Below are 144,179 nucleotides of genomic sequence, written 5' to 3' on the forward strand. Positions count from 1 at the left end.
GACAAAAGCAAATGCTGAGTGACAGTCAGGACTCCTTGTTCTGCTTAAGAAACATTAAGTCCTTCCCAGAGAAGCTGAGAGAGATGTCCCTGACACTCACAGATGCCTGAGTACTCTCACCTCTTCCACTGACATGTAGATCCCATGTCTAGGCATTAGGAGGCAGCAGAACCTGAAAAGGAAAACAGATTTATTGGTGAATTTGGATGAAAGAGAAAGGTGTGGCAGGGAACAAAGAAGGTTCTGCACGTGGCCGTATCATTGCTATTAGGAGGAGATCAGGACTACATAGCACGACAGAGCTGCTTTCACAGTACTACAGGGCTTATGGAACATGATTCAGTTTTATCAGGAGGAGCGAGAATGATCTGCAGGCCTCGGTATCAGCAGTTAGGGAAGCCTAGCGCTCCAAGAACAGGGTCGAGACAGGGTAATGTTGCAGGATACTTGCAGTAATAAGCATAGAATTACCAAATTAGGATAACAGGGTAAGGAGTAGAGGAACAGAATAAGCATTGGTAGAGCTGAGAAAAACTGAGAAATGCATTGCAAGAAAGTGCTTAAAAGGAAACGTCACTACATCCTCAAAAATAATACATGATGCTCACTTTGTGTCTGACAGCCTAGATGAACTCTTCTGTTGCTAGGTACAAACACCTTCAACAGTAAGAAGAAACTGCAAAACACAACCCACAGCTCAGGTTCCACGGGGAAACAAAGGATCCTGAGATAATCAGGCAACCTCTACTCTGAGCAGACCTAATAGTCATCAACCTGTATGTGCTACCACATCTTCTTTGAATCATGTTTTCTTTTCAAATGCCTGAAAGTAGCTGGGAAGGGAAGAATGAGTATGTTTGCCTCGTACTCCTGCTTTAAGAAACGGACAGTTTTTAGAAGAAAATAACACTACGACTAAAGAAGTACAAGATAAAATCTGTACTCCCTCTCACATGGTTACTGATTCACAAAAGCACTTGATCAACTGTCCTAGCAAACCTGTCCTGCACATCTGTTCTTACAATAGTAGTTAAGAGTAAGCAGTGAAAACAAGGTCTGAAAAAATTGATGAGTGACTCTTGTGACATTCCTGAACAAACTTGCTGTCCAGAAAGTCTATAGAAAATTTCAGACTGCAAAGATTTTGATAAAATATATAAGCACAAAATAAGATTAGACAATCACAAAGGTCACAACAAAAAGGAAATGTGCAGTGCATCTTTCATGTGGGATACAGTGGCAAGGCTTATGTAAATACTGCTGGTATCTGTAATACACAGAGACCCCAGCATCCAAATGAAGTCCTGTCATCATCTCTGGTGCACAGGGTAACACAGTGAAAGAATAATATTAATCTTAATACTTTACTCTCACAAATTTGCTACATGATATTTGATGAACGTCAATAACCAGGATTTATGTTCACATTCAAGCAAATCAGGTAAAGGTATACAGATGCTTGTGCTCACCCAAAGATATAACGTAATCTCCTCCAGTGGAGGCTACCTGGGCATATGCCTTAAGAGAGTATTGCTGCACGCTTGCTGCTTCCCCTGAGAGGACAGAGAAAGAAGTGGCTAGAAATTTGACTCAGCTGTGAATTCTGGTGAACCACTATTTTTACTCAGAAAGATGAATTTTCTAACAACAGTTGTTTTCAATTACCTCCTTGCCTTGAATGTGTTTTCATAATAAAGCTTTACAGTGGTCAAAATGCTCATCTTGGCCGTTCAAAACATGACACTATCTCAGTTTGGGACAGAACTGCTGCTCACTTAGTATTTTGCCTCTGGTTTGAGAATCAGGCTTAATTAACATCACAGAGTTTCACTCTACTGATTAGTCTGATCCAAACACAAGAAATATTAATAAATTGGGTCTGTAGCCATGAAGGTTTTGCTGAAGAACTAGCTGTAATGGGATTTTAAGGGGAGGGGGGAAGCATGTTATTTTAGTAGATACAAGACATCACAGTTTAAGAATGCTTAAAAAAATCTGTGAACTCACAATTTTTGTGCTAATATGTAAAAAATGTCCTGTGGCCTTTAAGAAACCCTGTTTATCTAAAATGTTTTGTTCATTTTTTAAAGCTACTTCTGCTATATGTTATATCTAAATGGATTATAATCGAAGGAAATTAAATTACTTTGGTCCTCCTTGGCAGAACTTGGTGTCACTGTCAGTCATACTGCATTCCACGTACAGCCACAATGGCATTTTGCACTGTGCAATGCAGCACTATGCAGAAATACCTGAGTTAGCACTGAATTAGTTGGCTTCAGACCTGGACAGATTAAGGTGGGAACAGTGCCATTCTAACTGGGGTATTGCAATTCAAGCCAGAGCACCTCGCTGGCCCCAGCTGCGCAGACCACTAACTTGCACGTAGTTTGGGAATTTCTAAGTGGCACCGTGTTGTGCAGGCTATACACACATTTTTAGGTGCTTCAGTAATGAACTATGGTATATTTCCTTTCTTCTCTCTTCTCGCCTGCTCCTCTTTTTCTTTTGACTAGCATTAACTTTATGGGTGGATGGTACCTCAGATGCTGCTAAAGGGGGGGTGAAGGAAGCTTAAAATTTCTCTAATCCCTTTCCTCCTCTAGTACATCTTGCATCTTCTCAAATGTTTTTAGCATCTGTACTGAATTCTTTTCCATAACTACAGAATAAAAAACCAATTAAAAATGTTATGCTATTATAGTCCCAAGAAAATTGGCAGGACAAGTTAAGTAGCTTAAACCATTTTTGGAAGCCAATGAGATATCAAATTGATAGAGCTCTAGCAAAGTTATTTAATAAATTATCCATGTGCGAGCCTTTGCACATGGTAAACGTACAAAATTCTTTTCTCCTCCTGCTTTCAGTTGTATACCAGGGCAGCTTCAGAGGCTGCATCATCTAGGCTCATGGGCAAATGACAGAAGAATTTTAGATATGAGTGGGAAAACTAAAAAGAAAATTAAAATAATTATTGCTGAGAAATGAACTGAGCAAACAGCTGTAACTCAGATTTTAAACAGCACTTCATGAAAGCATACCGCACTACCACTTTGGTGAAGGGTAAAATAGAGGAACTCTTAAGCCAGTCCAAAGGGCAACTATTCCAACTTAATTTCCTTTTTTTCCCTTCTAGGCTTGTTTGAAAATTGCTTAATGACACTAAATAGCAACCATCTTTTAAGATTGGCCAAATTTGGCCTTTCAAGTGTTTAAAAAGCAATAAGGAGAAACACATCAGCATTTAATTATCATATTTATTCACAAATTCATAGGCTAAATACCATGAAGTTATCCAATGATTTAGCTGCCTTATGGAACAAAATGGCTCAAGTTTGCCCATTTTGTTCTGTGATTTGGCAAATAACTTGACTTAGGCTAAAAGTTACCTTAGAAAAGTACCTAGCACTGATTTGAAGATAGCTTTATTTTGAAAGCTTTCTGTTCAGCTAAACTATTCTCTTACTAATTTTGCATTCTCCAGATTAGGAAATAAAACCTTGCAATGTGGCAAAATAATGATGCCAGAGAAAAGACAGTCTGCCTTTCAAAGGATTGTTTCATGGACATACAAGTTATTAGAATTTTGCAATAATCATTATAAACTTTTAATGCACTATAAATTATTCATATTCTGGGTACCAGAACCTTGAAATATGCATTGCCAGGTTTTTGAGTTGTAATACAATTATTGTAATTTGCTAAAATTCTAGGTTGCTCAGTTGCTTCACAAAGCCACCGTGTCTTACGTTCACAGAATCACAGAATCAATCAGGTTGGAAGAGACCTCTGGGATCATCGAGTCCAACCATTGCCCTGACACCACCATGTCAACTAGACCATGGCACTAAGTGCCATGTCCAGTCTTTTCTTAAACACATCCAGTGATGGTGACTCCACCACCTCCCTGGGCAGCCCCTTCCAATGTCTAATGACCCTTTCTGAGAAGAAATTCTTCCTAATGTCTAACCTGAACCTCCCCTGGTGAAGCTTGAGGCTATGTCCTCTTGTCCTATTGCTAGTTGCCTAGGAGAAGAGGCTGACTCCCACTTCACTACAACCTCCCTTCAGGTAGTTGCAGACTGCAATAAGGTCACCTCGGAGCCTCCTCTTCTCCAGGCTAAACAACCCCAGCTCCCTCAGCCGTTCCTCGTAGGTCAGACCCTCCAGACCCTTCACCAGCTTGGTCGCCCTCCTCTGGACTCTCTCCAACACCTCAACATCTTTCTTGAAGTGCGGGGCCCAGAACTGGACACAGGATTCAAGGTGCGGCCTCACCAGTGCCGAGTACAGAGGGACGATCACTTCCCTAGACCGGCTGGCTACACTATTCTTAATAGTGGCCAGGATGCCATTGGCCTTCTTGGCCACCTGGGCACACTGCTGGCTCATGTTTAGGCGGCTGTCGATCAGCACCCCCAAGTCTCTTTCCGCCGGGCCACCCTCTAACCACTCTTCCCCCAGCCTGTAGCGCTGCATGGGGTTGTTGTGGCTGAAGTGTAAGACCCGGCACTTGTTCTTGTTGAACCTCATGCCGTTGGTCTCGGCCCATCTATCTAACCTGTCCAGATCCCTCTGTAGGGCCTTCCTACCCTCCAGCAGATCGACATTCCCACCCAGCTTGGTGTCATCTGCAAATTTACTGAGGGTGCACTCAATACCTACGTCTAGATCATCTATAAAGATATTGAACAGCACCGGCCCCAGAACTGAGCCCTGGGGAACACCGCTAGTGACCGGCCAAACTAGCCAGTCATACACTATGTTCATACACTGTGGATGAAACCACAGCATCAACAGAGTGAATGCATTACAAAGACCACAAACCTGGTCCCAGCAGAGAGTCCTGTTTTCATCGTTTAGAAGGCTCAGATGAAAAATTGCAAATTATGCAGTTGCCAGGTGTGGGAAGCAATAATTTTTAACTGAAAGTGAAATCACCATTTCCTGAAAAAAAGAAATATACTTCAACTGTGAAAGGAACAGGGAGAAGAAGACAAGTTAACAGGTAGCTTCTTAGCTGGTGTGAATTGCACTGGTAAGGAAAGCTCCTCTGATGCAGTATCACAGGTCTCTGTCTTCTTCCTGCAGGAAAGAAAGCAAGCGGCAAGTGGCTGCAACTAAGCTGAAAAGAAGCCTGCAAAGTTTCTGTAGATAATTATCAAAATGCAGTTTGGTCTCAACACAACTGCACTTATTCTTCCCCCCCCCTCACCCCCCAAGAGACTTTTGTGATGAGATGTGCAGGAAAGATCAGCAGAATGCCAGGAACAGTCACCGTATATACAATTTTGGCTAATAAACCAGCATAAAGCATGTCAAAAAAGTGCTGCATAATTTACTAAAGACAGAAGTTGTTTTGTTTCCCTCCGCATGCTGTTAATTCCACTGGAAAAGTGATGGTGGTGTGGATGCCTGGAAAGTTTCTTTATCTGTGCAAATATACAACTGTTTCATGTCAATGTAGCTTTAGGAGCTGGCAAGCTAACCAAGTTTTGCAAAGGTGTAAGAAAAGGAAAGATCTTTTCAGTATCCGTGGCTGGTATTCAACATAAGATTCCCACCAGTTTGGAGGGTTTCATCCCTTACTATCCAGTGCATTTCTGAGACAGTAGGAGACTTTACACTCTGGAAAACTTGTAACACCTTTCTAATTTTCCCCACCTCTTTGTCTGGACATTGTTTAAGATCCAAGATAATTCAGACAGACTTGAACTCGTATTTGCAACACAGGAGTAGGTTAAAAACATGCAGAGCTGAAAGGCTTTGGTTACCTAACATTTTAAAATTCTCATTGTGTTCAGTATAGGTTTTGGTCATGCTCTTCTCTTTCTGCATACCATCAGCTTCACATGAAGAAAAGGCTGAATCTCAGATGCAATGGAGATTTAAGGTAACTTCTCCATTTCAGAATGTATTGTTCAGTATGACCAGTTTTAGATCACAGCTCAACTTACCTATAGACGTAGAAAAAATGAGTTATTGGTTTGGAATCCTAAAATCCACATGGAAAAAATCTGTATCAGTCAAACAAATAAACTACTCTGCTATGAAATTGAAAAAGTTGGTGGCAAAACACAGCAGTGCTTGAAATTATTTTCCATTGCTGCTTATAAACGTCAAGGTTTTTTTTAGTAAGAAACTGATCTCAGGTAGCTATAAGGCAGCTAGGAAATCCATCAAGTGTTTTAAAACCCATAGTAATCTGAGATGTATTGGCTTCAAAACCTGGCTATAAACATCCACATGGAAAATGACTTACCAGTATGCCCTATATATGTGATCTCTAGCTGAGTTCTGAGAAAGATGAAGTTGACTGGCAAACCATCAAATAATTTGCATACAAGATGTCCTTTAAACCTATCTATAATGATCTATCCCATTTAAAAGCAAAGCATTCACAAGTGCACAAGTAACAGAAGAAATCTACAAACTGTATTTGTAGAAAAAACCTTAACAACACAGCTCTGAAGAAGAAAGTCTTTCAAGTGGTCCATTGAAGAGGTCCAAAGAACTGCCATGGTGCATTTTCAGAGTGACAGTAATGTGAATCTGACTATGGTATCTTCTAGAGCAGTGAGAAAAGGGGACTTTCCAGTGTGTGTACACCTGTATATAGGGATATATATTTATACATTTCTGTTCTTGCTAGGGAAAACACGGGCTAGGAAAGCCTTTAGCAGGTATGAAATCCACACGGACCTGAGTCTCGATCGCATTCACCAGCCGGTGAGACAGCTCCTAACCCCCATGACCCGACAGCGCCGGGCTCGAAGGCAGCACGCCCCTCCGCGCCCCACCGCCCCCCGGGCGCTACCCCCGCACCCGGCCCGCCCCCACGGCGGGGCTGGGGCTGGGGCAGGGTCCGGCCGTCGTCGGGGCCTGCCGGGGGGCGGCGGGGGGCGGTGCGGGGGCGGTCCCGGCTGCCCGCCTGGGCCGGCCCTCGGCGAGGGGAGCACATATAGGCAGGGCTGCGGCACGGCGGGGAGGCGGTGGTGGGCAGCAGCGCGGAGCTGGGCGGGTGGCAGTTCCCCGCCGGCGGGTATCGGCCTGCCCTGAGCGCCCGGGACGCGTCTCGGCGGGGAGCCGGCAGCGGTGCCGCCGCCATGGGGTCCGGAGGCGGGCTGGGGCTGGCGGCCGTGCTGGCGGCCGCCGTGCTGTGCGGGCCCGGGGGTCTCGCCGGGCGCGTCCTCAGCGGTGAGTGCGCGGGGCCGTATCGTGTCCGGCGTCAGTGCGGGGGCCGATGTGGGAATTCAGCGCTCGCAGGAGCAGGAACCACCGCGGGGAAGAAGTGGGACCGGACCCACTCGTGAAGTGACCCACGTGTTGGCGGCAAGCTGTGAAGTCGGCTTCGGAGGGCGCCGCGGGAGCGGGCTGGGCGCGCCTCCGCCCCCGCCGCCTCGGAGGGGCTCTGGCTGCAGCGCCGGCTTCAGCGAGCGTGTCCTGGCCGGGGCGGGGGGGGGCTGCCCTGGGGCCGGGGGAGGGGGCTGCCCGGGCACCGGGGGGGCTGCCCTGGGACCGGCGCGACCGGCGGAGTTGGAGGCACCTGTAGGTTTGGGTCTCCGGAGGCAGAAAGCCGGGCTGCCAAACTTCTGCGGCAGTCTGAAGTCGGTTCCTGCCGATTCGGTGTTGTCTTGCACAGACAGACTTTTAGATTTGATCGATTGCCTGCGTAATGTAGCTCTGTTTTAATTGCTTAAAAAGGTAGAGCACGTACTTGCTACAGTGGCTTCTTGAACAGCTGTACATTGAGATTTGTTTGCATCTGTACAGGAATGTTTCTTCCTTTTTTGTAATGTAGTTAGGAGGAAAAAGCGAACTTTTAAGAACATACAGCATGAATAGCTTTGTTACGTGGGGATGTATCTACAACTCTCGCAGCTGAGAAGAATACAATACTTCAGAAATATATATCTAATATTTGAGATTAGGTTTAATTTAAAAGCTGTAGGATCACATTGTGTATTTCCGGCACACAGGTGCATGTGCTCAGAAGCTGCTAAATTTAATAAAAAGGCTATTTTTTAATTGCACTTTGGGTCAAATTCTCCAAGCTAAAGCTAACATGCTTTTGGAGGCACGTTGGGTGTGCAAGCACATCCATACATTTGTCTTGAAACAAAGATTTACACACTTGACTGCACTTGTTAACAAGTTATGTGTGTAAATTTCTGTATATGCAGGTACGAACATGTCCCTTTACAAACTGATTCCAGAACAACACAAATTATTTGTAGACAATTGTTTCAGAGGCTGTTAATGGTAGCATGTCAAGAAAACTTTTTTGTAGTTTTTTTGTAGCAGACATTTGGTTGTTGAATTCAGCTAATTTTCTTATTTACTGATGGAGTACAGTCACTAAACCATTTCAGTGATGGCTTATTTGAAGCAAGTTCATGTGCAGAACTGAGATGTGCTGTTGGGCTTTTGGTGAAACTACATCTTTCAGGAAACAATAGTGAAGTAGCAGTACTTCCAACATTTTGAAAAAGCTTGCCTGCCTGAAGTGTACCCTGAAATATTTCATCCACCTTGTTTATAATGTAAATTGTATGGTCATACACAATACAGCAAAGCTCTTAGTTTAACAATTTATATGAATACCATGTTACACTTTGTTATTTTAAGTAATAGTGAAAATTACTCATCAATGAGATGCATTTTGCATTAGTATTCTCAGTGCAGGAGTCCATGTGTGGCTGAGGAAACCCAGTGCCCTAAGCTAGCTGAAGCTTTTGCATTTAAGTGGTATATGTAGGAAATTGACTAGAGGTCCAGCTTTTAAAACTCTGTAATATGTGTATACTGCTTAGTCAAACTGTTCCTAGATGCATGTAAGACTTCGGGGCTTTTAAAGAATGCAGGCTCTACCCCATATTTCACTGAAGCATTTCAAAGCATGTGATGAGTCTCATGTCACTGTATTATATGGCTAATACTTGACTGGTAGAATACAAGAGAGGATTTGAAGCCACTTACAGAAGGAACCATTGATGTACGATCAGGTGTATTAGCTGAAGTTCTATTTGTTAGGTAAAGGGGATCCATACTAGGCAATAACAACCAAAGACATTTAGTATGCTTGTGCCAGAATATTCTGAAATACTGGCAGGAGAACTCTTTTATCTCTCACAAGGACCACACCCCTCTCCTGCTACATGTGCATGTATAGGTCTAGTACTAGTAGTCAGCACTCTTTATAAACAAGAAATAGTACTATGGAATTACTGGTCTGTGTGTGCTGTCCACCTGACTTCCATCTAGCTTCAATGTATACAAGAACCAACATTTATATAGACTTAAACAGGCTTTCATTTAAAATCATAAATCCACAACTTAAACAGACCTGTTTCTGAAAAATTGCGAATTTATGCTTCAGTCATCATAATCTAGAATAAATTGAAATCTTGCTGCTCTCATTCAAAGTAAGTTAAATATATAATCTGTATTACTCACATAGAAAATGTTCCTGAAACTGACTTGAGTGCTGGTTGGAACTTGTTGAAAGATTCACATTTGCTGCCTTAAGTTTTCAGCAGACCTAGTAGTAATTGCAAAATTGCAGCCGTTTTGACCACAGTGTCAAGAGGGCAGAGAAGGAAGTGTCTAACTTTTCAAAATGCTACTTCCTTAGGTAAAGGTTTTCTGTTTCTTTTTCCAAGTATGTTAATTTTCCTAGAATATAATCAAAATTATTATTTGCATCAAACAATTCTCATTTAGGTGTTATTTCTTTGTCATCTTTAATTCGGGAATTGCTAAAGAGAAATAATACAAATGTTTTGTAGTTTTTAATGTAGTTAGATGTTTTGTGAGCGGTGCTCACAGCCTCCATATCCAAGTATCTAGTGTTGCCAGAGAATTGATTCTTAAAGAAAAAAAATCAAAGCAGGCTCAGGAGAAACTGCTGAGTCTGCCTTGCTGTACCATGACATCATGAAGAACATGAAGTGATGATAATGCAGTTTGCAAAGATGCAATTACTTTAAGTATCTATTGGGCAGGAAAGATGCAAGCTAATCTTATTACTAATCATTTAACAGCCTATGTATTAATCATAGATGTTATAGTTTAATGACTGCTGTTTGCTGTCTTTTTGTCTTTCTGTGGCTTTTAAAATTTTGCTCTTTGCTATTGCTATGCATCAATAGCAGATTAAATACTGATACAGTATTTCAGAGCAATATGTATCTATTTTGGTGTAAAAGTATTTGGATATATAAAACACTAAACGAAGAAAAATGTTTGGTGGGTCATGAAACAACAAGAGTTGCCACTAAACTATAGGCTTATTTGCTTCAGATGCCTTTAAGGATGTGGATATATTCATTTGCACAGCTTATGACCAGATTTGAGTTGGTCATAAAATATTGTAAAGTAAGATAATTAAAGAAGTATCTTCATGGGTAATGAATTGAATAGAGATAACAAACCCTTTCTCAAAAGGCACAATTTAATTTAGTTCAATTGGCTTGGCCTGCTTATTAGACCTGAGTTTTGCCTGTCAGACTTTAAGTATTTTCTGTAGATGAAACCTTGTACTGATTTTTTTTTTGAGTGGGAGGGGGCATGGACTGCTAAATTTAAGCTATATTTGTAGCTCAGAATTTGAGGAAGTATAATTTGAAAAAACATTGCCGGTCTCATCTACAGGACCACATGCAACAGTTGTGTATTGAACACAACATTTCAGTGTGAATGCCCAGTGTTCGGTTCCGTACTAGAAAAGCTTTTAATGGACATGCATACCCACATGGTACAAGATCTTTCTGTTCAGTTGTAGGTCTCGGTAATCACTGAAGCTGAGACTTTGAGAACTGCAAGGGAAGGTGGGCACTTAACTTCCCCTAGACTCCTTTATTAATGCCTCTCCTTCTGAGCAATGTTTTCTTGGGCATAAATCAATGATCTAGGTTCTTAAAGTGAAATGAGGTGATGACTCTTGGATATAATACATGTTTCTACTAAACATGCCTTGCTCCTAACCAAGAAATTCCGTTAATACCCCATGGAAAGACACTTTATATTAGGTAAACTGCTGTGACTCGTAGATGAGAATATAGTTTTGATAACCTGAGTTGTGTGATGGTGGATGTGTCCTTCTATAGCAGGGTAGAAATACCAAAGTACTTAAATCAGTTTCAGGAATCGGACTTCTAGATTAGAGGCAATGCCCCTTATCAACCTTGTAAAGCTTACCTTGTCTATGGGGCAGAGCTGTGCAGGTTGGCCAGACTGCAACTCTGTTCAGGGGCTAAGGAAAGAGTGATGAAAAATTCTAGTATTTTGTTTCAGGTGAGCATGCCACTGTTCCAGGAATACAACTTCTCTTTCTCAGTATCTTCTTCAAAGATGGAAGAAGGCACTGCAATTCTCAAACTCATGATTGCCAAGCCCTAGTACCTCACTTGGCTATCGGGCCCAGGAGAAAATACCTACCATGGAGGGAGCTATGATAAATAATGTGTGGGATGGTATGGATAGTCCGCTTGTCTTTCACATGGCTTTTCTTGCTCCCCATGAGACAAGGCTGTCCAAGTGCAGCAGCAAGGTGCAGAAAAGTCTCACACTTTGTTGAAGTCATGTTCTGTACCTTGACTTTACTTCTCTGTAGTTCAGGTCTGATCCTATGTAGATCAAACTTCTTGATTATAAGATGTTTGCAGGAAAACATGCTTTGGTTCACAGAGTGCTTTATACAGCACTATTTTTTGAAACTAATTCTCATGACTGCTTTCTCTTTGCAAGTCTTTCATGGATCAGAAAAGAATGTATAGTACTTGTGAAATGAGTAAGATGAAGCAATGACTTGATAGTAATTTCTACACTACAATCCCATACTTATACTTGTCACTCACTAGTCAAAAATTATGTGAGTCTCTTGCTGAAACAGTCCCCACTCCCACCACTGACAGGCATTAGGACCTTCAGTTCCAAGCAATCTTAAGAAATACTGAGTCCTAACTAGACAGTTGGCATGGCTCTAACTAAAGCTAAATGTAGCTGCAGTATACAGCTAATCACTCTAGGCTGACTGTATAATCAGTGAAGGAAAAAAAATCAGTATTTTTAGAATATTTCATTTTAACATGGATCTTGAAAGTACTGCAGATACATCCTAAAAACGCCTGTTTCTTTCAGTTGTGTACATAGTGAGATCAGTGAGCCAGCTCAGATATGGACAGGTACATTGTGAATGACTAAATTTTGGTGAGATGAATTCCACTCTATGTATCTCAACAGTTTCTTTCCACACAGGGTTGTATACATGTGATGTGAATTAACCAATTATGATTTACTTCCATTTGACTTTATAATAAGGATAATTTACCCTAAGAGAAAAATATTCAAACTTACTTCTCCTCCCCTCAAAGGTCCCTTCTGTTTTTGCTGTCACCAATTCTAAGATCCCATGTGGATTGGCTTTTCACACTTTTTTGGTAGAAGGTGAATGAGCAAGGACTTGCCTGGACTTGCCTGTTGCTTTCTCTTTTAATTGTGGAACTTATGCAAGAAGATGGGCACTCTGTTGCACTCTTGTAGTGAGATGCATATAAGATGTTCCACCCTAGGAAACTTTAAGTCTGTAAACCAAGGAAATTAATATAATTTCACATCCATATACATATATAAATTTTACTTACATCTGTGGCAAATACAGGTATCTTGGTAAAAAAATCCATGAAAATACACTTACTTGGAAAAAGGCATTCAAATTTTGCTGAAAAAGAATAAGAGAATGGATGATGCTTGCTCTGGATAATGATCGAGGAAGAGTATATTTTAATGACTAAAGACTTATGAACTACTTCCTTCTAGAGACAAAAATAAGACATGAGCAATCAGCAGAAACTCTCAGAATGGCTTACACTTTTGCTTGTGAGAAATCCTGTTGAGGAAGTCTACTGGTGTATATAAAATTAGGTATGTGTGAAAATGCTGGTTTGGGACAGGAGAATAAGAACATTCCCTGCTCCCCTAGGCTGGCACACATTATACTCAAGCCATTCAGACTCTACAGTCAAGTCTATTCCACAACATGCTAACAACAACTTACTAGCTGCCGTATTATGTCTGTCTTAAAAGTATCTGGGAAATATGTTCTGATCTTCACAGCTACATAGAAAACTATTGATGAAGGGACTCAATTTGCTAGTCTTGTCAGTGTTTGTGTCAGTATTTATGCTTTTTTATTAAACAGCTGAAATCATGGAACACTCTTGGTGTGTCTTTAGGCTGTGATATATAAAAGACTTATTATGGTTGTGTGTGTGTATAAGACACCTCAGAAAAGTGAAAACAGTCAAGCAAAAACACTACTAACAGCTTCAGCAGTAAAGTGGTTTGATTGGGGTTTTTTTGTTTGCTTGTTTTTTTTTAAATCCTGGGTAAATAATCCACATCCTGGAGCAGACTTGTGGATGTGTACATCTCTAATACATTGTATTTCCTCTTATTTTGGAGAGGCTCGAATAGATGCCATTGACATTTGGGTACTATCATTGGCCTCCCTGCTTGTGTTAGTGGAAGTGAATAGGGTTATTTATACCCATGAAGAGTGTTATACTTTGGGTAATTTTGCATTTTTTTAACAGACATAATTCATTGTTAGGGAAACTGAGGTCCTGAGTACATATTGCAAAAGAAAATGTTGATGTTCCCTGTCCTATGCTCATGGTGACTCTTCTCTTATTACCAATTGAGAAGGTGCATATTGTGCCTCACTGAAATGCAAGCCTGTCATCTCTGTGGGTGCCAGTGCTGATTCTAAGTGCATTGTCCTCATGCTCAGTGGTGCCAAGGAGCCTGCATTGCTCACAGTGACAGTGTCGCTAGTCCTTTCAAAGACAGACAAGGGAAAAATATAGGTCTGACACCAGTCTCAGTTCCTTCTTAACATGGGAAAAGGGAAGGCAACTTGCAGTCTTTAGGGGGTTGTCTTGGCGACTATGTTGGCACTTTGCATGAACCCCTAGGACACTGCAGTTTTGCACTGGCCCCTTATAGAAGTAAGTGGCTGTCTGCCATGATCAACCCTGTGATATATACCCATAAAGTTCACATGATCAGAAAAGAGGGAAACTGTTATTACAGGAAAAGCTAAATGGATCTCAGGCTTTAAATTTATGATGTGCTAGATATCTGAAATGGAGATGATGCCAAAAAGTAGGTATGTTTCACTTAGAAGAAAGGAAAACTGTCAGGGCTTAATGATTTGACTGGGGGCTGGAGGGGGAGGTGGGCGAAAAAGAAGTACTGGGGAAATACTTTATAGATCTTTTTTTTTTGACACCAACTTATCACTCGAATTAGTGACTAAAACTGTTTCATAAAAATGGATATTTATTTTCCAGTTGAAGACACTTACCCTGTATTGATTTACATGATTGTAATTGTATGTTTTCCCTCAAGGGTAATTTTGGATGGTGAAGTGTTGATTAGCTTCTAATGAGATTTAGACATCAAGCTACTTCTTTACAGCTCTGTTATCAGTGGCCTGAGATCCCTGCCACGTGTGCCAGGTCTGAGAAGCTAACTATAAGAAATACATGTGTGTGTCATTTTCTTTGTGAAACAAATGAATAAGCCTATCGCTGCTTGGTGAAGAGGGCAGCCTTTCATGAGGGCAGGTATTCCAGTTCCCTGGACATCAAGAACAAGCTGGTCTCTGAACACCACATCCATTCCAGACAAACTTGTAGGCTGCTCTGGGGAAGACAAATCATCCCAGTGCTTTATTCAACACAATGAAAAACACCTTGTCCGAGGACAAGGAATCCTTGCTTGCATCTTCCCAGGACCTAGGACAGTGCAGGTTCTGAGCACAGAGGCTTTAACAAACCTCCCCCAAAATAATCTGTTTAGATCAACACTTGTCATCAGTGTTCATATGTATATTTTTTTTAACCACCCATTTTACTAACCAGCTATCCTGCTGCAATAGGGAGGGAAGCTATCAGATTTCATTTTAATTGCATTTGTATTCAGCCAGATGGCAAAATCCAGGTGTTAGTGATAAGTAATATTCTTTAATATTCAAATCAGCACTGCCCAATCCTCCTGTGCAAACACAAGGTCTCCTTTCCGATTGCTCGGTTTTTGTAAAAGTGTAGCTATTATGGGTCTATGGAGATCAGTTGTTATTCAGAAATAACCAAGTCAACTCCTTGTCCCCAAAAGTGCTTGGAAACACAACAGCATAACTAATAAAGGCTGACATACAGGTGAAAACTCAATTTCAGCAATAAATGAACTGAGAATCACTTCACATGGCAAAAGAGAAAATAAAGACAGGGACTGTACTGGGACAAACGCTTCTTGTGTATCCTCGTATTCTGCATAGCTGTACTAAATATCTGTATGAACGGTATAATACAGTACTTTCTTTTTGCTTACAACTTCCATTGTCCCCTGTTTTCTCTCTCTGCAAGAGTTACATTAATCCTAGAGATGTCTGGCTGGTGTCTGAGGAGCTCTGTCGTCATCTTTGCTAATTCACAAGATATGACTGTAAATAGATTATCTGGCCTGTGTTTGAGAGAGAATAGAAAGAATTTGCCTTTTACCTACAATTTTATACATGCTATCTATGCATCTGTAATTTTTACAAGCTAATGCCTAAGAATTTAGCAAGAAGGGGACTCCATTAAGACAAGTATCGTAAGAAGTCTGGGTAATAAAAGAGTTTTGCTTAAGAGAGGCTGGGGCCAGCCTCTATTAAGCCACCTTAGACATTGTCTACATGCTAATGGCTCTATGACATGATGTATTCAAACTGTCTGCCTGTACATGTATCTACCTGAAGTATAGCTACTTAATAGGTGAATATAGCTCTCAGTTATTTTATATAAGCCTTTGAAAGGGACTTGGAACCTTTGAAAGTTTTTCACAAAAGAAAAATCACTTTAGAGAAACTGTATTATGACAATTAGGCATAACCCCTAATCCAGAAAAAGTATAAATCAATAATGAATGTCTCTTCTCTCTGCAGACTTGGTTATTATGAGGGTGGGAGGAAAAAGTATCTATTAAGGTATGGAAGAGTTATCTATGAAGACACTAATATGAATACAGGCTGGCATATGATCTGTATAGCAGTTTGTATTTGAATGGCAAATTTGTTAGCACACGGAATTTCTTAAGCTGCTCAGGAGTGTGAGCTGAGCAACACCTGTGGTTTGAATACTGACTCAACTAGAGAACAATGTGTCTTCAGTATTACAAACTTCAGGAGAGAAGATGGCAATTTGCTTTTATCATAAATGAAGACAGAACGTAATTATGAAATCTTATCACAGTAGTATTTTTTTAAAAAAAGTATTATGAATCATCAAAAAAACAAATTAAGTTCAGTAGATGGACACAAATATGAGCAGTAAAACATCAACAGCAGTAACATAATATATCAAAACATGGCCAGCAGCTGAACCCAATCAAAATCTGACTGGATAATACAAAGATCAGTTGACAAGATGCATCAGCTTTGAATCAAAATGTGATTAGGAAAATTTAATACCTTTTAGCCTCTTACGGCCACATTATGAAGTGCATTACTGGGACTTGGCATGGAGCACCCTGTGACACGGGGACAGGTGAAAACAGATTGTGCCCTGTATGCTGGTTACACAGCCCCTGAGGTCAATGTGCTCACACAAACTCAAGATCAGGACTAGGCTTCATAACACAAGCAGAGAAATATTATCTAGCCAGTGGAATATTTTGGTTAATTTGCATAGATTTCTGTCTTGCTTATTATTCCATGATCACTTAAGTCTTTGTATCTTTATTTTATTACTTTATTTTCAGAGGCTTCCATCAGCCTCATGCTGACCTTTGGGACTCTGGTTAGTGTTAAATATTTCACATTCCTTTGCACCAAATGCTCATCTGTGTTTTCTGCTGAATCCATTGTCTTGGGAAGAAAAAAGTCACAATATGAAAACATAATGGACTTTTTCTACAGCAGGCTTTATGCATGCCTTTGTTCTCTCCTCACATATGCTACGCACATGCAGCTGCTGTTCGCCACTGGTCTAGGTAGATGCTAATGGTAGCGGACCCTGGCCTGTAGGTTAGTTTGAGGTTCAAGAGGAAGAGGAATGGGATTTACAAGTGAGGAGCTTATCTTCTACCTGACATCTTCAAAACCTCCAGCTGAGTCATGTTTGTTACTCAGGATAACCTTTGTGCCCGCCATGGCCTGTGGGAGTGTAGTTAGGACTGAGCCTGGTGCTTTTAGGGAGATGAGTCTTTGAGCTGGGTACTTGATCAGTACTTTTGCTTCTAAATGACATTTCGCTATAACTTCTGTCATGACAGACCTAAAGGAACTGATTATTTCTGTTTAATGGAGCATCATTATTAAAATATAATGGAGACATAATTGATTGAAATACCAGCTGAGTATTCACTTGTTTCTCCTTTTTTTTGAAGGAGGTTTTTTTCCTGCAGAATAATCTGCAGAAATGTTTTAACTAAGTATCAAGTATTTCAACTAAAAGCTGTCTTTGTTTTGGTGTTGATACTGAAACATTCTACTGTGGAGCTGCTGTGTGACACCCAAGGGTGAAGACTCATCCATATGGATGGAAATGGTAGCTAGCACTTCTTAGAGCAAGTACTGTACACTTGCTTTCTTCAGCTAACAGGACGGTGGGACAAAGTGAGTGCAAGGGAATTTCAGCTGGTTCAGGTTCTCTGCAGTAGGCAACTAGAACTGCTAAGGCTGAGGGAGCAGGGCCAGAGCTATGTTGCATGGCTGGTATATGCAGGAGGGGTAGAAAGAACAAACCTGAAGACATTTCCATTAGGAAATGGGGGAGACCTGATCTTGCAGTTTTGCAGCTGGGGAAAAAGGAGAACAGTTTTTGTCTGTCTGTTAGTTGTTGCTTCAACACAGCACTCTTCCTTCAACAGGCAAGAAAGCAATTGTTGATGAAAAGGTAAGGTGTGGGTTCATGACACCAAGCCAAGTGTATGTTTTGCCTATTTCTATGCCTGCTTCTGACCAAGGTCTGGGCTGTTCTGCTTGAGTGAGGGAAGGTGGGTCAGGGATTAAGGAGCTGATACACTCCATGAAGGAAAGGGTATAAGCACTCCACCTTCACATCTGCAGACAGATAGGGTTGGTTGAAACCTCAACTTGTCTGAGCATTTGTAAGGGAAAACAGTAAGAATGAGTTCTTAGATCTTATTAAATTAATTAGTTAGACCTTTGGTCTCATGCTGTAGGGAGGACTAAAAAATAACATGCTTTTCTTTTTTATCCTTTCTGGATACCCTGTGAGGAAACAATGTTTTCCTTCATGTTTTCTTTCATCTCAAGCAGCACAGAGCAGATTTTTGTGGAAAGATTGTAAAAGCCTAACTTGCACATGTTTGTTTACATTGCATAGGATCTTAGCCTGATTCATTCCAATAGACTTGCTTACAAATCTAGTTTTTATTCAGTTGTGATAGAAAAATTGGAATTCAGTTTATACAGATGAAATAGCAAATGTTGCTTTGGAATTAACAGTGGAGTCTTGTCTGCTGCAAAGATGTTAGAAGAAGGTAAAAAAGCCCATGGTTAATGTTTCCATACTTACCTTGTCTGCTATACAATGTTGTCCATTCTGTCATTTTTCACTGCTAAATTATTTCTGCTTTGTAGTTCAGAAATTAGTAGTGACAGAAAGCTGTAAAAAATGAAGCTTGAAAACTTGACATCTCAGCGTGCTCCATCCAAGAAGAGCACTAAAACGTCAACTGATTTGCCAGCTACTAAGTCACAACTACAGTTTTTCATTAACACATTGAACTAGCTCTGCTACAGCAGGTAAAAGTCCTCTTCAAAAGAACAAATGAAAGATGCAGAGTAGGTCATTGCCTATACACAGGGACTAAATTAGCTAGAACAAAAAAAAAATTCACAGCTTCTTCCGGAAAGCTTACTACTCTGCATCACATACTTCATTCACACCAGATGACTCTTAATGCCAAATATTTCTTGGTTTCTTACTGTTTTCTCTGTTGTTTTCTAGAGGTATATTCTTGCACAAATGACCAGCCTGTAAGGAGGAAATTATTTATTTTGCCACAGGTGTAGAGAGCAACAAATGAAAGCAAAGTAGTTCAGGAGTTGGACTGTATGCACATTTTAACTTGTTCAATTCTTTCAATTTATAATACTTGATTTTAGAGTTATTTAACCCTGCACAAACATCTGCAATAACAATAGTATCCTCAAAAATGATTCAGATCAGTTTAGGGGAAGAAAAAAAAGCCTTCACACAAAGTTTCAAGATTTTAACTCACTAACCCTTTCAGAAAAACCCTTGGGTACAGATTAGGCCTTCACATCTGTATTCTGTAACTCCAAGGAGGCTTCCTGCTCTGCACAATAGGGGCAAGCTGTTACTGGACTCCAGAAAATGGGCATGTATTGGGGGGCTGCAGTGGCACCTATTGAGCGGCTCTGCGACTGTTGTGCACCACAAGTGCCTGTCCTTCCCCTCCCAGCTCCATACCAGTTCCACCTGGTTTCCTCAGCTGGGTATGGGTGATGGAGCTGAGCCTTGACACTGATGCAACATCCGTGTTGGACCAGTATACAGCACAACTTACAGCTTAAGGACACAAGCCTTATAGCAGCTCAGAAACAGTGTGTGCCATTTGGCAACATGAGTCTCTACGCAGGAGCTGACTGGAAGATAATTACACTGGAGAAGCTTGGTCAGTTAGCCAGCAAGGACCCATTTGTCCTGTTGGAGAGGTCATTTGACTGAGGTTTTGGGGCAATCACAGAAGAGCAGAGACTGTGCATGAGAAGAGAGAGTGACGGGGGCACTTCAGCCACCTGAGAAACACATAAGGAAGGGGAACGGATGCGTGTGTTACAGATGGAAAGTTAGCTATCTTACTGTGAAAGGGAGGCGCAGCATGGGAATTGAGATTGATAGCAGCCAGCCCGCTCATCTCAGTGGATTGAATGTTCCTGCATGACTGCAATCATGACAGGGATATTTTGATACCTGAATTTGCTCATAACTTAACTATTTGATGTCAAGGAGGAGTATGTGCACAGAATGAAAGGAATCATAAAAGAGTTTATTTCTAAAAATTGTCTGGGAAATAAAAAGAGCAAGACAATGGACAAAGGACTCTCCATAAATCTGCATATACATCTTGAATTAATGCGTTGAATCCAATCTTTAGTTACGGGGAGAGATGTGGTCCCTTTTCCTTGTAAATGGTTAGTGCCCTACATAATTCAGTGCTAGCCTTTGGATGTTTGCACTGCTGTGTACATATGTGCACCCTGGCAGTAAGCCATAGTCACTCCCCCAGTTGTGAGGATTAAAATGTTCAACAGCTCCATCTTCACTGTGCACTCTATCCTGTCAATGAGACAGAGCTCCTGGGGAAAATAAAAAAGTTGTAATCATGTTTGCAAAATTTGAATTGCAATGTTATAGATGAAGGGAATGAGCTGCAATTTCACATGCAACATTCATTCTTGAACTTCCTGCTGTTGAGCATTTAGAGTTATCACTTTGTTACTGTGATAATAGGGGTAGTTCTTCTTTTTGTTCCAAGAAGTCTTATGAGGAAACCCATTATTTCATATGCATCTGTAACAAAGGGTCTGCTCCTTGACTGTCCAGGATCATTGCTAGGCTAGGACTATGGCTCTTACTGCATTCATTGATAGCAAGGCCCTTAACCTATATGAATAAAGGGGAAATGGCAGGAAAGGAATCGGGACATACACAGCATTGTCAGGACATTATCAGAGAAAGTCCAAAGAGGTGGTCTCTTCCTAATGTCAGAGCCTGGCTTTTTCCATGGATATCAGTGGCACAAGCCTGTCCTTACATTAGGTTATTCTTATTCCTGTATTACTTTAGCATATTAATTACTGATAAACAAGTGGCTTTTCAGAAGTCTCTTTGCCAAGCCTAAATAAGAATGAGACTGCAAAGACACTTCTCTTACCTACAGTCTTTCTCCCAGATGAACTTTAATAGGGTGTCATAAAGAAAAGGTTTCAGAGATTTTTTTTTTTTTTGAAAGGTTACAAGAATCATAGGAAACACTAGAAAACTAAACATAGTTTATGACTACTGTCCCTATAATTTAGATAGCTTTTCACAATAAAAAACGATCCTCATAATAAGAGATACTTTCAGATTTAGCTGAAAAGCATGAGATGATTGTGTTTTTACGTTCCTGTGTTCATGCAACCTTGATACAGTCTGCTTACTCTATGCAAATTCTTGAAACTATGTACTGTGCAAGTATAGAGGAGTCTTCAGTCGGCTCTTGTGCTGTATGCAATTTGCTATGGCAAGTATGCTACTCTGTCATTAAATATGAAAATGAAGCAACACTAAAGCAAGAAGAATTAATTTTATCTTATCTTTTAGGTTTCTTTGATTCTATGTTTATTCTTTGTGTATAGAAAAACACTGCCCTAAAAACTTAAGTACAACTTAAGTTATAGGATGATGTTGCTGTTTCCCAGTGACAAATTTTTTTTTTTTTAAGGTAAACCAGGATAAAACCTATTCAAAGGTAAAGCTAAGAGGTTATTTACATGAGAGTCAGGTATCTGGATTTGCTTAAGAGTGGGAGTAAATACAAGACTTTCAAATGCAAAACTAACATGGTGCAATAAAATACTGTCCTTGCAAAATTTTCCGGTAAAATGATAAAATTTGTTCATTTCTAAACATTCTAGATAATGCTTGGTAATTCTTGTTACTTTGGTATCCTTTGGTAATTCTTACTTAGCAAAATAAACTCTCCTACTTTTCTTCTCCAATGATAAATTTCCATAGTGAAAAACACTTGATCTTTTAAGAGATGGTTAGCTTATTTCCTTCTATCTATCTATCTATGTATATTTAGAACCCTTCTTCTGTCCCCAAATAAACGTACTGGAGTTCAGTTGCAGCTGGTAAGTGAGTTTGTGCATTCCACATGTTCTATATGTTGAATAAACTCTAGAGAATCTCACTCGTTGAAGAGGATGATAATTATTTTTCCTTGTTAGGAAAAAGGCATGTGTCTTTCTCTTCCAAAGAACTGGAAGGAAAAAACATTATTTCGTCATGTGGCTTTTGATTCTTTCCACAGACATAACTCTGAAGGGCAAGGAAAAACCAGTGTGAATGCAGTAGATATAGTGCTTTCTGAAAGCATCACAGGGCTTCTTTATGATATCTGGAAAGTATTGTGATATGTGCTAATACCTGGTGTTTCTGTTGGCTGTGTTAAGGGATGTTGAGTGTGACCTCCTCCTCCAGCACCTTCAGTCCCAGGACTCCCCCCTGCCTGGCTGCTGGTGCCCACCCCGGTACCCCGGGCCTCTCTCTGAGCTGAGGGATGTGGCTGCCGCTTTTCCCTTTGCTGGTTCAACCAGTAGCAAAGCTGAGCAGGTATTGCAGCGCCACAATGACATGGCCATCACACAGATTGCCACAGACAAGGCACTGCCTTCAACAGCACCCACCTGCAGGACCCACATAAAAGAAACATAGACAGGCAAGTCCCCTCCTCCTTGTCAGCTGATAGGATAGAAGGTCGCTAGTAAAGGCATACGTCCAAACCCACATGCACTCCCCGTTTCACACGTGACTGGCCTCTTTTATACCTCTTTCTGTCCATTCCTCCTCATTCCCTAACCCTGCATGGTCCCCCATCAGTTTGTATAGTCCCACCAACCACCTCAACATCCTGGCTCACCAGATGTGCATCCTTACGAAGTTGCAAAGTCCTGCTTGCCTATGGTTTCTTGATAGCCCACCAATATGTTTGACAAGGTTTTTTTTTCCATGTCTTTTTCTCCATTAAGTTTTCCTGTCAGGTTTGTATCTCTGTATTTTGTTTATGGCTTCCTCCTTTTCTTATTATCCCTTTTTGCACTGAAAAAGTCGTTGACCATACCCTTAAAGGAGCAGGCACTCTCTTTCCACATAGCCTTGCAGGTTGTCTTTAGACACATAGTGAAGAGCAGCTGTGAGGTCCTTGTGAATAGAATCATTGAATCGTAGAATTGTTTTGGTTGGAAAGGACCTTTAAGGTCATCAAGTCCAACTGTTAACCTAGCACTGCCAAGTCCACCACTAAACCGTGTCCCTAAGCGCCCCATCTCTACACCCTCTCAAGGTTAGCTGGCAGCTGCTAGCTAACTAGCTGCTAGCTAGCTAGCTAGCTGCTTTTTGCCACTAAAATTGACAATTTTAAATGTTTTTTTTTTTTCAGCTCGGATAGCTTTGATTACCAAATAGAAGTGGAGTTGGTCCATTAGTATGAAATAGTTAAGAAAATACCCTCCAAGTAGATCCTGGCTTTAACAGAGGGGCTTGATGGTACAGTCATTAAAGTAGAGAACATTCTTCTAGAAGTTAGTAGGAGTTTTCAGTGTCTGTGAGAGTTTCACAGGCCTTGGGAAGAAAGCCATAGATTCCTATGAACTGTATAATATTTGTGATTTAAATTAAAGCTAAAGTTTTCAGCAGTGTCACTGTATCACTGTGAGCCCTTTCATAGAGGGGCACAAGACCTACTGTCCTTCTCCGTCACTGTATCCATGCTGTGCTATATTTTTTTGTTCAGCTGTGATATTCATTAGTATACTCTAAAAACTCTCATATTTGTATTTTTCAGGTCAAAAGGTGTGCTATGGTGACCTCAAGCGTTCTTGTTACAAGTTAGCTTATTTCCAGGACTTGTCCAGACGTGTGGGCTTTCAGGAGGCTCGCCAAGCTTGTGAAATTGATGGTGGGGCTTTGCTGAGCCTGGAAAGTGAAGCTGAGCAGCAACTAATAGAGAACATGTTGCAAAACCTCACTAAGTCAGGCTCTGGGATTTCTGACGGTGATTTCTGGATTGGGTTGTGGAGAAGTGACGATGGACTAGCCACCTCACGTGCTTGCCCTGACCTCTACCAGTGGGCTGATGGAAGTATTTCACCATTCAGGTAAGTGTGTAAAACTGCTTGTTGAGAAAGTTTTGTGGAAAGAAATGGAGAGTGAAATGCCCAGCAAGTCTTCTAGAAAGAAGCTTGAAGACTTGCTGCCCCATTAAGTTAGTAGCATCCCTCCTTAACTTCTCCAGCTAAAGGGGAGCTGGCAATTTGAAGCTATAAAAGGATGGCGTAGTGTGACTTCAGCCTGCAGTTTTCTTTGCTCCCATCTCATAAGTTGCCTCTGTGTGGCTTTTGGATGTTTTCTGCCCCACCTTGAATCAGGGAGCCAGCCACGAAGTAAATTAATGCATGTTACTTAGTGTAAATTTTTCTGTTTCCACTCTGTCTTTTGAAAAGCCTTTAATTTCTTGATTAAGCAGAAGGCCATAGTAGCAGCAGCTCACAGGACTCAGGGCAACGGGACAAGTAAGACTCAGATAGGAAGGAAAACAGGTAGCAGAGCAGTGGGATGTTATTTCTGCAGAGGTGCTTTGGTTAGAATTTTTTTTTTAAGATCCAGAAATGTGGAGCCCAGACAATAAGCTCCTTTCATGGAGGAGTTGTGCGAAATGCAGCATTCTTTGAAGAGAATGAGACAATTGGGATTGACATGTTTTCATTGATGCAAACTCCTTTCCTTGGTGTCCTGGTGAACCTTACCTTCAAAATTTGAAAGTTTGTCTTTATGTGTACCACTAGAAACTGGTATACAGATGAGCCTTCCTGTGGAAGTGAAGCCTGTGTTGTGATGTATCATCAGCCAACTGCAAACCCTGGTCTGGGAGGGCCATACCTTTATCAATGGAATGATGATAGATGCAACATGAAGCACAATTTTATCTGCAAGTATGGCCCAGGTACGTGAAACTGAAGTTACGTTTCACAGGTGGGACACTTTTTTAGGAAAACAATTGCCCTTTGTTTTGTGAAGGAATCTGCAAATGTCTTGTGGCCTGTGATACTGATTCCTCTGGTGTGTGAGTGGCTGAGCTGACATTAACAGGGGAAGTAATATATAAAATCTAGTAGTAATTAGGTAAACGTATCTGTACCCAATGAGAATGTTTTCAAGGTTAGCTTCGCTGCCATGCGTTCCCAGGTTTACTTTGATTTAACTCATTAGTTATTTTATTCTCCACAAAGTGTTTTAAGTAGTTATTTACTACTTCCATTGGTCGCTATCAAGTGATGACATCTCTTGGTCCTACTGTAAAAAAAAAAATTACAATGTACTTGCACTTTGAGACCTCTGATATTTTATACCAGCTTCTGTGGATGACTGTTTCTAAAAGTTTTGACTTAAAGAAAGAAAATAGAAGTCCAGAACAGCAGGAAGAAAATTCTCGTTCATACATGTATATTTATAGATATGAAAAGCAGATGCACACTTGTTCAGATGGTAACAGAAGAAGCCAGATCTTAAGCAGTTTGGCTGTACTTCCAGACATGACATAGGTTCTGTATATGTCAGTAGAGGAAACATGAACTGTGAACTAGAACTTTGTGCAAACAGAAAAAGGACGTGAAAAGTAAACTTTCAAGTTGACCCTATAACAGTTTCTACTTTTGGTGGTACTTACAGTAAATGAAAACATGTTTTTCAGAAGGATCATGCAAATATTTTCAAATAATTTATGGTATGTCTGCTTTTCAAAAACTAAGCTGAAAGGTGGAATGTATATGAAATCCTACTCTTAGCAGCTATTTGACCTACCTAATTCTGCAATTTCCTACCTGCTTTCTCTGTGCTCATGATCTAGCAATAATCACACTCTTTGTAGAGGTCCATCTGTCTGTAGAGATCCAGGCTATTTTTGTCCTCCACTTTTGGAGGATAGGTATCTTTCTCACTGTCTGATATCTTAATAGAGATATTAATGGCAATTAATGTTGCAAGCAAATATTAAATACTTGGAAGGCTTGATGATATACGCGCACATTTTATACCCACACGTTTTACCTCCACCCCCCCAAATGTATTTCTGCTTCCAAAATTATTAGTGACTATCACTGTCATGGTGATCAGTTATCAGCTTGTTCACACAGGCCGTTCAAGGAACATATACAATTTTATTACTTTTACAACTGATCCCAATTATTTTGAAATAAGAGAACACAATAAAAATGTTTTAAGTTGTTAACAAAATTTTTTATGTCAGAAAATGCAAGTTTGATTAAAAGGGCTCAGTTTCAAGTATATTTTATACCTTTAAAAAACAAACAAATTTAAGTGAAAGAATTATTCCGTAATTGTGAACTACTTACCATTCTAGCTGTGATGTGCTAATTGTTTTTTCCTATTTCTTTCACTGTCTGAAAAAATGCTGAGTATTTTGGATTGGCAGAAAACAAAGTGATAACAGTAACAATGAAAATGAATTTATATTTCTTTCACTATGTCGAAATAGATTACTAGTGTATAATGAGGCATATAATAGGGCAAACAATATAGAGGTAGATTATTATTAGGACTGACATTGCTATGCAGCTAAACAGAGTACTGCTGAATTGTAGCTATTTACTTTTCAAGCTGTTGGAATTGTGCTCTTTAGGAAAACAAGCTATTCTCCAGAAATGTATTTTTCTGTCACATGGAGAAGAAGAGTAGATGCATAAATTACATAAATAGGTATGACATTTCTTTCACTGCCTGAAGAAAGTACCACAGTGTTTGTAAGAAAATTACATTTGCTATGTAAAACCTAGTGAGACTTATAAAAGACCTTTTCTTTTCCCCCTCAAATCACTGCAGTAGCTTCAACATCAGCCATTTGCAATACAAAGTACATCTATTTTACCAGTATTAAAGCGCCACGTGCATATTAAATTTCACTTTATCTGAGTATATTGTTTTTCACAGCTTTCTTGTCTGAGTATATGGTGTATGATACCAGCCACAGGCCAAAACACAGAGGTTGTAGGTGACCGTGATGAAGCTGCATGTAGTTGTATCAGCAGCAAGTTTAGGGCAGTGCTTATTGGGCAGTCTTGCTCAAGCAGCAACTGCATTTCTGGTAGTTGCTTCAATTTTTCTGAGCCCTTTTTATAGTACCTCCCTTGACAGCATTTAGTGTTGCAATGTTCAGTCTGGCTTTGGATCATATTGATCATTCAGCGATCTTAAATTTAGTTATATGTTGGTAATTGCAACCACATTTAGTTCCTGTCCAGCTCCTGTAGGTTTGATTATGCAATCAAATTAAAAACTCATCTCCTCTTCTGCTGTCTAGAGCCAGCAACTCAGTTCTTTCTGGTATTTTGATATCTTTCTTTATATATAGACAAATGTAGCCAGTTTTTGCCAGAGTAGATGGAATAATTGCCTTTGTTCTAGTAGGCTTTATTGCTCCTTCGATTTCTCCCAGCATTCTGTGTTTATCAGGACACTCGCAACTGCAGGCTAATAGCACTATAATATTAATATAATCTTATGATAAAAGCGTGGTATTCAAACAGTCATGCAGGTTCCACTCCTATGCCCATCCTTTGAATATGAGGTAACTATCTCTGTAATCTTTGTAAACTCTTAGTTGTAACAATGGCCTTAAGTAAACTTGCAAGCCTCTGCAATACAGCTCAAAGCCATGAAGCGGTTCTCCAGTTTCAGATGCGTTACAAGAAATGTGATTCTGTCATTCCTCTCTTGGTAATTTCATTTCCTTATGTGATGTAATAGAACCCACTGCCCATGATTTGTATTTTAGGGCTGCCTGTTGTAAAACCAAACTATATGAAGCTGACATCTAGCCTCACAAACTTGTGCTGCTTTGTTTTGCTTCATAGCCAACATTCTGTAAGCATTATTTTGAAAATGTGAATAAGATTTAAGGATTAATCAAGAACACTTCCTCTCTTATGTTGTTTTAGGGTCATCTGCACAAGTGAAACTTTGAATATGTTAGGAGTTTTATTCAGCACAAGAAATTAAGGGAGTCAGTGATTTAGCCAGTAAGCTAGCAGAGGCCACCAAGAATTGGAACTAGAATAAACTATAGCCCTTTTCTAAGAAGCGAAAAAGCATGAACTAGAAGTGATTTGACACTAGTCTTTGGTAAGAAGAAAAAATGCTGAAGAATTAAGCAATTATTGTTTTGGAGAATGTACCAATTTCTGTGATACTGCATGCAAAATAATTAAAACATCTGTTTTATTGCACACACTTTTCATTCTTCAACAACTAATTTCAAATATTGTTTAACAGATAACGTCTTAGAAAAAGAATTAAGAGACAGAGTGGAGCCAGATTACGGTAAGGAATTTTGAAACATTAAATGTGTTACAATGGTAAATACATAATTATAAGGATAGCTTACAAGAACCTCCAAAAATACACAAGTTTAGCAGCCATAGTTTAGAACTGGAACATAGGAAAAATTAATCCTTTGGAGAGCAATAGCTACAAATGTATGGTGTTGTTCAGAACAGCACTGCTAATAATTCTTGTTCCAGATGTAATCCTAATTTTACGATAAAATCCTGTTTACATATTTATAGCCAGCAGTTTAATCAATCCTGAAAATGTTCATTTTCCTAATATAAATTAAGATGTAATTACTATTAATTTATTTAACAACATAACAGCCATATTTTGTACTCACTTGTTTCCTAAAATGTCTGATTATCCTTTTCAGGTATTTTTCCGACAGTGCCAGCAGGAAATGCTTATGACACAAGCAAACCAGAAGATCAGTATCATGTTATTGCTACTGAAACAGGTAATGCATTCATATGAATTGAGTGTTCTGATAAAAATATTAACAGTGGAGTCAGTTAAATTAATCTTTGACAATTTCCATTATTGTCAATGGGAGGAAGCAGTCTGTTTCTCCAGGAAGTGCCCTGAAAAAGTATACTTTTGAGTAACACTTCAGAAGTTTTAGTCAGTCCTCTTTGTAACCATGGAAACAAATTATTTCCATGTCTTCCCAAACTTTGATCCAAATCTACAGTTTAGCAGTCCTTGAAATCTGCGCTGTTGTCTCTGACCCTGGTGAGTCTCGGTCAAGATGTGAGATTTCACCAGTGTGCACCCAGCTGTGGAACGCCTCCTTCTAGGCTGTGGTAACTCATCCCTTGCCTCTCTATCTTGTCCCCACCTCTTTCCCAACCTGGGTAACAAACATGTAGTGCATGCGTACGTTATCTTTTATATCTGATACCCGAGGCTGACAAAAAAGGCACAAATGAATCTTTCCTAACAGATGGGGCATGAAGTTTTCAGTTATCTGCAGAATAAGCACTGTGCCGTAGCTCTCCCAAGTACCCTGTGTTTTAAGGAATACCACGTGCTAAGAGGAGATAAATGCTTTGCTGAGATTTCTAGCAGAGTTGATGCTTGATATTTTGAAAATGAATACCTACTGCCTAGGAGCTTGCTGCAGTGCTCCCCGCTCCTCCATTTAGGAATTTATGTCCTGAACAGAGTCCTGTGGTTCATGAAGAGTTGTAGCATGGCCTGAATTCAAGGAATTTAACATCTCTGAGGAGCAACTCAGGATTTTACAGGATTACAGCATAGGATTATGGAAAGCTGGTGCTCTCTTTCCACACTTGTTGGCTGGATTTGAGCCATTTTCCTAACTGATGTTCCCATTGTTTGTACTCCAGAGGAATGGATATACTGATGAACTGTATTTTGAAATCAATACTATTTTTATGAACAATGCAAAGAATGTCTCTCCAAAACTCATAAACAAACACAACCTGAACATTCACATTTATTCTTGCTAGTGAAAATATGTTCAGAAGAGGACAACGGGTAAGAAAGTCTCCACAATTTGTACGTTAAATGTATACTGTTACAAAACATGGCCATATAGTTACTGAAAAACAGTCAGACCCTTTCTGGAAGTTGTAGAACCCATCCTCTTTTTTAGCTAGATAAGAGTGCCAGCTTGTACCATTTCCTGCTCCTTTTGCCCAGCGACATGCAGGGGAGCACCTTAGCTCTCTCCTCATTAGTCAGGGACAGTGTACATTTGTCTTTTAAGGAGAATGGGGAGACAAGAGCAGGGTTTGTTCCACTTGTGGTCCTGCATGGGTGGGAATCCAACATGTAAGGGACACTGAGTAGACAGGTTATATGTAAAAATAATAGGCTGTGAAATATACTGTCTTTAAATATTTGAAGTTTCAGTTCTAAAATTGGAAAACTCACATTGACGCACATAGAAAATATCAGAATTTAAGTCCTAATGTTTTGCACATTGCTGGAGAAGTACTATTTTATTCTTGATATTGCTGAGTCATCTTTTTGGAGCTCTTCCTATAGAAGGAATGTATAATGTTCTCTTGTGTAATTTAATGTATTTCTGATATTTTACTCCAGATAATTGCTCATGTGGTTAAGAGTATTTAAACATGGGAGATGTTAATGAGAACTTTTTGTCTTGTAGGTATAATTCCAAATCTAATTTATGTTGTAATACCCACTATACCACTACTGCTGTTGATACTGGTGGCTTTTGGGACTTGCTGTTTCCAGATGCTTCATAAAAGGTAAAATGAACTAATCCAAAATGGCCTTATAATGCAGAATTCATGTTTCCATTGGCAAGCTATTCATACTGAAAGACTGCTTACATCTGTCTCCAAATATGCAAATAAGCATCTTTTCATCTATTAAAATCCCAGTAGTTTACAGCTGAACATTCACCATTAGGCTTTTCCACAATACACTGGAATAGTTCCAGGTCTCAAAGTATGTTGCCATTAGGTCTTCACCTGTTTCTGAGAAGATATCTTTTCTGACCATTTGATATGCTGAGCTACTGTCAGCACTTTTACTTCACCTCTTCCATTATGATTACCACCTATACAGCATTTGGGCTTTAGGGAATAATAGTGAGGTCCTCACTGATACAGGGCAAACTCAAGGACTCGCCTCAGTTTCTGACCAAAATTACAGTTTTTTCCAAGGATAAACCTAAGGGGCCAGCAGCTGTTTAATGCTGTTTCAGTGCACATCCCATACGAGCAACAGATGGGCCACTGGAGCAGATAAATTGAAAACAAAAAGCAAAAACATGTTTTGAGCCACACACCAGTGCAACTCCTTTGTACATCATGTATCTGTCAAAGAAGATGCATAAAGTACATAGATATATGTACATAGATGTAATATCAAACAGATGTATTATTATGCAAACAGGAAACATTTCAGCCTATGAAACAGGATATATTTTGATCCATGCTTTAAAATTCTTTGGACTTTATCTTTCTCAAAATGTGATATACCAAGATATGACAACATATAGTATTAATTTTTTTTTTCCTGAACTAATATTTCTGAAACTTTCAAGGATACTTTTCATTCTGCAGGTTTTTTTTCTGGAAGCATTCTCAAGTTAATGTAATTCAGAAGAGTTTAAACTGAAATATGTTTTATGGATAAACACTATTTTGGTAAAATAACAAGGGTAATAAACAGATTCACAAGCTGTTATCCCTCTTGGAGAGCAGGAATACTAGTAAGGAATATGACATCACTGTTTTAGGAAATTAGAAAAAAATCCTCCTTACTTTTAGGAGGAGTAATTTATTTTTTCTTTGTGGTTTTTATTTAGCATTTTCTGCAAATAGCTGAAATACCCTATTTCAAGTAAGAAAACACTCCACATGTCAAGTCTGCTTATGTCTGCATGAGTGAGTGTACACTGATGGTCGCAGCACTCCTTAGAGATGTCTCATTGAAACAAGTGAACATAAAGAAACTGGATTGTGTCTTTATGTTATGCACTTTCCTATAAAGAAAAGGAAAACGTGCACTTTCCAACCTGTCTTATGGCAGGCAAATTCATTGTTGTGAAAGGCTGTATCCAAACCTCAGCGTTGGGGCTGTAGAAGGTTGGAAACTCAAAGCAAAAAGAGTAATAAAGGAATCATATGTATCATATAATATCAATTGTATAAGTAATCTAACACTGGAACTTATTACAATGGACCTGGATTTCCTGGTAAGTATGATATATGTATTCATACCTTTTCTGGCAGCTCTTTCTCTCCCCAGAAAAGGTTCAGTTCTCAAATACTCGTGGGAAAACAATGAGAGATTCATGGCCCACTGAAATCAATAGAAATAGTAGTGTTGACTTCAGTGGGCTTTGATCAGGCCTTTGATGCTATAGCAGTTCATTCAGAAGTAATTCATCTAAACTTCCAAGACTTAAAAATTGCATGACAGAGATATTGGAAATTCACCTTAGAAGACTGTACTTTTTCTGTTAGGTGATTAGTTTGACAGATTAAATGATACAAAAATCAGGGAGAAAATGGATTTGAATCAAAACAGATTTTTTTTTCCAGAAAGTTCATTTTGGGTTGCACCAAAGCTTTTAATGAAAGAAAATAAAACAAATTTTTCTTTAAAATTCATTTAAGTCAAAAGAGGATATTCTGTTATCACCAAAAATGAAGTATTTTCTTTTTTATTTGTTGAAACAGAACTTTGTTTTTAAAAAATGTTTCCCTATCTATTTTCAGTTGTATTTCCACATATGACCTGCCTGGCAAATCATTTTGGTTCATCACAAATAAGCAGTTCTTGGGTAAAAAGCAAATAAAAAAAAAAGGCAACCACTTGAACTAATCATCTGGACACTGGTGACGATTGCTTTAGGAAAGGGATTTGGTCCTGCTGGGGAACGAGGGATCCCCACCTTTCCAAATGAACCTGACTTCTCATTCTTTTTTAGGCTTCCACAACATGGTGACCTTTCCTCTGAAAGCCACAATCCATGGCCAACGAGGACATGCCTAGCTTGAAAGGTCATGACTAATTTTGCCTGGCGTTTGGCTCTTGAAGGGTAGTAATAAGGCAAAGCAAAACATCTTCCCTGTAGCTAGTAGAAATGATCAGCTCATTCATGCTTAGATGCTCTCCCTTTCATTTCTTCCAGGGAAGCAAGGAGAAACTGCTTCAAAGACCCATCTCCATTATCATCTGAATGCCTTGCAGAAAGTTTAAATTCCAACCTGGTATATTTCTCAGTTTCTATCATTGCATTTGGTGGTCAAAACAGTGATATGCTCAAGCTATTTATTGCATTGTCCTTACCTTTCTTACTAAAACCTGTTTCCTGAACCAGAGGTATAGCTGTTGAAAATCAGCATAAGTTTGCTAAGGATAAGCTCATTTTATACAGCTAAAGTTCTAATCCAAGGTATTTAGAAATTGTTCCTGCTGTATGGCAAGGACTCTCCATTCAAAGCATTTCATCATTAATTTACAAAATATGCCTGATTTTTGCTGTATTAATCTGGAAGAAAGTAGTGAATCAGTTTCTTAAAGAAAGAAGTGCTGAAACTACTTGATTCATTGCCATTGCTTTGTTTATAGCATTGTGGCCTGATCTAAAGTCCACTGAAACCAATGGGAGTCTCTTCAATTACTCCACTGGGCTCAGGTACATAATGCATTACTTTGTAGGACTTCAGAGGTAAGTCTGGAGGGACTAAAAACTACTGTACCATCCAGCTCCCTCAAAGTACGTTTCAAATGAACTCAAACTCGCTTACATCTACATATCAGGAAAGGAGTAAAACAATGTATCGGACTGTTGGGATCTTCACTCTCAGGTTTCCAACTTACAGAATTATGTAGGGCTACTTCTCCTCCTCTAGTTTTTACTTCATTGGAAAAAAAACAGCAGTTTGAAATTTGCTGGCCAGAAACTAGAACATTTTGATTGAAATACAGCTGCAGTGGGGCTCATGAAGTGCCTTTTCAGTAGATTGCAGTGTACTGTCATCTGCCGTCTAGGTGAGGGAAGGTGGTATGTTGTGGCAGTCCTAGCAGAGATGCTAGCCATGTGGAAAGACTGGCATCAGCTTACAGAGTACCTCAGGGCTCCCTGTAAAGATTAGAGTGAGCATTTTTGCAGTGTTGCAGAGCAAGTGCTTTTGGAACCAGTTTTTTTTTTTTTAATTAAAAAAACCCCAAACAAAACCTGCTATTGACAGTTTTGAATGAAAACTAGGCCTAAGGAAGCTTTCTACCAGTCATTCATTGCTAGGAGTCTGATTCATGTGCCATTACTTCATTAGAAGTTAGATCAAGCCCTGAAGGGAAGAGGCTGCCTGGCACACCAGTACACACTGGCACCTGTTAGTGTACCGTGGTCACGGGGGTGCAGCTCCAGGATGCACGTGGGCAGGGTTGCGGTAGCCCCCTGGGGTGGGTGGGCTGCACCCTGAACACGTTGGGACATGAGCTCAGAGATGTCTGTGCTCCTGTCCCCCATACATCCCCTGCAGATAAGGGAAGCGCCCAGCCTCCCACCACCCTGGTCAAACAGTGTCCACACCCATCTCTGAAAAGACCACTCTGTATGAGTCGGTGTAGTTGAATGTGAACTGAATAAATAAAAAAATATGGGCCAAGTCAGTTCAGTTTGTGGGAGGAGTGCTGCTAAGCAGGGTGGTCTGGTAACTTTGGTAACAGTTGCTTACATCAACCCACCACTGCGGTGCCATGCTTGGTGCAGCATGGGCACAACCCATTTGTGGATGGGGAACCTATGCTATGAAAGCAACAAAGACGGGGATGAAATACCCAAGTCTGATCATAAACCTGAATCAGGACTGCAAAAGCACACATGCACTGAAAATAGTTTATGTTTTTATTTTTCAGTAAAGGAAGAACAAAAACCAGTCCAAACCAGTCCACACTATGGATTTCAAAGACGCCTAGGAAGGACAGTAGCATGGAGGTATAATGATTTACTGACTGAAAACAAAGCAAAAATGACATTTTGTAGTCAGGCTGTATTATAATGTTGTCAAAGAACAGTAGCTTGGAATGGCTTGAAAATGCAAAGGATCTACAAGAATGAACTGTAAGCTCCCCCTTGAGGCAAATGTTCAGATCATTTTTATATAATGTTTGATTATTCATTCAGTAACAAAATATGCCATGCTAAATAAAGGGTATGTGTTTATTTTGCTAAGATATGTAAGTTAGATAGTTGTGAGCAATGAAATGAACAGAGCATTTGAAGTTTTTATGGGGAAATATCTACGATGTATATCAGTTCTAAGATTGTTTGTAGTTGAACAAACCCTCTTTGTTTCCTTTAGTCTCTCATGCATTGTAATGTAGTTGATGTACTGTAAATGGAACTGACAATTTTACAGTGTAACAATTATTTATCTTTGCATAAATGTTTGATACAAAATATTTGTTTAGTATTTATTTTCACACAACACAGTTTTTAATCCTCAGACACACAAATTATTTTATTACATATTAACATGGTCACTAGCAGAGATAGCCATCATGTTGTGACATCGATCTGATGTGGCAAAATTCAAGGATTCATAAAAGTCATTTCATGTCATATAATGAATCCACTTTGCCAGGGAATGACTGTAACTTTTGACATATTGGTCCAAGGTCAACATAAATCACTTGACAAGTGATACTTCGTTAATGAGGTGTCCTTTGAAGGCAGTCGCTAGTGTTATTTAAGTAAAATATCTTTTACTTTTTCTGAGGGAAAAAAATAATATCACAATGGGCAAGAGTTTAAGATTAAAATTACTTGTTTCAGTAAATCTATGTAAAAAAGACATTAAAGATCATTTAAATATAACTAACAGTTTGTTAGGAATAATGTAAAGTCGGATCAAAGAGAAGACAAATGGCTTTTCTTGGAAGTGGAACTAATAGATTGATCCCAACATTACTCAGACTATTAGCTAGAAAAGCATTAATTATGTTAATTGATAGACAAATTTAGAGGTAAGCTTGATGCATTTAAAGTCATCTTTTAGTTATTAACATCATTAATATCTATTCTCTTTTTGTTCCTTAAGGTCTTTCTGTGCCATAAGAATGGTTTTACCAGTCATTAGGAGTAGATCTTGGGGTGGTAGCAATAGCACTCTGGCTGATTTGTTGATGACAGTTTGGTGCTGTAGCAGATAGTTAAGGGATTTTGCTGCAGTTGCAGCAAGAGTGCAAGAGCATGAATTCAAGCTAGTTGGCTTTCCATTAACACAGATGTAAAACTACTACTGGGTGAAAGCTAGAGGGGAGAGCTGGACAGAAGCAAAAGCATATTAATCTTTGGGTTGCCTACACTGTGCTAGATGTTGACCACAGCTTTGAATTTCAGAGACAAATACGTATCAATGGTTCTGAGCAAAGGAAAAAAAAAAAAAATTAAAGTTCAATACCACTAATACTAATTGTGCAATGATATTGCTGAAGCACTTTTGGAAGCATCTTAATATTGCTGCTATGACATGTTTTTACTTCCGCTTTGAAGAAGCCTTCTTCTGTAGTTCAGGTTAAGTATTGCTATTCCTACTTAGAGTATTCTATAGTTTTTCCACTCAGTCACAACTTCTTTCTTTGCTCAGTCCCTTCAGTTTCCTTTGTAGTGATTGTAAATAGATCCTGCATGATCACCAAGATCAGAATTGTTTTCTCCTGACTTAAGTATTGCTTAACTCCACTGAGGGCAAGACATTCCTCTTTCTGGGGAATAGTTGCAGTAAAATAGTTCTTTTTTTTTTTTACGGTCTTGAAGGATTAACTCCCCAAAGAAAACAGGGAAGGAGGGAGAGTGAAGATTTACATAAAACTGTTTCTTGATACTTTGTGCTTCCAAAGCACATGTAAAGGTGTAGCAATCGATATTCTGATTAATGTAGCAGAAGTGACAGAAGTCATTTCCACGCAGCAGTTGGGAAAATGCAAATACCTTCAGATGTCTTTCTTACAGGGTGAAGGCTATTACTGGGCAGTTATCAGCATGGACCAGTCTTAAACTCTGTGTGAAGGAAGAATGGAAAGTGGCATGCAATGCTTTTATTATAATGAACTCATTCTATATGTAAATAAGAAATATTGAATATTGGGACAAAATGTTTCCATATCATATCCCCTGCTTAGGAGAAAGAAATAGTTTCCTTCCATGTATTTCCTTCGCGTAGGACGTTGTTCCTAGGTACCAGGTAAAATCTAAACAATCTTAAGAATCCTATATAGAAGACTGTAAATGGTGCACAGATCGAACTTACAGTCTTATGACTTCCACCTTTAAGTAGGTGATTCTATTCCGTGCAAAACATACAAGTCCCATACATACACAAATTCTTTCATCTTTATTACCCTTATTTCCACACACAAAAGGGAGGTAGGAGTAAGAGTAAAAGAGGAAAGGGGGAAAGACAGGCATATTTCACTCTTGCAGAGAAAATACCTAGAAATTAGACTTTATGCTGGTATTTCCTTTGGACTTCATTGGGGCTTCCAGAAGAACAAAAACAGATATTTACGTGACATGGTCCATTAGTGCCAACAGAACTGCTATTTAAAAAGAAAAACAACAACAACAACAACAAAAAAAAAACAACAACAACAAAAAAACAACAACAAAAAAACCCCACCCCTCTCAGTCCTTCATATTCACATTAAACTCTACAGAATGGAGAAAGGAAAATGATTTCCAATTGCAGGTGACAGATATCATCAACTAGAGCCCCTTTGAATAAGCTTGTTGGCTTTTATGTACAGCTATGGGGTCACCTCACAGTAACCACATTCCCTTCTTGTCACTGCCTTTAAATCTCTTCCAGATGGCAGCAGTAGGTGAGGCAAGGAAGTGAAGGATGAACAGTAAACCTTAGCTAGTCCTCAGATGGGTGGCATGGCTCCAGTTTGGCATTTTAAAAACATTATACTCCCACCACTCTATTTTCCCCAGGGAATATAATTTTTCTTTTTTTTTCCATAGTGATCTTGGCCTTTTGCAAGTAAGAAGCATCCGAGAGAAAACTCGTTTCCTTCTTTAATCTTTTAAACTTTTTTGAGTGCAAGTGTAAGTCAGCATCAAGCTTCCACTGCCTATTTCAAAGCATATTGGACTTATGACTCAGTTGAAAATAATCTATTCTGCCCACATGTTTTAACATAGTAACGACTGGTTTCTCCACAGGTTAATATGCAGGCGAATGAAGTAATGGATGCTGAATGAAAGCTAGAACATGGTCGACTAAGGTTATGTTAGTTTTATCTAGACATAAACTAGTTGAAATAAAATGTTTATTTTTAATTATACTACTCTACATTACATATATGTTTCTATACCAGATTTTATAATAGGAAATTTTTTGGTCTGAGGGGATGGTTTATTAATGTATACCTCAAAATACATCTATGCTTTGCATTTTGGGAAGCAAAAAGTACACATAAATAGAAGTGTGTTACTGTGTATTTCTGGGAAGCATATTTTCTAGTAATGATCTGCTTTGAGTTGGCTCTTGTATTTCATTAACAGACTGAAACACCATTTACAATAATGATGTATGGTAAATAATGCAGAAATCATGTCACATTTTAATTAAGCATTTTAATGTAATTGCTTCATCTAAATCAATTTATACTGGTAGCAGAATGCACTTTATTTTCAGTGGCTGTTTTCAAGTGAAGGAGAGTAACAGGAGAAACTGCAGTCCAATACGAAAGATAGGATTTGCAACTTTAATATTTTGATGTTAGAAACTGTGTGGTTTATATGAAAGAAGGTATCTAAAACACCTTTTATCTTCTCTTTGCCTTAATTACATCTGTCTGTGTTCTTTGTGGTCACAGATGTATTGATAAAGCTAAATATTTTGGTCTGGACCTAGTCCACTAAAGCTCATGAAGACCTGAGTTTGGGACTTGATTATTTTTTTACCAGTGACTGCCAACCTGTGTTTGTAAGCTAGCCCTGTGTTTTGAGCGCTTCATATCTGCATTTAGTGTTGTAAACACCAAGTGTGGGAGCTCCTTACAAAAATCATACATCTATGTGTATATGTGTAGATACACATACACAGTAAGTTAGAATGCATTTTGTATTTTCATGCAGTACTTTGGAATTAAAAATACGTTAAATTCCTACACTAGGCTGAAAACAGAAGTAAAGGAAATGCATCATATTACATTAACATTAAGACACCATTGAATTTAGGACATTTCAACAAGTAGATAATTATATTTTAATAGAAACCTATTTAGAAAAGAGCCTAAGAAGATAAAACCCCCTTTTTTTTTCTTCATATTCTTTCCCCTTTAGAACGCTGTAATAGGCTATAGTGATAGTTTTCATACAAAGCACAAAATCAGTATTAAAAGTCACCAGTACAGAAAAAGCATGTAATGTATCAAAGGAACCCTATTACTTTTTATTCACCAGGAATAGCTGACACTCATTATTGTCAGATGTTTTTAAAAAACATTACTTTTTATGAGAGGAAGTTGCAGTATTGTGAGTCTGTGCTTTGGTGTACATGAGCACATATCTATAATTGCTTGAATAATTGCCAAAACACTTGCCTAAAAAGAAAACTAAAAAGCTATATTCATTCTTTATTTAACTCTATTAATTCCAGACGAATTACACAGGAGAGAACTTTTGGCTTACATTCAATTTCTTCATTAGAAAGCAGCACGATACATGATCAGCCTTTATGCACAATCCATAAACCTCATTCCAGAGCTTTTTGTAATAGACAAGACAGAAGAACTCCCATGAGCCCAGTTTGAACAGATAGCATGTACCTTCATTTTGATATGTGGTGAGATGACTGAGAAGAGTTGACTATGCATTGAAATGAAAATGCACATTGAAAAATACACTGTAAAAACATAAAAACAGGTAATGTTCGGCCTGAAGTTAATAATTTAGACCATTTTTCAATAAAGTATTTGCAGTTTGCAAACTTTTTTTTTACTGCCCATGCTTTGTAAAGCCCTCTGCTGTGCATTTGATGCAATGATGTTCAAAGAAACTGTTTCCCCATGGTGTCATATAAAAGAAAAAGTAAAATGATAAAACTATTTCTTAACAAAACCATAGCATCTGTTTTGAAATATTGCTCTCAATTGGTAATGGAGTTCTCAATTATTAATATTTTCCTCCCCAAAATTTAAATATTTATTCAGTTTCTCTAACTGAGAGATTAGAATGCTAGTCTGGTTTACATCATTGTACAATGGCTTATTTTCAAACTTTAAATTCTATTTCTATCATTAAAAAATATCAAGCTAATAGATGGTATTTTTGATCCAGTCCACAAACATGGTGACTCGAACATACACTCCTGGTCGTTTGGGAAGTGCACACTCATACCCAAATGATGTTACACCAACCAAAAACCACTTGTTACCATCTTCAGATGTCAGAGGGCCACCTGAATCTCCCTGCAATATAAAATCCAAAAGTTAAAAGTGAACAGTGTCCACTCTGAAGCAGAGTCTGTTTATGATGTTTTGCTCGTATTGATTCTTAATCATAGACATTGTATCCCTGTATGTCTTGGGCACTAGAAGTGAGATCAATATGAATTCTTCGATGTGGAAAAATTCTTGAGATAATCCATTTCCTTTTTTTCTTTCTTTCTTTTTTTTTTTTTTAAAGGATCTTAAGCTTTTATCAGTCTTTCAATACAGGACTGTGTTTCAAATATTTTATTTTTGCTTATTACTTTAATGTTTAGCCCTTCATCTTTCACAAAGCGTGGGTAAATGTGTAGGATTATTTTTTAGTTGCATCTATTCAGCCTAAATGCAGTTCTATTTTTCATCACCCCAGAGTTTCTGCAATTTCAAATTTATAGAAAAAGATGGCAAGATTGCCAGAAGAGGAGGTGTCCTTTTATCACAGCTTCTTCTCAATAGTTTGGCAGATGTAGCACTGCAATAGAGTGTGGGAGACCAAATTTGATTCATCCCTCAGCCTGAATGGGAGATGGGTCAGCCATGAGTGTCTTGTTTTGGTGAGAAGGAAAACAATGACTGTATTTCATTGTCTGTCAAGTTAGTTGAACCAGTATTATTTTTGTTTTCTCATGGCCCTGTGAATGGAACTTTATGGGAGAGCTCTGCAAGGACTCAGCCATTAAAATACTTCTGCCCATAACTCTAGGGCATCCACAAAAGTTCAAAGTCTGTGACAGCAGTCTAAAGGCTGAAGCTCTATCGGGACTCACTTGTTCATCTTTGCTCATGGTTGAATGGTCATTGATCACAACGCTGGTCACTTGTACTCTCTATCAGCCTATGATACTACACTGCTTTTTTTCAGGATGAGGTTCAAAAGGCAAATAGGAAAGAGGAAAGCCACAGAGGCTGAAGGAATGGCAAGTGAAATTAGACTTGCATACATTTCTCCTTCTAGACTAAACTAGCTAAAGTCTCTGCACCTGATGAAGGCTTAGGTTGTGAGAACAAGACAAGAGCAATTATGTGAGAGTGCTCCTCATCAGACTTGAGGAGAACCAGCCAGTCTCCATACTATAGACTCTGTATTACTGGAAGAAAAATTATGTGACAGCCAACTCTGACTCTGTCCTCAAAGAGAAGCAGTGTCTTATAAGCAGAGTGGGAATGGATAAAAACTAGATCCCCAGGAAGCAGCATATGGGATTAGTGCAGAAAAGCAGCCTCTCCAAAATACTGTGGCATCCACTTACAAAAGGTGGTAGAAATTACATTCATGGACAGTGATTGTTCTGGTTTTAACGACTGGAGGATCAAGGAGCATTTTATTAAGTAATTAGATGTGGTATATGCTAGCAGTGGAAATGAGTTGCTTGTATTTACCTGACAGGAATCTATTCCTCCTATGTCATATCCTGCACAGATCATGTTCTCAGTAATACTGTATTCTGGCATCCGTTGTTGGCATTTTTCATTTGAAATGAGTGGGACCTCTGCTTCTTGCAATATATCTGAAGTGGGACCTGATGAAAACACAAAGTATGTTTACATGCTGTAATAAATATGTGCCTCCTGCTCAGAACACTGATGGTTTTCTTCCTGTTCCAGCATGCTGGGCACACAACCGAGCAGAAGGAAGCCCTGCCTCACCACTGTATTATTCAGGCTTATACCCGTGTAACACAGTCACTGATTAAACGGTGCTCAGTAACTGAATCTTGTCTTTCATTTGTGTAATGGGACTGAGTTTGGTTATAATTAAATCAAGATTACTAAAATCAATGATTATGAACTCACTGTGGGGAGATCTGAGGGATAATTAAGGGCTTAGGAGCTTGGATTGTCCAATGTTTCCTCACTGTTCATTGTGTAACTTTGATTATTTCAAGTTTTTATAAAAATTTCTGTTGCTAATTCCTACCTAAAATTTTAAATGCAATTTTATTCTGAAAATGTAGAAGCAAATGCGTACAAACCACCGTCGAAGTGAAATGGCATATTTATTATTTCACAGAGACTTCAAATCTGGAGCATGTGATATACAAACAGAACATACCTTTCACACTACAGTCAGTATTCTTGTCTTCTGGGGAAAATCATTTGCACATTGTCAGAAAGACTAATCTTCCTTCTCCCCCACCCAATACCCAGAAATAAGATGTACATATTTCATATTGAGGAAAGTAGTCCTCATAACTTCTAAGGGGATGCAATAAGGTTTTTTCATAATTTAATTACCTTAGATATGTGTATTTTTTCTAATAACTCTATTACTTTGCTTTAGAGAAGGAACAGTGGAGGGCAACAGTTCCCAAATTTTCATATGAATAACTCTCTAAACTATTCAACCTTAGCAACCCCTGTGGAATCAGGAGCAAGCTTTCCCTCATGGCTTTATGTCTGTCATAATTTTCCAAGCAGATGACCCACCTTCGTTCATAATCCTACCCCAGCCAGCAATGGAGCACTTAATTCCTGGTAAAAACTGTTGATTTTTTTCTGGTAAGCAGATAGGTTGTATGTAATCTGTGAATGAGAAACAAGCAAGCAATTTCCACCTCTTCCCTGTATTCAGGTTTTTATGAAGTCACAGAAGAAAATGTTCATTAATTGAAACCCACTTTTTGAGCAAGATATCCAGGAAGTACTGGACTGACTCCAGAATGATGAGGTTGTAAAAAATGTACAGCCACCCCAGCACCCTCATATGCTTAGCACAGTTAGAGTTGTGCATAATAGAGTAAATCTGTTTTATGGGGAAAATAACAACTCACCTGTATATTCCATTTTGTGTTGAAAGTGCATGAGAGCAATATCACTATCTTTTGTACGCTTCATGTAATGAGGATTTATAACTATTTGATCAATGTCTCGAACTGCTGTTGAAGGCTGTGACATATCTGATTGGTCATACAAGCCAAGAACTGCTTTCCATTGAGATGGTTTTAATTGCCTCCTAGAAGTCGCAAGGAATATTCACAACCATAAATGATTAATGAAAGTAAAATGCTAATCTTTAACCTCATGGTAATTCATAGCATTTGTACTTTTTGTCAAAATAAATAGAATGTAGCAGATGTGCTTACTATTTTGTGATAGTAATACTATCTTAAACATCCACACTGTAGAAATATGTGGTTGATTTTATATGTTAAGCTTATAATGCATTATTTATAAAGAATTAATCAGACAGTAGTGCTGAGAAGGAAAATACATTAACTAAATTACTATGGCTTTTTAAACTTTGTGAAGAATACTGCTGACTGCCCACCAGGCAATTAATATCAGTCCCAGTTAGAAAATTATTATGGAGTACCTAAACAATAATAGGTCTAAAATTTTGTTGGAAGTGCTGCAGCTCATAGACTCAGAAAATTGGTCTCTTATTTTTTTCATCTAAATCAAAAAAGATATGCTAAGACAAAATATGATATAGTCCGCATTTTTTGCTGAGCTACGCATGCTGGTTTGAGGCTGTATTTAAGTTAGAGAACTTAATTATTTACTATTTTTCAATCAACCAGTTAATAGTTTCAGAAATATATTTTCAGCTGGATTGTTGTACTGACTTGGTTTCTGTTTATCTTTTGGTTTGACATCAAGAGGTTATCTTGTTCTAACTAGTAGTGTTTAAGCTAAATGTTCAGAATTAAGGTGTGAAACTGCAAGCTCCCACTTAGGAAAATTCCAGCAAAGTCAAGATGATAAAATGAGATTTAAGTGAAAAAGAAAGGTGATTTAAGTGAAAAGGAAGTGCCAAGACAGATGTGGATTTATTGTGTGAAAACTAAGAGGACTTGATCCTTCTCATTTCAGTGTCTTTGTGTGGAATATAGCTCCTGTCATGCAATGAGGCAGCATTAATATATTGGCATAGTCTCTACTGCCTTACTACTTAGCTATTTATAATGAAAGCTCTACTGTAATTTTGAATATTAATGCTTCTTTTTTTGCCATTCCAGTTTCTAGGTGTCTTCTACAGCACTTGTTTTTATTGTAGATGCTATGGAAACAAACCCTAGAAAATATTTAGATATGCATCACTTAACAAAAGCACCATCTAGACGATATCCAATATTGCCTAATCGATGCCCATAAATCAAGATTCATTCCAATGATGCACAGTAAATCTTGATCAATCTATGATAATATACAGGAGGAACAGGCAACACTGAATTTAATTTTATGAGGTATGATGTCATCCTTTATATCACTGGCAGAGATTCAACTAATTAATGGTGGCCCACATTAATTATGGGTTAAGTGCAAATGCTTAGTATTAATGCCATATATTTAAAGTGCAATTCTTCATTGTTCAGAAAACGCTCCTTAGTTTCCATGATTCTCTGCTTAAAAGTAAGGGCTGAGGGTTTACCAGAAAGTAAAGGAGCCTTTAGCTAGCCCACAAGTGATTCAACACACAGTAATTAAACAGTGACCTAGTTCTTAATTTTTTTATATCAGTGTCACAAATTATTCATAATCTGATGCCTCTTTAGTGAACCTGCCTATAAACCAAATGTTTCATCATCATTAAAATCTAAAAGTAAAGACATGACATGGGTATCATATGGCCATCTCAGCTAGTTGGAAAGATGCCCTGGCGTCAGTGGAGAGAAGAGGCACTTGTGAATTTATATTAATTTCATTCTAAAGTAAATATCTAGAAACCCTCTGAAAAGTGCTGCTCCCCAGTGATTTCAGCATGATCCTTTGAAAGTGTGTTTTGCTCTACACAGGACTGATTGATGGCTCAGGTCATACTTCAACCCAGCTTTACTGACGACTGTCCACCGTTTGGATACTTGCATGTTGTGGGAGTATCAGAATGTGTTAGCTTCTGAGTGCAGTGAACATTACCCATATACACAGTGTGCTGCTGTCACCAGCCATTCATCACTGACAAGGGAAGCTCCACAGACAGGTCTGGAGTTAAAATGGAGTGAAACTATCCAAGGCCAAGCCTCTCTTCTGGCATCACTTCCACCTGCAATCCTTGTTCCATTGTTCTGAGTTACCAGGTGTTTTCCACAAGCTAAAATTAAAAAAAAAAAAAAAAAAGATTTGTAGATTTTTAGGGGGATATAGCATGTTTTATTACACTAGCTGATATTCTTGGGAAAATAGCCTTTGCAGTATCTGAACTGCTATTACTGTGGAAAAAAGTTTGGTGTTTTATAGCTGAATCAAGATGCCACTTTAAAAGTTGGATTTAGATGTGTTCTTTCTTCACACCTTCTGGATTTTTTTATATATGTGTTTTCAGTATGGACCCATCTCTAGTGTATACTTAACTCTGAAAACAAGTGAAGACTGTAAATTTTCTTGTGTTTATATCATTACGAGTATGGCTTTTATGGTCCGTTCCCTAGCCTTTCAGTTCAAACTATAAACATTAGGCTTTATGGACTGAACAATTTGATTTCTGTGTGAAATATTCCCAGGGTATGTGTACTTACGTTTAATGTAACATTGCAGATGAACCACCAGGTTGTTCAAACAGTGTTGTCTAGAATGAAAGTACAATTAAATCACAAGTATCTGCATACCAGGTAACACTAAATGACTGTCAAATATACATGCATACATATATATATTAAAAAATGTATATAAGCATATATATTTACTTATAAGTACATTAGTTTATCAGTATCAAACTGTTAAATGCAATATTTTGTCCTACATCTTTTAATTATATTTTAATTATAGACAACATTGTATTATATATAATATTAAATGTACATATTCCTCTTCAAAAGACACTTAACTGGTGTATGTTATGGAAATAAAAGTAGACTCCACTTGTGTTTTATGGAAATGAGTCATCTGTCTGTGACAGATTCTCAAGAAAATTGTAACTGTATATTGTATTTTTTCTAGCTTTTGAGATGTTTTCAGTACCTTACCACTAGAGATCAGTGTGACCAAAGAATTTAAGAAGTTAGTTTGATATCACTGTATCTTTTTACTAAGATAATAATGCACTGTAAAATATATAGATGCATATACAGGGTTAGAAATCATTTAACAAAGATACAAAGCCAGAGTCTGAAGAACACAAGACCACAGATCAAAACTACTCAAGCATTTGTGATACCTAGGGGTTTTAAGATTATCTTCATAGCTTGTAATGAATCTGAACACTTGGGACAGTGTGTGTGCTAGCAATTTAAATCAAATACACACAGAAATATATCAGAGGGAAAAAAAAAAATCTGCCAACGGCTAGTTTACAATATGTATTTCTACATCATTTTTAAATAGAAAAAGGGAAGGATACTTTAAATGTGATATGGTATTACATATCAATCACAATGTTTGCTCTAAAATTTGATATCTGTTGTGAGGGAAATAATGTATGATGGACCAGCATTTTCACAATGGCATAGTGGTGCAAGAAGGGCAAGTTGGAGCTGTAACGACCCCTCACCTCTCCAATTAAATTTTCACTACAAAGGGAGTAATAATGAGATAGGCCTACAGCCCTGAATAGTCTCACATAGCCATTTTCCACTTCAAGATAGATACATAATTTTGAAGCTGTAATTTAAAAAGTGGAAGCCAAATTCTGTAACTTGTATTCAAATCTGTATTGACTTCATAAGGGTGTCCCTTGGTAGTGAGGCAGACATCAAGGAGGACAACCAGAAATGCATAAGCCCACAGGAAACCAGTACCATCTTCTGCATAAATTTCATAGCAACTAAATACTCTTGACCAAGCTCCCTCAACAGGCTTTAAAAGGGTGGTCAGTGGTACTATATATTAGCTCCTTTATCCAGTCCTATGCTTTCTCTTAGGTAGATGCATAAACTAGACAAACTAACATCCAACGTGTCAGATTTGTTCCTGTTTTTTTACATTGAATCAGGGAGTCGCATGTAACAAGGGTTGTCCTACCACCAGTACCTACTGATTGCTTTAGTAGAAATTACTTCACGGGCCTCTGCTTTTTCTTGTTTCTGAAGGTATCTCCCAGTATGAAAACCACTTCCTTGCCTGCACTTCAATTCACCAGTCCTCAGCTGCCTCTTGGTCAGCACAGGAGAGTCCAAAAGGCACTGGTATTGTGATATTGTTATGTGCTGAATACCCATTGTATGTCCCTCTTTCAACGTCATCTATGAAGCAGTATGCTGGGTAGAAATCTGGAGTAATTGGGACATCTGTGAGTATGATCTTCACTTAGGACTGGCAAAAGCAATTCTGCCTATGGAATCTGCTCACATATATCTTCAAGGCAGGATTTTGCCCTGTTACAAAGCTATCCTGCCAAGAAACACATTACCTAAGGGCATCAGAGGACAGTTTTGCTGTCTCTGCCACCACAGCTTTCAAGTCCTATTATATGTGCCCTCCTTTGCTTTAATGGTAGTTACGCTTGAATAAAGACCAAAGGCAATGTGAGAAATACATTTTATAATTTGATTACCAGTTAATTTTTTTTTTAATTATCAAATCTGTGTGTTCTTTCTATCATTCATTATATGTACAAAAGAAGTGTGCAAATCTGCAATGGTGTCACCCTCTAAAATGATTCCTATCAGCTGTCTACATGAAACATGGTAGGAGATACCTATTTCTGCAACAGAAATACAGCTAAGATGGATGAACTTATTCCATTTCCTCCCGCATTAATCACTTTTTAGTGTTTAATAGGTATTAATAGAAGACATCTTTAAATCATTACTGCTCTTTAAGATCTCTTGTGGCAGTGCTGGTTTAGATATACACTCAAGAAAAAAAGAAAAATAGCTTGCAATGTTATTCTATTAGTTTAAGATACTTTCACCACCAGTGAGAATGATAAATGTTTGGGATTAGCAGAATATAATTAGAACATAAAATGCATCTTTTAAAAAATATTTTTTTACTGTGAATAAAATACAGCATAGCAAATTAAGAATTCTCTCCTGCTTTGTTACTATGTTTATAAAGGAAACCTGAAAGAACATGTACTCTCGCCATCCTCAACATGGTTTCAGTATTTTATCAATTAGACAGTAATTTTCTGCCTCAGTGCTTTTGGTAGGATTCCAGGAAAATGTGTATAATAAGCCCTCTTATAAGCAGAAAGACATTGAAAGCAGAAAGTAATTGAAGTCATTATATATCTTTTTTTATTTGATGATTGCAGGCCTTTCCCCTTTGAAGGTCTACTATAAATCTCAGAATTTCCTGAGAATATAATCCTGTGCTAGCATTACATTTTCATTTAATCTGCAAGAAACTCTACCAGTTTGTAGGACCCTCCAGAATCACTTCAGCTGTTATTTGGACTGAGAAAGATTAGAATATAATCAAATGTATTCCAAGGATCGTCTCATCTAATGATTCACTTCTAAATGTGAAGACAAATCCAGAAGTCATTTTTGAATGGGACTAATTTGTCTAAATATAGATACCTGTCTGTGGATTGCTTATTTTAGCAATCCATACTTAGTCCTAAATCTGTATCAATCAAGTCAATGGATTATATAGTGTGACTCATTAGCTCAAAGAGATGCCTTGATGGATAGAAATTTGGAGTGCTTATTTTTCTCTGTTGATTACAGAGAGAACTTAGTGTGACAACTACTGTATAACCATGGGTGAATGCCACTCCATTTTAATTCTTCTACTATATTATATATTCATAATTTAGAGATTTCTAGATAAGAAATGTTTTGTAAAAATTTCAGTATTTATCTTTTCTACAGTAAATGTATAAAGACTTCACTTAAGATTGTACTGAATGTTAGCTAAGGATGTAGCAAACATCTCTCTCCTTTTAAATTTACAATAGAGGGAGGAGAATGGAGGGGGAAAGAGTGAGTTGCCCAATGTTACACGGAATTCAGCAGTAGACAGAGAATAAAACCTAGATGTGTTTATACTCCAGACCTCATACGGGATCATGTTACCTCTCAGATAAACTTGAGCTAGAAATTAGTGTATAAATGATCACCACAATACTTTAAGTTATCCTTTGCATGATGAAGAAACCTCACTCTACCCACCTTTTTGTAAATATTAGGCTGTGGTTGTCTGCTTTGGTGATGTTGACAAATGGGCCATCTCCAGTGAATACTACAGTTGATGACATATTTGCATCCCTGGAAGGAAAAGACACACATGCATATTTTAGATATTTATCCTGTTCCACCAGTGGAGGAATGTTTGGGAAATGATTATGCTGGTGGAATAAATGGCATCATTTTCTTCCTGAAATAATGACTATTTATCAGGAGATTTTTGAGGCTTGAAACTCACATGGATTAAAATGTGACTCACTTACTTTCACTCTTAATCTTATTCTAAGATTTCAAATGCTACAGTATTATTGAAAGAGACAGAAATTAATTATTCTAATAGCAGTAAATTATCAATTTCTGCTTTTTGTGCCGCAATGAAGGGTTTGCAGTACCAATTCTTAAATGTATAGAGCTAAAACTTAGTATGCAAAATGGAACAGTAATAGCTGAACCTTGGAATATCACAGTTTTGCGTGTTTGAGGGGGGGTAATTACATTGATACTATACTTCTGTGCTCTGTACTATGAAACTATGTTTTATATCATGAAGAATGTAACAATAAATGCTACCTTCCTTAGAAGTTAAGTTTCACCTCGTAGACCTGTTGAAATCAAAATAACTGTTTGTGGAATAAGTTAAGAGTGTCATGTTTGTTGTTGAACAGGATAGTTCCTCTGAAGTGGGGTGTACTCCTCAGCTCACTTTTTTTGTAATGATGGCCTTTTGAACACCAAGAATTCTGTGTACTATTGGTGAGATAATTCTACAATGAGGAACTTCGCTGAGACCAGTCTAATCACTGAGCTGTGATAATTGCAAATGTGTGTAAAAGGCACTAAGTTGTTTCTTGAGAAAGTTAGTGAGTAGAAGCTTTTGCCAATGTAAAAAATGAACATGCTACCAGGAAAAGCTTAGAGTATGTACATTTATGAATATTACTGGCTTACATTTTCCATGGCCCATTATACCAGGAAACCTCGACTGAATGCATGTGTATTTTACCAGATTACTGTAACAGACCCTGTAGTAGGGCAAACACTATAAACCTTCCAAGTCAAAGCTGCCACCAACCTCATAATACTTGTGAAGATCTCTCATCTCACCTTAGCGTCTTTCTTGGTCTTTTTCAGCAAAAACTGAGCAAATTATTTCCCACTCTTCTGCTTTTTTTTTTTTTTTTTTTAATAAATGCTGAAATTTCTGGATTACAGTTTGGAACTTCTCTGAGTTTCTCTGTAGCCACAGGGGCTTTATTAAGCTTCCCCAGCTTTTAAAAATAAATTCTAAGCCCTTTTTGAGAAAACCTTTTATAATTTCGTTTGGTTTCTTAGTGCTCTGAAGTACACACAACTGGAAATCTCTAATCTTTGTGAGTGACCTCAAAAATCAATCTGCTACTCTTTTAATTAACTTATTGGTAAATGAGTGTTAAGCATTTCTGTAAGTATAAGAAATCATACACTTTTCCTGGAGATATTCAGTTTAGTAACAAGAATATAGTTTGCCCTGCAGGTCCACCAACACAGTGTCACAGCTCTTTAATTTCTGTTACTGGAAATATCTTTTAGAAATCTTGCAGGTTGTGACAAAAATGGCCTTTAAGAGGCTAACCTAGGTGTTAAGTAACCCTCATTCCATTCAACATGTTTACTAGGCAAAACTTACAGAAAACTTAGAGAACAGTCTTAGAAGTTTCTTACACACAGATATAGAGAGATATCTGTGCAGTAAATTCCTCAGATATTATTAGTCCTCATGTACCTGAATACTCTATGGATCACTATGATTTCAGTCTCTGTCTCAGATGTGCTCCATAACGATAAACAATGGTAAATGTTGGAAAAGATTCAGATGATGTGGTACCATGCTGAAAAAAATACTCAGGATAAGTATAGAAGTGCAATTGTCTGATAGCTACAATTCTTTTCCCTGTTTAAAAAAAAAAATTATTTGAAGAAAATATGTTCACACATTTTGTAATTCATTGTTTAGTTCTCAGGCTACGGGATGTTTGCAGTTTGTTTAATTTGTGTTTGAGTCACAGGGCAGTGTTTCTGTTTCATTCACTGATTTTCTGACAGAAAAAAAAACAATGAAGAATAGTAGCAAATTACAAATAGCAAACACTTTCTTTGGCATAAAAAAAGTTTGTTCACATGGATTCATATCAAGAGCTGCTGTTTTCTAAATGCTTGCATGCACACAATTTTTTATATGAAAATTTGCATATAGTAAATAAAAGTAACCTCTCTATACTTTCTGGATTTGAAATGAAGCTTCTTAAGCAATGGATTTAAGCCAAGGTTACTAGCAGCATCTGATCCTAAGTGAAGGTGTGGACATACAAATCCAAAAAAATCATTGAGACTCCTGTGGCTTTCAGGTCAAAGTTCACACTATTACTTGGTGACAACTGACATGAAATTAAGTCTATCGCCAAATTATTAGGACTGTCATAATTGTAGTCCTCAATGCTGCAAACACAGCCTGAACACACTGAGAACCAGGTTCTTTCTTACATCCAGCACATGATTCTCATTGGCTCTACAGCAGAGTAAGATCACGCTCTCTGTTTATTACCCTAATTTATCCATCAGAATAAAATTTTTTTGTGCATAGATTTTGGGGGATATGTTATATTCTCAGCACACTGGAGAACCTGGGTCTGACAGTCAAAGACAAGAATTTCTGAGGTGTCTCAAGGAGCTGGGCATGTAGCTACTATTGACTATTCATAAGTGGGGAGGATGAAAACCTAATTGACCTGGAAATCTCAAACAAGACATTGTATTCCAATGAACTCATTTCCTTCTCCAGAATTTTGCGAGTTCACGAAGAAAATAGACTGCAGGGTCGAGAGCAAGTCCTAAACTCTCATTTCTTGTTGGACTTTTGGGTATGGCAAAATTGCAAGGTCTACCCCCATTCCTGGGCACAATTCAGTAAAGACACAGCTGACTCTGGTCCCAGAGAAACAATCTTGTTTCACACCAGACCAGTAGAATGGTGAAAAGCTCGATGTATGATTTTGTTGGTTCAAGGAAAAGCAATGCTAACAATACTCAGACTTTAACAGTGTTGTCAGATGCACACAGTTACAAGTACAAGCTGAGCAAAGGATCTTGTTCAGGTTTCTGAAAAGCATCAATTTGTGCACCTTGCACTCCAGAGTCATTGTGAATATTTGTAAATGATTTGCGCAAGCTATATTTTGTAGATGAACACATAGGCATGCCTCCAGATTTGTTTCCTGTTTGGCACATATCACAAATGCGACAGTCACATATTTGAAAAATGGAGGCAAAAGGATTCACAGGTGTGATTTATTAGAATCTGTGGGGAACATTGCACTTTCTAGCCCAGATACATAAATAATCAGGATATGCTACAGGACTCTCATCATTTCAGTCCTTTTCATAAATTAAACAGTAAATGAGACTAGCAAATGTATAAGCAATTAACAACAAAAGTAAATTGTCCTAGATGAACCTTAGCCTCTTTCTCTAATAAAGCATGATTCTAGGTAATTATTCAGTATAGGAGCATGAGCTATAGCCTACTCAAGACCTGTTATTACAAACATCCGTTTAGGAACAAATATGGTGCCACTTATTAACAAATATGCTGCTACAGGGGGATTCGTGGAAGGCAGAAATAGTGTGATGCCTACAGGAGTTATATATATGTATATATATGAGAATTTTATCCTATTCCATAGGATCAGTAACAGCAGTAGCACCCAGGATACAAGAATGTGATGCAATTTAGATTTAAAAATACTTTTTCTTGACAAGGGGAATATATAATAAACTGAGAAATGGAATTAAAAAGAAGTAACTAGGAAAGTTAATAGGATTTTTTTAACAAGTATATCTGAGTAGTTTATAGAGACAAACTGAAACATATTGCCAGAGACTGTTATGGAGACAAAAGCGTAAGTAATGTTTAAAAGGTAATAGAAAAACCCCTGGAAGACAAAGCTCACTGAAGCCTATCAAATATAAAAAAGTAAATTAGACCACAAAATGACTAGTGTCCAGAAGTTATAGAGGGAAAGGAGGTGGGGGAGGGGGAGAAAGAATTAGAGGAAGAAGGCTACTGGCCACTGTAAAGGACAAGGTGTTTGACTAGAAGAACATTCAGTCATAATTTGTATGTTCTTATATGCATGCATAAATGAGATAACTACATACATAAATTACAATAAGGATTTGTGCATGCAGGTATCTGATATTTACATAAATACAGTACCTACCTAAAGGGAAAAATGTAAAAAGACAAACGGGCACACATTCATCCAATGATTAAAAATATTTTCAAAAAATACTTAGATATTTTTCTAAGTCCTTCTAACTCTGTGATTTGTACAATTAATTTATCAGAAGGGCATTTGCAGGCATTTTGCTTTGGTCAGAGACCAACATAATGAATTACAAGCTTAGAATTTAATTTGATTATTACTTGGATGAGTGACATTGCCTAAAAACCTCAGCACTGTAGGAAAGCTATTTGTTATTCAGTGGATGGTAGTGAAGTTGCATACAGTGTAAGTAACGCCAGAATTTAGGCCATAAATTTTACCATAGATTGAAAAATACAACACTTCTGCACTCAACCCTCCCCACCTCTTCCCTGGAAATTCTACTGAACAGTGACTGCAGCCAAATCTATTTTTTCAGTCATATACTTCCTTCCTCTCTCCCCCTTCTAAGTATACCTCAAGAGAAATATAGTTTCCTCTCCCAACAGCTCAGGTCTAATGATAGGTATGAAATGTATTGGGAGCCAAATAGCAGAATATCCCAGTGACTATCTTGAATTTACTTGAACATTAGAATGATAGCAGAGCAGCCAAGGTTGCTGTTTGCTCCAGCTTTACTCTTGAGCCATCCTCATAAAAGTGAAGATGTAAATGATGACATAAAGTGATAAAAGACTAATACCTCCACATCAGTCTCCCAGTGTTCTCCAGTATGTATCCTCATGCCTAATCTGCCATATTCAGAGCAATGAATGCCATCAAAACAGGGTTTGCAACACTTACAAATTTGTTGGCACACCAAGCACTTCACTTGCCACAGAAAAATACATTTGCCTTTCTTTGGGATGGTTAAGACACCAGTAAAATTATGAGGAAAATACCAATATACAGACTCAACAAAACTGCAAACAAGTTACAAGGACAATGAATATTTTTTCACTCACCCTAATCCCAGCAGCTGGCAAACACTGTCTGAAATCTGTTCATTCCAATCATCTGCACATGCCAGGTGCCATGTCCTCCCAATCTTGGCCTGTACCAGTCCTTTGGTGCTTAGAGAACCATTAAGCAATCTCACTGTAGACCAAAATGGACAAAATAATTCTAGATAGGTGGTAAACCACCCTTCCCCCTGCCCCAAGCAAACAGAAATGTAATATAAACGGATTTATTATTGCCAGCAAAGAACAAAAAGAAGTTAAAATACGTTACAGCGGTAATAAACCCAGCATCTCCAGGATGTTGTGTTCCCACAGGAAGGAAATGTTATTGTTATCTCCTTCTATATTTCTGCCACAGGAGAGTTTCATACCCTGTATTTTGCAAATGTCTCATGAATAGACAATAAACAGCACATTTTCCATCAACTCTAACCAATGGTTTTTTTTAGCCAGCATTATGTAATTTCCAGATACTGTTTGAAGCTTTAGCTACATGATGCTCAGTAACACTGATTGGAAATAAGGTTAAAACCAAAGCTGACAGAAAAATTGGATTTTCCAGTTCCAATTGCTATGAGAATTTTCACTGTTTTCATTGCAGGTTTAGTTAAAACACACACACACACAAATAATAAAAGCTCCCTGAAAACCAATCTTTCTATCACAACTTTTGCCAAAACAAAATACTCAGAACAAAAATTCAGGAACTCATTAAGTATTTGGTGAAAAATCTTATGCTATTGGCATAGTGACTAACAAAGTTGGACCATAAGGTGTAAGAAGGTCAACAGAATCCCATATATGTCTCAGGAGCTACAGCGGCATTTCAGGCAGATGACAGTTTGAAGCCAGCATGAAGCAGGGAAAAACATACAATGCATTTGAAATGTATTGGTTGCCGAAATAATTATTTTAAAAAATCTTAGTTGTCCAGAAAACCTTTTTACTTCAAAGTATTTCCACAAAAAAGTAAAATGTACCCACTGTAGTAAAAAAAACCCAGATTTTTAGGAATGCCTCTTTGACACCCAGAGTGCATGAATGAAAGAAGTGATATACAGTGGTTAATTAATGGTAAACCTCAGTCATGAGAAATTTACAAGCAGTCCTGAAAAATCTCAGACTTGCTTGCACTACGAGATTTCTCCAAATTACTTTTGACACCTCTCCCGTCTGTTCTACTTGAACTATAATTCCTTTTCCTTTCTTCTCAACAGATCCATATTCTTCTCCAAATACTTTGTTGGTAAGGAGTAAGAAAGCCAATGAGCACTTAACAACTGCTTGATTCAAATGTATATTTTAGAATTCTGCAAAGGAAGATATATCTTATCTTTGCAGTCCCTGGGAAGTTTCAGAAGTTGGAGTATTTGAAAATGGCAGTTTGTCTAGTTCAAATTGCCACTTCTGATAAGAAACTGAAATTGTTCTCAGGAAAATGAGCAAGAATTTTGGACACTGAAAAGACTCAATGTGAGGATGTCTATTTGAATTTTCATTTTATTTTAAGGCTTAGATTGATTCAGCCAATGTTTGGATTAAAAGGGTTTTTGGAAACAATTCTCCCAGTCCTTTAATGTGAGGTAATTTGTTATGAAGTGATAGACATCTATGGCAAAATAAATCTTTGGGAAAGTGTAGATCATATTAAGGTAGGTGATGGTTACCTTATTCAGATCTTCAGCAATAGCTGCAAAAATCCCTTCAAGTCCTCTTTAGTTAAGAAGAAGCTGTAATGAATTTTATTCTATGCATTTTAGAGGAAGAATATATTTGCAACAAAACAGCTAATTGCGCTAATGCGAAGAGTGAATGCCTTTGGACATATGTATGTATGTGTATATTTATATATGCCATATATATGAAAATATATATATATATGCATGTATAAGACATTGAAATCAATGAAAACTGTGAGCCCACATCCAAGGACATATGTGATCCCTATCAGTCCTCTTTAAAAGAAAGGAAGACGGTGTTGTACTGAGCTTAAAAGCCTGCTTTTAACTCTTCCATTAGTGCTCCATAATAGATTGTCAGAACAGCACTTTGTCAGAAACAGCAATTTAATTTCTGTGCTAGGCCCAACATGGTTTTAACATCAGTTTTACATTTAAATTATTGTTTAGAGAATGCTATTTCTATGTTATGTGAAATGAAGCCATATACTGTACACCTACATTTTGGAAAGAACCATTTTACCAGAGTACTAAGCAATAGCAGCTATTGGTCTCCTCGTTGTAGGAATGTGCACATCCACTATGTCCAATGGATGCTGCTTTTGCAGTTGTGCCATCCCCTCACCTATGGCAATGCCTCCACAAGATGGAGCCCAGGCAGGCTGGAGGGTGCCACATGCTGCAGTTCGGCTTCACACCCACAGGACTATCTGGGAATTTCCATCAAGATGACTCTTATTCTGTACCCTACACTGAAGAACTCACACTGCTGTGAAATTCGAATTAATTTATTACAGCAAAAAGTGATAGAATTTGGGAATATGAAATGGATACAGTTTTCATTTAATTTTGAGGCCATTATAAGCAGCCACAGTTTTAAGCACAGAGGAACTTCCTACCTTTTCCAGAGGTCTTCACCAGCTTACATACATTATCATCTCAGAAAAGTGGCTTTTTTTTTTTTGTCCCTGACAAACTCAACAAGATACTGCTGTGTAAATTGGCATGGCCTGCATGCAGCTGCAGTAGTTTACGATAGCTGAGGTTTTGTGGATGTTTTCCTAGGTAATTCCTACCAAATATGCATGCATTCCTTCTCTTTGTATGAAACCTTACCGCACTTTGCTTCATCAGAGCCATCTTCACACTGAGGTAGATTGTCGCAGAGGTTATGCAATGGTATACACTCGCCACTACCACACTGATGCTCATCAGTTGCACAAGCTCCTGAAGGAAAAGAGGAAAGGAAAATTAATCTGTAATTATGAGGAAGGTTGATGTTCACTGGAGATCGTATAGTTCACCTGAAAGAAAAATTGAGTGGATAGTATGCAGAACCTTTAATTTCCTTTTCTTTCCTTTCCTATCCATCTTTTTTTCAAAATAAAGTTATTTTCAGATAAATAGAAGCTAATTAAGAATAAAATCTATGGTATTGTACCTTGTAGTTCCTGCTATAGTTAGCATTGCTCAGTTACTAGTGTCCTTCTGTTACATGTAATAAACTTTGGAGGGATGAGAAAAGTCAAATCCTGATCAAATCCTGTCAAAAATGACTAATGATTTCAAGTTCTAGACGTTCAGCACTTTCACAAAATTTTTGAGACCTTAAAGTATGTCAAGTCAAACATACAAGTAAAGAGATGTTGAAAGCCAAGAGTCTCCATTCAAAATCTGTCTGGAAGGCAAGGTGGAAGAGAAAAAAGTAATAGAAATGAATGAGGAAAGCATTTACAAAAGTAAGATTAAGCTACTTCAGTATCAGTTATGTAAAAAAGCAGATCAGCTAGAGAGTAAATAAAATGTTATAATTCTTTCCATAGCCAAAGTGTATTTTTAATGGCACTATTCTATATATTTACAGGAAATATACAGTCATAAACTTAAATTCTATTGAAAAATTGTTTATTTTCTTTATTTTACCTTCCTGGACTTACTGATTGAAACATTTAATTATCTAGCAGTCTTATTTAAGGCAAGATAATTGCTTTGCTTCTGAATTTTTAATATTCATATCAAATGATTCATTCATCCATCAGTATGGCCTGTTGTACAATAAGGAAGCAAAAGAATATGGTTTATAAAAGGCCTGAACCAGATTTTCACACATTCAGTGACCATAACTAATGCCAGATTTTCCATAGAACTTAGTGCTCACTTAGACAGGTTATTTATTATATTGCATTCTGCCAAAAAGTATTTCTTTTCAAACTATGCTTCCTTTTCAAAAATTCAATATTTCATGGAAAAATAAAATGCAAAGAAAAATCTGCTTTTCTTGTAAAATGAATGTATTTACTGACAATCCTTTTATCCTTGGGCCTGCATGCTAATGATATTAGTCTCTGTCCTTTGGCTGCAAAGATCATGAATAAGCATGATTCTTTGTCAAATGGAACCTTTTTAATATATTTAACCAGAACTGGCAATGGCCACTTTGAGAAGTCTGCCTTGCTAAGCTTAATTTTTATTTTACAACAAAATATGGGCAAAGCTGGCTCAGCAAAGATGCTGAACCAGCTAAAAAAACTGCACAGTGTTGTTGGACTGAACAAATGTGATAAAGAAGGCAGAACAAGAAGCAGCAAAATGGTCGTATGTCCATATAAACCTACCTCTCAGTCTTACAAAAGGGGACTAAATGGAGTTGATTTTACAAAGGTAAATAAATGCTTAAGATTTTTTTAAAGATTAAGAAAATTAACATTATTAGTACTGTTAATCTATGAAAAAGCTGCAGCTAGCTAAACATGCTGGAAGACACTTGCCTTTTATGATATTTAAAGTAAGAGTGTAGATTTTTGTTGACTTTCTGTTCATGCAAATGAATGGTACTTCACGCTTCTCTGAATACATACCGCTTTCTTTCCTCATTTTTCTGCTGCCAGACTTCCACAGAAGTAACACAAAGCCTCTAATTAATTCCATCAAGATTTGGCCTAAAGCTAGTGTGTTTGTCCTGGTAAGCATATTGCTGTTCCATGTACTTTAATATTTGGCTCCATTTTGCATGGTTTTGGAGAACTTATTGCTGAATTACTTATGTGAGTGACAAGCCTAATTCCACTACTCCCAAAAAAACAGGGGTCTTTCAGAAGGGGACTAGCTGGGACCAGAAACACTGCTGTCCAAATATTTAAAAGACTAACTCTTCCCAGATCCTTCACACACTAAGGGCCGAATTTTTAAAGATGCAAGAAGGACTGTGTTGCAAACCTTAATCAGAGTTACCATATACATTTTTCTCTTCTAGAGGCTCTGATCAATAATAAAAAATTTTACAAATGTATTTGAACACACATTAATGGCACCCTCATATGAGTCACAAAGTGATGTTCTTTTCTGGGGCTTGTACAGGGAATAGTTCGTATTTGCCTTCATAACATTTGAATATTTTTTGGTCAAAATACTGAGTCAATTTTTCACATAATATCACACACAGTGCAGATGATACAGACATTGGTCCAATTACACTAAAGCAACAAAAATGTCACATTTCATGGTAGAAAACATAAAGTACAGATGGGTAACCACTAGGCTTTTTCTCTTTAATTTTTTCATATTTCTGTTGATCAAGGGCAGAGAGCCACCTTCCACTCTCCACTTTTTCTCAAATGTGTTTGACCAGAGGTAAGACCTTTTAAATACAAGGGTTCGTATGCTTACCTAAATGGTAGCCAGTAGTAAAGTTTGCAAGAAATCCCTTCTTTGTTGCAGATTTGTCCGTAAGGAGGATTACTGTCATCTGGTTTGTTGTAGAGAAGACATCTGGCAATGGGTCTTGTCCTGTATAGACAGCTATTCCCCAGGACAACATGAATACAGTTAAGATATTTTGCTCTTACGTGTTTCAAAATGTTTTGGGTTCAAATGCAAATACTACTAACACATGAATACAGCTATTCCCCCAAACCTAACTGCTATCAGTCTGCAATGATAAAAGCTTAACACCAAATTTGTCATATCAGTATAGAAAAATAAGGCTCGACTAAGAGATTATGCTTCCATTTGTCCACACACATGAGCAGTCTTATTTATTGAGTAATTTCATTTGGATTGCATAGAAAGCTGAGTGTGTGCAAACATTTGGGAAATGTGATGTCACATACAGTATGCTTTCTGAAGTTTTTCTCCTAATTTCTGAGACGCAAAAATGTGAAGAAATGTAGAATGAAATTAGAGAGAATTAGTTTCCTTTATATTATATCCATCAGTTTGCTCCAGCTGTCTGACTACATTCATTTCACACACATTCCCCATGCAACGCTACAGGCTTGGGGAAGAGTGGCTGGAAAGCTGCCTGGTGGAAAAGGACCTGGGGGTGTTGATCAATAGCTGGCTGAATATGAGTCAGCAGTGTGCCCAGGTGGCCAAGAAGGCCAACAGCATCCTGGCTTGTATCAGAATTACTGTGGCCAGCAGGACTAGGGAAGTGATTGTACCCCTGTACTTGGCACTGGTGAGGCCACACCTTGAATACTGTGTTCAGTTTTGGGCCCCTCACTACAAGAAAGGCATTGAGGTGCTGGAGCAAGTCCAAAGAAGGGCAATGAAGCTGATGAAGGGTCTAGAGCACAAGTCTTTTGAGGAGCAGCTGAGGGAACTGGGGTTGTTTAGTCTGGAGAAAAGGAGGCTCAGGGGAGACCTTATTTCTCTCTACAGCTACCTGAAAGGAGGTTGTAGCGAGGTGGATGTCAGTCTCTTCTCCCAAGTAACAAGTGATAGGACAAGAGGAAATGGCCTCAAGTTGTGCCAGGGGAGTTTTAGATTAGATACTAGGAAAAAAGTCTTCACGGAAAGGGTTGTCAAGCGTTGGAACAGACTGCCCAGAGAAGTGGTGGAGTCACCATCCCTGAAGGTATTTAAAAGATGTGTAGATGTGGTGCTTAGGGATATTGTTTAGTGGTGGACTTGGCAGTGCTAGGTGTATGGTTGGACTTGATGATCTTAGAGGTCTTTTCCAACCAAAAAAATTCTGTGGTTCTATGATTTTAGTACCCAATGCTGTTACTTACCCAAAAGTAAGGAATTTGTTCCTCTGCCATCTCTGATTTCAACTACATCATAAATATTTTCCAGATCAAAAACCTGGAAATGAAGTTGAATGTTTTTTCCCTTTTCAGCATTTAAGTACCACACACCTAGAAAATAATAACACATACACAAAAATCACCTTTTCACTTGTTACATTTACTGTGTCATTTTCATGATGAAGGATTTGGGGGAAAAAAATCTCTGCTAAAATATTAAGAATCACCCAAGAGACTTAGAAGTCTAAATCTTAATTTTAAAAGCAATTTATGCTGTCAAGATCCAATATTCAATTGACTCTCATTCTCTAAAACACTTTTGAAAACTGGATTTAGGCTCCTTAGATATACACATATGCATTTTTTATCATTCATGGCAAATGTAGGTTTCCCTAAAGTAGCAAAGCTAATCCTTTTGTAAGTGTGAAAATGTGACAAATAGTCTTGTCACTTAAGTCTTATTTGATAGTAAGGTAATTTCTATAATCAGTTACAGAAGCCTGTCTTTCAAGTTAGATGTCTTTTTAGAGAAGAAGTATTTGTTTCTGTTTAGCCTATGCTTTATCATATTTAATCTGTGTAAGTGTGGATACTATGGAAATCTTGTAAAGAAAATAAAAAAAACTCAATAGCTTTTTAATCTGTTCATAAAATGAAAAGTATTTTCTCATTAGTAGGAATATAATTTGGGAACTTGTGAAATTAATACCTGGAAATGAAAGCCATATCTCAAGTGGGACAGAAACACAAAATTACAGTTCTTGTGATTAGCATCCCAAAACAACACTCCGGTTAAAGGTGAAGTAATAAATAATTAAAATTTTATTAAGAAGCAATGACAAAGTTCTCTTCCTTGCTTCATCCATCAACAGCACATAGTGGACCACCTTGAAACATTTTCACTTTTGCTAGCTGTAGCTTAATCTAAATCAAGTAACATCAGTAGAATAACGATGTCTTTTCACTTGTATGTTAAGAAACATTCAATAAAGAGAGGATCCCTTGCAAAATGCATATACACATTCTTTGTTCTTAGAAAATGTTAACTATTTAACAGATGATATTAACTTGGCAAATACATTGAGGTGTAATGGTAAAATGGGGACTTTCAGCACCTTGTCTATTGTTACATTGACATAAAAATATTTGACGTAATAGGCGTGATGGAATTGGCCTTTCTGAACCCATTCCAAGGGATTATGCTTGTCTTCATCACTTTTTAATCAACTGGCATGTGATTCCTTAGCTTCTGCTAAGTGCCATATAGACTTCAGTTAAAAGATCCCACTATACATAGCTTAGATCTTCTTTGCTTGACAGCATCTGACTTGGGAAAGCAGGTTTAGTTTCTCTACTTTTATATGGCTAAACTTTTCCTGAAGACTTGGAGAAGAATGACTTACAAAAAGCTTGATTAGGATAATTGTTTGGGAAGTTTTCAGAGCTGAATGTACTGTTTGGCTCCCATAGTTCATCCGGCCCTCCACAGTCAGCTGAAAAAAAAAAACCATTTCAAAAACATAATTAACCTATTGTCCTACTTTTGCAATCCATTGTAACAAAGATAATTTGGAAAAAGCAATTTTATGAAGAGGATATTCAAGCTAACTTCACCACTGTAAGGGTTCAGTTATGGTGCCATTGGTATAAAGCTTGAACAATGAGTTGCAAGAAGCCAACACTCCGGTACACAGAGCATTGAGGAAACAAGATGTGTAAGAAATTCACTGTCCTTATTAGTTACAGTGTCTAAGTCAGACCTGCTGACACATACAATCGATGCCATGGAATTATCTACAGCTATAGTTCATATATTGCTGTTTGTGAAGTGCTGGTGCCCAGGTGCACAACTGTATTCATGATGGTGCTATGAGAAGTCTTCCCCATGTAGTTAGAGGAAAGACACAGTCTGTACTTCATTTGGTGATTATTGGTCTGCAAGCTGTGCACATGACAGAAAATATTAAGACAAGAATGTGATACAGTCAACTGTATAATTTACTAGTACACTAATAGAAAAGCTGTAAAATGTCAGAGGGGACCCCCCCACAATATAACCTATTTATGCACTTAGCTTGTATGCCTTGCTTATTATCTGATTGTCTTGCAGCATTAGCAGAGATACTCAAGTATAAAGCCCATTTTTTGTCATATAGCAAATAAACTTTATAGCAAAAAACCCTTATAGTGTTATTTTGATTTCATCAGGACCCTAAAAACTTTTACAGTTAAACCTTGTAAATGGCAAAAGTAGCCATTTGCTTTTTCCTTGAAACAACTGCACCAATAAGAAAGGTCTTTATCATAAACATGTATATGCACTTACATATAAAATATGAATAAAATTTATTTAAAAAAAAATTGTAGATATGTAGATACACACATATGCACATACACACTCACCTAGATGTAACTAACTGTACTTTATATATTCAATATTGTCTTTCAATATATGGTTTAGATGGTGGTTTACATCCGAAGTATGTCAACTTCCTATTCTAAAATTTACTTCATATTGAGAAATATATATTTTCATTTCAGCTGTACCATCAGAATGAACTTTGGTGTTTTCCCACTTCTGTTGTTTGCAATTATTTTATTCAAAAATAAACTGCTCCTCCACCTGCTTCAGGAAATAGAAGTTAAGGCAGAAGAAAGCTACATTTTTTATTTTGTTTTGTTGTCGTTTTATTCTTTGAATCAAAATTTATTTTCTCAACCTTCAGATTTTGGCTAAACTTTAACACTCCTCCCTTCCACCCCTTATGGCTCAAATTTTGCATTTCATTATGTCTGTCAGTATTGCATACTCTGAGCCACTTGGTTGGGGACTGCATAATCTATAAGCCCGACTGAGTTTGCCCATTGAATCCCACTGGGAGGAAGCTCCACTAAATACAAGAAAGATTTGAACTGTCTCACGATAGCCATCTTATAGAACTTTCTATTTCACCAAATCACTCCTGGCAAGAAGCACCAAACCCTCTGAAAGGAAAAGGAACTGTTAACAATCACACATTGACTAACAAGTATATTATGTTTCAGCCTTATGGCTCACAATGAGGACTACTTTCTGTAAATACCATTAACAACAAATAAAGATTACATTATCTTTTTTTATGGAACATTACTGCACGCACAGACACACCACTACTGTAAAGCTGCAGGAAGAATGTATGATTCTTAGCCAGTATCATCTGATGATATAAGCAGAGCAAAACCAACTTTCTTAATAGCAGAACAGGGGCAATTTATGATGAAATCTGATCTGGTGTCGACTACATGTAAGGCACATTAGTAATGATCTTTCTCTTGCATGAAAAAATGATAGAAGTAATTGATTTTTCAGTGATCTTTAAACAAAAATTTGTATGGAGTTATTCGTATAGCTGTCACTTGTTAGAGAATCAAATAGCAGTCAGCACCAATAAACTTGCTCCATTCATTGATCATAATAGATGATTTTCTCAACACTGTAGAAAATGAAATATGACCTATTCATAAAAAAATACCTCTGTGCTTTGACCAAAACTTTAATTTATATTGACATACACATCTTAAGAGTGGAATCTACACTGTAATTTCCACACTGTTTTTTGTGTTAAAAGACAGGTTATAAATGAACACAAAGATGAAAGCAATCTTTGGTTTAGATGAAAGTGTAAGCTGACAGTCTTGTGCAAAAGACAAAAGCAAATCCTGCTTCCCTATCCCACCACCAAAAATTTTTTTTGACTTTTCAATGAGCTTTTGTGGCACTGTGAATGGTGCCAGTGCCTCTAACTGAAGCTCTAAGTCTAGTAAAAGAAATTAACTCAGCTCGAATTCTTTCATGTCTTGTTTATAGACGTGACATTTGTAGTGAAACCATTAGTGTTATTAAGCTTGCACTACATCCATCAAAGTACCATACTTCTTTGAAGGTGATTGATAACATTCACTTTTTTTCAGCAGGTTACAGATAGCGTCGCATGCCTCAACAAAGTTATACAAACAAAGTAGATTTTCCCCAGTGACAGCTTAGACTATGCTTTTGTATGATATTGAAGGACAGTATGGATCCTCTAATCTGTTTTACAAGGAGCTATACATCACATGATCACTTCCTTTTTTTGAATATTAAAACTTTATCACCGTATTTTTGGGTAGAGATCTATAGTTTGAATGACATTTCTTTAGTGTTTTGACAGCAGCACTCAGTTACTATTTACCACGGTGTTGTTCTACCAATAATCATTAGACCGATGCTAACTTGTGAAGTGTGTTTACCCACAGCACCTGAAAGATGGCTGGAGGTGGCAGACATCAGCACCTCTCCACAGTGTTACTTTAACGAAAAGTGCAATCAAATTCCAAAACTTGCTTTGGTATGGTAAATTATGACTGAAATTACTAGTATTATTAAAATTTAATTTTACTGACAGAGACATCTTGTTGAACTTTACCTCCCTGTGTCTCAGGATGGAGCTCTAAAACTGAATTTTGCTTTTATATTTAGAAGGTTTTGTTTTCTTACCTGTCCTGATGCAGTAGATTTAGAGGTGATAGATTTGACAGAATGGCAATATTAATACACTGTGCTTCAACATGAATACAATGCAAACAGTCTTTTTCTATTATTTTAATTGTAGACCATTTTTGTTTACCATATGCTTTCAAGAGAGCAACTAGCTGTGCTGTGTAAGTGACAGTAAATCTAATAGGAGGCAGTTCTGGAACATACTCACTGGTTGTTTTAATGATTTGAAGCCATCTGAGAATAGGTCTTTTGTAGAAATTTCTTTTTTTTTTCCAAAGAGTTCATGCCTCTTTCACAATAAATTACAAAGCTCTATCAGATATTTTAATGATTTTTTTCCGCAAGCTCTATTCATATTTGTACCAGTTTTTGCTTTGAACATGTGTGGACCTGGTTAACATCATATGCAATCTTTCTTCATTGTTTTATATACATTTTCCAGATTTATAATGATGGCTACAAGTATTTTTTCATATTTGGTCTCGGTGAGATTCTTCTAACTAGCTCTGTGAAACTGGAATGTTTTGAGGAAGCTTAAATCTCTCTGCTTTCCTCTAAAAGACAGCAATGTGATGGGTCTGGATCAAGCTGTGCAACCTGTCTGGAGAAGTGCATATGCCATATGCACTATAAGTAGAGACGTTTCATGTTTCGTTAACTTCTACTTGGAGAAGATGGCAAAAAAGTGCAAACAAAACCAACAGTCCTCCAGTTTCTCACTCAACCTGGGATTCAGAAGAGGTGGCAAGAAGATAATGAGATGAAATGAGATGAGGGCCCATCAATCAGGAAAAAAGCACAATCCATCATTACTAGATGAAGCACCTATTCATCACTCCTGCCTTACCACAAGGAGCAGAGTTAGCAAAGGCAAAATTGAAGAAACCAGGCTTAAGTTTTGACACGTTCCATAATTTATGCAAATATTGAAACCTCTCATTAGATCAGGGAGTGGAAAGAGTCCTTTGACTGGCTTTTTTTGTCCACTCATTTCCTCCAAAACCAGAAAAACTGCTAACTGTGCTGTCCCTTCTGTTTCAATAACTGATTTTTTTTCAAAGCAAATATTGCTCTTTTTCCTTTTTAATGTAATCAGATATAGTACAAATAACAACACAGACAAATGCATATTGGAAAGAACTCATTCATCGTGAGCCTTGATCCAGATGATACCTCCATTTTGGGTATTAGACACTCACACAGATTGTGCTCCATTCTTAAACCATTCTGGGACTGTTATAGATTAATCCCCCTAAACATGGGATTTTTCAGTGTGCACGTGTTCTCAGAGATTGGTGAATTTTTACTATTGAGACGTCTAGTGATATATGTGACTTTGCTCATTCCGGCATTCCCCTGCTACATTGCTTACAATTTCAAATATAGAGTTTATAATCTTCCTTCTCTTTCTTCTTCCTTTCTCTTTAGTGGCTTCCTGGAAGCTTTACTAATTAAAGCTTTTCGAGACAAATTCTGAATTCTTTGATATCCTCTACTCACCAAGTTCTGCAAGATACAGTACTGACAGCTTAAGCTGTGAATCTACCAGTTCTGTTGCTATTAATGGAGCTGTAGGCAGGGAACCTGATCCCTAGTATTTTATCTTGAAGATAGTTTTATAATGCTGAAGAGAGATTTTTATAAAACTAAAGGCTGAAAATTCTGGATCACTCATACACAAACACAGTAATAGGAAATGGCAACCAACTGTAATTTAGTGTTTACTTACTGGGAACTGAAGGGACAGTAGTAACAGCTGGAATCGCAGTTGGCTCTACATAAATACTTTCATTACACTTTCCCTTTGTCAGGCCAATGTCATCCAAAGCAATATCACTGGGACCACGCTTTTTAAAGGCATCAAAAATAACCTGAAGTTCATGAAAAAATATTAGAATTTTATAATTTAATGAAACATTTTTCAGCTTCCTGTGCTGAACCATTCTTTTTTCTTGAATGCTCTTGTTTCCATTTTAATCTACACTGGTGCTACACTCAGAGGAGGGCATCAGGGATGAGTCAGGATTCCTTGCAAAACAAAACAGCACTATGCAAACTGAGTGGATCATTCTAAGGAATGCAGGAACTTCTTCATATAAATTATGAACATGCTTTAAAACTATTCAATAACTTTACTTTTTATATATAAATGCATGTAATTTTTGAAATGCAAATTCTGTATCACTCATCTCATCAGTCAAACTTCTCCTGATCTAATGGCATATCTCCATGAAAAACTGAAATGAATCTCATTTGTTTGTTATTGTTCTCTAATATCCACATATTTAAAGTAATCCTGCTACCAAGGAATTTGCGCTGGTGAAATACAGCTAGGTATAGCACTCTTCCTGAGATCATAAAACACACATTTTCTGGAAATCTGATGCGGCCAGGTCACAGATGCATTGACTTCCTCAGATGGAAAAAGCATCTTTCTGGCAGAGCTTTTGCATCAATCAGAACTACTATAGCAGGACACGCCACCCCAAATACCTATAAAAAGAAATTGCTTTCAGGAGAGAGTTCCTGAAGGAATTGTCTAGCATAAGTGTCCTCCTCTTGTTTACACGTAAGTCAGGTCACTTGTTGACCATGTGGCACCAAATACATTTCCATCTGGAACACACTTTCAGTGAATTATTCTGTAATTAATTAGTGAAAATACTGCTTCAGAATCTGAAATTATTTAATTTAAATCTTCTCATGGCTAAGTGCTTCATGTCACACTCACTGTTGAGATTTTAAACTCCACATCAGATTTTGATAGGATTTGAACACCCTTGTTTTGTGGAAAGCTCTCTTTTGTGGTAACATTGATTGTCCCAAGACAATGTTAAGGTTTGCTATTTTCTACAATAATATCACTTTAAATTCCAGAGCAGGGAAGGCGGGGGATGAAATTTCAAATGGGGACTCCAGTCTTCTGCATGCTAACATTTATTTGATGGCGTGCATTGGTAAACAGTACTAGACATTATCTTTGGAGCTGTGGATCACTGGATTCATTTGGCAGAAAACTCTAATATCAGTTTAGCTAAAAGAAGTTTTAAAAAGAACTAGCACTTTAACAAACCTTAAAATCAGATGTTTCATTTAAAGTTACTTGTCCATAATTCCAGTTGTTTCCATAGTTTCCTTCTTTCTGGAAAATGATCTTTTCCAAACCATGCTCATTACTTATGCTAACTCTTAAACGGTAAACATTAGTACTGTACATGAAATACCTAGAGGGCAAAGAGCAATTTTGATATTATTAGAACAAACTGAAAATCCATTTAAAAATATCAAGCTTTTTATTTTATAAATAGTTTTATGTAATTAGGACTAATCTGCAGTGAGCATGAAAATAAAGTGAATCATATGTTTAGATTACACCTGGAAGATTTATTTGGTATTTTGCTATAATTTCTGTAGAGGCCTAGTTAAGCTTCATGACAAAAGCATTTCAGGGATTCTTAATATAATTTCTGTATAGAAATGAATATTGGATGCAGGGTGAAAAAGAAAATACATTAAAGCTGACTGAAAGTCTCAAACCTATAAATGAGTCAAAGTTTCAGGCCTGGAGTTGAGACTGATCAGGAAATCCAAACAGAAGCAGGCTTGTATTGCTGGCACACTGACTTGGATTAATATTATATAGGAAAGCAAGCTATTTGGTTTTATTCTTAAACAAAATGTATGTTTAGGAATTATATAAGAATACCAAAAACTTAGACAAGATGGATCTGAAGAGACCAAAGGCAAACTCAGAATTCGGACTCTCTCTTCTCCAAATCCAAGTCCTATGGGTGTTGAAATATAAAATCCTACAAGGTAACAAGCACATTTGAGTCAGTACAGAATTACTGATTTTTTTTTTAAATGAGAGTTTTTACATTAAAAATATCAATAATATCAAGCACAGATAGTGTTGCATGACTTGGAAGATTCCTTGGAAAATTCCTTAATAATAATTCACAATCACAATAAATATGATACTCAGTTTTTGAGTATGTATTAAGTAAGTCCTTTGCTTTTCAAGAGCAGCAAAACAAAAACACACTCTCACTGAATGTATATAATAGCTAGATATTAGTGGTGCAGCTCACATTTTTACTTCAAATGCAGGTTCTAGAAATTTGAATATTCAGTATAATAGCAACATTACGTATAGCGATATTACATATGTCAGCTTAGATATAGTGCAGTGAAACAGATCACCTAAAACAAATTAACATTTTCAAGGGAGCTAGAAATCGTTGTCAAGTGTTTTATTAAACAAATCTTACGTTCTTTCAGCTGATTTGTATTCTAGGAGTAAGGTGGGAAGATAGAACAGTGTTCTGAAGATTGTTTAGAAAATGTGAATTTACTCAGAGAGGTGTGAATAATTTCTATCCAATAACATGCTGAATAATATTTTTCTTTTCCTGGGAGTAACTTCTGCCAGAATAATTTGCAATTTTTCCAGTTATTTGTCACTGAATAAGTTCTGTATAAGTCTTGCATAGAACACATATAACCATTGCAAAATCCAAATGATGTTACTTAGTTTTAGCTGGACTGACATATCAGCTGAGAAAGAGATTGTTTGGTTTTCCTGTTGAAGCAGAAAAAAACTTTTGGAGTCTAATTCTGGGATAAGCATTCATGATACACTTTCAAAATCTGATTCTGATCAGTATTGTCTCTTTAATTAAAGTCCACATTTGATATGATCACTCTTCCAATTAAGGTGTTTTGCTACAGCAGTTGCTGGAGTGTTTCTGTGTTTTGCACGTGTTGAAAATTAGTGTGTTTGATGTGTGATTCTAACTGGGGACACAGGTGCCCTATGTAACCTACAGGTCAACTTTACATTAAATAAAATTTAGCCTGTGACAACCACGAGGATATCACCAGTAGATAGGGATGAAATAGAAGTGATTTCCCTAAAATGTAAATATACTTGTTTTTGTCCTTAAGGTAAACATGCAATTATTTGACCTGTAACACTGTTGCATAGTAGAAATTCCTTTCTCAGATAAGGCACTTTGATATATTAATAGCATTAAAATTTTTCAATACCTCACACTTTAATCACTTTATATATTCCTTTATTTCTTCTTTTAATTTTGGTATATTTCCACAAGATGTCAGTCAGTAGCATAAAATATTCTATCTCGTAACCCTGACTCATTTTTATGGCAAAATAAAATTATATCCCAATAATACCACTATGAAGAATCCGTTGTACAGTGGTGTAACATAAGCTAAATCAAGATTTTCCTTTAATCTGAAAGCAACTTGTATTTGATCTTACCTGTCATGTTGCCAAATGTATGATCAAAATCAGGACCACTCATAAAGGGAAAGGTAGGGCCCTGAATTCTCTCCCAGTCTGAATCATCATCTAAATCTTGTATCCAGTAACAAAAGCCGTCTTCAAAAGTGCAATTGACTTTCTCATAATCTGTGAATAAGAACCTCTAGTACATAAAAATGACAGAGATGTTAAGTATTTTCTCAAAATTACATAAGAATGACTGACAAACAATGTAAATTTTAAAATTTGAAAATGAGCTCACGGTGACTCAGTTTCATCTTCTATGCAATGCAACATAATTACTCAAATAAACATGTAATTTGTACTTGTTAACAAAGCACTGTCACTGAAGGTGGCCCTACATGTTCTTGCCCTCATTCATCAACCTTCTTTTTTGATCCTCTACCAGTAATGTGGTGGAGGAATGAGAGAGGACCCCTTGCATAGCTAACACTACAGGCTAACCCTGCTCTTTTCCTCTCTTCTTTGCCAAGGCCTGGATTGCTCCAGCAGAAAGGGCTCACTTCCAGAGCTGAATGCTCAGAAGGTAAGTGCTGCGCTCCATGCACCAGTGAGGCCCCTTTCCTTGTCCTTCTCCTTTGCTCTTTCTTTACTCACATATGTTTGCTGCAACATCCTCATGACTTTTCTTCTCATAATATTTTGCTCAGTGTCTTTTCATGGTGCCTTGAAATGCAGGTCAGCCCCCAGCAAGGGCTTCCAGATGACAAGAGTTTGCTGGCACTCTGGATGCTTCCTGCAGCATATCCCTTCCCATTCACATTCCCTGTTCACATCCTGTTCAAAATTTTGCAGCTGAAGAAGCCTTCACTTACCCAATCTGCAGCTAAATTTTTTCCAACTACTGAAGAACACCAATGCCTGAGTCATATTGCTGCATTTTGATGTCACTGTAGATTTACTGCATCTAGACTTTTTCCAATGCCTACTTAATGAAGCAGGCATTTTCCTGAATGTTAGTTTTACCATTTGGGACTACTACTTGTGGCAATTAGTTAGGACATCAGAAACTCCGGAGAGCAGGTACCATCAGAAAATCAGAATAACGATTAGCATCAGTGATTCAACAGTGGTCATTAGTGAACAAACTGTCTCAGAGGAATCTGATGGAGATATGGACAGAGTTTTACTCTTTTATTTTAATAAATTAACTTTGTAAGGCATCACCCTACTGCTAGGTACAGGCCTGTAAGCCTGTGGACAGTCTTATTGAAATCAATGATTGAACTTTAAAATAGTATGAAATTTCTCAGAGTGGATCTAGTTACTGGACTGAGGCCAGAAAATACTGCTTCCGTTTTCATCTCCATTTTGTGAAACTGAAAATATAGTTTCACCAAACTTTCAGGATAATGAACAAACACACACACAAAAATAACACTTACTGTTTAGATCATTTGCATTAAACGTAGTGTACGTTGCATTAAAGCCGTTGTAATTTTCAGAATAATCGGATATAAATTGTGCTGTAACCTCATGAGAAAAAATGTAAATTGTCTCAGGATTAGTCCCTGACAGAGAAGCTGAGAACAAATAAAGAATAATATAGTCAGAGAAAAAACAATACCATGCACATTAAAATCCCCAGTGCTGTCACAAAAATACAGTGAATTAGTTTTTTCAGTCTTAAAGAGTGCTTTCCCTCTTGCACTGTGATCCTGCCTACAATAGCTTCAAAACCCTGAAGGCGTTTAGCTGTTTGGCTTCCATATAAGTATTCTGCATATCCCGTCTCTCATATCCATCAACATGGATATCAGCTAGTGCAGAAATGTGTCTTATAGTACATATATTCAACACAATAATCTTCATATCCATGCTTATGATGCTGTAAATGTTCTCAGAATTTACAGATATGGACTCTGAAACTCTAGAATCACAGTATTGACTATATATTTTTATTATATATACTAACTCTCACAGTTTAATAATTAGCACATACACTTACAGATATTCAAAGAGTAAGGAAACTATGAAATTACATTGGATTTTCATTTTGTGATATATTCATGAAGGCATATAGCAGAGAAACAATTGAAATGTTCTGAGAAGCAACTGGACAGGGTGCTAGATAATCTCATCCAGGCTCCCTTTTCCAGGAAAGATTTGACCAGAGGATCTTTTGAGGTCCCTTCGAACTTGGGAAGTTCAATGATTCTGTGATGCAATGTATCTAAATTTTGACTTTAAATTCTAAATTAATTTAAATTCACTCATATAAATGCCATGTATGTGAAATGAAGGATTGATACAAGTCATCAGACAGTAAAATAGTTGCTTCTCCATCTAAAGCTGATATTATATTATTGAAACAATCTCTCACACCTAAATTGAAATTCCAAAGGGAGGTTAAATTCAAATCAGTACTGAAAGCGTAGAATTTCTCCATTATTTATTTTATGAGTCTTTTACTATTTATCATTCCCATTCTCTCCCTGCTTCCAAAAATAAAAATAAATAATAATATATCATTCTGACTTATCTCTATATATTTTTCTTCAAGTATATATATTCCATCTCTGATGGAATTTGGCTGGATAGACTGACTCTTGTGAAAAATGGGCAAAATCCCAATTTTCCAGAGCAGAATATAGAGACAGAGATAAGTTATCATCAGTATTTTAAGGTCTGAGGAAAACAATGCTGTGCTTGTAATGAATTTCAGGGGGTACCAGAGTACTTCTTCCAACAGCTTCAGTTTAGATGTTTTCAGTTTATGTCACTGTGTGTGATGTTATAGGATCTTCTGACAACATATTTCCAATGAAACATGGATGCCACAAGACCATGGCTCTGGTCAAGTTATCAAGATTGTTCAATAAGATCTTAAAAAAAAAGTAGAGATTTCTTAATATGTTAGGGAAGCATTTATCTGGTCACTTCGTAAGCATAGATAAGTATATCAAGATCAGTTGTCTGACAGGGAAAATTTTACACAGATGCATTCTTCCACTTAAACATATGCATGCCATTTTTTTCACTTCAAATTGCTTATTTTACCACTTAAATTTTATTAATGGAAAAGTAATATTAGCTGAAAAACAACCTTACCTCTTAAAACCTTTTTTGGTCCTATACCTTCAAAAATATTTAAATTGTCCGCATATTGTTGTGTATCAAAAGAAGTGAAGTTCAGTTTAATGGATAACCCTTGAGGCACTCTATAATAACAAGAGAAACATAAACCTCAAAACTGGAAGTCATGTTCTAGTAATGTTTTTTTCACTGTAGTAAATTCATTGCATGCTTGAATGATGTTAAGTTCAGAAACAAAGTAAAATTACATTAATCAAGATTATTAATCAAGATTACCTATTTGGTTAACTTCTGGTCTGTAAAATTACCAAAGGAATAGGACATAAACCTTTTGTAACAGTACCAGTAATCCTTTACTCACTGGAGTTAAGTATATTTTATGAACTGAGTCTTCTAAACTCTTGAATCTGATATTCAGCCGAAGAGTTTTTTGTGTTTTTTTTTCTCTGCATCTCATTAATTTACAATTACTTTTTAATACATGTTACTAACAGATAACATCTCACTGCTCAGGTAGACTTCCTAAAGTCAGAGGAACGGTATCGTGGTATCAATATGAATAACAAGATATCATATTCTGTCTCCTGAAAGTCCAAAATAATGTCTCTTATGACAACACCAGGATTTGCATGAAGATTTGAGGATCTCAAACCTACTGTTTGGGAACATGTTATTAAACCTGACCATCACCCAGTAAGTTTAATAACAAAAGTATCTTTAACTAAGGTGTACAAAATGCTGGGTTTTGCTTTGCTGCAGTTATGTTCTTTCAGTAATCGATATTTAAGTAGTTCTCCCATTGCCTTTCCACTAGACATATATGGTAGTCCAAATTCTAAAACTCTACTATCACAATCAACTTAGCTTCTTATACCACTATTTGTTGTTTTCTGGAATTGAGAGACCCAATGATTGCTTTTCAACAGCAATCTGCTGGTGCTTATCAGTACTGATTAGTAGATAAGCATGAAGTAAATATTTGAATATTTGCATTTGCTTTTTTTTTTTTTGTTATATATTTCTCCATAGGAAAAAATATCCTTGGTTTGAAAAGAGTAAAACTTATAGTTGAAAGGTAATCTTTCAGGAAGCTAATCTTTCAGGGAAATATTCAGCATACTGCTCTTACTTTTAAAAGGAGAGGAAATTACATCTTCATTTGGGGATGAGTTAAATGGGGTGAAAATGGAAAAGCTCTTCCTAAATGTAATGGGAAAATCTTTCTAGACAAAGAGAGGCAGAAGAGAAATGAAATCTTGGATGTGTTATAGGGTGACTTTTAACATATTTTTCTAGGAATAATAATAACAAAAGGACAAAATGTCTCTCATGGCTTACTGGAAAACCCAAAAGGTTCCCTCATAGAAACAATTCTGTTCAAAAGAGAGACAAAAATTGATTACCACATTGAATTTTTCAGGCCTTTAGTGTCAGTGTTGCCAGATTTTTTTTAAGCAGGTACCTGGAAAATAAAACCAGATGGTTGTTTTTCTCGTTGATCAATCTGTGGTTACACAGATCTGCAGCACCTGTACTATATTATTTGCAATTTCTCACAATTCTTTCCAAAATTAAGCTTTTGTTAGCTACATATCCAGTATAGGTATCTACCTAATACAATGCTTCTTGCAGCTATAGCAGCATTTGAAGAAAAATTAACAGCTTAGAGGAAGAAGTGCACTTGAGACATGATTGTTTATTGTGCTCAAATTCTGCGACACCATGAACTGAGGAACAAGTCAGGCTTATATTCTGAAGGATACAATCTTGTGCTTTTCCTTTGACACACCTTTATTTTAAAACCAGGTGTAGCCAGTAATTATTGGTGAATAATATTGCTGAAGCTGAGAAGGAACAAATGTACTAAACAAAAGGAAAACTATGAATTTTTTCTGAAGTGTCAAGATGAAGATGAAAGTCCTGAACAAACTCAAAGGCTAGCACTTTCATAGGAGCCTTGGGAATAAGAAGTCCAAATCATGCAATTTTAAAGGCATTTCCTTAATCTCGTTTGAAACTCTTCTATGATATTAATACTTCTCAGAATCAAAGAATGACCATTATTACAAAGCCATAATAAGAATTACTGCCTTTCAAAGCAGTAACTTTTGAATTGGCAGTCATTGTAGGGATTTTTAGGAGCTTCCAACTTGCAATCATCTAACTTCTTTTAGATGTGTGCTTTAGGATGAGATTTATCAGATACTATGGCTATCTTTTCTTCTCTCTGGCCTATGAAGCGGACCTAGAGTGTCAGAGTCAAATAGCTTTCCCTCCCTGTAGGTATGTATCTTTGATTAAACAAATTCTACTTCTTGTACTTACGGCTTAAAAGGCATTTGGTGCTATTATGTCAAATGATACCCATGTGCTTTTAAAATATATACCTAAATGACTTAGGAGCACAGGTGCTGTTAACTCCTGGATGAAATGTATACCCATAAATGACAAGGAAATTCTTGAAAATTCCATCTGTTAGTAACAGTTACATCATATAAAACCATTACCTAAAGACCAGTATTTACTGTAACCCTTTGAAACAAATATCTTGCAATTATTTTATGTGATTTACTTTGAGCTTACAAATACATTCCTGTGCATGCATATAATACACAAGATTTCTCAAAATCACACCTAAGAATTTTTGTAAGTGGGGAAATTATTGATATGGTTATGGGTTTTAGGCATGCAAGTTTTTTTAAAAAAGTTACATAAATACAAAGGAGAAAATGCTATTACATATTTTCCATGCTGGAGCATTTGGGAATACAAAGAAATGGCATAAGGTTGATACGCAGGAAACAATATCATCTCATAATCAAAAAAATGCTAGGTAGAAAATTACTGGGAAATGGCTTACAGTATAATCCATTGGCAAACAATATTTGCATTATATGGTTTTGGATAATTCATAGAGTGAAAAAACCCAGAGGAATCAGTCAACATAAATTTTCCATCACAAACTGCAGCTGTAAAGATATAATGAAGAACATTTGTCAAAATGCCATTTGAAAAACAGAATCAGAGCCAAAATGAGGGCGACCTTAGCTATTGGTTTACATGAGTTACCTTGGAAATGCTTTGTAAGCAACAATGGGAAGACAAAGTAAAACACACTGACAACTTACTCCCATTTCTAATTCCTATGACTATTTGATCTCAAAGTACTCTATGAGAAGAAAAGCATAAATTAGAGACAATCCTACTAATCCAAACTAGTCTAAATCAACCCAAATAATTCATATCCAGCAGTTGGATTCAACTAATCCAACTCTCTTTCTTTTTATTTTATACGTTTGTAAGGAAATAGGATCTTGCCTTAACGGTTCTTATCTACAGCTACTTTAAATCAGGAAACCGTGTTTGCACTACCAGAAACAATTTGATATCATGTGAGTAAAAGCAAGATGGGGTACGGTTGACTATTTCTATCTCTACTGTTATGACCTTCCTAGTTCCTTGCCTTATATATTACTAAGTACTCAAAGAGATAAGTGGATATCCCAAGTTTCCTGCCAGCTACTGAATTCATTCATCTGAGGTAAATGTCATCCATCATCATACATTTTTTCAAAACGCTTTTATAAGTTTTGTTTCCTTGGTGCTGCTATTCCATTCTACTCACGTTCTTCAGTTTAAAAATCAGTTATTTCCAAAAAATGTATTTTTAAGCCTCAGCAATATTGGAAATGCTAATTCATGTAGAGTTATTTTATTTCAGCAGACAATGAGGCACTATTGAAGCTTTTGCTGCATCTCTTGAATATTATGTTAGGAATATGTCTGATGATCATTTTTCTTCAGTTTTTCAGAAAGCATCATGGAGCTTTCAAATAAGTATAAAATCGGTACCGTACATTATTATCTGGAGAGGTAAGGATAAGTTCATCAATTTGAGGCAGATAATCAGAAATTAGAGAGAGCTTTTCATTAACATCAGGAATGAAATCATACCTATAATGACTATCCAAATTATGAATAATCAATCATATTGAAAATGAAATGGAAATTTTATTGAGCGTAGTCCTCCTCTGGGAAATTATATATAAAATGATAAACTGGGGCTCCTTGTCTGTTCATTTTATAACTGTAAAATTCTTTCTGACTACCACTGTAGCAAATACAATATAAAAATTAAGCTTTGTTTCAGTGAGGCTCAGGCATGCGCTGTTAATAAAGACTGTAGAGAATGAACTTCACTAACAATGATATGTCTAATGCATGAGCTGGAATAGAAACATATTCCCTTTTGCAATCTTCATGGCCTTTGAGAGGAAAACAAAACACATAAGATTTTAAATAAATAGAGAAAAAATGTCCATGAAAGAGCGAGTTACTATTCTATATAACCTTTTTATCAGAACAGGCTACAGCTTTAGAGCTGGGTATTGGTATAGGAGTACTTTTTCTATTTTAATTCATGTGTTTCCTGTCCTTCCCTACGGGCTAGTATTTACAGCTAGTTCCCATTGAGAAGAACAAAGTCAGTGTGAGAAGCAGGAAAGTGCCCAGCTTGTTACTAATTAAGTGTGCAAAAAGTGGTACTGTTAACAAGTGGTTAGCAAGACACATCCTGATCTAAAAAGGAGTTTATAGCACTGGTAGTAATAAAAAGAGATACAGCATACAGTTCTAAAAAAATTAATGACAAAATTGTTTGCTCTTGTCAACAATTCACTTCTGTTCTTCTTGTTTGCTTTTATTTATTTCTTCTTATCTCTTAAGAGACAGTGAGTAACTTGAAACAGGACAGAAAGATTCAGGCAAAAGTCCTTCGGCTGCTCGTCCACAGTTAGCAATAGTCAGTGCTTAGTATCTCAGGAATGAGCAGGGAGATAGCTGGGACTGATCCTGTTTCCCTGAAGAACCTCTCAGTGCTTCCTCGTTGCAGGGAGGAGGCAGCTGTGGTCAAAGGCAGACAGGGTCACAGAAGTCGTTACATTTCTGCCTTATCCTGGAGCCCTCAGAAAAGCCTCAGTTGTTCTAACGAGACAGGAGACATCTTTTGTCTTTGGCTTCCCCAACATGCATCTTGCTGTCCATTTCTATTTACTTGTGTTGCATACAGGGCACATTAGGAGGGTTTAATCTTGTTATCCTCGAATTGCGGGGAGAATCGCCCCAAACTGGTCAGATCAAGCCTGTGTATTTCACTTGACAGGACCTTTCTCTGCCAAGGGCAATACATTATGTCCTGGCTTACATATGATTAATCTCTCTCAGTACTGTAGTGATGCTGTGAGGTGGGTTATCACAAAATGTTAGCCTAGACATATAATAACTGCAAAGAGAGCCTGCAGAGAGAAACACCTCCTGGGATCAGCCTCCAGTCTCCCTTTCCTTACACTTACGTGTTACATGGTTGCTTTTCAGCAGTGCCAGCTATTATTAATAGATGCTGTTCCGACTTTCACATTTCTCTAGAGACACTTTCATTGAAATTGCTAACTGCACTTTTGCAATGCCTTTTGTTACTGCACTGCATTGCAGAGCCAGGAAGAAATCTTTCAAGATAATTTTAATCAATAAAACAAAAAAATGAAGGTGTTCAGTTGCCTGAATCTCTGCTGAGAGTCTGAGATGTTACTGAGTTCTGTCTAATGCAGGAAGAGACTATTAAAATCCACCCTTGTATGCTGTATTTTAAAAACACTAGTATGTTCTAAAATCAGAACTACTAGAGGAAATAATAACCAAGATGAAAAAACAAACCAAGTTGTTTAAAGGACAGCAACTCCGGTGTGTGCAAGAGCACTTGCAGCATGAATTATGAATTGGCTGTAAATCTCATTGTGAAACTCTGAAGCGCTTCTGAAAATCTAGACAATTTTAGCTTTTATATAACTGTATTAAGTTACTCTAGGGATGGGACATAAGTGAAAAATCAAAGAGGCGGAAAAATTGGCAGGTATCCCAAATGTGCATCTCGCTTATTGCCACTTATTCCACTGGTTTTGCAAAGTCTGCTAAGAAACCTAAATATATAAATTTAGAAAAGCTCTGAGGTTTTGCATGGAAAATTTTAAGGCTGAAAATGTAACATAAGAGTCATGGAGCAACAATTTGTCCTCCAGCCAGAACTGTATTTCTATAAGGTTATGAGCTGAAACTGCTAAACTAATGGTAACTGAATGAATTGCTTGGAAATACCAGGCATCAGTGAAGAGAACAGGGGCAAATCAACCAGCTCCCTGAAGTGGACTGTAACTATAGCTAGTTTCCTTGTGACATTCTGTCTGTTTTTACCTGTATGCACATTCCTGAAGTTTTCAGCTCAGTTCTGCATATTCTTTAGTGACTGTTAAAATGCTGATTAAGAAATAATATACTCAGTTAGAAAGGAGCAGGGCATTCACAACTTAAAGAAATTCAGGGAGAGATGCAAATCAGATGCAAAAGCCATGTGCATAAGACGATATGCCTCAGCTGAAAAACTATACTCAAGCACAATTCGTGACTTAAACCGCCGTGTAGCCTCCAGGGCACAGCTGAGTCATGCCTACATAGCTTTGACTGCAAGTAGGTGAGCTCATTTTTGCCTGTATCTACCAATGTATGAATATCAATTAAATTCTGTCCTATATAACAGGTCTGACTGTAATATCTTTAATAAAATGTGAGCAAAACTTGTAAACTCAGACCTAATCATTCATAGTAATTAAAAAGCATTCATTTTGATGAGATGTATAATACTAGTTTTTAACTATAGGGATCTACACTTTTTTATTTAGCTATATCTAGAATAAAATAAAATAAAATAAACAAATACCCCAAAGAAAATCCATGTCTCAAAACAACAGTATGGTGGTAGAAATGAATGACTGAGTAACACTTTGGGGTTGTGCTAGCTTAAGGCTTGCAGTGGAACAAAGGTCTAGCTGAGGCTACTTTAGCACCTTCTGAATTCCTCAGCTGTAGAGGGACCTGCTCAGAGCCCATCATTGTTATGATATGGCTGGATGCAGCTGTTTTGCTTACTAGACTTTTAGATGTGTTTCGGTGGATATGCTACTGAAGTATTTTGATGGATATCTTCCCCAGAAATTTCAGCTAAGTCTCCCTTCTGAGTTGGCTGCACTCAGAAAAGTGCAGGTAAGGGGCAGTTCTGCAATTCACTTTTTTTTTTTTTTAAAGAAAATTCCACTTCTGGCAGAAGGGGTCAGCATGTCACCAGCCTTCAGAATCAGGTTTGCAGATTGTTTAAAAAAAAAGGTCTTTTACTTGCTTGTTTGTTTTTAAACCAGAGCCCAGCATTTTACATGTTTCTGAAAGCTCAGACCAGACTGGCCCCACCATTACTCTCAGGAAAGCTCAGAAGGCTGTTCTCACAGCAGAAGGGAAATAAGTTTTCCAGATTTCTACCACCAAATTCTTTATTCAAACAAACAAACAAACAAGCCACTCCTAAAACATTTGTGGAGTTCTCTTCGCAAGAAAACACCACAAACTTTTAACTGAGAGCTGAGACTGTGAAGGGCACAGCCAGACAGCTGTGCAGACATTAACGTGCATGCCGCCCCACCAAAAAGCTGCACACGCACTTTGGTAAGCAGCAGTGTAGCCAGACTCCTTGGTACAATTTCACAGTGTTCACTGCAACATACAGCAGCGGCTGCTCTGCACAAAAAGGTGCTCAGGGAGACTAGGCAGTCAGATAAAGGCAAACAAACTCACTGTCACTGAAAGATATAAACTTCTGTTAAAAACCAATCAGGTTTCAGGTTTGTAAGATTTTCACAGAATAACAGAAGGGCTGAGGTTGGAAGGGACTTCTGGAGGTCACCTGGTCCAACCCTCTGCTCAAGCAGGGCCGCTAGAGCAGGTTGCTCAGATTTTCACATCATCATCTTGCATCTCTCACTGTGGTGCCAAAAACTCAAACATTGGTGTCACAGTCATACAGACACTCCCATTCCCTAGCACTCCATGTAGTGAGATACAGGTGGGCAGCCAACAGAGTTAGAGTTCCTGCCAGGGCTCCATCCTGCTGTGACAGCAGTCACACTTGCCTGCCCTGGCTGCAAGATACTGCCACTGCCCACCCCACCGCTCCGCCCCATCTAAGTTTCTGGATATACAATATCAATGTATCTGAGTGTACATAGTAAACTGGGAAAAGCTGTTTGTAGTGTTTTGTATTATGTTATTCTTAATGTTGGAATCAAAAGAGAAACCTCTTTTCTGACTCCAGATATGCCATTAGGTGGTTTCTGATACTAGGTAATGTGACTTTATATAGGTATAGGGTCATAATTGTAATTTATTACAATTTATTACAATTTATTAGAAAGAACATTATCTGATATTTCTGGTACACAACTTCATATGAAATTTTTATATTTTATAAGTTACATTATATATATTTATATTATTAATATTTCTATAGTAAACAATGATTTCTATGTTATTTTATATTAATGTAGTCAGATTGTAATATTTTTCATTATTTATTAGGCATATTCTTCATTAATGAGAATTCTAAAGGAAATTGTTTCCATTTACAAGATAAAGGTTATAACAATCATTCTTGTTATTATTTTTAGTAGAATTGATTTAGACTTCACTGTGCAGTTTATGGCCTCTAAAATATTTACAAACTACTGACAGGTTTAAGTATGTTTAAAAACATTGATTTACAGAGGTTTACATTCTTACCACATCTTTTTCCAGATTCATCTGAACGATCTGGGCAGTCCAAGACTCCATCACAAAATAAATCTTTTCTAATGCAGGTTACACCATCATCACAAAGTTCAGCAGGTGGCAAACACTCAACTGAAATAATAAGGACAACAGCAATAACAGCACAGCAGTAATGCAGTTTCGCTACAAAGGAAAATTGACTTACCTCTGGTTACTCTAGCACAAATCAAATCAACCACTCTATTGTGTTTTACAAAACTGCATTTTCAGAAGAGTGGAATGAAATATCACATACTAAAAAGATAAATTTGGCACAGAATGAAGGAAGTTCCCATAAGTGACATATTTTTTGAAACTAAACTTGAAGTAGGGCTGGAAGAAAATTTCCATGAATTCCCATTTCCTTCCTCTACCCAAATAAACTACTTCATGCAATATAATAAATGACATTTTCCAATTTCTTGTGCTTGAATAATACGAGAAAACTGTACTTTGGTTTAAATAACAGTGAAAATTCTCTGGTTTTAGTTAAATACAATTTAATTTATTTTCTTCAACACATCACAATGTTGCACTTTGTCATATTAAAGAATCTCGTTTTTTTAACCAGCATATCTTGAAAACAAAAGCCTGTAAGACTGGATTTCGAAAAAATAGGAATATCAGAAACCCAATTCTTTTCAGATTTGCAGATTAAATTTACAAGTTAAGAGCAAATTTCTGCAAAAAGAATACATGGGCAGATGTTTAAAATTGTGGAATCTAATAGTATTTTCCTAGAGCATAAATGTTCATCCATTGCAAACATGCTTTCTTAGTCTTTAGATGGTTTTGGTCTTAAACATCTGTAGAATTCAAGTAGGTCCTATTAAAGTGAACAAAAACATTCAGCTAAAATAAGGTTTGGATAACTACTAATTTCAGAATTCTTGAAAATTGCATTAAATTCTATGGAAACTATTCACATAGTTCATTTAATTCAGTAAACACTTACTGGAAAAGGTCAAAATTTCTTATGCAAGATGGAAAAATATTAATTTGTAAAACTGATCTTGCAGCTTCTAACCATTATTGCTTGATTTATTTTATTTTTTCATAAAACTGTTAGTTCTATAATCAGATTAAGTAAATACTTGTATGATACTGTATTGCCTGATAGACTGCAAGTAGTTTGGATGTATTGTAGTATTACAAAGTGCTTTACAAAACACTTTCAGTGTTAGCAATGCAGACAGTGTAAAGCAAAGGAGCTGCCATTTTGCATCCAGTTGGTAAACGAAGCAAACCAAACATGCTTCAGTCAAGTGTTGGAGATGATATAGTGCCAATGAATGAATTGCCACAGATAAGCAGAGACGAAACTCTGCATTCTAGAACCAGAACAAAAACCCAACCAATAATCTAGGAATACATTTTGCACAAGCCCAATATGCATGAAAACATTGTTTACATACGACAAGATCAATTCTAGTTTTATTCTTCAACTCATAAAACTAAGCAGCATTGCCACCTACTGGACAGAAATAAATTAACATTTGCTAGTAAAAAATCGATTTTTTTTTAAACAGGAAATTACCCCAAATTGCAATGTAATTGCTATACTCAACTAAAAAATGGCAGTAAATACATCAAGCCCATTTGAAAATGCTTATAAATGTTATATATATTTCACCATTTAATAAGGCTAGGGGAGGATTTCAAAGATTCAAACAGCTTTGTCTTTCTGTCCATTTGAAGTCATGTGAGAGTTTGCGAACATATTTTTTTTTTTCCAAAACCCCCAAGAAATAATAGGAAACAAAAATGAGTAGTCAGTATTAGTGTCAATATATACATCAATATACACAACACATATACCATTTTTGTAGAATGTACAGTCTTAGAAGTCCCTTCTCTTTGAAGAGGTCTCCTTAGTCAAGTCAAAGGCAAACCCACATATTGTGCATTTGTAGGAATGAGATGAGAGTATTGAATGATACAAGAAGAGGCTGTACACAGTGTAATTCTAAGATCTCAGATTGTTTCATATAACCTCCCTGCCTCTCCCCATATGTAGTTACCTACCTGCAGTTGTTGAGGATTTGCTTGTGGAGAGTTGTCCTGAACCTGGGCAAACACAAGACAAGGTTAGAACTCTGCTTCTTGCTCTCTGGGAGCACCACTGCAGTTGCTTGGGCAGAACTAAGCAGCAGCTAGTCTGCTCTTATATCTGCATTATTTGCTGTAAACCCAAACCCCAGCTTAAGTAATCATATGGTAAAGCCAGCTTGAGTGGCTTGATCCTGAAGGTCAAGTGTCACAATAAACATGAGAAAAATAATGTGGAACTCAAGGGTATTTTACATCTCATTCTTTTAGTCACTTGCTTTCAATAACTTCAAAAGACTTTTTTGGGAAGACAAGAAAGCATTACTGTCATTTTAATGGGAAAAAAAAAACGGTGTGAGGAGAGGGCCCTCAAACCTATCTAGTATTTGTATATTTACATACCGGCATACATACATAACTGTGTGTATACATATTTACACATGAACAAATGCCTAGGTAAATGGGTAGGTTTGTGTTAGTGATAGCAAACTGCAAAACATTCTGGAAAAATTGAATGCTTATTTGTGATTGCTCCAACACAACTTCCACTTAGTGGTGCTTTTAATAACAATCACTGAGGATGCCTATGGCACTTCCAGCTCCCAAATACTCTTTTCTTTTTTCCTCTTTGATATTGCATTAGCATCCCTGTTTACTGTTTTTACTTTCTACATTAAGACTCAAATACATGAGTAGGATGATGATGCCCTCAGCTGAAAAAGATCCCCATGTTACTACAGTTCATAGATCCTGTCCTTTAGTTTATAAGATGAAAGGCCAGATGGAATAAAGTCAGAGATGTAGTAAGGCCTTCTCTATAGTTTGTCATCTATCGGTTTTGCTGACAGAAGTTGCTGATTATTGGCCATCACAGACTTACTTTTTTAAGATGCTCCTGCTGTCCCAGACCTACTACTGCACAAACTTGCATGAGGACTTCCTAATAATTTTAGAATCATAGAATCATAGAATGGTTTGGGTTGGAAGGGACCTTAAAGATCACCTAGTTCCAACCCCCCTGCCACAGGCAGGGACACCTTCCACTAGACCAGGTTCAATCAATCAATCAATCAATCAACTAATCAATCAGGTTGGAAGAGACCTCTGAGATCATCGAGTCCAACCATTGCCCTGACATCACCATGTCCACTAGACCATGGCTCTAAGTGGCATGTCCAGTCTTTTCTTAAACACATCCAGAGATGGTGACTCCACCACCTCCCTGGGCAGCCCATTCCAATGTCTAATGACCCTTTCTGAAAAGAAATTCTTCCTAATGTCCAACCTGAACCTCCTCTGGCGAAGCTTGAGGCTATGTCCTCTTGTCCTATTGCTAGTGGCCCAGGAGAAGAGGCCGGCTCCCACTCCACTACAACCTCCCTTCAGGTAGTTGTAGACTGCAATAAGGTCACCTCTGAGCCTCCTCTTCTCCAGGCTAAACAACCCCAGCTCCCTCAGCCGTTCCTCATAGGTCAGACCCTCCAGACCCTTCACCAGCTTGGTCGCCCTCCTCTGGACTCGCTCCAACACCTCAACATCTTTCTTGAATTGCAGGGCCCAGAACTGGACACAGTATTCAAGGTGCGGCCTCACCAGTGCTGAGTACAGAGGGACGATCACTTCCCTAGACCAGCTGGCTACACTACTCCTAATAGAGGCCAGGATGCAGTTTTCTATCAAAACATGCTGATCTAGCACACACTAGTAAACTAAGCTAGGCCATTTTGTATTAAATGGATTACAGAGAATTCTGTGTTAGCAAATTTAAGGACACAGTTCCTCTGGCAGAGAGAGAGGAGAGCTCAGCAGAAGGTGCAGGGATGGTGCAGCTGGATGGACTGTTCTCACACAGCTACATTCAGAGAAGGAAGCTTCATTCATAGCTTCACAGTAGTTTCCAAAGTGTTATATAAATACATATCTACCTACATATCTGTCTATGTATTTTCTAAAGGATCACTATTTTGGAAGGAATGAAGCATTCAAAGATCTAAAACATGGATGCATGCATAAGCAAGCAGTTCTAATAAAGCAATTATCAGGAAGCTGTGTCTTGAAGACTTGAAAAAAGTTGGGATTGTTACAGGCACCCCCAAAATTGCACGCACAAGTTGATAGTAAAAGCCATGAAAGGAAAATCACAGGACAGTGATAGAGGCATCAGTGGTATAAGCACAAATCACAAATGGTCAATTACTGTGTGATCTCACTGAGGTAACATGTGAGGTGGATAAGGATGGGTTTAGGGTCAATAGAGTCAAACCTCAAGCATCCAGCAGATGTAAACATACCCCATATGGTAAAACTTGGGTGTATTGTGGGATTTGGACTGAAACAGAAACAGTGAAGAAGCAGACAGTGTTAGCAAACATACAAAAACGACCCCAGGCAGACCCAAGATAAGGGGGAAGGAATCCACACCAGCGATATTATTCCTATTCCAGCCTGGGGTGCTGACGTCTCCCATCTCCCTTCCTCTGGCACCTCCCCCCACCTCTCAATTTCTTCTTGAGGATGATAAGCAACATTGAACTCAGAACTCAGGGGAGCATTGAAATAGCATACCAGAGGAAGGGATAGGTAGGAAAAAAATTGTATGTTAGCAGTTTTAACTGTATCATCGGGAATAAGCTGTAGTAATTGTAGACTTTGGACTATACACATTAGTAGGCCTGTAACTAGACTAATAATAACTCTTTCATTGTTATGGCTGTAATTAGACTATCAATAAATACTTGGCTCCTGTATTCATAGGTGCATTTCTTTAGCTCACATAAATTGCACAAAGCTCCTGGTCTAGTACCCTGCCCTGGAGAATTTGTATGTAATAATTTGTATGTGACAACTCTACCTGCATCTAGTGCTACAAAGCACCTGCTGTATTATTCAGCTCTTTGACTGACTTTTGGTACGTTTGTACTCAGTGAAATCGTGAGACCAAGGAGTTGTGTCTGCTTCATACCCTATCGTCATAAGATATCCAGTGATAGTGGAAGCAAAGTCTATCAATCAACATTACTCTATATACTGGTAACCGCAGCATGAGAGTATTACTTGCCAGCCTCATCTACCTGCCTAAACCTGAGAAAACTTCAACTTGTGACTCAGCTGGTTGATGGGGACTCAACTTTTGTTTTGGTTCAGTAATCAAGCTCTTAGAGCTTTTGTACAGACTTCAGATCACTGCTTTCTCAAATGGTCAGAAACAAAGAAGGTCAGCTAACTATCACTGAATGCACCCCAGCAGTCAAGCCCTAACTACAGCCAAAGCAGCTTTATGGTTATACCAGCTGAACAGCAAGTCTTACTTTTCTTCATGTTGTATTGGTAATAAAAAATAGTTTCTGTTTTCTGAAAGATACTGACCTGATGATGTTAAAGGCATCATTGTAGTAAGATTTTCAGCAGCTACTGGAAGAAAGCAAGTTCATTATAAACTCCTTTAATAGCATAGTACCTAGTTTTATACAACTCAGAGAAAGAAAGGTTAAAAAAAAATCATCTGTGACTGTTTCTCTTTGAATCACTAGCAGTGTCCCACTTCTCTCCTTTCGACCATCTCATCCTGTTCCCAGCCTTTTCTCAATCTCTATGATCTACCTCAGGAGGAAAGGTCTATATTAATCCATTTCAAACCTCTATCTCTATTCATTGTCTTGTGTATAAAATGTCTTCATCTGGGAAATCTCTGTCTTGACACTTTTTATCCTATGGAGATTTTCAGAGCACCTGTGTCTTATAAAACAGTATTTAGATCAGATAAGTGAGTTAAAATAAAACTGGGATAATTTGCAAGAAAGTTACTTTTAATCACTGTGGAAACTGTGATTTCAAGCAAATCACACCTGTGTTGTAGTTCCCTCCTTCTCTGAAATAGGAATAAAACTTCTCTTGCAGGACATACTGAGATACAGGTTGCAAAAGTGCCATATATGATGATGATTGTTAATTAGTTACAGTTGTTATTTAATTGAAGCACTCCTAATGGAATGGACAGATGATACCTCAAGTGAAAAGAGGTGTTTTAATGATCCACAGCAAGAAAAGTTTGACTGCTTCAAAGTTCAGCAATAGATATAGAACCTTTTAAAAAGCTCTTCATAATTTTCTTTGGTGGCATTTTTGAAGTATAATTAGCAATCACTTTCCACAGTGATATGCAGTTATTCAGAACAACTTCTTATATGTGGTGCAAATAGTAAAGAGAAATAAAGATGTCAAGACTTTGAATTTAGCCTTTGAATATCTGAAGTACTTAGCAAAAAATGCACCTTTTAGAACAGAGTAAGAGACATTGCACACCAGATGTCCCACTCCTCTTAAAGCAATCAGTTGCTATTTAATAGTATCTCCAGCAGGTCTTCAAATGTCAGCTAATCAACTTCCACTTCAAAGGTTTCAAATTACTTTTTATCCTCATCCTCAGTGAAGGTCTGTTTTGAAGCTTGTTGAGATGAAAACAAGGATTCGCATTGATCTTATTGGGCTTCCACTTAGGCTTTGATAAATTTTCTAGTACTTACATAAAATCACTACAGTATATATTTGCAGAATTTAAAACTACCTAATCTTTAAAGCCACATTCCTTTTTTTCCATTTGCACTTTACCTAAGCTTTAGAGGAATATGAAGTCAGTTCCTTGGGCGTACTTCTCCAGAAGCCACACTGTATTCAGTTTGTTGTTCTTACTGACAGCTTTTCAATAAATGAGTCTTCACTCGCTGTGAGGCTGAGCCCTTTTCCTTATTCTTTAGCAAAACTAAATGATAATTGCATTTACTTGTGAAACAACACAGTTGGGGCTTAATTGCTTTAATTTGAGGGATAACAAAATTACGAATATTATGCTACATAAGAGAGATGAAATTGAGTGATTTTCACTGGGAAATCACTTTGGGAGCCAAAGTTGTCATTCACGTTACTGTCATTCTCAAGGATATACATATAGAAAAAGTGTTTACTAACATTACCTGTGACTTGTATGCTGTTCACATCAATTTTCAAAGCCTGGGTAAGATTAGTTTTATTTGTCTTGATAGCCAACACCAGCTCAGTTTTTACTTTCTCAACAGTTACCACGTGGGTAAAATAAAGGTTGAAGATCACAACAACACTAGCAATACAAAACAGAGAAGGTGATTAGTTATGCAGGCTAATGAAGTAAATCTGATATATGACTTATCATCTAGAAAATATTTCATTCCAACACAGTTTCCATTTGCAAAGTTGAGTATCTTTAAGTGTTGGCTGGCAAAGACGACACACAAAGAAACACCTTTTAATTATCAGCTAGGTTTGAACCTTGGAGAAACAGGGTTTTTTATTTACCTACTCTTACTTTCACTGTGGAAAAAATAAAATAACATTCATATCAATTGCTGCAATGGAGCAGAATTTGAAAAACTAAAGTAGGTCTATTGTTACTGAACAAGGTCTTCTAGTTTAAGGCCTAAAATATTGATGGTGATCCTTGAAGTATTATGAAAATTATATAATATATTCATGTTACAAAAATATAATACAAATTGATCACTTCTTTAAAGCAAACATCATCTGTGGATTCTGCATCTATGAGGACCTGCTGTGTGACTGCCTGTATTCTCATAAGGAAACAATGATGGCTGAAAGCACAGATATTTTGAAATCAGTGGTTAAACTACATTTAACTTGTATGGGGCCTGAATTTTATCCAGAGTGTTGTCTGTTTGCTCTCTCCCATCCCTTCTAGATACTATTATTAAGTTTTATATTTGTAGCTAGATTAAGGTAGTGACAAAGTATGATGCTCGTTAAGGATAAAGTATTTCTACATGTACTTAAATTTAGGTGCAAACTTTTTTATTCTTAAGCTTTTATACTACTCAATTGCAACTGACTCAGCAGTGCTTTTTGATAAGGGATGATTAATACTGCCATTTTGCTGAGCATAGTTTGCAGTTTGCAATATATGGAAAAACTCTCCTCTTTAATTTCTGATGTATTTCTGATAACCTCTAGGCCATGCTGAGCAAACAAAAGCTTTTATTTCTATCCTTGTGACTCAGCAAAGTTTCAAGGGTAAAGTAACAAGGAGATTGCCCAAAGGGGTAAACACTTTTTAAATGAAAAGTCAACTAGAAAATAATTTCTGAGAAAAAGAAATATTTCAAGTATTATTTCAAAGCAGAAATGAAGACAGATCCTTACTAACGTATTGAAAGACAGATCCAACATTCACTGACGTCAGATTTTCTGTGATTTCTGTGGTATATATTTCAAGATACAGGGGTAGAATTAATTTTACCAAATATAGATGTTTACAGTGCAGATATCTAAATTCCCATTATAGTTGATGGAAAGAAATAAGTTGTTCTTTGGCATAATTGATCTCTTCCTAAAAAAGGCATCTAAATTGATCAGATGAGGAAACTCTAAAACCCCATTACTTACAAAGAGACTCTTGAGCAACTACCTCAGAGATGTCTCCATCTTTGATGACCAAATTTTGATGAGAATATTCTCTGTCCTCTGTTTTATTCTTGCCTATCATAGTGTGTCATCAGACCTTTCTTTATTTAAAACTTAAGTTATTAATGATAGTGTGAGATCTGCCCCCTAGTCTAAGCAGCTTTCCACAAACAAGCTCAGCACAAATGGATATCCTTTCCTTTCTAGCTAGTTTCCTACCTACTTCACTGTCCATGTCTTTCCCATTTTTCTTTCTAAATTGACAGTCCCAAGGATTATTACATTTTTTTTCCTTCTAATCCTAAAGGATGTTTTTGGAGGAAAGATATGTCTTGAAGCTCCATATGCTCTTTAGAGGGCCTTATCCAATCTCTAGACGTATTCTTTCATCTATTTACTGTCCACAGAAGAACGTTCTAAATTAACAGCACCATTGTCTCTTGCCTATATTTTAAGTAAACTTTGTCATACGCGATTACCCAGTCTCTGACTTCTTGAATCTTTCACGGCCATCTTCAGATTTCCTGTAGAAAAAAAACAACAATAAACCGAAACACAACACAAAAGCAGATGATTCCCCTTGAGTTTATAATGCTGTGGATAGGACGGAAGTGTGTTCTGAAACTTTAATAATGGTAGACAGTATTACACGTTTTACTGAATCAGGACCTTATTAAGAACAGCACGGATGGAATCAACACTACAGACCTCACTGCATATACTGGACTTTTTTGCCAGCTCTCTACTGGCCTCCAGTAGGACAACCAACATAAAAGGATATAAAAAATGAGGTCAAACAAGCTTTAATAAATGAAGTGGGTCTTACTGTACCTATTTTATGGACTCTTTAGGACACACAAGTTGCAGCTTTACCTGGTGTCGAATGACAGCCTCATTTGCTAACACCCTAAGGAATATGATTTAAGTGGATCCATGTCCGTAGGGACATATGAGTTTATTTCTGTTCATCTCAGCTTGTGCCAGTAGATATCTAACCTGAACTTTCTTCTAGATGGTAAAGGTCAGCAACCCTGCAAACATAGCACAACTAATAAACCCTTGGGGGAAAAAAAAAGTTTCAGCAATTCTTTAAAATATAGAAGTTTTGTGAGTTGGTCTTAGGGCTCAGCCTTACTGGTTTGGTCAAGACATGCACATGTAGGAGTCCAAGAAGGAAGTTTGCCCAAGGAAACACATTGGTCTCAAACTTCCCACAGCAGCATTTGGAAGACGTTAAGACATGAAAGGAATAATATAGGATTTTCCAAGAATCTCTTGAAAAGCAAAGTATTGGCTAAGTGAGGACTTTTGTTGTTTATTTGCAAAGTTTAATTAAACTGTACCTACTTGAACTGGGAAATTTCACATCTCTCAAACTTGTTTTTCAGATCACTTGCTTGAAAGACTTGTTGTATCTATACAGAAAAGAGAAATCTTGAACCAATACAGTAGTTAAAAAATACACCGGGTTGCACACTGCATTCATGGTTTTAATACTAAATAATTTTTCCTTCCCAAATCTAGACTACGGAAGCAAACTTTTTCTTTGATGCTTCACTGATTTTCACAAATAAAGAACATATTGAGTTCTGACCAGGCTTAGGACCCGAAATATCTCATTTTGGAGACAGGAAAAAGCCATTAACAGCATGTCCCCATGTTAGGAAATTAGTGTACCTACCATGTACTCTCAAATTAACCAGAGACCAATAGAGTCTTACCAATTGTTCAACATCAAAGGCAAGGACTTTGAAATCAGCTGATGATCTGTTTTGCAAAGCAGGAGTGAATGATGTCCCAGAGAGTATTTTAAATGTTCCCATGTAGCCATAAGTATTCTCATCTGCTTCAGCTAGATAATTAAAAATAAAATTCAATGTTCTGATTTATATAGAAATAAATGAAAAACATATTAGATTTTTATTCCACACAGATCATCAATACAATAACTTTTAGCTTTCTGTTTTGCTTTGTAATCAGAGGTGGTTTGCTTAGTGCTGATTTTAAAAAACTGATAGACATTTTTCAATGTTTACAATAGTTACAACTGTAAACATATTTTTATGAATACTATATATGTCCTTGGTTCTCTTTACTTTCAATTCTGTTTTAAATACTGTTTCCTGCAGCACTGTGAATTGATAAAGGGACAATGGTATGTCCAGTTACGTCTAACACAAGGGACAAAGATAAATGGGAAGAATGATAGTGTATTACGAGGTTTATGTAAATGTACATTGTTTTTGATGACAGCACTGGAAACACTAGTGTCAGACTAGTTAAACTGTTTTTGACCTGACCTTTCTTACCAATACATGCATGAAATGCTGGGAAGATTTATGAGGAAACTAGAGAACTGGTCCTTACTTCAAATTCAATCTCGATTTTTAATATGTTGCAGCATATGAGGTACGCATAAAGCAATTCATTATACATTAAAAATATTTCCTCACTGTGTAACATACTGGAAATTTTTGGATAAGACCTGAATTAATGTGGTTGATTGATTGACTGAAAATGCTTTTTGCTTACCAGTTACAGTACCAGTGGTATTTTTCTGTTGTGTTTGAAGGCATTAACATTCAAAACGAGTTTTAACACAAAAGCAGATAACTAATAAATACTGTAATAAACAGCTTGTGATGGAAGGCACAGACTAGTGACACCAATTTGTTACTATCAGCTAGTAACAGCAGACCCCTTTGAGCTTCTTTGAAAGCCATTTATCTTTACAACAATTGTAAATAAGTTTAAACAAATGTTTCTAAATAACAAAGACTTTTTTTGTTATATATGTCAAATATATTTTAAAATACTTTATAATTATTATTTGTACATGATTAAATTCTTGCCTATTCAGCTTCTAAAATCTAAGCAATAAATTTAAAGCCTATCTCTATCTAGATACAATAACACACTGTCATTACCTTTAAGCTCATTTTATTTTACTGGAATGTGATAGTAGTCTGATAAGAGGGGAAGAAAGTCAGTAGGGAGAACAAGTTTCAAAATCTGGAATGAAAAACAATAGCAACTAAAGGAATAAACAAACATGAATATTCTGACAAAACACGTTTTTCTTAAATATGGGTTATGGCTAGTTTAGTCTTCATGTGCTTCAGTATGAAATAGTATGCACATTTGGTTAATGAAGGCACCAAAAACTTCAATGTATCAGAATTATTTTTTCAGCTACAAAAATCACTATAATGAAAAAATATATTTCTTGACCTTTTTGCCTGTTTCCTTCACCCCATTTCAAAACATCTTTTTGCTATTAGCTGTGAGGGCTCCATAAACCTAAATACATTTCCTTCCAATCAAAAATCTAGATCACAGAAGGGCTGAGGTTGGAAGAGAGCTCTGGAGGTCATTTGGCCCAACCCCTGTGCTCAAGAAAGGCCACCTACAGCCAGGTGGCCAGGATCATGTCCAGACAGCTTTTTAATATCTCGAAGGATGGAGACTCTACAATCTTATCAGTCCTTCACTGGACTCTCTCCAGTAACTCCTTATATCTCATGTACTGGGGAGCCTAGAACTGGGCACAGTACTCCAGGTGTAGCACAGTAAACATATATCCACAAGATGTTTAAAACAAAATTTCAGTTGCATTAGAAAATCATCCCACATTGATTTTTTAATTTAGTTTACTTTGAGTTATCAGTAACTTGATTCTGTCACATTCTGAGTATTGGCTAAATGACTTTACCTTACCTTTATATAGGGTTGGGAGCTGACTGTCTAATGCAGAATCTGTCTCACACCAATATATTTTTTATAAACATTAAAAGATTCCAAGAGATGTAGAACACCTAAAGCTCCCCACAGACTTCATTGGATTATCAATGTTTTTCTGAGTCAAACCTCATACATAGAGAAAAAAGCAAAGATTCTCAGTTTGCCCTATTACCTTCTCTAGTTGATGAATACAATTGAATAACTAAAGCTTTATAGCTTGGATTGCATTCCAGGGACGTCTCCCAAAGTCTAAACCATGAAAATTCTTTTCTGTGGCTTCAAGACATGCTTCAAGTGCTTGTATTTTTGCCTATTTTGTTCACATCAATTTACAGAGGAGGAGGAAAACATAAAAAGAAAAACCCAAACATGAAACTCCCCCCCTAGCATTAAAAGCATAGCATGACATATGAAATATAATTACAATGACAACACCACTGGCTTCAAAGTCTGAATGTCTACTGAAGAACTCCTGAAAAGATTAAAGGTTGGCTACTTACCTCGTTCTAACTCCTGGATTGATAACCATGAAAGTACAATCAGTCCAACACAAACACACACAAAAACTGCAAGCAGAGAAGCAAACAAAATTTCATAGTAACTAAGAGGAATATATTTCTTATTGGATGATTTTTTCAGCTTCATTTCTGTCTTGAAAGCTTTTATGAATGAAGGACTGGCAAAAGACACAACCTGAAAAGAAGGGTGATAATTCCCATGAACAGATATTTATAGGAGATGCTTGTAAATTAATTACACCATAAAACTTCATTGACATAGGTTTTTACAACTTTCCTGAACAGTCATATTCATGCACAAGATACGCAAATACGAAGAAAAGAAATCTCTTCAGAAACGAAGCACTTAAGATTATGTCTCAGATAAAGAATAAGCAAAACCACAGAAATGTAAGGCTAGCCACTGGATTTGCGCTATTTCTTGTCATTTGATGTTTTAAAGTGAAAATTAATATAAAATACTGTTGTCGGATTTACTACTTGTGCTTATTCTTCACAAGTGCAGTTATGAGGACAACAGTGAAAGCTGTATCTTTCATCATTCTGCTTGAAAAGTTTCTCTAAAAGTAATTTTATATATATAGAAAATGCTGGCAAATGAGTTGGCTAGTACTGTGCCATAGTTCGGCAACGTGATCAGCACTGAACAGTTATTCAGCAGTACAAATTTAATCTGTGTAAGGTGTGGTTCTTTGACCACATATCTGGAGAACTAACCAGAGAAGACATTATGAAATGTATGCTTGCTTTACACCTTCTTGCCAGGCATAAAGGTGCCATAGGATGCAAGCCCTTAATAAAGTTAAAGCATTGTGGATGGCCAGTGCTTCATCCTTAATAAAGCAAGAGTAAATTAAACAATGTACCATCCAGTCAAAAAATTTTTGTTACAAATTTAATATGTCACAACGTTTGAGTAAATCAGCTCCAGAAGAGTAAAGTCATACTGATTTTATGTTTCGTGTCCTCTGAGTTACTGTTTTTGACTCTGGATCAGAGGTCCTAAATCCAGATTTATGGTAGGACATTCCTCATCTCTCCTTACAGAACTGGAGAATCTGACCAAACCATCTGTATTTGCACCTGTAAAAGAAAAGGGAAACTTGTCTGAGTTAATATTTGGAAGAGAGAGTCTATAGCTACTTGTAAATTGACAGAAATGGAGATAATAAAAATTGGGAAGAAATTAGAAAGGCTTGAAATAAGACATAACAGTTCTCTGCCCAGTCTTTGAGAACTGGGATACTTGAAAGCACCTGCAACACAACTGATCAGATTTAAAGCACTCTAAACAACAATCAAAATCTTGGCCTGACAGCAGTATCCTTGATTTATGTATTATCATAACACAATGAAAGAAATCCAGTAATATTTCCCATTAATAAAAATCAATAATGTTTTATATAAAACCAAATTTTTAAAAGCAAAATTCAGGGCAGCTCAATCATATTGCCCTTACAGAGCAAGAGTAAACTCAGTCTATATCCTGCAAATGGATGAGATCTTTGAGTCATAATGCTAGATGAATTAGAGTAAGAACTGCTTTTGTATATATTGTGTATGACACACACACACATATACATTAATATAAATGTGTGTCTTTATACATATATACTTATGTGTGTATAAGAGCAGATTAAATTTTTATTGCTGAACACTTTGCTGAACTGTGGCACAGCAGGATCTCTGTAATTATTTGTGATTATTCAGCAATAATTTTAATACCCCTTATTACAAGGGATTTAAGTTTCTATATTTTTCTGAACATTCACTCTGTCACACAAGTTCAGAATACCTCTAAATACCTCACTTTGCTCAGCTATACCTGTTATGTTTTTCCACATCTAGCAGAATTACGTGATTACATGATAGTTGGACCGGGTGCAGGTGCCCGGTGATCACAGAATCACAGAATCAACCAGGTTGGAAGAGACCTCAGGGATCATCGAGTCCAACCATTGCCCTGACACCACCCTGTCAACTAGACCATGGCACTAAGTGCCATGTCCAGTCTTTTCTTAAACACCTCCAGAGATGGTTTAAGAATGTGTTTAAGAAAAGACTGGACATGTGTCATGGTTTAAAGCTGGGCCGGCTATTAAACCTGTGGCAGATGCTCTCTGTTATCCCCCTCCCCCCAAAGGGAAAGGGAAAGGGAAGAGGGAGAGAGACTTCCGGGTTGGAAAGTTAAAACAGTTTTAATAAACTATAATAATGGAAAAGAGTATAATAATAATAATAGAAATAATCAAATATATACAAATATATATACAAAACCAAGACTGAGCTCCCCTGAAGTCAGCCACGTCACCACCGGCACTGCAGGGCAGGCTCCGGGAAGGCCCAGCCTGGGCCTAGCAACGGTCGAGAGCTGGATTCAGGGATGCACGGATCGGGATCGGGGGCAGCAGGAAAACAGACGGAGTCCTCCTTGGACACCGGCCATAGCAGAAAGAGACCAAGACCCTCGTGATCCCCCCGCTTTATACCGAGAATGACGTGTATGGGATGGAATACCCTCGTTGGTCAATTTTGGGTCACCTGCCCTGTCTGCTCCCCCCTGCAGCTGCGACCCCCCTTCGGCTCTTCACTCGTAAGCAGTGAGGAATTCAGCAGTGACCTTGGTTTCTCTCAGACTAAGTACAGAAAGAGCCTTTCTGCACAACATCCCTACTGGTCCCTCAGCGATAACTACAAACTTCGAGCGTTATCAGTCCTGGAAGCAGACACTGTCTGCAAAACATGCAGTTAGTTTCAGAAAGTGCAGTTACTTAGAGGAGACTTAGCTGAAAGTAAAAATCACTGAAAGGAAAATCGGCCTGGTTTAGGCCAAACCAGGACAACATGGCACTTAGTGCCATGGTCTAGTTGACAGGGTGGTGTCAGGGCAACGGTTGGACTCGATGGTCCCTGAGGTCTCTTCCAACCTGGTTGATTCTGTGATTCTGTGATATGGTGACTCCACCACCTCCCTGGGCAGCCTGTTCCAATGTCTAATGACCCTTTCTGAGAAGAAATGCTTCCTAATGTCCAACCTGAACCTCCTCTGGCGAAGCTTGAGGCTATGTCCTCTTGTCCTATCGCTAGTTGCGTGGGAGAAGAGGCCGAATCCCACTCCACTACAACCTCCCTTCAGGTAGTTGTAGACTGCAATAAGGTCACCTCGGAGCCTCCTCTTCTCCAGGCTAAACAACGCCAGCTCCCTCAGCCATTCCTCATAGGTCAGACCCTCCAGACCCTTCACCAGCTTGGTCACCCTCCTCTGGACTCGCTCCAATATCTCAACATCTTTCTTGAAGTGCGGGGCCCAGAACTGGACACAGTACTCAAGGTGCGGCCTCACCAGTGCCGAGTACAGAGGGACGATCACTTCCCTAGACCAGCTGGCTACACTATTCCTAATAGAGGTCAGGATGCCATTGGCCTTCTTGGCCACCTGGGCACACTGCTGGCTCATGTTTAGCCAGCTGTCGATCAGCACCTTCAGGTCTCTTTCTGCCGGGCCGCTTTCTAACCACTCTTCCCCCAGCCTGTAGCGCTGCAGGGGGTTGTTGTGGCCGAAGGGTAAGACCCGGCACTTGTTCTTGTTGAACCTCATGCCGTTGGTCTCGGCCCATCTATCTAACCTGTCCAGATCCCTCTGTAGGGCCTTCCTACCCTCCAGCAGATCGACACTCCCACCCAGCTTGGTGTCATCTGCAGATTTACTGAGGGTGCACTCAATCCCTACGTCTAGATCGTCTATAAAGATATTGAACAGCACCGGCCCCAGAACTGAGCTCTGGGGAACACCGCTAGTGACCAGCCGCCAGCTGGACTTTGCCCCATTCACCACCACTCTCTGGGCTCGGCCATCCAGCCAGTTTTTAACCCATTGAAGAGTCCACCCATCCAAGCCCCAGGCAGCCAGTTTGTCTAGGAGGATGCTGTGGGAGACAGTGTCGAATGCCTTACTGAATGGCAGGTGGCTGCAGGGACCTCTGTGAGAAGTGACCGGGGCTGCCCCATGCCGGACACAGCCAGTTCCAGCCGGCTCCAACCCACCCACCGCAGGGCACGGCTGGGCCCCGCAGCCACCACAGCAGCACCTGGGGGAGAGTCTGTGTGAGAAAGGGCAAAACACTGCCTGGCAGAGAGGGGTGAGGGGAAAAGTGTGAGAAACGGCCCTGCGAGCACCAAGGGGAGGAAGGGAGGAGGGGAAGAGGTGCTTCAGGTGCTCTGGCAGGGATCCCCTGCAGCATCTGTAGACATCACAGTGGAGCAGGTAATTTCCCTGCAGCCTGTGGAGAGGCCACACTGCAGCCATGGAGGACCTCACACTGGAGCCTGTGGAGAGCCCAGGCTGGAGCAGGTTTATCCTGAAGGACTGCAACCAGTAGGAAGGATCCACACTGGAGCAGGCAGAGAGGAGCTGTTACGGACTGACCGCAACCCCTCAATCCCCATCCCCCTGAGCCACTTGGGGATGGCATTAAATTAAATTACTTTTCCCCAAGCTGACTCTGTTTTGCCTGTGATGGTAGTCAGTGAGTGATCTCCCTGTCTTTATCTTGACCCATGAGCTTTCCTTCTATTTTCTCCCCCTATCCTGTTGAGGAGGGGGAGTGGGGAGGCAGCTGGGTGGGCATCTGGCAGCCAGGCAAGATTAACTCACTGCAATCATCCATGCTATATGAAACAATACTAGTTTATTCCTGTCTTACTTCTAATTAGACATTTTCTGTCACAAATCTGGGGAGTTTTGTGCAGATGGACTTTGGATTCCTCTGTCACATTTTGCATAACTTAACTATCTGTATCATTGACATTGTATATCACTAGAAAACGATGAACATTATTACCTAAATATGTCACTGCATTTTAAATTCTGAATTTATTTCCTAATGGTGAAGTGATTAACTGGATAACAAAAAGTTGTGGGCATTTACAGTTCTGTTCTTTTACTACCACCTTGCATGTGATAGTCAAGTTGTATGTGTGCTCATATACATCGATTACAGTCTGGCCGAGGACATAACTTAACATGGGCAGCCTCCAATTGGAGTTGTGACTCCTGCAAATGAACTCATTTGCTAACCAATTCTAACTGGCAACAAGGTTATGGTAGCAATAATTAACAGGCAAGCCCTGAACACTGAGCTGATAGCAATTAAGAATGAGCTCTTTGTAACATATTATAGTCTGTACTACTATGAGCTGGTTAAAAAAGAATATAAGAACCCATGATTTCACATATTCATTTGTAAATCTTAAAAATGAGGGGGACAGACTTCAACACTGTGCCAATGGTAGCTGAACATTAATCATGAATTATAGAAGCAGAGCAGTTTATGCTGGAAGGGACCTATGAAGGTCATCTGGTCCAACCTCCTGCTCAAGCCAGGGCTAACTGAAATTAGATCAGGCTGTTCAGAGCAATGTCCAAGCAATATCTCCTGAAGGTGATATCTCTGAATATCTCCAAGGTGGAAGACCCCACAACCACTCTGGAAAAAAACACCTGTGCCAATATTAACTACCTGCATAATGGTTTTTTTTTTTCCTTATGTCTCATTGGATTTTCAGTTGCTGCAATTTGTGTTTATTGCATCTTGGGTTTTCACTATGCAATTCTGAGAAGTGTCTGGCTCCATCTTCTCTGCAATCATCCCTTAGGCAGCTGAGGACAGCAATTAGACATCCCTACCAGCTTGTCCACCCCCAGCAAGTACTGGTGCATAGGGTTATGCCATCCCAGATTCAGGACTTTGCACTTGTTGAACTTGATTGAGCTTTATGAGGTTTATGTCAGGCCATTTCTATGTCTTTTAATGACAAGTACATCCTGTAACTGCAAACTTCCCTCTAGCCATTGACTTCACTTGCTTCTACTCTTTTATTCCTTATTTAGTTACTTGTCTTCCTGTTCATTCTCCTTCTGCAATCTTAGCTGTATATTTTTTCTTTTGGTCATAATTCTAAAGTTTATTTTTCACTTCCATTTCCTCTATAGGCTGATAGGACTCTTTAAAGTTGGATTTGGTTGGTTTGCTACATGACTAAACTGATGAAACAGTGTGATCCATTCAGGAAAGAGTGAACATTAACTGATGCTACTACCAAATTAGAGAGAATTTCCATCTACTGCAAGTTGCGAGTATTCACAGATCATGAACAGCCTGCAGCGCAGAAATATTCACTGGAGAAAATAATATAAAATTAAAAATAATAAACCAGATTATTCAATTCTATTGGCAAATAATTTGCAAATAGGAAACTAATGAAATCAGTTGCATGTTATTTTCTAAGCTCTAGTTTTATGATACCACTTGTGAACTGTATGATAAAAGAATTATACCATGATTTAAAAATAGTTTAAATGATACAATGGCAAATATTGTATTAATGTGTTCAAAACCAGAGAAATATGGCAACTTATTTAAGTCTTGATAATGGATAATTGTGTGGAATTATTACTATAGTCATACTATATGAGATCAGGTCATTTTTAAAGAAACAGGTCATTGACATGGTAGAAGCCTAACAGATTGACAATTTATATTGCACCCACATCCACAGCTCCACAGGTTTTATAGCCGTATTGGAGTGCTTTTATTTTCTTGTCCAATCAATCTCCAGCACAGGGTAAAAAGACTGCTGACATAGAAATGAGGGGATATTGTGTTCAGATAATTCCTCTAATACCCGGTCTACCACAAACATACCTAGAGCTTGACATTCCATTAATAGTTAGCTATCTGTGAGAAAATAACTTGGCTACCCACACAGACTTGCCCTCCCTATCAATATGAAATGAAAATCTGCTTTCTTATATCAGCTGTTTTCAGATGTCTACGTGATTTGTCTCTTTTGCTATGCAGACTTCCATAGAGGGAGGCAGAAAACTGAATCAATGGTTCTTCAGTTAAAGTGCAGAAACAGATTATGTGCTTATTTTTACTATTACATCATAAACAGAAGTTTAAAAGGGACCTCATACAGAAGCACAACTTCTCAGTAATGCCATATTTAAGAAATCCAAAACCTGCATATTGATTACCCTTAACTCTTCCAACTGCATATACTGAGGATGAGGAAGATATGTGGCAATGGTCAGCCAGTTGTCAAACTTTATATGAAATTAAAAACATGGACCTCATTTACCAAATAAGTTATCAGAATTTTTAGTAGTTAAAAATACATGATTCTTTGTGTAATCCATTATTTAATATTGCTTGACTAAGAGTGGCATAATATACATCACTAATGTGCTATTCTCTCTTCAAACGTCTTCTCATGCATATTTGATCCAGCAAGATGCAGCTTGGCAGAGGAGTCATGACTTAGCAGAGGACTACATAGTGTTTGTATACACCCTATTTTCAGCTGTTCCCAGGATAATCCAACTTGGAGGACTTGATAAATCTTCAGTTTTCTAGGATGGCATTTCTTATCCTGAGGTTCTTAGAGAAGATCACAAAATTTTTAAAGTGCATACAGTATTAAAGATGTAAGTAATGAGTAATTTTCTTTTCTTTAAATTGGACTAAAGATGATGAAAAAACTATGCTGTAGAACACAAAAATGTTGAACAAATTTGGAAAGACCTGTATTTTAGTCAAGAGAAAGGTATGAAGGAACAATGTCTCTGATTTCCCCCAACGTCATACAGTTTGAGCGAATTAAAAAAACAACCAACTGACCAGCCAACCAGCCAACCAACCAAACCAACCAAACAAACCCCTCCCAAACCAAACCAAAAAACTAACCTGGTTTCAGGATCATGTAACAAGTATAACTGCTCAGAGGCCTCTGAAATGTAGGTCTCCATTAGGCTAAGGTATGTCAAAGGTGGGAAGATAGAGAAGGGAACTGGACACTGATATCTGGCTTCAGCATTTCCCAGATTGGGGCTCTAAATATATATTGAAATAGCAATTGCTGAAAACTCTAAGTTGATGTCTGGTAGGTCTCATCACATTGGAAGATTTACTTGTAGTGGAAGATCTGCTCACAGAGTCATCTGAGAAGGGTGTTTGCTCTAAGACACTACCCAAGAACTTTCACATACACACCTGACAAGAAACAAGTTTCCTAGGAGTGATCACTAAACAGATGGGATGCGTAATGTGCGAAATAATACAGTAATGGGTAACTAAATGCAATTAAGTAACTGAAACATTTACTTCATATGGAAGAACATACTGAAACTCTGACAAAGGGTTCTAAGGACTTTTAGATTCCTATCACATGAGCTAATATCTAAGCTGTTTTGTGCATTCACAATTTAATTAAATTCTGACTTCCAATAAGCCTCTAACAGAAAGGAAAAAAAAAAGCATGAAACCCCCGAGGATTTTATACAACCTTTGAAGAAGGTTCAGAAATATGGTTTAAAATTAACTGTTTAATGAAATGATCCAAATGGATTGGTGGGAACAAATCTGTCTCCATGTTAATTGATCCATATCAGGAAATTAATTAAAAAATGCACTGCTGTGATTAACTGTTGTAATTCTTCAGACTGGCTTGGTGAAAAAAAAACTTGCACAGAAAGCAAAAATGGAAAATATTACCTTTCCCACAATTTGGTGGAAGACTTTTTTTTGAAAAGCAACAAAAACAACAACAACAAAACCCCTCCCCCCCTTCCTCCAATGAAATCATAACTTCCCTTGTTTAAGCACATCCAGAAAGATTCCACAGGACAACACTGAGGTTCCTTTCCAGATCAGTCAATACCTTGTCTGACTTCGAGTAGCTGCAGTTCACTTGCTTTTCCAGCAGTTCCCAACACAGAATCAGACAACCCTATTTTAAGTCAGAATCAGAGAGGTATGTTTCTTAATATATTATAATAAAAGGTGGGGCAGATTAAGAGTATCCAGAAAGGAAATCTGTGATGAATCCAGTTTACTTCAACAGAACTGATCACAGAGCTAGCAGCTAGCACTGAGAGTGAAGGAAGATTTTCACCTAACTTTAGAGATCTAATGATGAGGGGAAGAATTTTCTTCTGGAGGCAGTCAATCCTTCCTCATTGACTAAAGAAACATCATAAACAAACATTTTAACATAAATGTCTAATTTTCAGGTAGTTAAAATTAGATGAGCTGAGTATAACATGATGCATTCCATTAAGAAAATAAGTTACTTAGTCGTATTGAATTAGTTAGCTGTTTTTGCACCTCTAGATGCATGTGCTTCCTTATATTCCCCCTTATTATTAGGAGAAAAAAGGTGTGGATCATGGGAACAAAGTGAAGATAATAGCATTCAATAAATCAAACACTAGTTAGTGGAGACTTATGACAGAAGATAACAGAAGATAGCATGAACCATCTGAGTAATGAAAAGAGCATGCCAATGCAAAGTTCTCTGTGACAAGTAAATAGGACGAGGCAGGAACAGATATGACACACGTGGGAAAGAATCAGTCTTAACTCAACTGATAACACTGAATGGCTAAATAAGCAGGTAAAAGACAAAGGTCAAGAGGAAGTAGCAACATTATTGCTGCTCTGATTGATTTAATGTAAAAGGCAGTGTGGAGCAGTAGTTGAAAACACCAGTAAATTTACCACAATGTAATAGTTTCTATGACTAAAAACAATTACAGCAACATTACTGTACATATAGATTTGTGCTTATAGGCCAATACGGAAGTGTTGAAGTGAAAATTAAAATGGCAGGGGAATAGTTCTCCTCTGTCTTCCTTAGCTTTTATTCAGAATGATAGAATAAATGCAAACTACTTTTTCTATACTAGGCACACTGGTTTTTGTCAGTATATATTTAGAATCATAGAATATCCTGAGTTGGAAGGGACCCACAAGGATCATCGAGTCCAACTCCTTTCCCAGCATGGCACAGCCCCAGAATTTAAACCATGTGTCTGAGGGCATTGTCCAAATGGTTCTTGAATGCTGTCAGGCTTGGCGCCATGACTGCTTCCCTGGGGAGCCTGTTCCAGTGCTCCACCACCCTCTGCGTGAAGAACCTTTTCCTAATATCCAACCTAAACCTCCCCTGGCATATCTTCCTGCCGTTCCCTCGAGTTCTGTCACTGGTCGCCAGGGTGAAGAGGTCAGTGCCTACTCCTCCACTTCCCCTTGTGAGGAAGTTGTAGATCGCGATGAGGTCTCCCCTCAGTCTTCTCCAAGCTGAACAGATGTAGTGACTTCAGCCGCTCCTTGTACGGCTTCCCCTCTAAACTCTTCACCATCTTTGTGGCTCTCTTCTGGACACTCTAGTATCTTCATACCCTTTTTATATTGTGGCACCCAAAACTGCACACAGTACTCAAGGTGAGGCCGCACCAGTGCAGAGTAGAGCGGGACAATCATCTTCCTTGACCGGCTAGCAATACTATGCTTGATGCACCCCAGGACACGGTTGGCCCTCTTGGCTGCCAGGGCACACTGTTGACTCATGTTCAACTTGCCATCAACCAGAACCCCTAGATCCCTTTCCACATGGCTGCTCTCCAGCCTCTCATTCCCCAGTCTGTATGTACATCTAGGGTTGCCATGTCCTAGCAAAATCTGGCATTTTCCTTTGTTAAACTTAATGTGGTTGGTGATCGCCCACCTTTCTAATTTATCTAGCTCTAGAATAAAAACTTCATATCTCTTTGAATGTTAAGGGGCCACAAAACACAGAAAAGAAAAAGGTCTGAAACAAAGACCTAGATATGGGTTAGTCTAACCTCTTTCCATCCTATGTAAACCATTTAATGGTATCTATAACCTCTGCGAAGTATGGGAAAAAAACCTGTTTTTAAATATTCAACAACTGTCATTAAAATGCATTCTCATCTTCTTGTGTAGTCTCCAGCAACCTTTTCCAAGGTTATCCATGCTAGTTAGCAAACTGTTATTCTTGATACATATTCAAGAATTTGTGTCTCAAAATACATGAAAAATGGGAAATTTCATGTTCAAATATGAATTAAAGCATTAAGACCTGTATTTCATGAGTGTTATTTCAACTATTGAACACTTTGTTATCTGCAGATGTTGGAAGTTGATAAGCATTACTATCCCCTGTTCTGCAGATCAGCTAGCTGAAGGTACTTAAAAGGTCATTAAATTTTAACTATAGAAAGTGGAAATAACACCTGTTTCTCTGAAATGTAAGTGCTTTAAAAGTCTCAGTCTCCAGGTCATCTTGCTAAATCTCTGGCTCTTTTAGGCAAACTCATATTTAAAACTGATCTCTTTTCTTACTACCCTGGAAAACCCTAGCCATAAGTATCTGCATTGCAGGAAGAGTAGGAAATGCCTAAGCAGCAATAATTATCTCTATTTCAAACCTGTAAAATCAATACTAGAAAGACCAAGATAGTTTGTCCATAAGCCTTCGGAATGATTTGTGAAATCTGTGTGTGAAATACAGTTTAGTTTTATGAAATATTTGTACTCCTGTGTAACTGTATTATGGATGTAACAGCACTCTCAACTCACTGAAATGCTGAAAGGCAGACCGTAAGAAACAAACCCTCAAATATCTCCATTATTATGCCATTTGTTACCACCTCATAGGGGTTATTTCTGGTTGACCACATTAGCCAGGGCAAAGGAAAATCAGATACACAGGTCAGACAGAGAATACTCAATTTAAAGGAGAAGATAAGAAGACGTGAATCTGAAATCCTTGGAGTTCGCTCATATAAATAGTACACAAAATGAGGAGAAATCTGAGGCCAAAGAAATTGTAAAAGAGCACTGATAAACATTTACCTAGTGCTCAGTGTGTCAAATGTAAGCATAAGCTTGCTCTCTCTAAATGAGAGCATGACATTTTTTGATGTTAAAAATACTCTGCACATCTTTCAAAAAATATTTGACCTCAGTGTTTCTCCTTTCCTTTTGAAATTTGTGGTAAAACTTTCAGTAGAAGCTGAGCCTGACTTGTAGAAGAAGAACATCAGTGCAGAATCCTTTGAAAAATCCCAGTTCACACCTAACATAACAGTAGGGCAACTATTATGTGTTCGTTTTGAAGGAAAGGGATGGTAAGTAAACTATTGTACTCCATCTTTCAAGATCCCCCAAACAAGATAACACATCTCAAAAGTTAGATCACTAAATGATTTGATCATTCTTATTTTCTTGTCCTCTGCACTTGACCCACAAAATAACTACTGAACAAAAGATAATTTGTGTTCTTTTAAACACATGTGGAAAGGCATCCACGTTAGATCTCTGTAATAATCCATTTAGTTTCTTGCACCAAATTAACTTTTCACATTGGACATTTGACAAGATGATGGAGAAATAAAATAAAGAATGTACAATGGGTTTCTTATTTTTATTTTTTTCATGATAATTATTTTAACAGTAGCTGACAGATAACACAGAAGGATGAGGAAAATCCTCTTGGATTTTGAAAATAAGGTCAACTAAGCATGTAATTACTTTCTCAAAGGTTCATATAATTGGACTCGTCTATTTGAACAGGAGTTCAAATTTTGGTCATTGTGTTCCTCATTACCTGTTGTGAGAGATACAAAAATAAGACTATCTATCTCTTTCAAAACAATTTAAGTGCTCCCAAGATGCTGAATGGTAAAAGGTTTTATAACTCTCTGTTGTTAAAAATACTGAAGACATCTTTAATTTAATGCCTATCCAAAATGGGAAAAAAATACTTGATATCAAATATAACAGAACACATGAAATACTAACAATGATATTTGAAATTGTATAGCTTTTTTCTATGATAAGCTTTCAGCCTCAATTTTTCTTCATTTAAAAATCAGAATTGCCACCCAAAAAACAATGAAAACAGGACAACTGGGACACAGGAATACTCTGCGTGGGAGGATTTACATACAAATGTAAATCAACTCTGATAGATTTGATATGCTTTGGAGGAAAATAAGAAAAAGAAAACAAAAAAAGAAAAGCAGTTGCTCTTTTAAGTTGGTCTGAAACATGGCAAAACCAAAAAAAATTATTAGAAACTGACCAAATGGCAATGCTGCCAAAAATCAGGCCTTAAAAAAACCCCTATAGATGAGAGCAATACTTCAGATTTCATACAATATTCTTTCCTTCATGAGAAGGGAGGGACAGGGAATGAGAAGGCTATGCTTCAGTATAGTTCTACAAGAAAGAATTTTAAAGTTTGCAAAAATATCAGCATTTTAGCTTGTATTTATCAATCTTACTTTTGCTATACAAGTATAGGAGAGTTTCAGCAATTCCAGATAACAAATACGTCAATTATTTCAATAGAAATGTCAAAACTCTGTAATCACTATACTGCCTATAAAGCCCTGATTTTTCCCAACTTTGCATAAGCAATCCATTTTGAATCAATTTACCTTTAAAAATTTGTCTTATTAAGTACTAGCCCTGCAAATGGATTTGAGATCTCCGTTCTTTTTCATTTACATATAGAAGTTATAAAAGATTACAGAAGTGGAACCAAGCTGCCAATTCTGTTGATAAAAAAGATTGTAATTCCCTTTCTCATACCTCTGTCAATTTTTTAAGCTATAAATGGAAAATTAAACTATTTTCAGTCACAAAATAATAATCTTTAAATTTGGAGATTAGATTGAGTTGTACATATATTCTAAGGCATGATTGTTAGGGTGCAACTGTATTGCAAGGTTCTCCTGTTGCTACCAACTGAAAAAAAATCCATATATATTTAGAATTATTAGAATTATTGTCTTGGGGACAAAAAGATTTTAGCACAGTCTTCTAGAAACTGACCTCCAAGACTCTGCTCTGGAGGAATAAGGACCCATAGATCTGAGAAGTTTTCAGAGATTTAGGGGGGCAAGGCAATGCAGATGTAACATTCAGAATCTGTAAATGCTGAATTAGCAGAGTCCCACATCTTTTATAACAAATATTAAGCCTGAGTTTCTATTTTTTTCCAGAAATAACGAAGAATAATCATGTTAGATGACTCCTTCTAAAAGAACAGGCATGAATAATAAATCTGGTTTATTTAAATTTCTTTGATTTTTTTTCTTACTTCTTAAATAAAATATTTTCCTACACTGTAGCAAACATCTGACTTTCTTCAATAAGCTTACAGTTTCATTTGGGGCACTAATGTCCTTCTTGTACCAGTATGCATTTTCCTTTTTTCCCCCCAGTAATATTTGTTCTTGCTGGTTATCTCTGAGATTTTATCTTTGAGATCAAGTTTATCCAAGAGAAAAAGGAGGTCATAAATTATAAAGTCAAATTGTGTCATCACATGCATTTTTGCAGTGTTTTCAAAAAAAGAGTGTATGGAGGATGAAAACAGCATAATCTCCCAGAACAATGATTTTCACTGCAGTTACATGTGATCACATGAATAGTTAAATACAAATAAAAAGGGCAATTTTTCAGGGTGAAATAGTCTAGTAAAATGCCTATTAAATGGTGTAATAATGCAACTATATAAACAGTAATACTTATACAAACAGTACAAATTTGAGAAATAAAAGGATAATGGAATTATAAACCATATAAACTATATAAATATATTTATTGCTGTTGTATAATTTCAGTTGTTTTCTTTTGGCTAGGAATTATGTGGAAAAAAAAATAAAGTTATTAGAGATATTTTTGTTTGGAAATTATTTCTAAACTGTTTTCTAACAAAGCATGAAAAACATGACACTTCCAAAACAGTAAAGATGGGATAGTTAATAGCATTTACACAGCCCCTGGGAAAGTCAACAGAATACACCTCCTCATTCAAAAGTCACAGAGATGGAGAAAACCCATTAGTTAAGGAAAGTACAAAAGCTGAATTTTCACCTCATTTCTAATAAATAACAATAAATAACAAGCTCTGAAAAGATCAATCCTCAATGAAAAATAAAAATACAGAGAGCTATGAGATATTGTCTCAAAGTGAGATTTAGATTTACTGAGATGAAAATTAAAGAAGGAATATGTTGGAAGGACATGCTGGAAACCTAGAAGAAAAATAAAATCCGGGTAAACACCCTGCAACCTAAGGTAAACAATTAACAGAAATACTAGAAGATTTAAAGAAAAAGAAAAGTAAAAAAAAAGGCTCAGGAATTTTGAAAGACACCAAAGCACACAGACTAAGGTGTGACATAATGTGCAAAAAAATATTTTCTGTCAACTATGAGTAATTCAGGCATTAACTGGTTTATATACAGAAAGCAAAGGAGAGAGCTTAATTCTCGCTTTTCCGGGTAGAGAAGAGTGGTGTTGGGATTGGTTTTTAGCCAGCTTCTTCAGCAATGACCTAAAGAAAGGAGGAATCAGTGAAATCTCCAAGTTTGCTGTTGATGTTAAACTTTGGGTAATTGTCAGATGTACTAATGACAAGGAACTCTAGAAGGATCTGTCATACCTGAATTAATGGGTAAAAAAGGTGGAACATGACCTTCAGTGTAGATAAATGCAAGATCATACATCTAGGGAAAAAAGAATCTAAAATGCGACTACATGATGTTAAAATTGGGAGTAGCAGTTATAACTCAGGAAAGAGTTCCTGGAAGAGTTGTTAGCAGTCATCTGAAATCTTCAATTCAGTGCATGGTGGCAGCCAGGAGAGCAAAGGAAATATAGAGGGCATCATTAGGAGGGTTAATGGCAACAATAGAGGACAGCATTAAAATTTACTTAAAACAGTACTTAAAACCCTTGGGGCACTTGAGTGTAGCTTCTGCTGAATGGGCAGTTTCTGTTCTCTGTATCTGAAGAACAACAGAGTGGACTTACAGAGGGTACAGAGGAGGGCAACAAAAATTATTAGGTTTGGGAGTAACCAGGTTTCTGTATGCTTCCTAAGTGGCATCTCCCATTGAGAGACACAGCATCCTGTTGAGATTACCTGGATACATGGACCAGTGGTCTGATAAAGTTGTTCATGACCTGTGTTTTTTAAAAGCCTACTTCATATACATATATTGTATTGCTTTATTTTTTAAATAGAAGTCCAGTGATGATCCCAAGTTTACATGTTCAACAGAATTTGGGTTATCCTGACTTAGTGAAGAATGACAAACATGTTCACCTCTAAACTTTTGTATGGAAAGCTTGATACAACTACTAAATGTCTCAGAGCACTGCATTTGCCTGCAATGCTTGAGCCTGATTCCACTGATGTGGTTCCTTCTCAGCTCAGGGTTGATCTACTTATGAAAAGGTACTCAAAATTTCCTTTCCTGAATGTGACTTTCTTGAATGCCATCTCTGCAGTACAGCTGGACATGAACAAATGCATTCACACCCAGTGACTCATCACGACATACCGAGGTGCCATCGCTCTTTTGTTGACACCTCCACTTCCAAATAGTAGCAAAGAATTACAAAGGCTCAAGGATATCCCCCTGGTAAGATTAGTTACAAGTATTTATAGTTTTTTAATGCTAGTCCTGATGTTATATGGTATGGAATATCCCTCTGGCCAATTTGTATCAGCTGACCTGTCTCTGTCCCTACCAAATTTCTTACCCATCCCCACCCTACTCACCGAGGTGTCAGAATGGGAAGAAGAGAAAATCTTGGCACTGTGCAAGCATTGTAGAGCAATAGCCAAAACATTAGTGAGTTAGAAACACTGTTTTAGCCACAAATACAAAACACAGAACCATACAGGCTGCTATGAAGAAAGTTAACTCCACCCCAGCCAAACCCAGTACAACAGGTAAAAAGAATATTACTTAATCTGATGATGCAATGTACTGAGTAAATAGATAACAATGAAGTAGATGTGATAACCATTACATCAAATATAATGATATGAAGCATACACATTGGTGACAGTTGGTGCCACTGAGGGTACTAAATGACAAGAAAAAAGAGGAAAAAAGTTAAAAGATAAAAATGATTATTTTAATATTTAACACTACTTAGGTAGTAGGGAATTTTAACCTCCTAGAGAGGAAACTCTTAACTAACAGCTCAGTTCTGAAAAGTTTCAAGAAGATATGAACCCCCTGTGTTAACAAGTCTCACAGTCAGACCAATACTGTCATGCCAGATCTTTCTTTTACCATCTTAAGCACTGATATAAAACTGCCTAAATTTATACAGGGAATCACATAAGTTTATAGGCTGTAAATTATGAGCTGCTTTGCAGTTAGGCTATTTATTCTGACCTTTTTACCTATGGAGAGCTCCAATTCACCTCTTTCCGATGTCTCCAGTATCTCCTGGTCGTCTTGATTCCAGTTAGCCTAACCGTATGCTGTGTTGGCGCAAGATACCTGTTGTGGACTCAATGTTGTGGCACTTACACGTGCTAAATTACTATTAATCTACTTCCTTATTCTATTTTACAGTATTTTGTATAAGATAACAAAGAGTGTGAAATAACAATGATAACGTTTGAAAAATATAGTTATCCACTGTATAAAAATGATTGCATGATAGAATTTTCTACATTCTCCTACACTAAAGTCTGCTAGGCCTGCAGGTAAAAGTAGTAGCCCAGACCCATATAATGGTTAATGTAATTCCAGACATTTTGTTATTTTCAGAGCATTAGATCTGATTTGATCTGAAAAATGAAATAAGACTTCTTTTGAAGTTAACTTTCCCATATGTCTTATTCTGAATAAATTCTAAATCAGTTCTATGATGTGCAACAAAAGGCAATACAGAGAAAATGACCAAACATTACCAAATACCAGTAACTTCTGAAAAACAGGTGGTTGAAGTGCGTCAGATACTCTTTATTTGCAAAGTGTATTAATTTTAACGAGTAGGTCTGCTTCTTAATTTGTAGACTCTATCAGACTTGATAGAGATGTTTTGTGAACATATATGACTCTGCTACTTAAAATTATTTCACCTTCAAAAAGCTCTGAAATTTTTAAAGTGCATTTTTTAAGACCATTTATTGAAAAATATTTGTTTCTGAAGTATGTTCCCTATGTCACTTTTGCTTTTTGTTTGTCTCTGAGCTTTCTTCTTCTGTCTTTTTTTTCTTTTTTGCGCTCTGCCACAGTGGACAGTGGACAGGATGTGGCAAGAGAAAATCAAATAATCAAAATAATCCTTTCCTAAATCTAAATTATAAATTTGTTTTCACATTTTGAAAGAATAACAGCATATTCTTGTATTCACTGTCTAACTGTTTAATTTCTTTGCTTACTATTTATATTTGGTTTATATGGCAAGGTTTTGGTAGTGGGGCCATTGCAGGGGTGGCTTCTGTGAGAAGCTGGTAGAAGCTTCCCCCATGTCCAGTAAAGCCAATGAAAGCCAGCTCCAACATGGACCCGCCGCTGGCTAAGACCGAGCCCATCAGTGATGGTGATAACACCTGATTATCACCTCTGTGATAACATATTTAAGAAGGGGGGGAAAAAACCTGTGCAAATGCAGCTGAAGAGAAGAGTGAGAATATGTGAGTGAAAAAACTCTGCAGACACCTAGGTCAGTGAAGAACAAGGGGGAGGAGGTGCTCCAGGCGCCGGAGCAGAGGTTTCCCTGCAGCCCATGGTGAAGACCATGGTGAAGCAGGCTGACCCCCTGCAGCCCATGGAAGTCCATGGTGGAGCAGATTTCCACCTGCAGCCCGTGGAGGACCCATGCTGGAGCAGGTAGATGCACCCAAAGGAGGCTGTGACCATGTGGGAAGCCCATGCTGGAGCAGGCTCCTGGCAGGACATGTGGACCTGTGGAGAGAGGAGCCCACTCTGAAGCAGGTTTCCTGGCAGGACTTGTGACCCTGTGAAGCATCCACGCTGGAGCAGTCTGTTCCTAGAGGACTGTACCCTCTGGGAGGGACTCACATTGGAGCAGTTCATGGAGGACTGTCTCCTGTGGGAGGGATGCCACCCTGGAGCAGGGGAAGAGTGTGAGGAGTCCTCCCTCTGAGGAGGAAGGAGTGGCAGAGACAACATGTGATGAACTGACTACAACCTCCATTCCCTGTCCCCCTGTGCTGCTGGGAGGGAGGAAGTAGAGACAATGAGGAGTAAAGTTAAGCCTGGGAAGAAGCGGGGGGGTGGGGAAGTGTTCCAAGATTTGGTTTTATTTCTCATTACCATTCTCTGATTTGAATGGTAACAAATTAAATTAATTTCTCAGAGTTGAGCCTATTTTGCTCGTGACAGTAATTGGTGAGTGATCTCTCCCTGTCCTCATCTTGACCCATGAGCATTTCATTATATTTTTTCTCCCCTGCCCATCTGAGGAGGGGGAGTGACAGAGAGGCTTTGGTGAACACCTGGCATCCAGCCAGGGTCAACCCACCACAATATTTGAAGTACTCTTTTTGTCAATTAATTTTAAATATTTTTTTCCAAAGAAACAGGTGAGAGAAAATACACTAATAAAGACAGTAGAGGGCTGCATCATTTTAAAATTAAAAAATGCCCAAGACTACAGAAGTTAAATATTTGGTTAAAAAAAAAAAAGAAAGAAAAAAATAAAAAGGCATACAACTCCCTAGATCAAATTTCTTCTCCGGGAGATCTCTCATTCCTGTAGTCTCAGCTCCGTATCTCCTGAATGAAACAGGACAGTATAGTCCTTTCAAATAATAATTTAGACAAATTAATTTTGACTTAGACATTAGGGCTTAAATTAACACAACACAATTCACAATATTTAGAAGAAATCAATTATTAATCACACTTGCTCTGATCCTAAATTTCTTTGACAAGAAGAATACTCATTCATCTTCAAAGAAGTTTTTGTAAGTCCATATGCTCTCCTTTTGTGAAAGGAAAAGATCTGAAGTCTGTGAATTTTAATATTGTGGATGAAGGAAGAATCCATTTACTTCCTGTTCTCCGCAAGAATCCAGAAATTTAGTCTAAACAAAACTTTCTGTGACTGTGTGTGGAGATGTATTTTTAACAATTCTGAAAGGGATTTTACTAGTATAGGTTACAACATGTATACAGTTTCAGCTGGATAAAGAAACCATGCCACAGTAGTTTGAAGAGATGAATGCTATGAAGGGGCACAAAGTCTACCTAATCCTCCTTCTGGTAAATCTATAAAAGAACAGAAAAAACCATCTTTACCTTATTTGCTTTATGGAACAAGATGTATAATAGAATATAAGATATTCCAACTTTTTATATTAATGGAATTGTATTTTCCAATTTTGGAGTCAAAAAAGGTGAAATACATCAACTGTATTTCACATGTTAAAAAAAACTTCACATATTTGGTCGTAATAGCCAACAAAAAGACTTCTTATTTTGTGTTAATTGGCACACTGCTACCAGAGAGAAGATTAACATACTATATGTGCAACTTATCATATCATGTAATGGTCAAACACTGTGTTTTCCCTGAGAGTAAAACCAGATTCTGCTGAACTACTGTACTTCAAAGAAAGGCAGGTTTGTTAGGTCTTGCTCACAGTTTGGGTAGTAACTGGCTTATAACTGGTTGCATTTAACCTCACTTCCCATGCTATCGTAGACGCTTACAAGGCTTAGCAAAGGCTTACAGGCTGTCTCGTCACATGATGTGATAACATACAAGACAGTTTCAGCCTCTGAATACAGATGAACTCAAAGAAAAGGTCACATAATCCTAGTAGTATTCAGGAAAATGGAGTGCAGAAAGAGATTAAAAAATATAATATTAGCTCTAGCCTCATAAATACGTCATTGCAATAGAGTGCAGGCAAGTATTTCCTCCTCTTCTTGTCTGGATATGTCAGAGTAGGAATCTGAGGAAATACACATGGTCTTAACATTCCTAACACTTCATGTTCACTTTTATTAATGCAAAATCTGCATGCCTCAGGCTATTGTAATCACCAAGCTCAAAATCTATTATCTGGGAAGTCTAGGCTAAAATGTTGATTACACCGTTAAGTCCATATTAAAAACAAACAAACAAATGCCCACAACCTTACAACAAAATACTCAACCAAAAGCAGAGGGGATTAGTTAGAAATCTTTCACACAGGCCTGTATGTGCCACTGAGAGAGCGGCACAGGTGAAGATTAGGTAGTGGAGAGAAGTATTTGCAGCTAGAAGCATTCTTACATTAGCACAACTGATGAATACCAAAAAGTACTTTCATTACTTTCTGGTGACATGGTGGTAGCAGCAGTGTGCATCTGAGCACAGTGGAGGTAGAGGCTAATAGTTAATGACATTATTATAACTGCAGTTTTTACAATTAGGAGATTCTGTTTGTTGTGCAATTTAGAAAGCTTTTGGAAATAACCTTTATTTGGAATGAGGGTTGGAGGGAGTAAGAGACTAAGGAAAATAACTGTTACGAGCTACTCAGCCTGGGACAGAGTGGAGAATAGCAAGTCAGGTGGAAGAAATGCTCCTCTGTGAGGACTGAGCCACAAGAGAGGATGCCACATTGCCGCTACCTTAAATGAGCGCTTCTCATTTAGAAATCCTTCCCAAGACTGTGGCTCTCAGCACACTTTCATTAAGGGGTCGTGTGAGTTCTTATTCCATCTGAAAATAAAAAGGAGGGCTATTACAAACTCTGAATTTAGGGTTGTATTCCCATTACTGCACCCAAGGAAGAAACATATGCCCTCTCTTATTAAACCAAAGCTAAAAGTTGCAGGAAATTGCTGTACTATTTGAAAGCTTCCGCTCATGTGGCACGGTCTTTCACTAGAGCCCCTTTCTTGCATAGAAAGGAAATTTTTTTTATTCTGCTGCACAGTCTTTCAGGACAAATGAGATCATTTCAGCTATTTAGTAGAGCAGAGAGAACAGACTGGGTTTTTTTTCTTCTTTTAGTTTTTTTGATGCTGTGTTTATTTACAAAGTATAAATTACTTGATTTTTTTGTCCATTCGCCTTTATGTGTCTCATACCAGGCAGCAACTTGATTAAGTCACTGTCTGTTGTTATGAGCAGAGTAAATGTGTGATGCTAAGACCACAGTTTTAGCAATCTTTTTCTTAGGGTTTGTTTTGTTTAACCCATTGACTCTCTTTTTAGTTACCTGGATTTTTTTACCTCCTTCCCTAGGCAATAATCAGCTTCCATCACCTATGAGAAGAACATCTATTTATTAAAGTGGATTTAAACGAATCTAGGCTAAAGTCTGTAGCCCCAGATCCTCTTGATATAAAACCTTAATTTGAAGTATTCATAACTTAGAGGATGTAAAATTTGAAGTTACCTTTAGGTGACTAACCACAACTAGGAAAAAATTACTCAACGAACATAGAATGAAAAACCAGAACTTTCTGACTCTAGTCATACTAGACTGACTCTAGTAATACTAGAGAGAGTGGAGAAGGTTATAGCTCGCTTAATTTTCCTGAAAAATCCCTATGCCATCCATTGTGGGATAGGACTCACATTTGTTAATGAGTAACTTCTTAACAGTTGTACTGTTGGACAGTAAAACACTTCGCTAAGGTTGTGCAGGAATATTTTCATATATATGCATAATAAATACAAATAAATAAATCATTAAAATTGTATATATTTAAAAGCATGAAAGAAATAAAAGTGTGTATTAAAAATATTCTTTAAAAGTCCCTTCAAATATATTTTTTACTTAGTAATCCAGCATCTGCTCAAACATTACCCACTATTAATTAGGGCTGCAGAGACATATCTCTCTTTTTTGAGCATATACATGCCATTTCTAAAAAATTAAGAACAACAGTTTTCTGCCTACATATGTGCACATTCTACCTTCAGTATAATTTTTCAGCAAAGACTTCAGCATTTAATCACATTTGCTGTGAGCAGAGAACTGTGTGGCCATGGCAATTACACTATATACCTTCATAGATCTCATTGCTGAAGCAGGGCCTAAGACCTTAATTTAGAAGAGCACATAAGCTCACACATATCTGCAAACATTTTCCTAAGCCTCACTGACATTGAAACAAAGAAGTTGAATAGAAGTAATTTTGTGACCTTGGACTTGTGCTGGTTTTGGCTGGGATAGAGTTAATTTTCTTCATAGTAGCTGGTATGGGGCTGCGTTTTGGATTTGTGCTGAAAACAGTGTTGATAACACAGGGATGTTTTCGTTACTGCTGAGCAGGGCTTACACAGAGACAAGGCCTTTTCTGCTTCTCACACCACCCCACCAGTGAGTAGGCTGGGGGTACACAAGAAGTTGGGAGGGGACACAGTCGGGACAGCTGACCCCAACTGACCAAAGGGATATCCCATACCATATGACATCATGCTCAACATATAAAGCTGGGGGAAGAATAAGGAAAGGGGGGACATTTGGGGTGATGGCGTTTGTCTTCCCAAGTAACCATTACGTGCGATGGAGCCCTGCTTTCCTGGAGATGGCTGAACACCTGCCTGCCGATGGGAAGCAGTGAATGAATTCCTTGTTTTGCTTTGCTTGTGTGTGTGGCTTTTGCTTTACCTATTAAACTGTCTGTATCTCAATCCATGAGTTTTCTCGCTGTTACTCTTCGGATTCTCTCCCCCATACCACCGGGGAGAAAGTGAGCGAGTGGCTGTGTGGTGCTTAGCTGCTGGCTGCGGTTAAACCATGACATCCCAACAGACACAGCATGTTGCAAGACAGTGCTTCACTTATAAGATCTCCAGACATTACCATAATGAACAGAAACAGCATTGATTTCAAACAATGAGTAGCAACTGATTAGCTACAATCTAACATACTTTTTCAGGATGTAATTTGCTACACAAAAAACAAATGCAGGAAAATAAAAGGAGACCTTCTGCACCTTCAGGATAGTGACTGATCTTGGTACAGAATGTTTGTTCTTCTGGGTATTTTTTTCAGATTATACAATGCATGGAGTATATGGGCACTTCTGAATACAAAGGATAATAATTTTTGTGAGGAAGATGAGAATGAAAAAATAGATCTCTCAGAAAAACAGAACTGCAAAATTTACCAGTAAAACCAGCTAAAGGGAAAAGAAAAAGAAAAATCAAGGGAAAGTGGTTCAGGTCTTCACAGAAGAATTTGCACAGTTCAGAGCTTGCACTGGGAGAGATACCATTACCTACAGAAGGAAGAGAAATGCTAGACAAAGGTGACTGAATATCTTGACATGAAAAAACACCCAATGTTGCATGAGTAAAATCTATCCAGTTACTTAGGATTGATTTTGATATTGTCAACCAAAGGAAAGAAGACAATCAATAGCAAGAAATAGATACAGATGTAATCAAAAGGTCATTTAAGTTTCATGTTATACATTTTCTCTTTTTAAATGTTTCAAATAAAGGAAATGAGTAATGCACAGGAACAAAGCCTATCACCAAATTTTAATAAGTAAAGCACTTGCAAAATTAGCCTTAACTTAGCCAATGACTAGAAGAGCATTGAGGCATTTTACTGTACAACTGTAGAGCAAATTTAATAAAAAAATGCAAGGTATATGCCATGTCTCATGGAAAATGAGCTATTGTAGCTCTGTATGATACATTGGAAAGCTGATTTTATGAGTCGTCAGCAGCATACAGAGATGAGTGAGTTTTGCACTGTTAAAATTGTACTGATTTATTTTTTTAAGCTTATGTGAGGAAACAGGCATTTCTGCTTAGCATTTTGAAAGCTTGTAAATGATAAAGCATGACTTTATTATGGATTTGTAACACAAGAAACACAAGGATATCTCCTATAGCTCAAACTTTTACTACAAAACACAAAACTTAGTCTTTCTACTGGTCTTCCTAAATTCCTTAGTCCAGATGGGGCTCATCCGAAAGGGCTCAGGGGGATAGCAGTGATATATTAGGGGTTATCAGTTCATCTCTGACTGCCTGCTTGGAGAGGCAGCTAGAGTCCCCCCCCTTAAAAACTTAAACATTCTAGATTGTGCTCTTACGCATGTTCTCAGTAAAGAGTGAACGAGTATGAGGTCCTTCAGTGAGCAGGATGATGCAAGCAGGTTCTGCCTGCCACCTTTTTTTTAAAAATCTTTCTTCAGCCTTTGAAAACCAGGAGGAAATTGTACTTTTCCTATAAGCAGACAACATTTGCCTATGGAAATTTAGAATTTGGATTAAAATAAAAGCCTGTCTAAAGCACAGCCAACTACAGCTACCATGTGTTAGTGGGTTTATGGAACAAATAAAAAAAGAATAAAAATCAACACATAAGCAAAACTCCTCTTTATGACTTCTACAACTCACTTTACTGACTTAAAGCCATAATGATGGCAGACTTCTTAGCTCTAAAACTTAATGAAGAGTGTAGATTCGGATGCTGACAGACAGCTGAAGATAAAATAAATGCATTAAGTTGTGTAGGATGCGAATGAGGGAGGAAGACTTGGCTAGCAGTCACTTGTACTCCAGTCATCCTTTGACAGGGTAGAATCTCCTATAGCATAACCTTTTTTCAAACTTTACACAGGGCCTAACATATGTCATATTCCCACTTAAGAGACTGAGCTCTTCTGAAAATTGAGCCCTGTGTTCGAACTGTGTTCCTCTAAAAACAGCAGATGAGATTCAGGACCACAAAATTTATGCAGAATAGAAAAGAAAAGCTGAAGATACTATAAACAGTGCGATTTTACAGGAAGCTTCTCGTTATTCAAGACATACACTTATTCTGTGAATTCGGAGTCAAAAGGGCACAGCACGATCATTCCCACAAGTTCAATGAAGTCACCTCACAGATCCATGCTTGATGGATATCTACACCCATGATTCAGACAAGCTACTTTTGATTTGGGTGGTTCAGTAATCATACGCGTTAATTCTCACAACTGGCAGATCTTAAGGAGACTGACTATTCAGTCAGTGTGCATGTACACACATAATCTTCCAGACAGTTTGCACACTCTAAACTTTCATTAAGGAAAGTGGAATTGATTGAATGTTGACTGCTGCATGAACTTTTGCCTGCTAAGATAATAATTTTTGGACTTTGTGCATATTTTATTTCCTCTAATATAAACTTATAGCTCTTATCTCTTCCAAAAGCCAGTTGTATCCTGGGCTGCATAAAAAGAGGCGTTGCCTGCAGGTGGAGGAAAGTGATTCTCCTACTCTACTCTACTCTACTCTACTGTCATGAGACCCCACCTGGAGTACTGCATCCAGTTCTGGGGTCCCCAGCAAAAGAAAGATATGAGTCTGTTAGAGTGGGTCCAGAGGAGGGCCACAAAAATGATGAGAGAGCTGGAACACCTCTTCTATGAAGAAAGGCTGAGAGAGTTGGGCTTGTTCAGCCTGAAGAAGAGAAGGCTCCGGGAAGACCTTATTGCAGCCTTTCAATGTATAAAAGAGGCGTATAAGAAAGACTGGAACAGACTTTTTAGCAGGGCCTGTAGTGATAGAACAAGAGGTAACAGTTTTAAGCTAAAAGACAGAAGATTTAGGTTGGTTATAAGGCAGAAATCTTTTATGATGAGGGTGGTGAGACACTGGAACAGGTTGCCCAGAGAAATTGTGGATGCCCCATCATTAGAATTGTTCAAGGTTGGGTTGGACGGGGCTTTGAGCAACCTGATCTGGTGGAAGATGTCCCTGCCCATGGCAGGAAGGCTGGACTAGATTATCTTCAAAGGTACCTTCCAACCCAAACCATTCTGTGATTCTATGATTAGACATAAGAGTCAATTGTATTGACAGATGACCAGGGATGGTTCATTAATTGTTAGGGTCCTTAAAATGCCTATGATGGAAATGAATGTATCAATAAAAATTATATTTTACTTATTCAGCAGAACCAGTAAAGTACTGATGCTTATTAGTTTCAAATGGACAACTCCAAATTACAAGAACATTCATTAAGATAAAATAGTTTTTTCTCAATCATGTCTTCTTCATTAATTGTGAAAAGGTAATCTACATTGTTGTAACAGCTGGCAAAGCATGTAAGAGTTAGCAGAGTATACTGGACTCATCATAGCCTATATACTTTTTTTTCACTAATCTGCCTGTGTTTAAGGCTTTTTTATTCTCCACTGTCACTGTCTATCAGTCACAGTTTACCTAATCCATTACAAAAATTCCTTATAAAAAGTATTGAAAATAGAACTAATGATTTCAAGTTAATGGAGAAAATTCCCAGACTTCAAAATATGAAAAATAAATTTCTGATTGGGCTGAAAGGGGAAATGCATTATAAAACAGAAGAGTTTATCTGAACCTAAAAAGCAAAGAGTTTTAGTGTAAGTAATGTATGACTTTACAATAAAAATCCCATGATAAAATGAAACAGTTACAAGTGGATGACACTTGGTTAATTCTTTTTTTTTAATGTAATTTCCTTACAATTTAACACCACTAAAACAGATAATATATGATGTAACAAGTTAATTCTTCTATGACACCACAGTACAGGAATGTTATGTAATCTTATTCAGCACTTTAGTTATTAAAACGCATTTTTATTTTCATGCTTTATATGTTGGGCCTTTGCTTATAATTTGAATTAGTACCTTTTGTCTTACAGATTTGATATTTAATGATACAATTTATATATGCTAACCAGTTTTTCGCTGCTCTTTTGCTGCCAGGTAGCTTGCTAACCTATATTATCCACACTTCCCATAGGAAACTACTGATGGATATAGATGAAACAACTTCATACATTCAATATGGCAGTACATGGAAGAGTGGAATAGTTAGGATTGCAACCAAAACTACACAACTCTTCATCTGCGTTCACCCCATGCTTCCTTTCTCTGTTCCACAGGCTGTTAGACATATTTACATGTACGCTGTGATAAACTTTCCAGGTTTATGTATAGCCCTTACCATGACTTTATGAAAAGAAATCTGTCTGTATGTGCTCCAAGGCATTAAAATCCAAACTCTTAAGGCTCATATATGTCAGACGTTACTCACAATTTGTTAAGCAACAAAGTTAAATTTAATTTCTGGCCTTTGCTCTGGAAAAGAGAACAACTTACTTGTCGCTCTTTAGCTCTAGTGAATTTTATTCTGCACATTAGTACAACTCCAAAAGAGGGTTTAACATTTCTGGCAAACTAAAACATTTTTTTTTTCAATTCCAGAGTCTTTCGTAGGTGAAAAATCACGCTCCTTGCTCAATTTGCCATCCCTTGGGAAAAACATACTAGGTATCAGGAGACAGCCACCATGTTTATTGTTGAATCTTATTCTTTTCACCTTATTCCTATTTTAACTCAGACAAATAAAACACACTTTTATTCTTCCGTGATTAGAAAACAAGATTTTTGATTCTCATTAATGAGGTTTTATACTACTGGATGAATCATTAGGATTTCTGCATTGTGCTACAGTAGTTACACTGACCATCTCTTCTGTTTAACTTTCATAGTGATGCTTCACTGTGCAGCGAGGTTGATATTACAAATTTTAAACAGACACTTGACTGTAGTGTATATGCTGTACTCACTGAACACCATTTCAGTAGTGACAATTTTGAAACCTGCTTGACAACACTCTATTTTCAGACATCTTAAGATGTATCTTTCTAAAAACCCTTTTATAAGGAGTGGTTAAGCTACACAGATTTTAGGCTCCTGGTATGTCAAAGGAACTTTTCCAAGAACTTCTGAAAGTTTCTGAACATTTCTTCTCGTTGTCATGTATATTAAAAATTAAGAGAGTTTTCCTAGAAAAAATATACAGAAAGCTTCAAATGTTTTCCTCAAATTTTCTGTATGCAAATTTTACTAATTTCTATTATTACTTATTCATACCCCAATCACTTCAATCCAGTTAATAATTACATAGTTACTTCAGTGATGTTATGCTTTTGTCTTTAATACCAATTCAAAACTAGAAATTTAATCAAATGCTGTCTATTACCAATCAGTGAGTTTATTTTTCATAGTACTTTATGTATACTGTGATGGTTATAATTTAAGAAGACATGAACTTTTAAAAAATCTTTAATAAATAGAAAATTATTAACATAAAATTAAATGTTAATGAAAAAATATCTCTTATTTCATTTTCTAAATTTAATATTCTCCAAGAAATAATTGATTGGTTTAATCTAACTGTTCTTGTCTCTTTTACACCTTTCTTGGCATATTTTTTCATTCCATAACATAAGCAGTGCCCAAAGATAATATGTAATAGAATATTAGGCTGTCTTTCAATGTAAGTGGGAAACAGCTTATTTTTAGTTGTACTAAGACCATGTATGACATCCTTCTATTACTCATAAGGGTTGAGTGCAGATTTAGGTAAGGACCATATGAACTGCACCCTAGACATATTTCTCTGAGTCACACCACCTTTTATGGTTTCTAAGTGCTTTTTTGGTTATCTAAAGGAGAATTTTTTTTTTCACCAGGCTGTAACAGATGAAAATTGTGCTCCTTGCACTGGCTCAGCTATGCCAGACGTGACTGAAGGGGGATCAGAGAGCGTTAATCCTTCACTCTGTACCACTGAACTGCTCATGGAACACAGCACGTGGACTCCTCACGCTGCCTACGAACATCAAAGTATATCCAGGCAGATGATCCAGGGGATTCTGGTGCTGATGAACAGGTACATAGGTTAAGTAGCATGGATAAAGGAGACATACAGAATCTATATTCACAATCAATTCAGTGGACTATATAGGGAACCAGCGTCTAGCAGCCCTGCAAGCACCCTGAATCATTCATTGCTCACTTGAACTTAGACATCACAGTATGCAAAGTGACTAAACCAATTATAGAGTGTGTCCTACATCCACAGTAAAGGAGAATTTCAGCTTTCGGTTGTTAAATAGAGTGGTTTTTTTGAGACAGTCAGTCTTTCCTACTTTATAGAGTCAATATGAAATTCTAGCTAAATAAAAATTTGAGGAAAAAACAACATTGTTGAATTTTTTCACTGTGTTGATCTCACTCAGACTTGGCTTTTTGCCTGGTCATTTCTTGGTTACCAATGGGAAACATCAAGGAGGCTGATGCATCAGCTTTCACTATCTGCAAACTAAGAAGGAAAAAAAAAAAAGACCAATTTAATGGCACAAAAAGTCTAAAGTGATAGTGAAGGCAAAAGGCTCCAAATGCTGTTACCTGCTGTCAGAAATGGATCTTTAAAAGCAGATAAAAGCTGATCATGTCCCTAAAGTAAAATAAACCTGGGAATGACAGAAAAAGATATTTATAGGGAATGAAAGGAAAGTGCTTTGCTTTAGAATCAGGCCATGAGGGAAAGTGCAGCTAAGGATAATTCATTTTATAATCTTCCCCAGGCTGTATTAGTCCTCTTGCAATTTTGCAGAATAACAGAACTAAAATGTTCTTTCCTGGAGCTGTGGATTCAGCTTCATTAGGTCTTCTTTGTATATTGGCATTTAGATAGCAAGGAGATATGTCCCTTTTATCACCCAAAATGGGCAGATACAGATAATTATTATCTGTTCTAGTATCTGGAAGGATCGGCTAGCCTAGGGGTTTAGTACATTTGTTTCTTTAGGAATAGCCCACTGCTTTTTTAGGAATTATGTCAACTAACTCTTACAAATCCAGTTGGTCATAGTTGGAAATTTTTGTTCATAGGCCTGATCCAAAGCCCATGCGAATGGGGAGACTCTCACTGATATCACCATTGCTGCCATCACTGGTGTCAGCTGGTTGTGAAGCAAGCCGTAGGAGACCACAGAATGGAGATTATATTTTTTTAAAAAAATCATACTTGTATTTGAATCTTGCTGTATTACATATTTATAAAGGTAAATTAAAATCTAAATTCACTGTGACTATCCCAGATTTCAGTGGTATTTTAAAACTATATCCAAATACAACTTCTTAAATGAATAATTAGAAAACATGTTTAAAAGTAATTTTCTAACAAATTGTAATGCATATTGTTCAGCTACTGTTTTTATAAAAATGTCAGCTTATTTTTGAACCCCTGACATTATTTAAAAAGAAGCTGACACATTAAAAGTTACTACATTATTTTGACTAATCAGTCTGCTTAAAAACCAGTGAAGTTTAGTCCCATGTTTTAAAAAGTGTTTAGGTGAGATGAGCTGGTGATCAACTTGAGAATATTTTTAAGACTTATAGCATGTTCATGAATACTAAACAAATTAGTTGTTGAGGGAAACATATTGCCACAACATTTGGAAAATCATCAAGAGGAAGTTAAACTTGATTCATAATTTTAGCTTTGATTCAGTAAAGCATGGAAACATATGCTTAAAGCTAAGCATGTTCTATCATACTTTGCTTAACCCTGTCTGTAACGTGCAGCCAACTTGAATGAGTAAATTAAAATAGAGAATATGTTAAGAAAAGGGATGCTACAATATAAGATTTCAAGCATGAGTTTACATCTTTTAAGAAGATGGGCAGGGGGAAGTGAAAATCTGTCAAAAAAACTAAGATACTAGGAGACAGTGATATGATAATGGCAGAACTAAAGATCCATCTGAAAATGAAGATCATGTGATGTGTTTGTTTATTTTTTCTTAGTGTAAAACAGATGGCATCTGGGTGGACAAGAAACACAATTTTATGTCAGAGTCAGGAACACCATCCATCTTACTACTGGCATAGACCTGGTAAAGTCAAGTCAATCTCTAAGTGAAGAACAAGGGGAGTGAAAAAAATCCTCCCTCTGTGGAATTTCTGTTGAGCCAGGGAGACTATATAAGGGTAAAAATTATGTTAGAGCTTGAAAAATACACTTGTAAGGGAAGATGTGTCAATAAAATGAGCAAAGGAGTAATTATTACTCCTTTATTAGAAATTTCAGCCATGTTCATATGGCTAAAGAAGAGAATATTAACAAGAGTGGATCAAAGCCTCAGCCTGAAGTATGGGGGAAAAAAAAATGGTTAGAGAGTAGTCTGGTTTAATTAGATGTTTTCAGCTAACTGTATCTGAGGAAATTTCTCTTAAAAAATCCCAAAACACCTCTCTAAAGGAATCTTAAAATACAAATGCTAAATGACTCCAGAAGGACTACCATGTAATATACTTACAAAAATTAAGAAAGAACTGGCTGAAAACCACGAATCTATCAGTTCAGGTTCAATTTCCAGGACAAACGTAAAAAAAGCAATGGAAAAAATACTCCAGCTAGTTGTAAGCATCCTAAATGTAACAGATGTTAGGAAAACAGAGAAGTTAAGACACAGACATCTCAAGAACAATTCACCTGGAACAATCTCATTCAATTTTTTTTTCCTAGGTTAGTGGAGGTTGTAGAATGGGTCACTCAGATGTTTTCACTTAAGTCTGGTAACTGGAAGGATTCCTGTGAATGGATTTCGTAAGGATTACATTTAAGCAGAAACAACAGTTTAAGAATATTATTTCTATGTAAACATAGTTGTATATACACAAAGTTAAAATATACACATTTTATTCTCCTGCTTCCTTCTGATTAGTTTCAATAGGAATATTTTTGCTATTTATCTGAGCTAGTGTCTCCTGTGCTTTGTCCACTGACTAAAAGATTAAGATCTCAAAAAGCTGAATATTTTATTCTAAACAGATTAATGGCAAGTCCTCATTAAATGCTTCATCTCGGGGTTGAAAACTCATGAGACAGTGAATAAAACTCATGAGACAGTGAAAGAGACATGAAGCAAGCGAATTCATCTTTACTCACACTGTAGTGTTTATAGGTTATTGATGACAAATTCACTCCACTTTTATTTTGCAGTGATCTCTAATCTTGCATTGAAATGTTTTACAGATTTCTGTAAAAAAAAAAAAACGACAATGAAAAAAAAAAGGATTTTCATTATTCATATTGAAACCCTAACTTATGTTTTCTGGCAGTACCGTTCTAAGCACTGGTTTTCAAATAAACCTCTTCTAAGCGTTGAAGGAAAAGCTAAGCCTCCTCTGTGAAGGATTAATCTGTCCACTCGAGGGCACTGCTGCTCTTCACCAATCTCATCTTTTCCCTCCACTATTTCGAAGGAAACAAACCTGGATTTCAGGGTGCAACTCTGAAAAGAGCACCTTTACTTTACTACTGTTCCTGGTATTGCACCAACAGCTTAGAATAGGGAAAATGCACAGAAACGTTCCCACAGTAAGCTATGTTCTGGATGTAGTTAATTAACCAGTGGGTAGTCAGCTATACATTACACGCACGCTTTTTGGGGATGCTCCAACAATTTACAGTTTTGTCCTGGTTTTGACTATATTAATCTATGCAACTTTGATAGAAATAATAGATCTCAGTTTAAGCTACACAAAAATGGAAGAATTTAACAATAAATTATATTTCTGAAAGAGACAGCCTTGATTTCCTGCTCCAGAGCACTGTTGTTGCTGTGCTGTTGTTATTGTTACAGATATGAAATTTTAGAAAACTGCTGCAAACGAAGTTTGTTTCTGAGAAAAGTTGTAGCTATCAGAAATTGTTCCAATTATGCTTTAAGCATCACATTTTGGTCTCTTGAGTAATTACCAAAATTATTTGGTTCTTTCATTCACTTGGAAACTGATGATCACATATGCTATGAGAGAACAATTCTGCTTCTTGATAAAATTATTGCCTCTTCATAAAAAGATCAAGAAATGCAACACATTCCAGATGGCTGCATGAACTCCTTGGGTATGAATCTTTCAGTAACACATGCGCCTACGTATCTGCAAGAATCACTTCCTATTCAAATCCTTGAAAATAAAGGAACATACAAACAAAAATTAATTCAGATTATTTTTGTTGAAATCTTTCCGTTTAAGAAAGATGAAAAAAGGAGAAAAAGCTAGTGCAATTTTTTATTCAGAGAAATAGAGATAACTTTTTTTTCAGCATTAATTCTCACCTTCGGTACTGCACATAAAGATGAGACAAGCATTTCTTAGGTTCTGCTTTATCACTACCTGTGTAAATATTGCGATTTTATCAACTTCAAATGTGTGAAGTGAGGTACAATGGATTATAATCACTTAGGCTTTCCAGCACCAAAAAATAAAGCTTCAAAATATTTTGGTCATGGAAGCCTTGTTTATGAAACCCAGAAATATCCTAAAAGGCTTTCTAAGATGGGAACACCTCCAGCATGGTGGTGATTTTACACACAATTTAATGTAGTCTTCTCTACAGGATTTTTAACAAAGTCCAGCCAAGCTCATCAACAGTGGCAGATGGGAAACAAGGATGAATACGACAGAGGAGATTTCTATGTAGATCATTATTCCTGGGCAGAACAGAATGAGAGCTGTCCTGGGGAAAGAGTTATGGTCCTGAAACTCTGATCCAGTCACATAGGTTTCAAAAAAGGATATTAATTACAAGAATAAAGATGACCTGTTTGTGAACTGATAGCCCTAGCTAGCTTATTTGTTTATTTTAATTGCCAAATTAAATTACTCCTTGAAAAATCATTTCGAGGGAGAATTTATCAGACATACATAAGTGAATCCAGTTGTACTCTAACTACATTTGTCTCTTTCTCATTTTCCACTCACTCTTGCTCATATCACCACTTTTTAAAGGCTTTGGATACTGAAACTGTAACTCCCTGTTGGATAACTGGAAGAGTCCCTCTAGATTTGTTGACTCTCTGTTGGCACCACCTGAGCTTCTCACAGCTGCAGAGGCAAGACCTGATCTGATATTAAACTAGGACAAGTTTTGCATGGCAATGAGAAGGCTCAAACCTCAACTTGATGCATCTCCCAGCGCTTTTATATTGTCACCTTCCAGCCTGCTCCCCCCATCTCCAGCTCAATTCTAATAAGATCATTGTGTCTTCCACATTCACTGATTTTTTAGCTCTACAAAAATTCCACTCTTTTTTTTCCTATGTTTTATCCATTTGCATGTTTTCATAATGTTGGACCACAATCAGAAGCCATGAGGAGAAAGATAGAGACTTCATAAAGAATTATTCTGTTTCATTTTCTTACTGCTGAGGGGTTTTAAGCTGACAGGCTGCAGTTAACTAGTAAATAAGAAAACTTATCTCGCTTCTCTTAACCTTTGAACAAGAACCATAGAGAGCTAAATAGCCACAAATCGCCTGCAAAATGTCCTTGATATCTTAGATGCTATTGACATCATCAGCAACAACAACGGCTTTGATTTTGAAAATAAGAGGAAAAATAGCTGTCAGTTTATAAACAGTAACTCTGTAACTCACATATCTACTTGTATCTTTGCCTTACTCTTCTATTGCTTCAGCCTTATTTTAAATTAGGGTTCAATTTTTCTTGCAATAAGGCAAATGGAATCCACTGATATAGCTGTAGGTTCCACTAGCACATGTAAACTCTTCTAAAGTTTCATATACACTCATCTCCCGGTCTTTATCTTTTATTGCGCATGTCATGCTATGCCTTTATTTTGCCTCAGAATTTGCTGTGACTTGAAAGTACATGTGTTAAAACCAGGACACTTGCTTATTGTTCTGTACACAGCTTCAGTATGAATGGCAATATGTAAAAATCTTGTTATGGGTGGAAGGGACCACACCTTATACACAGAGCTAAGAGTTTATTGTTAGCCTAATAAAATCTTAACAGTCTAATGAAAATGAAGCAGTAGTTAATCCAGTTACAAAATACTAACGCTCATACTTCAAACTAGTAAAGAAAAAAACTCACTAACAATAATACCCTTCCAACAGTTGTACAGGAAGACTTACTAGTTATCTTCACCTCTAATGTGTTATCCTCGCCTTTCCTCTGGCTGCTAGGGTTAATGGTGACAGTTTTCTTAAAGCAGAGAGATGCAGGGCAACCAGCATCCTAAATTCTTCTCAGGAGACTGATGTTGATGGTGGATTTTCTTTTCCCAACCTGCTCCCTCCCCCCTGCTTCTAGGGAAGAGGTGAAACCTGCCCTTTAGCCCCCCAGTATCCCAGGGGTCATTTATTCAGCAGAGGCTGCCTGGGGTTGTCAACCCCTTCCCCAGCAGCACTCACAGAGCTGGAGCTCAGACAGGCTGGGCAATGGGCACTTGGACACGGGGCGCCTGGTAAACCCAGCTCAGCCCTGCTCAGGCCAAGGGCAGCCCAGCCCAGCCCAGCCCTGCTTGGGCAAGGCAGTGCAAATAACACCCATAAGATAAAGATATTACTGACAGTTCTAAGTGGGTTATGTGAGGTTGTCCTAAGGCTCACCTAGTAATGACTGTTGCCGTTTCTTGTTTGTGCTACCTCTAAATACAATATATACTTTATGATAATACATTCAGCGGTAGTTAAAAAAGAAGTTTTCATTTGCTACAGTAAGAAAATATTCTGTTCCAAATATAAATTGTGTCTATTTTAATTACTGGAGTAATCATTAGAACATCAACTCACTGTAATATTTTCTAAAAACCAGAAGAAAAACTGAAGAAACTACAGAGATACTTGATTTTTGCTAAAGTTAATAGCTAAAAGTGGCACGAAAAAAATCTTTTTGTATCTTTTAAACCCACTGTAGTTAGTTACCTTTTGCAAAGCAGCAGGAACAGTTTGTCTTCCACATCAGTGGATCCAGAAGATGTACATATGGAAAATGATAGGTTATATCATCTTTTTTAAGAAAGTCTTTGGAAGAGAAAATGTAGCATGTACAGTCAGTAATGAATCTAGAAGAATAAATTAGCTCAGACTGGAAAAAAGGACATTACTTTGCATTTCTCTTACTGAAGTGACACTATTTAGCTTGGGAAAACTTTCTCTCCCTTTCCCCTTCCTTTCTTCCTCCCTCCAAAATCATCCGATGAACGACTCCAAGTCTTCACCCTCTCTGATAGGAAGATCACTCATTGGGCTACTACTAACTGTGTAAAAAATACTTTGATCAGCCTGTGGCCATTGCAGGAAAAATAACACACTCTCATCCATATAAATGCAAACAGGTACAAACTGTGTGTGAATACGTATACACTAAAATTAATAGGAAGATTTTAATGAGCATAGACATTACTTTCTGAGAGAGTCTTCTAAATATAGTCAAGAGATGGCAAAAATGGACTTGTCTTAAAAAGCTAAGTAATCAGTCTATGAAGAAAACATATATTGTCATTGCCCATGTGAGCAGATGCCTGAGCACCTGTCACAGAAGTTCAGAGCAGTCATTGACCAGCTGTTGTTCCAGCTTTCCTGGGTCAGAATTTCCTGGGCCAGTTATGATATCTCAGTGACAGAATACTGTGTTTGAATAGTACTTCTAAAATGGCTTTGTTTTTGAAGAGACTGAAGTGCCTATCTGCTGTTCTTTTAACACTTCCAAAGTTTTGGGGCTCATACGTTACATATAGACCCTCCTATGTGGTCTACAGAAGAACAGAATGTCCTTCTGAATTCTCGTTTGAATAGAGAAAGCATTTTAAGAGCCAGCAACCTCTTCGGCTATTTTTGGAAGTTTTCGTTTCATTTTGTTTCATTTCAATCCATAGTCACAGAAAATGGAATTATGTAAGACAGAATACTTTTCCCACTAGACTTTGGGAAGTATGGTACTTTAACTGAGGAACCACTGGAAGATAAAAACTGTTTGTCTATAACTGCAGTAAAACCAGGAAAGTTATCTCAGTCACTCAGCAAGAATGTGGTGATGACAGAGCTATCCTTCAATAAAGTGCATTCTCTTATAATCTCCACTCCAAAGACCATTAACAACATAAAGTTCATATGAGGTGATAAAATTCACAAACAACTACCTACATTTTTCATGCAAAATAACAGAGAATATCATAAACTTTCTGAGATACACACTTGCTAACTATTTGAAAAGCCAAAGGTTGCCAGATGAGCACTTTTACATCAATTACAAATTTAGCACAGTCTACATTTACAGAATTTCAGACATTTTTCCCCAGCTGCCCCACAAATTCTTTCTGGAAATGTAATGGTAGCATAAATAGAAGTGCACTAATGCTGTAGAATCTCCTGGGTCTCTTTGGCTACTGATTCTTTAAGCAGAGCACTCAAGCTAGCACACAAGTGTTTGAATAGCCTGATGATCGTCAATGCCAGTTGTATCTACATTCACAGAAATTAGGTCTCATCAAATTAACTTGTTATCTTTCTTTACTAAGATGTCCAGGTGGATGGATAGTATTAGTAGCATTGATGACTCATGGAAGAGAGGCTTTAGTGTTACTGAACAGAATGAGCAAAATTTAGGTTTATATAGAATTAGTAAGCTTTATGTTAGATGTGCACATATCTAAATGATGCATCTCAAAGACATTTGAAGCTAGAAGTCTTGGCAATGTTCTGGTCTTTCAGGACTTTCCTATCCTTCTCTACTACTCTGCTAATGCCAGTCAGAGATCAGGCTATGAAAAAACACTCTTTACCAACTGTATAAAAGTGTACCAAAGACACACTGACTTCTGCGGTACAAGAGGAAGCTTTTTTATTTTTTCAAACTCTCTGGGTATTGTGATGTCCACTAATCACTTTTTTTTAATTTTCCTTTAATTTAAATTAAGGCTTCTGAACCATGACATAGGACTTGAGGAAAATAGACAAAAAAAAACCTTATTTAGTGTCATCAAACTTCAGCTAACTTTATATTTTTCCTCCATGATACTATGGATAAACACAAGGGTATTTTATCAGGCATAATACTAAACAATGCAAAAATGGGCAATAGCAACAGAAAGTGAGAAAGAATATTCCTTCCCTCTAGTACTGAAACTAAATGCAATGGGAATGAGCTATGTGATTTGATATGACTTCTGAAAAAGGTCAATCATATCTTCATATTTCAGTCAGGTTTTCAGCATGACAAGACCCTGGATTTTGTATGAAAGTTTTCAACTTAAATATTTTTAGTTTTCACCAAAAATTTTCACCACTTTTGTTTCCATTAAAATTCAAGATGATTTTCCTAGAGAAACACGTTCCTCTTTTTTTTGATTAATCTTTTTTCCTGATCGAATGTTCTTGCTCTCTACATTACTTAGACATCACATTGAGTTAAGTTGTATTCAAAACAAGTTGTGAACTCCACGAGTTCTCTCTTTCCAGGATCTGGGCTATTGAAACACCTCATGACTGCATAACTCTGCCTGTTCACTCAACTCCTGCTTTGGTTTTGGCCTAACACACAGCTCATGCTAAGGCCTGATGTCAGAGCAAAACGTCAGCTGGACACAATGGTCAGGAAGGGATAGAGGTCACTGTGCAGCCGTTATCACCAGCAGCTTGCTGTCTCCTGCAGATATGACCCCCTGCATTCTTGCATAGTATTTGTCTGGAAGTTTCTTCAGAATCCAGTAACTAATGGGAATGGTATACACCAAACTTCCAAGTTGGACAGTATAAATACATCAGCTTACCCAAAAAAGCTTTTGAAGCAGATCCAATAGCAGCTGGACTGCTGAGGCTTTCATGCTTCCCTGAGTGATGCAGGTGAGGAGGAGGAAGAATGAGCACTCTCACCATCAGCTAGGGAACCATTATGCTCATAGACATGCGAGTTAGTAATTAGAGAACTTGTAAGAGAATTCATGAACTAAAGAAATAGTGAATTAGTGAATTCATGTGTTATACTAGTCTGTACAAAGGGAGCTGAGACACTGTCTTGTTTGGTTTTATTTTTGCTAATGAGTTCATAAAATAAAGCTTAATTTACACAGTACATTGTCCTGTAAATTTGAGATATTCAAATGGACTGTGACAATAATGCTCTGTAAAATAGGACCTCACATTCCTCTGGTGCATAGATGATATTGTGTTTAGAACAAATAATAACACTATGAAAGTTCATATTAACTTTATTAGTTATCATTAGTAGCAAGAGCCATGGGGTCAGTAAAGTTGTTAATGATTGCTGCATTCATAGACTAGGTGGAAAAGCAAGATAAGGAGCCTTTGGAAGAGCTGCATCCAGGCTGGTTTTGCAAAAATTTGAGCAAAGGTTGGCGTATCATGTTGTAAAAGTCTGAGATGGTTCCCAAGCAACCTGTTAAACACGCTTATAATGTATTGTGCTCTCTACTGCCTTTAGAGTAAATAAATCTGTCGTTGGCGTAGTGGGCAACTTCTTTTTTACTTTTCCTATTCATTTACTCAGCCTTAAACCCTCTGAACAAAGATGACAATCCCTTGCAGCCTCAGACCTTCCCCCAGAAGTCCCTGCCCTTACTTCAGAAACTGGTTAATATTTAACAGACTCATCTCCCCTGTCAGGTTTGGGAAGGTCAGTTTTGAAGATTAACTCTCAAATGAGACCTTCCGCAAGTCATCAGCATTTCCATTCCATAATGCTGTGAGCTGTCCTGAAAAAGAAGTCTGAGCAAATCACACCTCCTACACCATTCACAATCCGTTTTTTAGTCAAGACCAGCAGCTCAGAGTGAATTTGGTGTCTTTAGGCTGGGCCTGAGATATGTATTATTTATAGATATCTTAGCTAAGAATTTCTAAAGTGGTCGAGTTTAAAAATAATGCTGGAATTGTTGTGTGTGCCCCCCTCCCTCCAGTACACAGGTTACTAATGAGATTTCAGAAAAGAGCACGACCTCTCATCGTATCAATATTTGATCAGGCAATAAATGCAGCTTGCTCAGAAACTCAAGGCTGGCAGAATTCTCAGTGGTTGTGTTATGTATGTTAAAATTATAGCAAACCATTTTAGTGTGTACTGGTGATACAACAGAAGCTATGCTGTTCTCTTAGCCCCTATACATTCTTCATATAGAACATAATAACTGAATATCTCAGAGCACTTTTAATTTAAGTCTTGTACCTATGAACAGTTATATTTCTCTCTTTCTAGCCTTCCCCTATGATCCTGGAAGAGGTATTTGTTTCTGGGAATGGCTGTTTTACTGGTGTTAACCATCATCTATATTACTGTTGTTCTTTGTACCTTTAGTTATGGGCCAAGATCCCATTGTAGCAAGTACAGTGGAAATACAGAAAAAGAGCTCGTAAGCTATAAAAAGTTCCAAGCTAAGAATGAGTGTCAATAATGACAGTCATAGGAAAATGGAGAGAAAATGAGACATTTTGGTCCGCTTTATACTTGTTGATGGCAACACACTAAGATCTTACTTTTAAAAAACCTGACTTACTTACAGAGTTAGGTATCAAAGAATAAGGCTGCAGAGGGTGTAGAAAGAAACAATCATCAGATATGAGGAGTTGTTAGTCTAGTGAGTAAACATTATAGAGATTTTTCAAGGAAAAAAACAGCTGAAAAATATCTGAAGCCTGGAAAAATACTTAAAACTGTTAAGATATTTTTTTTCTCCACAGTCCAGGATTATTCTCCATTTTCAGCACTGAACTTAATAGAGATTAATAGCATAAACAAAGAACTCCCATGATACCAGAACTTACTCTCCATGAGAAATAAAGCAGGGAGAATAACCCTTGAAGTGATGCATTATTTAAGCACTGACCTGTGCAATGGTAACCAGCAGTTTGACAAATAAAAAAAAATAGCATAGACTTCTGGGTCACACTTTGCAGGGAGGATATTCTGAAATACTGCTCTGTACAATAAGATTATGGGGCCAATAGTGATTTTTTCTGCATTCTTTCCTGAGTCATCTTTGCCTAATAAACAAATCTGAAATTACCATTCCTGCAGTTTCAGTTAGGAATCAGACTGTCTGGATAGTGTATTCTTGGATCAGTCCTAATAATTATAATTTTACATGTACGTACAATTGCACTTAAGCAATCTCATCCCATTCTACTCTACTTTCAACTAAGAGCACAGGTTGATTAATCAAGGAAAGTGAATTCTGCAAGGTATACTGGGCAGCTGAAATGCTTATTGGTCTTTAGCTTCCCTGGCTTAGCTTTTGCAAAAATATTCTAAGCAAATCACCCTCAGTCCCTTCTCAAAACAAAATGATATCTGGATTGAAATCACTTTTGCTTTGGGACCTTTTGGAACATATTTTGTAGACTGGGAACAAAATTTGATGCACTTGACCTAACTACACAAAAAGCATACAGTATGGGAAAAATTCAGACAGTAGGGAGATAATTACACTTACTGTGTTTGTTAGAAATTGTACTAAGATAAAGTACATTCAAGGTCAAAGAAATGACCAAACAGTTTCAGAAAGTACTGACTTGAAGTCATTCATAATTTTTTAATACCTACTTCTTCAGAGCAGCACATAGCCTTGTGGTAAGCAGAAACAGAAAAGGTGGTAAACCAGACAAATATACACAAAAAGGAGGAAATAAACCATGCTTAGAGTGAGCTGGCAAAACATAATACGCATAGAAAACAGTAACGGTGGAAAGAGAATAGGAAAAGGAAAAGACAAGGAAAACTTTTTTCTGATATAAGGAGACCTTGAGCAGCTGTCCATCTCTTGTTTCATTGTAAGTCATAGCAGAAGGCTCCCAAAAATTTCAGGCCAGCAATTCCAGAACTATGGTACAAATATCACTAATGGTACAAGACCCCTCAAAATAATTTATGACTCCCCACCAGAGCCTGACTTTGCCACTGTGGCTACGCTACTAAGACTGGCCAAAAAGATTGTGAAGCTGCATGTCAATGGTTTCTCATGTTGAAAAAAAATTTAGTTTTAAGTAATTTCTGTATGTGGAATCACACTATGAAAATATTCAAGGAAATATTAACTCACAGATATTTTGAAAGATGTGACAGATGATTTACAGTAGTTTCTGTACAGTTACTTTTTAATAAGCGTATTCCATTCTACTTGCAGATTTTCCTCTACTTGAGAGGTAAAGTTTTTCCTCTTGCATATATCAAGATCCCCATCCTTTCTTTGGTTCTCACTGTAGTTTAAGACAGTATTAGACTCAATAACAGAACATACCCCAAGAAATTACTGTCTTCTTATTTAAGCGGTTACCTCAGAGAATATCACCTTAGCTTGGGAACTTGGCTTTTATACACTGTCATCTTAGCTAGATAACCCAGACCTGCAGAAGTTCATGGTTTTAATATCTAATGAACTCTCCTTGGGCAAAGGGATATTTTCTCCAGTGATTTCAACAAATACAGAAGCAGTATGCTTAGTATCAATATCATAGGACAGTCTTTGAAATAAAATATATCATAGCTAAGTTATTTTGGTGGGAGAACAAATGCTGGTATATTTGTGCCATTAACTTTCCATAAACGGTTAAAAATCAGTTACCAACTGTTTAAAGATCTAAATCATACTTTTGCCTGTCAGCCAATTCCAGCAGAAAGGGGAAGATTAGCTGAGAGAAAAGTTTTTCTATTTGGTTGCAAAGTAAATTTTTAAGTGATATCAAAAGTAAATTGCTGCATTTAATTTTCTTTTTCTTTTCCCAAACTATTTTTTTCCAACAACAGTATCAAAGAAATTAAGTGGCACAAAAATATGAATTTCATCCTGTGGATGGCACTCCTGAGCTGTCAGAAAACTAGTGACTTTTGAGAACTATGATGAAATTTTAAAGGAAAATTCAGATTTGTTTGTTCCAAACCCACAATATATTTAGAAAGCAAGACTTGAATAGCCAAGATAGATACTCTTAAAATGACTGCAAATGCTCTTTATTAAGTGCAGGTAAGCAGTTTTCATAACCTCAGCACCCGGTCAAACAGTCAGAGGTAAGTTCAACAAGTATGGTATTTCATCTGATAAATGAGAAACTAAATCTGCTAGGTAAGCAGCAGAGAGATATTATTACAGTTCCAGAATGGTTCATGTTGTATATAGTTAAAGCAAAAGTCATGGAGCCAGCTCCTGTTCCAGAAGACAAAGTGAGTGCATTGTCCTATTGGGGAGTAACGGTTTGACCATGTCTCTTACTTTCCCTCTCTGGACATCCTCAGACAATTCTCTCAGTCTCTGGAATGGGGAGGATGATGATGAAACAAAGACTCAGGGTTAATGTGCAGTGATGCAGATTTTATGGTAGAAAAGGGAGAGACAAGGAATACAAGAAATAATACATGTGGGTGGCCCTATATTTTCCCTTTTCCCCAGCCTAGAATAAAATACCCTTTCCTTGGATGCTGGAGAAGGAGCATTTAAGGCCAAGAAAAATGAAAAGAAGAAAGAGATATTTCCACAAACTAAGCAACGAATTTGTGAAAGAGTAAATATAGAGGTTACAGAGAGAAAACCGTTTCAACAGAACTGTTCGATATTGACCAACAGGCAAGAAGTGCCTATATTGCTCAGAAGGATTCACAGAGTAAGGAGTGCAGAAAATACTAGCCACCAAAAAACCTCAACATATACTTCACGTGAACATAATTCTCAAGACTCCTGTGCTTGTAAACTCCTGACAAAACATAGCTAGAGTTAAAAGAAATCACATCTGAAGACTGGACTTCATGTCTTTCTTCACATATACTCACAATTCCTCTTTTCTTTCCCATTTTTCTAAAACAATCATCATGTTAAACAGCTACTGGATATTGCTGCTCTTGCCACATCCATTCAGGGCAGACAAAAGTAGGTAGTTGTGTTCTGTTAACAAGTTTTGCTATGGAAAGCACACAGCATTCAGAGGTTACATCCCCCCAGCTCAATCTACCTGCTGTGACAAATAAGATCATTTACAGGACAGTAAACGACCACACACATTTGCTGCATCTAAGTGATAAATTCTAATGCCCTAAATAGAGACAGTCTATAATCTGTATAAGCAACCTGTAAATCAAGATAATAAGTAGCCAAATAAAATTGCTAGTCCTTCAGTGAAAAATATCTTGAGAATAAGGAATGCAGAGAAATTAACGAGTAAGTGTCATCTCTGCAAGGAATAGTATAAAACAATTTAATAATTAAGGCTTCAAGGTCGTGGTAGCAGTAATTGATCAAGAGTTACATTTTTGTGAGAGCACTGTGCATGAGTATGCTAAACTTCCTTGCTGCACAAGTCAAATGTAGTCTTGCTAAAAGGGTTCAAGCTCAAAACAGTACGCATCCTAGATATTACTCCAGAGAAATCCATGTTCAGATTCATGGTACATACTAGCCAGATGTACATACCAGTGGCTGTTTAATTTCTTTAGTTGAATATCAGTTTGTAAGAATTACCAGGTTCGTTGTAGGTATAGCAGTATTTCCTCCGAATAAGGAGATGCGGTCAAGTTAAAATACCTGTGCCATTCTGCATATTCATACCCCAAATATAACTTAACTTTAAATGGTTATTAAGTCTCACATCTTCAACAAAACATGTTTCTTACTCTTAGAAACTCAGTTAAGTCAGGTGTGCTGAAGAAGAGATCTCAACAGGCAAGAACTTTTTGAAGAATGAAAAGTAACTTTTTCTTCAAGAAGATATTTTTTCTTCACAGCCAGCCTAGCAACCAATTTAAATATATATAGCTCAGCAGAAATTGCTTTACTTAAACACCAAACTCCATTATAAGACATTAATGACATCATACAAGGCAGCTTCTCTCAATACCTGACAGAATTTCTTCTGTCATATACTTCACATATTTCTATATTACTGCCTGCCTCAAACAGATTTTTATTAAAGTGTTTAAGGTACCCTCATGGGTGTACCAGAAGTATGATTTCCTTGCAAGAAGCTTTTACAAAAGTCCTGTTCACTTCAATGCCTCAGCCTACTCTCAGTCATTTCAGACCAGAAGATTCATCACTTGTCTTTTGCATGTATGATACCAAATACCTTCTTGAATGCCAGACTCCCATTCTGAGCATAGCACTCACTAGTAGAAGGGCCAAAATCAAACTGGCTTAAATAATTTATTCTAGGACAGATCTTCAGTGAATGACAGTAAGTATTCAGTTGTCACTCTGTAGAAGCTACAAGGCACCCCTGGTACAAATGATAGCCACATCCATTTGGCAGCATCTGTTCAACAAATACTATGTATTCAATTGCATTTCAAGCACACTGCTTGCAAGGTATCAGGTTCTGGGTGAGACTCAGCTGTTTCCAGATAATAAAGCAGCTAGAAAGATGGCAATAGGACAAGAGGACATAGCCTCAAGCTTCACCAGGGGAGGTTCAGGTTGGACATTAGGAAGTATTTCTTCTCAGAAAGGGTCATTAGACATTGGAATGGGCTGCCCAGGGAGGTGGTGAAGTCACCGTCTCTGGATGTGTTTAAAAACAGACTGGACACGGCACTTAGAGCCATGGTCTAGTTGACATGGTGGTGTCAGGGCAATGGTTGGACTCGATGATCCCTGAGGTGTCTTCCAACCTGGTTGATTCTGTGATTCTGTGGTATAAGGCACTGTGCACCTTTTTCTTGATCAGGCAGGGGTCTGCCCATTGTTAAACATCAGCACCCTCAGGGGTAACGCAAGCCTTGTCACTATTTCTTAGATAGCATGGGAACAGTACATAGCAGTCCACACAATATACTTTTTTTCTCTGAAAGGTCTTCCTCTACCCTGAGCTCGTGCTATGAGGTGCTCCCTCAGTCAGTCTGAAAGGAAGGCAGTCCAGTGCTTTCATGCTTTCTCAAGACTGACAGAAGCAGCTGCCTGTGCCAGGGTTATTGTCCATAGCCCATGGTTATCATAGCCAACTCACACCAAGAAGAAGTTGGATCCAGTCAATGCCTTTAGAAAGCACATGCATTATGAAGAGATCTCTTGGGAAAAGAAGACTGTTTGAGGTAAAGAACATCACTGTCATTACTGTGAATCTGGAGCTCGTATTTGCCAGCCTTTGCTTAGAAAAACCTTGCTCTCCCTTCGAAGGTGACTTAACAGATACATTCTTCACAGCATGTGCAGTCCAGTAACAGTACAAAGAAAACAGATCTACAGAAACTGGAGATTATCTCTTACTGAGAAAGAAAGGAAAAAAATAGTAGGTCCAGCTAACAGTGCAGGGGACATGGCATATGAAACCAGCCAGGTGTATGATACCCAGCAACAAGTTCTGAGTTTCAATAGAGATAGGGAATTCAGTTCTGTGTGATGAACTGTAAATATCTTAATCCATTAAAGTTTTAAGGCTGTTTGAGAGGGAGGATCAAATAGGTCTATGATACATCACAGCAGTAATGGGAGTATGGAGACTTTTATGGAATTGTATGAAAAGCAAGTGCTTACTCTTTTTCCAGGAAGGAAAAAACGATTTTCCCAGAACAGCCCAGGCAACACAAATTTGAAGGAGAAAGCTAACGACCTTCAAAAATGAATGTGTTTCCACAGCGAACAATGTTACTGCTTTTGTTCAGACCAAGCTGTGCTGACTATCAGTGGGATGACAAACTGGTATTTTGTGATAGCCCTATGGCTAGGGCATTTTTACTGATGCTATCTGAGAACACCAAGTGTTAAAGGAGAATGGTAGTGCTCTGCTGTTGAACTCCATTTCTCTTAAATTGACTAATATTACTGTCTGTCCACAGTATACTATGTTATGACCAATCAGACACAACAGTGAATTTCCATGCTTAGTTGTCCTAAAATCAAGATTTTTCCTCCTTTGTTTCATCCATTTGAAATGGATTCATTTCCTTGCTCACTTTTCTACATTTTGACTATTTCTACTTCTATTCCCTCTATTGATGGAATTGACATTAGTGAGGAATTCAGAGAGTGTGGCTAAATCTGGTGGCAGCTTTTTAATTTATCCTGATGCTGCTTTTCTAATTAGTACTAGATGGAAACCTACTTTTGCACCAGATGTATTCTGAATTTTGAATGGAATAAATCATTCAAAGAAAAAGACAGATAAAGAAATTCCACACTCAGATGGCTCAAAATTAATTCTGAGATGAGAGAATGAGGTTCATCCTATTCCATATACTACTGTAGTAGTACAATTGCAGAGTGGAAATTCTGCATTCTTAATTAAACCTGATGGTTGGATCCTAAAAAAAAAAAAAAATCACAGGAGATTTTCAGAGAGCATAGGAGGCCAAAAACAGTGCTCTGTGGATATGTAATAGAGAGAAAAGAAGATAAATGAAAGTGACTAAGAAAATGTGACCTTTTTAAACATGCTATTTTATTATGTTTGGTAGTTATTGAAAAGGAGGCCCACCGCTAACCAGAGAAAAGTCTGGAGCTGTAAGAAAATAGGAAAATACAGGCCCATTCACAATTCTTTCTGAGGTAAATGCTCACCTTAAGCAGTAATTCTGTAGTGCTGTGGATGCAAAGTTACAGGCTATGAGGAAAGTGGGATATTTTACTTAAGAGTTTCCAGTAAAGCAGTCAAAGTTGGATGATGTTTAGACTGTGTCAACCCTCAGCGATGTTTGTATTCTAAGAGCTGAATTAACAGAAATTATTAGTAAAACTGCAATAGTCAGGTCGCTGAGCGAGCAGTGATCAGGGAAGGGGCAGCAAGGAACAACTGGTGGAGCAGGGAATGGCTAACCAAACATGACAGAAGTGTGAGAAATAAGGTGACAGAAGAGAAACAGCTCACAGCACAGGATCAGCTGCAGCTTAGATAAGGGCTTGCTACCAGGAAAAACCTAAAGACTGAACTATGAATGAATACTCCATGATAGAAAGAAAGCAACCAGCTGATTTAGCAGTTGCCTTATAATCTCATTAGGGAAGTGAACTGTGAAATAGTTATAGCTACAGTGTATAAGATAGTTACATTATCTTATTGGTCTACTTTAGGGTGTTTTTTCCTTTTCTATATTTGATAAAATAGAGTAAGTTAAGTCAACTGATTGATACTAGCAAGCAGAGAAAATCAGCTCAGTGAACCCCAAAAGTGTAACTAAATTTTCCTGAAGTTCCAAGATGAGGCCTGAGCTGTCGTTTTATTAACTATGACTTAAAACAGCATCCTTGTCCCCTTTCCTGCATATCAGTCCTGACAGGCTGGGCTTGCTCAAAGTTGATAAGTGAGTGAGTGATTCAGATGAGAGTTAGAATCATGATATTTTGTAGGGAAAGTTTAAACTGTGATAAATATTCTCTAACATTGTAGGAATAGAAATGGCATAAAACCTAGAACAAAACCGAGCAATCACATACAGTCTTTCTAGCTATACAGAGTATGCAGCCTTTAGGATCAGAAGTATACATGTTATGGGCCTGGTTAACTTGTACAATTAAACTATACTGTACAAGCATGGCAAGACCATGTTCTCCCAGAAACAAACTGGCTTAGTGCACATATGCTACAA

General features: G+C 37.4%; 2 protein-coding genes across 2 annotated transcripts; one reads left to right on the top strand and one right to left on the bottom strand.

Moving 5' to 3' along the window:
- Positions 1 to 7,106: 7,106 nt before the first annotated feature.
- Positions 7,107 to 34,952, top strand: CHODL (chondrolectin). Its single transcript, XM_068395223.1, has 7 exons — positions 7,107 to 7,197; positions 23,653 to 23,965; positions 24,653 to 24,810; positions 28,155 to 28,202; positions 28,585 to 28,668; positions 30,349 to 30,451; positions 34,584 to 34,952. Exons 1-7 carry the CDS (start codon positions 7,107 to 7,109, stop codon positions 34,666 to 34,668), a joined length of 882 nt encoding a protein of 293 aa, XP_068251324.1. The 3' UTR covers positions 34,669 to 34,952.
- A 5,040-nt stretch (positions 34,953 to 39,992) lies between these two features.
- Positions 39,993 to 95,519, bottom strand: TMPRSS15 (transmembrane serine protease 15). The gene is made up of 28 exons (XM_068395185.1): positions 95,375 to 95,519; positions 92,855 to 92,985; positions 92,481 to 92,548; positions 91,613 to 91,657; positions 89,657 to 89,799; positions 88,053 to 88,097; positions 86,748 to 86,764; positions 84,663 to 84,747; positions 82,611 to 82,730; positions 76,816 to 76,924; positions 73,971 to 74,080; positions 72,305 to 72,442; positions 70,896 to 71,045; positions 69,318 to 69,420; positions 68,685 to 68,835; positions 67,341 to 67,482; positions 62,496 to 62,585; positions 61,078 to 61,203; positions 59,729 to 59,860; positions 57,179 to 57,289; positions 54,387 to 54,519; positions 49,166 to 49,261; positions 45,626 to 45,675; positions 45,027 to 45,201; positions 42,941 to 43,122; positions 42,597 to 42,692; positions 41,550 to 41,689; positions 39,993 to 40,148 (listed from the first exon to the last, which is right to left on the bottom strand). The coding sequence occupies exons 1-28, from the start codon at positions 95,517 to 95,519 to the stop codon at positions 39,993 to 39,995; spliced, it is 3,189 nt and encodes a 1,062-aa protein (XP_068251286.1).
- Between the last annotated feature and the right edge of the window lie 48,660 nt (positions 95,520 to 144,179).

The sequence above is a fragment of the Nyctibius grandis genome, chromosome 2, assembly GCF_013368605.1.
Source record: "Nyctibius grandis isolate bNycGra1 chromosome 2, bNycGra1.pri, whole genome shotgun sequence".
In the NCBI taxonomy this organism is placed as follows: Eukaryota; Metazoa; Chordata; class Aves; order Nyctibiiformes; family Nyctibiidae; genus Nyctibius; species Nyctibius grandis.

What these genes read in the sequence shown, in the direction of transcription:
- TMPRSS15 (XM_068395185.1), bottom strand. Translation starts at nt 95,519, where the DNA reads ATGAAGCTGAAAAAATCATCCAATAAGAAATATATTCCTCTTAGTTAC. An exon ending in ATGAAACATCTGATTTTAAG is followed by an intron (nt 67,483 to 68,684) that starts GTTTGTTAAAGT and finishes CATGAACTTCAG; the next exon opens with GTTATTTTTGATGCCTTTAA. An exon ending in AGCCTAATATTTACAAAAAG is followed by an intron (nt 45,676 to 49,165) that starts GTGGGTAGAGTG and finishes CTTTCATTCTAG; the next exon opens with ACAACACTGTTTGAACAACC.
- CHODL (XM_068395223.1), top strand. Translation starts at nt 7,107, where the DNA reads ATGGGGTCCGGAGGCGGGCTGGGGCTGGCGGCCGTGCTGGCGGCCGCC. An exon ending in TGTTATTGCTACTGAAACAG is followed by an intron (nt 28,669 to 30,348) that starts GTAATGCATTCA and finishes TTTGTCTTGTAG; the next exon opens with GTATAATTCCAAATCTAATT. An exon ending in TTCCAGATGCTTCATAAAAG is followed by an intron (nt 30,452 to 34,583) that starts GTAAAATGAACT and finishes TTTATTTTTCAG; the next exon opens with TAAAGGAAGAACAAAAACCA.